Source organism: Natator depressus, chromosome 2, assembly GCF_965152275.1.
Source record: "Natator depressus isolate rNatDep1 chromosome 2, rNatDep2.hap1, whole genome shotgun sequence".
Classification (NCBI taxonomy): Eukaryota; Metazoa; Chordata; order Testudines; family Cheloniidae; genus Natator; species Natator depressus.
The window spans coordinates 3,412,900-3,528,074 of record NC_134235.1 but is presented as its reverse complement, the minus strand read 5'-3'; the positions used below and the strand labels follow the sequence as shown (position 1 = coordinate 3,528,074).

The 115,175-nt window shown below is 52.2% G+C and overlaps 4 protein-coding genes across 4 annotated transcripts; 3 read left to right on the top strand and 1 right to left on the bottom strand.

Annotated features, from left to right (window-relative positions):
- The first annotated feature begins 15,364 nt into the window (after positions 1-15,364).
- On the top strand, positions 15,365-18,050 carry LOC141982025 (uncharacterized). The gene is made up of 2 exons (XM_074943692.1): positions 15,365-15,382; positions 15,623-18,050. Exon 2 carries the CDS (start codon positions 15,723-15,725, stop codon positions 16,917-16,919), a length of 1,197 nt encoding a protein of 398 aa, XP_074799793.1. The 5' UTR covers positions 15,365-15,382; positions 15,623-15,722; the 3' UTR covers positions 16,920-18,050.
- Positions 18,051-30,823: 12,773 nt separating this feature from the next.
- On the bottom strand, positions 30,824-45,987 carry LRRC14 (leucine rich repeat containing 14). The gene is made up of 4 exons (XM_074943688.1): positions 45,951-45,987; positions 40,930-41,297; positions 36,860-37,501; positions 30,824-36,420 (listed from the first exon to the last, which is right to left on the bottom strand). The coding sequence occupies exons 2-4, from the start codon at positions 41,250-41,252 to the stop codon at positions 35,850-35,852; spliced, it is 1,536 nt and encodes a 511-aa protein (XP_074799789.1). The 5' UTR covers positions 41,253-41,297; positions 45,951-45,987; the 3' UTR covers positions 30,824-35,849.
- Positions 45,988-46,197: 210 nt separating this feature from the next.
- Positions 46,198-89,817, top strand: RECQL4 (RecQ like helicase 4). The gene is made up of 25 exons (XM_074943682.1): positions 46,198-46,254; positions 47,632-47,755; positions 50,427-50,460; positions 51,669-51,778; positions 53,294-53,437; positions 55,568-56,739; positions 58,757-58,856; positions 64,432-64,561; positions 70,174-70,296; positions 73,533-73,679; positions 74,293-74,385; positions 74,669-74,805; positions 75,293-75,376; positions 76,193-76,381; positions 76,795-76,977; positions 77,510-77,705; positions 78,633-78,910; positions 79,460-79,597; positions 80,241-80,403; positions 81,890-82,019; positions 83,277-83,449; positions 83,834-84,020; positions 84,881-85,046; positions 87,041-87,149; positions 88,715-89,817. Exons 2-25 carry the CDS (start codon positions 47,672-47,674, stop codon positions 88,834-88,836), a joined length of 4,392 nt encoding a protein of 1,463 aa, XP_074799783.1. The 5' UTR covers positions 46,198-46,254; positions 47,632-47,671; the 3' UTR covers positions 88,837-89,817.
- An 11,212-nt stretch (positions 89,818-101,029) lies between these two features.
- MFSD3 (major facilitator superfamily domain containing 3) lies at positions 101,030-104,943 on the top strand. Its single transcript, XM_074943691.1, has 6 exons — positions 101,030-101,147; positions 101,495-102,234; positions 102,501-102,648; positions 102,948-103,054; positions 103,796-103,905; positions 104,402-104,943. Exons 2-6 carry the CDS (start codon positions 101,553-101,555, stop codon positions 104,573-104,575), a joined length of 1,221 nt encoding a protein of 406 aa, XP_074799792.1. The 5' UTR covers positions 101,030-101,147; positions 101,495-101,552; the 3' UTR covers positions 104,576-104,943.
- The last annotated feature ends 10,232 nt before the right edge of the window (positions 104,944-115,175 follow it).

Sequence of the window (115,175 nt, the reverse complement as noted above, 5' to 3'; positions counted from 1 at the left end):
CGTGGCACCCTGCTGGATCTGGCCCTGTGTTTGTCTCCGAGCTGGGCGGAGGAAAGGGGCCTTTGATCCCCTCCTGTGTGGGGCCACACCCCTTTCCGAGGGCAGCAGCCAACCACAGCCCAGCCAACCTTGAGCGACCCAGCTGGGAAATGAACTGGCAGTGGTCTCCCCCTCCCGCACCTGTCCTGACCATACCTGGACCAAAAGGCACGTTGCTGGATCTGATGGGGTTTGGCTTGGTGAGAGCAGACACTGATGAGGAGAGGGCTTGCTGGGTTCTACACCCCCCGGCTGGATCACTGTATCCTCCTGCAGCATGCAGTTAATCTGTGCAACTCCCTGCTGCAGGGGGCTGGTGAGGCAGGTGGCTCATTGAGACCCTACACCAGGGGTGGGCAAACTACGGCCCACGGGCTGGGTTCAGCCCCTCAGGGCTTTGGATCCGGCCCGTGGGATTGCCACCCCCGTGGCACTGTGGGCCCCATGCCGCCCTCAGAAGCAACCGGCACCACATCCCTGGGGGGGGGTAGAGGGCTCTGCGTGATGCCCTTGCCTGTGGGTACCTCCCCGGGAGCTCCCATTGGCTGGGAACAGGGAACCGTGGCCAATGGGAGCTTCAGGTGTGGAACCCACAGGCAAGGGCATCACGCGGAGCCCTCTGCCCCCCCCCCCCCCCAGGGGCTGCAGGGACGTGGTGCCGGCCGCTTCCGGAGCAGCGCGGGGCCAGGGCAGGCAGGGAGGGAGGGAGCCTGCCCTGGCCCCGGTGTGCGCTGCTGCCCCCCCGGCGCCGCTCCAGGTAAGCAGTGTCGGGCTGGAGCCTGAACCCCTCCTGCACCCTGCACCCCTCCTGCTCCCCAACCCCCTGCCCTGAGCCCCCTCCTGCACCCTGCACCCCTCCTGTTCCCCAACCCCCTGCCCTGAGCCCCCTCCTGCACCCCGCACCCCTCCTGTTCCCCAACCCCCTGCCCTGAGCCCCCTCCTGCACCCCACACCCCTCCTGCACCCCAACCCCCTGCCCTGAGCCCCCTCCTGCACTCTGCACCCCTCCTGCTCCCCAACCCCCTGCCCTGAGCCCCCTCATGCATCCCACACCCCTCCTGCACCCCGCACCCCTCCTGCTCCCCACCCCCTGCCCTGAGCCCCCTCATGCATCCCACACCCCTCCTGCACCCTGCACCCCCTGCCCTGAGCCCCCTCATGCACCCTGCACCCCTCCTGCTCCCCAACCCCCTGCCCTGAGCCCCCTCATACACCCCGCACCCCTCCTGCATCCCACACCCCTCCTGCACGCCGCACCCCTCCTGCTCCCCACCCCCTGCCCTGAGCCCCCTCATGCATCCCACACCCCTCCTGCACCCTGAGCCCCCTCATGTACCCTGCACCCCTCCTGCTCCCCAACCCCCTGCCCTGAGCCCCCTCATGCATCCCACACCCCTCCTGCACCCCGCACCCCTCCTGCTCCCCAACCCCCTGCCCTGAGCCCCCTCATGCATTCCACACCCCTCCTGCACCCCGCACCCCTCCTGCACTCTGCACCCCTCCTGCTCCCCAACCCCCTGCCCTGAGCCCCCTCCTGCACCCCGCACCCCTCCTGCTCCCCAACCCCCTGCCCTGAGCCCCCTCCTGCACCCCGCACCCCTCCTGCACCCCAACCCCCTGCCCTGAGCCCCCTCATGCATCCTGCACCCCTCCTGCACTCCAACCCTCTGCCCTGAGCCCCCTCATGCATCCCACACCCCTCCTGCACCCCGCACCCCTCCTGCTCCCCAACCCCCTGCCCTGAGCCCCCTCCTGCTCCCCAACCCCCTGCCCTGAGCCCCCTCCTGCACCCCACACCCCTCCTGCACCCCAACCCCCTGCCCTGAGCCCCCTCCTGCACCCTGCACCCCAACCCCCTGCCCTGAGCCCCCTCCTGCACCCTGCACCCCTTCTCTGCCCCAACCTCTGCCCTGAGCACACCGCACCCCCTCCTACACCCTACACTCCCTCCCGCACCCCAACCACCTGCCCCAGACCTACATTCATGGCCCTGCATGCAATTTCCCCACCCAGATGTGGCCCTCGGGCCAAAAAGTTTGCCCACCCCTGCTCTACACCCTGATGCAGATGTTTGTCTATGTACAAAAACCTTCTCCACTGCCCTCCAGCTGGGATTCAGCTACAACAGGCCCTGATCCTCATGCTCCAGGCCATAAAGGGAGCCAGGGGCGGGGGGGGCAGCTCCCTCCCCACACCCCCAAGTAGATTATGGCATAGTAACAGGCATTGCGGGTGGTTACATCTTCCTTGGAAGCATCTCACTTTGGTGCTGACTGTAAGATGATGGGACAAAAACTCTGAGGTGGCAGCTCGATGGGTGCGTGTGGGGGGGATCCCTGCCTGGGACCCCTTGACTGAGATCCCTGCCAGCCCACCCCTCAGAACAGCCCTGCTCAGACAGGGCAGGGGGGACAGAGGCGCAGAGCTGGGCGCAGCCCCACACGCAGTGCCCGGCAGCCCTGTCTCCTCGATAGCACTGCCAGGGGCCTCCCAGGGTACGTTCACACTGCAATTAACCACTGGCTGCTCCCCCTCTGCCCAGGCTCCAGCCCAACCCGACTGGCTCTGCTGCAGCTTCATAGCTCCGCAGCTCGAGCCCCGGGAGCCCGACAGCTGACACAGGCCAGGCACGGGTGTTTCATTGCAGTGTAGACAGACACCCCCCGCAAACACACTGAAGCAGGGGAGACCCAATGGGGGGTGTGTGTGTGTGGGGGAAATGGCTGGTGGGCAAAATAACCAAGAGCCCCCCAAGACCCCGGATAGCCAAGCCTTACATGTGGGCCTGACATTTACCAGCACAGGACTCCTGGGTTCTGCCCCCAGCTCTGGGAGGGGCGTGGGGTCTAGGGTTAGACCTGGGAGTGGCGGTGGGGGGGCTGGAAGTCAGGACTCCTGTCTCCTAGTTCTGGTTCTGGGAGGGGAGGGGAGTGAGTAGGGGCGGGGGGAGGGAAATCTGAAGTCCTGGTTTCTTCTGCCACTGATTTCCTGGGCCACGGTGGGTGAGGTAACATGAGGCTTCTCGCTCTCACCGACAGCCGTTGGTCCTATAAAAGATATCGCCTCCCCCACCTTGTCTCTCTAAGATCCTGGGGCCAACATGGCTACAACAACACTGCATCCAACTGATTTCCTGGGTGAGTCACTCACCTGGCTCTGGGCCTCAGTTTCCCCCTGGGTGAATTGTGCCTGTGGACTGGTAGCACTAGTCAGCTCCCTGGCTTGGGTGAGTGTCTGGCACACTGGAGGAGCCGGGCAGCGGGTGCCGCTGGAAAAGCTGCAGTTACTCTAGCTTTATTGGGACTGGCAGGATAACAAACCCACGGCACTGCCCCCTCCCTGCCCCATATGGGGCATCTTGGCCTAGCGGCAACGCACTGGCCAGCTGCTCCACGCACTGTCTGACTCCTCCGTCTCGCCCTCGCTCAGGATGCCCACCTCGGAGAGGTAGGTCCTGGTCCGGTAGCCCCGGAACGCCGACTGGATCCTGATGGCGGCCTCCTTCTGCTCGCGCAGTGCCCGCCGCGCCTGGCAGCCCCGCCAGAAGGCCTGGATGAGCGTGGCTGCCCGCGCCAGCTGCCAGTACCGCTTCCTGGTCTTGAAGACCGGTCTCTCGCCTTTGGGCTGGCTGGGCCAGAAGCTGCTAGAGACCCAGGCCGTGGCTGTGGCCCCTGCGGCCTGCTGGCGCTCGGAGCTCAGGGGGAAGCTGGCAGAGGTGTGGTACATCATGGCACTCGAGTCAGCCGTGCTGCCCCTGCCCCGCTCCCTGCACCGGGTTGCTGCCCGGGCCGCACAGGGGCAAGCCGTCTGTCCTTTCTCCCTGCCCTGATACCACGCATTGGGGGCAGCCCGATATTCAGCCACCCTCTTGCTTGCTGGTGGGGTGCCTGTCCAGTGACGGTGCCCGTTGCAGACTGCTCCCTCCGCCCTCTCCGTGGGGGAGGCCCCGGCTCGTCGGGCCTGAGCGCGGCCATGCCCAGCTCTGTAGCTCGCTTGCTCTGCAGCAGCACTGTACCCGGTGCCCTCCCTCCTGGCGCTGGGGTGGTTGGGTGCCGCCTGCCGGGGGAGACCCTGTGTGTGGTGGTAATGTCCTTCCGAGCAGGCATCCGACTGGTAGTCCGTGCCCCTCCCCACCCCCACCAGGACCCGGACCATCGTGTTCCGCCCACACTGGGGACATTTCTTGAGGGCAGGCAGCACCGTGCCCCCACTCTGCGCCAGGACTGGCGGCTTTGTCGGCTTCTCCCTGCCAGCCCCGCACTCCCCTGGCCAGCAAGCAGGGAACCCGAGCGGAGTCTGGGCCCCCGGGTGGGCGTGTCTCCTGGACCCCAGGCTGGTGCGGGACGGGGCCTCCCGTGCCCCCGTCATGTAGTCGACGAGCCCTCGGGCCGTCTTGCTGGAGAAGTCCCTCAGGCTGCTGGTGGGGCGGGGCGCGGCCCTGGTGTGGGCTAGCGCCTGCCTGGTATGGTAGCCCCGCCAGTGGGCTTGGATGGTGGTGGCGGCTCTGTGGCTCTCTGCTAACGCCTGGCGTGTCCGGTACCCCCTGTAGTGGGCTTGGATGGTGGTGGCGGCCAAGTACTGGTTGTATATCTCACACCGCACCCTGTAGCCCCGGTAGTGGGCCTGGATCACCACAGCAGCCTGCTCCTCGGCGAGCTCCGGCTCGGCCCAAACGTGCTCCCTGCTGGCCGCGTAGCCCTGCTGGGCAGCCGCCTCCGCCCTCTGGCTGGCCAGCCGCTCCCTGGTGAGGAATCCCCTCCAGGCGGCTTGGATGGTGGAAGCCGCGTGGTCCTGGGTGCGCAGCTGCTGCCTGGCCTGGTACCCGCGCCAGGCGGCCTGGATGACGGTGGCCGCTGCGTCCAGGAGCATGTCGAACTCGTCCACCAGGACGTCGTCGAAGGACCTGGCCCGGTGCTTGCTGTGGTGCCGACTGGGGCTGGGCCTGCTTCTGGGCCGCTGCCGCCCCCCCGGGGTCGGCTCCTCAAAGCTCAGCTGGACGCGGGCATGCCAAGGGCGTGAGGCCGGGGGGTACTGCCCAACGGCCTCCATGCTGTGGGGGCAAAGCCACCTGTCAGGCTGGGGGGGGCACAGGGGGGGCCTGACCGTGCCGCTTCCCCCAGGACAGATTCCTCGGTGCCACAGGGCCCTGCTTCTCCTTTGCCTCTGCCGCGAAGCCAGCAGCAGCCGGAGAGGAGTGGGGCAGGCAGCTGTCTGGGACCACGGCTGCTGCCCCCGCCCTCCCCCCTGGGTTCGTCACTTCCAATCCCCTGTTGGGCCCAGCCCTAGAGCGAGAGCCCTGGCTGGTTTGCCCAGTCCCATGGGGCCCCGGGGTGATGCTGCAGGAGAAAAAAAATGATCATTAAGAGCAGGTGTGAGAGGTACACATGATATGAGCCCCCCCCCCCGCCCCCATGGGCGGCACTGTCAAGACTGATGCACAAGCTCAGGGAGCCCCATGAGCTCAATGCCACCATGGGGAACCCCTTCCAGTGACCCCCCCCTTTGTAATCAGCATGCCTCTGGTCAGCCCCGAGCAGCCTCCTCCCCAGAGATCGCAGGGCTCCACCAGCCCAAGGGGAATGCAGCCACAGCTAGGTGGGAGCCAGCTGGGCCACCAGTACCCTGCACAATCATTCTAGTTCACTGACGTCTGAAACAGCGCAGCATCGAGCAGCGATGGTGGGCAAGGACATGTCTCCGGCCCCATCCCCCTTCTCCTGGCTCATGTCTGGGTCTCAGCCGGCTGCGGGCAGTGGATGGGGGCGCTGGGGCAGCTGGCAGAGGTACAAGGGACTGAGGGGGCAGTAGCAGGGGTGAGGGAGGGCAGGGCTGTTGGGGGAGAGGCGCCTGGCAGATCCCATGCTTGGAGGATAAGGCGCAGGCTGGTGGGGAGATGGCTGAAAGGGAGCTGTGTGTTGTTAACCTGCGGAACTCACCACTGCAGGATATTAGCATGGCAATGCCTGGGAAGCTTTTTAAAAAGGCTTAGCCAGAGCAACCTAGACCTGGGGACATGAGCTGCACTTCCACTCACTAGGACAGACAGACAGTATGATTCCTGGCCACCACCTGGGCTCACACAGGTTCCCCCTGCTCCCCACCCTCGGCAGAGATTAGGGCAAAACTCAGGCCAGCAGGGCTTGGTTCTGCTATAGCGCCCCAGCACGCTGCCGGCATGCCCAGACACACTGGGAATGGGGTGTGCAGGGCTGCTGAGCTTGGATGGGGCTGGGTCGCTCTCCTGTGCACCTGAGGTCATTCCTTGCCCTGACTCTGCCTTTGGGCTAAGGAACGCCTCTTCCCAGCACGCTGAGCAGGGCACATCCTACCTGTCCCCAGGTGAGCATCCCAGCTCTGCTGCTCTCAGGCCTCTGTGATGCTACTTGCCAGGAAGCCAAGCCCGGCCGCAGGGCATCACCTGCAACATCTCTACTGGGGGGGTGGGGGGGATGAATTGGTAGCCCAAGGCAGGCCACTGATCAGTGTTCACGTGCCAGAGGCCCTGGTCCTGGCCAGCCCAGGGGCGAGGCACTGAGGGACCAGGGCACTTGCAAAGGCACAGCATTGGGGGCTAAACAGAATTTCACTTTTCATGCAAAGGCAGGATTCCAGCCACGGTGCCAGGGGCTTGGGGGGTGAGTGCCCAGCCCAGGCTGCCAGGTGCTGGGGGGGGAGGGTGAGTGAGTACCCAGACAGGCTGCCAGGTGCTTGGGTTGGGGGTAATCCATCCATGCAGGGCCTGGTCACGGTGCCAAGCTCTCAGGGCTGCTTCCCCGCCCCCCCCCAGCCCCATTCCCAGGGAGAACTACAGTCCTGAATCCTGGCTGCACCTGCACTGAAGTGGGGAGCTGGGAAGCCTGCTCAGGTGCCAGCTGGGGTGGGCCTCCCGGCTCCCTCGTCTCCTGCCGCCGCATGCCCAGGGAAGGCTGATGTCTCACCGTGTGATGTCACAGTGACTGTTGCCATGGCCTGTGCTCTACCAGTCCAGATGGGGGGGGGGAGGTGCCCTGGCCTTGCTGTGCCCAGCCAGCAGTGCCAGCTGTTTGTGGGGGCACATCTGCACCAGACACCCCATTCCAGGGGCAGGTGCAGCCTGAGGCCCTGATGGCCCCATACGGGGCTGGCGGGGGAGGGGGCCCACTCGCTCGCACAGCCTGGGGGCACAGGGGTGCCCAGCCACGTCGCCTGCATCAGGCTGTGTGACATCACAATGTGCCGTTGGACTGATGATGATGATGGCATGGCACAGGTCCAGCAGTGCCAGATTGTGTGTGTGAGAGTGAGATCCAGCCCTGGCATTCCTGATATTTTTCACAGAGGGCAATGACATGCCCCAGCTGCAGGAGGCGCTGGCATTGCTGGGCTGCACTTGAACTGACCGCCCAGCCAGAGGAAGCAGGCAGCGAGGGAGGCCCCCCTCTGGCAGGCTGGGCTGGGCTTGGCTCTCCAGCCAGGGTTTACAGCCCCGTGCTGTGCAGCCCCTCCCCAAGTGCCCAGCCTTTACCCCGCACCCGCTCCCTGCAGCCTTACTGGCACACCGACCCGCCTGGAGGGGCTGGCGCCTGGGCGACCCCTGCCCGTGCGCCTCACACATTTTTGGCCCCTGCTGGCTGACAAATGGCCCGTCCCCAAACCCTCAGACACCCCCAACCTTGGAGACACATTGGACCTGCGAGCCGTGGCGCTGCGGGAAACAGGGCTGGTGCTAGCCCATTGGGGTGGGGGGGCCTACACACAACACATACTAATAATTAATAGCCCCCCCCCAAGCTGCTTGGGGCCCTGAGCAACTGCTTCAGCTGCATATGCCTAGCGCCGGCTCCGGGGGCAGGAGCTGGGCTGTGATGCCCCACGGCCGTGTCCATTGGCTCGATTCAGCAGCAGCACAGGGGATTGGTTAGGCCTCAGTGTGACAGCAGAGGTGACTCAGCCAATCATCACCAGGCCCCGCCGGTTAATTTGCATGCTGCAGTCTCATTGGTGGAAATGAACGGGGGGGGGCGTGAGGGTGGGGCGTCAGAAGGTCAGTGTGGCTGGCGCTGAGGCGCCGGACCCCATGCGCCCTGCCAGGCCAGCCCACCGCCTTGCCCCTGTGGGGGCCCTGGGGGGCAGCAGAAAGCAGCGCGAAGCCGGTGTCCTGCCTGCAGGTAGCTCCCTGAGCCACACTGGCGAGCAGCATGGCAGAGATGGTGACCCCGGAGGCACAGATGTCCTGCTGGCCTCCAAACTCCCGGCAGGGGATCTGCTGCCCTCACCAAGCCTGGCGAGGGGCGGATGGGGGTCTGAGAGCTGTCTCTGAAGGGTGGCAACCCCAAAGGAAGGCCCCTCCAGCTCAGGGTGAAGGTGCCCTGGCAGGGGCCAGTATGTGCGTGGAGAGGAGCTACCCCTGCCATGAGAGACACCCTGGACATCAGACACCTCCCCCCAGCCCCAAATGCACCGCAAGAGAGTGGAAGGCTAAATAGGAGGAATGAGGGAGCTCCATCCCAGGGAGAGGTCTCAGCGTGGGAGCTTATATTGGGTTCTGGGAGACTAAAGGACCCTCCCCCAGCCTATGGGGAGGAGCCACTGTGCCCTGGACTCAAATGATTATGACGGCGCCGGGGGGGGGAGACAACAGAAAAAATAACAAGGACAGGTGTGAGGGTCAAAAGTGGGGAATCTGAAGGGGACACTGAGCAGAGAACCCCGGACGGCGCTCACTGATCTACGAAGGTGTCAAGGGGGCCAGCGGACGCCGCCCAAAGGAACTCTGCCCAGATACGTGAGCAGCGCGTGGAACAGAAATAGGCCCCACAGTTGCAGAGCCCCCCCCTCAACCAACAGCCTCTCCCTGGGGCTCTAGATGGCCACTTTGGCCAGTGCTAGGAGGAAATTGACGAGGAGGTTCTATGACTTTGTGGGGTCACGGACAAGATGTGCGTATATAAGAAGGTTGTGGGGGGGGGGGCAAAGTGCAGCCAAAAACACAACAGTAGGTCCAGGAGGAGCCGGAATAGAGGCTGCAACCCGGCACACTCAAGGTAAACATGCGCCAGGGTCTCCCTCATGCCACAAAAGGGACGGGGTGAACCGCGCCAGATACATGTCCATGCTCACGGCTCTGTGAAGAAGTCGCCAACCAATATCCCCGGCGGGCCGTGGGGCCAAGGTGGAATACAGGCTGGCCCACCGGTCAGCGTGGGAGCTGTCAGGCAGGCAAGTTAATGGCAGGAACCAGGTGATAACTGTTTGCTCCCCTCGTAAATCTCCCTGACAGCCAGAACATGGTTTTGCCAGTTCCCCAGGGAGCAGGGCACGAAAGGGACGAGCAAAGGGCTGCAGAGAGGCTCTTCATCTCGCTGCCCAGCCTGTCAGCCTCCTCTTTCCAGCTCCCATCCTTCCTGAGGGGGCTTTCTGCTACAGGGGGCCCCACAGTGCTCAGTGACTCATTACCAAACTGAGGGGAGGGGCTCACCTTTCTCATCCCATTCCATGGGATCCAAGGATGCAGGCCCTGAGAGCAGAGCTCCCAGGTTCTATCTCCAGGTTTGGGCAGGGCCTGGGAATCAGGACTGTGAGGCTGGCAGACCAGGTGCCTGCTCATGCCAAAGTCCCCAAATCTCAGCTGAACACTGACAAATACATGGCTGGAATCAGCCTGGCTCACCTTGGTACTGTGCAACTAGGTGTTAGAATGATAAGATTGTGTTTTGTGTTTAGCCTTCACGGAATGCTTGTGAGTTGTTGCTGGCATTAATCTCAGACCTGGCCTACATTACAGAGTTAGGTCGGCATAAGGCAGCCTACATTGACCTAACTCTGTAAGCATCTACACTAAAACGTCGCTCCCACCGATGTAACTTGCCCACTACACTGCATCTCCGCGAGCAGCGTAGCACTTAGGTTGATGTAGTTAGGATGATGCGGTGTCAGCGTATGGTTACCTGCTTTAATTGTGTGTTGCTTACATCAACTGTTGCTGCCTTTCATAAATCATCCCACAATGCCCCACGCTAGCAGTTAAATCAGTGCAAGTGTTCCTGGTGAGGACACGCACCACCGACACAGGAGCATAGTGTGGACGCATAAAAACCGATTCAATTGGCTATATGTCGAGGTAACTTGGGTTGACTAGTGTAGACTTGCCCTCACTTATAACATCGGTATCCCATATTGTAAGGTTGCATTGTGAGCCTCTGTGACAGTAAATCACCAGGCAGGAGAGAGACATTAACTAGTGTGACGTGCAGAGCTCCAAGAGATGGTGTTACGCCCTGCCCAACACGAAAGGTCCATCGACACAGATGGACTATTGTGGGCTGATAAAGAAGACAAAGGACTGTGTTCTGCTTGCCCCCATGAAGATGAGTCATGCAAGCGGATTCCTCCCACCTGCTGAGTTTGCATCTCAGAGTACATGGCAGGATGGGGATAACACCCCCAAACAAAAGGAACAAGGTATCTCTATGCTGCTTCGGGGCGGGGGGCGGGGGTGGGGTTTCATAGAATCATAGAATGGGAAGGGACCTTGAGAGGTCATTTAGTTCAGTCCCCTGCACTCCTTGCAGGACTAAGTATTATCTAGACCATCCCTGACAGGTGTTTGTCCAACCTGCTCTTAAAAATCCCCAATAATGGAGATTCCACAACCTCCCTGAGCAATTTATTCCAGTGCTTAACCACCCTGACAGGAAGTTTTTCCTAATGTCCAACCTAAACTGCCCTTGCTGCAATTTAAGCCCATTGCTTCTTGTCCTGTCCTCAGAAGTTAAGAAGAACAATTTTTCTCCCTCCTCCTTGTAACAACCTTTTATGTACTTGAAAACTGTTATCATGTTCCCTCTTAGTCTTCTCGTCTCCAGACTAAACAAACCCAATTTTTACAATCTTCCCTCATAGGTCATGTTTTCTAGACCTTTCATCATTTTTGTTGCTCTTCTCTGGACTTTCTCCAATTTGTCCACATCTTTCCTGAAATGTGGTGCCCAGAACTGGATACAATACTCCAGTTGAGGCCTAATCAGTGAGGAGGAGAGTGGAAGAATTACTTCTCGTGTCCTGCTTACAATACTCCTGCTAATACATCCTAGAATGATGTTTGCTTTTTTTGCAACAGAGTTAAACTGTTGACTCATATTTAGTTGGTGATCCACTATGACCCCCAGATCCCTTTCTGCAGTACTCCTTCCTAGGCAGTCATTTCCCATTTTCTATGTGAGTGTGATATTCCCCTCTGGTGTTGTCTGGACTGGTGATCTGCTAGGTCACTCCAAGCTTTGACTCTGGGAGCCAGCCTTACCCGCTCTGCTGTGAGAACCCCCACTCCTGGGCTGTTCATGCACAGTGTCTGGCATGTAAGCTGCTCCTTGGATTGTGTAACCGAATGACACTAGCCAATACCTCCGGTCCCAGACCCAAACCATCTTGCAGTGTCCAGTAATGCCCACTGGACACTGCAAGCTTATATGAGTTTGTCAAATTAACAAAGAAATTGATATGCACCAGGCTTGTTATCCCAAGGGGAGTCTCTGTCACGCTTCAAACCAAACGCACTGCTTCAGATAGAATAAACAAACAGATTTATTAACTATAAAGATAGATTTTAAGTGATTATAAGTCAAAACATAAGTCAGATTTGGTCAAATGAAATAAAAGCAAACCGCATTCTAAGCTGATCTTAACACTTTCAATGTCCTTACAAACTTAGATATTTCTCACCACAGGCTGGCTGGTTGCTCTTCAGCCAGGCTCTCCCCTTTGATCAGCGCTTCAGTGGCTTGGTGTGGTGTCTGTAGATGTAAGTGGAAGAGAGAGAGCATGGCACATGTCTCTCCCTTTTATCATGTCCTTTCTTCCCTCTTGGCTATACCACCCCCTTCAGAGTCAGGTGAGCATTACCTCATCGCAGTTCCAAACTGACCAAAGGAAGGGAGGTGACTCCCTCGAAAGTCTAACAGATTCTTTTGTTGCTGCCTAGGCCAGCGCCCTTTGTTCCTGTGAGGCTGGGCTGGGTTTGTCCCATACCTTCCCTGATGAGGTTGTCATGGAGTCCCCGGGCGATGTTCTGGAACTGCTCCCTACGAAGCCAGTCAGGACTCTAGGGAAGTCTCCTGTCTGTGAGCAGACTGTCTTCAGGACACACAGCTCACACAACTTCCACCTTCCTGGGTCTGACCTCGGAGCATTCAGCCTCCTCTGCCCCTCCATGCGCTTCCCACAGCGAGTCCGCCCAGGCGGAGTCCTGGGGAAGCCAGAGGGTCCTGCACTCCAACTGCGCAGTCAGACGTGACTCTCAGCCAGCCAGTAAAACAGAAGGTTTATTAGACGAGAGGAACACGGCCTAAACCAGAGCTTGTAGGTGCAGAGAACAGGACCCCTCAGCTGGGTCCATTTTGGGGGGCAGTGAGCCAGACAACCACGTCTGCACTTCACTCCTCATCCCCTGCCAGCCCCCAACTGAAACTCTCTCCAGCTCCTCCTCCTCTGGGCTTTGTCCCTTTCCCGGGCCAGGAGGTCACCTGATCTCTTTGTCTCCAACCCTTTAGCTCTCACCTTGCAGGGGGGAAGGGCAAGGCCATCAGTTGCCAGGAAACAGGGTGTCAGCCATTCTCTGTGTCCAGACCCCTGCACACACCTGCCCTCTAGGGCTCTGCAACGATCATACACCTTTATCCCCCCACCTAGAGACTTAAGAACTCCCTAGGGGAAACTGAGGCACCCCCACACTATTCAGAGGAAACATTAAGAACAGTCCTGCTTCGTCACAGAGGTGTGAACTGCCTCTCTGCTCTTGGAGAGTTTTTTCCTGGGCTTATTTTAAGCCATGAGGATACAGTTTCAGCCTCATAACTATATACATGAAATTATAACCTATAACATTACTGTAACAACAATGCTCAGTGCACCATGAGCAACATGACAAACTTTGACTTGGATACCACAGAATCATTTTATAAAGATGAACATAGAGGGTGCAGGGTGTTCCTCCGAGGTACAGAGCGTCACAGTGTGCATCTGGTTCCTTCCTAAGTGGAGCACTTTGCATTTGTCCTTATTGAATTTCATCCTATTTACTTCAGACCATTTCTCCAGTTTGTCCAGATCATTTTGAATTTTAATCCTGTCCTCCAAAGCACTTGCAATCCCTCCCAGCTTAGTATCATCTGCAAACTTTATAAGTGTACTCTCTATGCCATTATCTAAATCATTGCTGAAGATATTGAAAAGAACCAGACCCAGAACTGATCCCTGCCGTACCCCACTTGTTGTGCCCTTCCAGCATGACTGTGAACCACTGATAACTCCTCTCTGGGAATGATTTTCCAACCAGTTATGCACCCACCTTGTAGTAGCTCCATCTAGGTTGCATTTCTTTAGTTTGTTGATGAGGTCATGCAAGACAGTATCAAAAGCCTTACTAAAGTCAAGATACACCACATCTACCGCTCCCCCCCCACACACATCCACAAGGCTTGTTACCCTGTCAAAGAAAGCTGTCAGGTTGGTTTGACACGATTTGGTCTTCACAAACAAGAGATTCCCCAGCTGCTCAGCCTGGGCTAGCCCTAAAGGACGTACAATACTTGCTTATTACAGAAGCTTCTATTAACTTTTGAAGTTTAAGTTTGTAGCAAATTTGTGTATCTATCGTTACCCGCTTTAACCTTGTAAATAACGCTCTAATTTCCTTTTCTTATTTAATAAATCTTTATACAGATTTTTATAGGATTGGCGATGAGCGTTGTCTTTGGTGTGAAACCTAGGGTGCAACTGACCTGGGGTAAATGACTGGTCCTTTGGGATTGGGAGTAACCTGAATATTGCTGTGATTCTTGGTGTAAGAGACCATCTATCACAAAGGTAGGCTCACCAGGGTGGTGCAATAGATCGGAGTATCCAACAGGACTGTCTGTGACTCCATGGTAAGGCTGTTATAGTGTCTGAGGAGTTCACACTTGATAACTGGTTGGTGAAATCCAAGTATAGAATTCACAATCAATGTGGGGTTTTTGCCTTGGTTCCTAACAGTCTGCCCTGAGGTCGGGTCTCATGCTCTTGAGTCACTGCAGGCAGCATTACAAGGACACCTGGGTTCTACTCGCATTTCTAGACGTCAAAGTAGTCTCATGTTTGGAACCCAGTCTTAAGAGTCAGGACTCCAGGCTTCAATCCGTAGCTCATTCCCTGACTTGCTGAGCCTTCAGGTAAATCGCCTCCACTTTATGTGCCTCAGTTTCCCCATGGGGTTAATGATACTGACCAACTTCCCAGTGGAGTTATAAATGCTTGATTCATGACTTGGAGAGCCTCCGCTTGGAAGAAGCACAGGATTATTATAGGTGGCATCTGTTCTCATCCGAGCCACTAAGGGCTGGTTGGTATGCAGCACGTTACTGCAGTTCTGGTCTCAGGGAATTCCTCAGCCCCATTCCAAAGGAGAGGACATTCTGCCCCGATACATATAGGGTGAAATTTAGAACTCTTAAGCGGGGTGCTGGTGTGAGTAGTAACGAATATGTCGACAGGGTGAACGATCTAATGGGAAAGTGCGTGAGGCTGCGTACTGGCTCTTGCCCTCCCAGCGTACTCTCACCTCCGCCCGCGCCCCAGCCCCTGCCCCTGCCCCAGCCCTGTGAGAATGAGCCTTGGGGGGGGAGTGAGGGGGGATGGAGTGAGCGGGGGCGGAGCCTCAGAGAAGGGGTGGGGCCTCAAGGTAGGGGCGGTGCATGGGTGGGGCCTCAGAGAAGGGGCGGGGCAGGGTGTTTGGTTTTCTGCAATTAGGAAGTTGGCGACCCTCCCTGGCCTTGCGGGGTGGGCGGCGGGGAGCTCGGGGCCCAGCCGTGGGGGAGCCAGGGGATGCGCCTTGCGGAGTGTGTGTGTGTGTGTGTGTGTGGGGGGGGCATTGACCCGCCCCGAGGAACTTGGCTCCCTCTGCTACGGGCGGGCGGTTCCGGGGCCCGCCAGCAGGGGGCGAGGGGGGCGCCGGAGGGACGCTCTGGCCTCACCTCTCCGCTGCTCCGGCCCCTGTCGCTATTTGATGACGTCTACAGGGAGAGCGCCGTTGTGTGGGCTGGGCACCCGGAAGAGCCCGTAACAATGCGGGCAGCGAGGGGAGGAGCCGTTCAGAGCCCGGGGGGGGGGGAGCAGGTATGTGGGAGGGGGTCAGGGCTGCACGAGGGGAGGATACGGGGTTGCTCTGGGGGAGGGGGAGCAGGTATGGGGGAGGGGGTCAGGGCTGTACGAGGGGAGGATACGGGGCTGCTCTGGGGGAGGGGCTACTCTGGGAGGCTGGGGGAGGGGCTACTCTGGGTGAGGGGGAGGGGCTCTGCCGGGGGCAGAAAGCAGTACTGCCAGAAGGAGGGTGGGTGGAGAGGTCGGTCGGTCGGTCGTGGGCAAGCTGGGGAGGTAGGGTTGGGGGAGGGGGAGCAATCCAGAGAGGAAGGTGGAAGACAACAGGGAGGCCATGCACCCCCCCCCCTCCGATCCCAGAGCGATTGAGCCATCTGGCTGCAAGGCACCGGGTGCTGTGAAGTTTGGAGGGAGGGTTTGATGGGGGTTTCTGGTCCGTCCTGTGTAACAGGGTGTCGTGCTCTCTCAGCAGGTCTCAGCCAGCCACGCCTCCCTCGGACGTGCCTAGTTGAGCATCATTGCCACTGACCTTCTGCCTTGGGTGGGGCCTGGCCTGTGGCTGGCTGGGCACGATGCCTCGGAAAAGGAAACATTGTCAGCGTGCAGCCCCCCCTCAGCTGGCTGCGGTCACTGCCACGGGAACCCCAGTCGTGGCCAGGGCGGGCTCAGGGTGCCGCATGCAGCTGAGTCGCAGGACTAGGAGTCCAGCCTACTTTCCCTTCAGCTTCCTGCCAGTGGACTGTCAGCTCCATGTCTTCTCTTTCCTTTCCGAGGTGGAGAAGTGCACAGCTGCCCTGGTTTGTGAAGCCTGGAGCAAGCTGATCCGCACCCCCAGGCTCTGGAGGGTGGCTGACTTCATGAGACTGGGGGCCTTCCAGTCAGGCATGGATTTGGTGCTGGTTTCTGCCAGAGAATTTGAGAGATGGAAAGAGTGGGTCCACCAGTATGCCTATCACCTGAGCTCTCGCAGTGCTAGCCTGCTAGTCCTCAGGGCCAGCTTTGATTTGGGTGACCAGAAGACCAAATGGGCTGACTTCCTTTCACGCTTCTTGGACACTGTCCACTGTGGGGAGCTGCAGGAGCTGGAGCTCAACTGGACCTTGACTCACTTGGAACCCCCAGACTTCTACCCGCCAGGCACCTGCAGTATGACTCAGGTCAGCCTGACCAAAATGGACCAGATCAGCAACTTCCAGACCCTTCTGGAGAAGTTTATCCAGAGATCTCCAAAGCTCACCAGGATGAAGCTGCCCTTTGACTGGTCTGCATATTCAGTTGCCATGCTGACCCAGTTCCAGCAGCTTCACACCTTAGAGTTGAAATACTTCTGGAGCTTCAAAGGGGTTTGCCCAGAGATCATGCAAGATCTCACCAAAGCCCTACCCAACCTCAAAACTCTCATCCTTCATGTGCTGGTGCCAGTCAAAGACTTGGGCATCTCCTATTCTCTGGAATCCAGATCTCTGGAGTACTTGGACGTGTCCCAGAGCCGTGGCCTGGTGTTCTGTCACCTCGACCTGCCCTCCCTGAGAGTGCTGAGGATCAAGAAGACGGTTCGGGGCATCATCCTGAACCGGAGGACGAGGCTGTCTCTTCAGAGCCGCTGGTCCTGTCTGTACAGCCTGTTACGGAGTGGCACGCCCAACCTTCGGGTGTTCAACAACCAGTTGTTGCTGCCGCACTGGCGGGAGCAGACATACAAGGAGCTGAATGCCTTGCTGCTGCAATCATGCTACTGTGTTCAGCACTCGGACACGTGGTTACTGTAAAGACTGATGGTGAAGGGAACAGAAAGGAGAACCTGGGTTCTCTCGTATCTAATGGTGTCAGTGGAGGGGGTGTATAGCATGAAGAGACCATGTGTTTGCCTTGGGAGGGACCAGGTGGCCTGTGTGTCTCTGGGCCTAGCATTTGTCAGGTTTCAGGAGAGGCTACATCTGGGCCCAGAGTTTGCTCAAAATGGGAGGCTGACTGAGGGATGTTCAGAGAGAAGGACACTCTGTTTCCCTTCTACCAAGACAGAGTAAATGTTCTGTTCCCCACAGCTGGTCTCTGCTTTTCATTTATAAGTGCACTTTATGGCCCATAAGTGATGGCCTGTGCTCCTTACGTAACAGGAAGGGCTCTGAGTGCTGCACACAGTAAAATCACAGATCTGCAGCCAGACACGGGTGCCCTGGTTGTCTAAATGCGCTGATGCAGAAGTGAAGATAGAATTGGTAACCTTTTGAGCTCAGACCCCCATGAACCTCTGTCTGACGCAGTCACAAGGTAGTTCCATGTTCTTAGCTAGACAGTGTTATCAGCTTGTTACAGCAGGGGAGTTGGGTTTCCTGGGTTCTTTTACAGTCACTGTCATTAATTTTGGACATGTTACTTAGACTCATTTTCAAAAGCAGCCTCTAATTTTGGGTGCCTGACTCGAGCTATCTTGCAAGTTGTGGGAGCGCAGCAGCTCTGCAAATCAGGACCAAGGGGTCTCGAGTTAGGAACCTCAGGGTCCCATCTTTAAAATGGCAATAAGCCAAACTTGCCTCTCTAGGAAGGTGGTGAGGCCTTTAGACCCTTGGACTTAGGTGCTGCCAAAATATGAAGTAGTATTAGATCATCATTAGTGGAGGAACATGGATTTGTGCCATTTCCCAGCCAGCAGAAGGCACCCCTTACTTTGTTATGCCGATACATAACCTGACTGATTCTTGAGACATATCCATTCCCAGACGGTTTCTCTGATGCTGGTGGCCAAGTGCTGAGTTGACCCTAATAAAGATAAACAGAGCCCCATCTCTGTCAGTCTGTTCTAACTCTGCACTGGGCCAGGAATTCTTACTAATGGTTGGATCTGTTTCCTAGTCGCCTCCTCCTAGCCTGGAGGGAGCATATGTGTAATCCTGGATTTGTAGCGGTGATGCTCCTTGTGGGACATGGTGCGGAAGACGACATGGCTTTGTGCTGGGGTCTGTTTCATAGGCTGTGGTGAGGGGGCAGATCCAGAGTTATTTCAGACTGCACAAGTGGCTGGGAAGAGGGAGCTTCGTTGTCAAATGCTGGCAGGGGTGATTCCCATGTGTGGTCTCTGCTGCTGTTGATTCTCTTTCCCTCAGGAGGCTTGAGCCAAAAGCCTCGGGTAGCCTCTGGCTCAACTGACCCAAGTAAGGGTTTGTCCAACACCTAGCACACCTAGGTCCAGGACTAGGGCTCCTAGGCACTACAGTTAGACAACTAAATAATCAGGGTCCTACCCCACATCTGTTTGTACCTTCAGTCAAATGAGTGGGGCCCTCCTGTGTCTCCTGCCACTTTCTGATGCCTGAAAATGTGCTTTGCTTTTCCTGTCGCTCCCTTTCTCACAGCCCTCCCTGCCACAAGCCCTAATAGCATTTCATGTTCACCTCCAGGAGCTCTGCTTGTCTCTGTGCCAGCAGCGCTGATCGCGATTGCAATCTCCATTCCCACAGTGGGTCCGTGAGGATGGTAGGGAGCACAGCAACACTGGCTGCCAGGAACACGTTACTCGTCTCCTCTGCTCATGATGCTGGCTTCCCCAAGAACATCGAATCAGGTTCAAGGTCTTGGTCCTCATCGTCATAGCCTGGACCCAGGGTATCTAAAAGAACCTAAAGCTCCAGGATGCAAACCCTGATTGACAACTCCATTCCTCTGGCACCATGGGACTCTCAACAATGAGGATAAAGCTTGTTTGTGCAGGAGACAGAGCCTCCTCAGGGATCACTCTGAGCCCATGGAATGAACCCCCACCCCCAGGCACCAAGGACCACCCCAAACCTCCCCACCATCCGCTCTGAGCACATTGCCTTGCCTTCTCTAACAAACATATTGCAGCGTGTGTGTATCTATGCAAAAGAAAACGCTCCCCTGCATGTAGGGAGAGGATGAGAGTGAATGCATTACAGATATGTGGTTATGTTGCTTAATGCACTCAGGCAGGTGCTCAGATACAATGATGAGCACGGCAGAAGAAACTCTGTAGTACAGAATAGATTGGAACTGTGGGGCTCTGTAGCCTGAAGTGATTCCCATGGCTATGGGCGCATCAGTAATGAGCACAGAGTGATGGTGGTTTTTGTTCCTCCTGCATACAGCTTTGCTCAGTGGGGGTTGTGGTTTGGTCACACTGTGTAGGGTAAGGAGAGACAGGATTGTACCTCCGTACTGCTTCAGAGCCCCAGTCCTGGCCCAGGACCCCATTATGCTAGGTGCTGTACAGACACAACAGTCAGTCCATGAGAGACGTAGTTCTGTCTTATGTTGTACTGGAACATGGTAGCCAAGTCCTGCTTGTCCCTGACCTGGTCGCAGTGCCTGCGTGACCTCCTCAGTCTGACTGTTCCACAAGGGTGTGTGGCCGTGCTGCCTTTGTTCCCCCCGTGCTTGTGCAGGCAGAGGGGCTGCTGAATGGACTGTAAAGCATCCTATCTGTGCTGTTGGAAAAGACGCAACCTGCTTGAGGAGGGAGGCTGCAGCACTTCTACTTCCCTGAGCTACGTGGTGACCTTTGTGAACATACAGTTCAGTGTGTGTGGTCTGAAGCAGCCAGGCACTCCAGACGTGCTCTCTCTTGCATGGAGCTCAAGGTTACGCTCCCCACCATGCCCTCTGAAGGCTGAAGTCCTTTGTTCCTGGACAGCTCCACTCCGAGCAGTGCAGTGTAAGATTCCCCCTTGTCCTGGACAGGGGATCGCCTTTAGGGGCCCGAGAAGAGTCTAGGCTCCTTTACATCTTGCTCTCTTGAGTATAGTTGCCAGCGAGGGTTTTGATTGTGATGCTATTTAGAATCTGGACAGAGAAACAACTTCCTTCTCTTAGGCCACTGGTCATCGGAAACGTGCATAGCCACTAGCTCATCACTGAAGCTGTTATCTGGCGTGGGTCATGTGAACTGGTGCCCTAGAAGTGGAGGCCGTGTGTCCTATTACAAATTCCTTGAATCATTCAGACCCTTCTCCAAGCCCAGTGCTGTGCTGTTCTGAGCGTTCAGCCATGCCCTGTATCTTGTGATCACAGCACAACAGGATTTTACAAAGATCACAGCCCCTTTCTCTTTCAGTTCCAGGATTAGTTCTATGGTGCGTCTGTTCTCTGCTCTTAATTCATTTTTTTTTAAAAACCATAAGAACGGCCATACTGGGGTCAGACCAAAAATCCATCTAGCCCGGTGTCCTGTCTTCCAACAGCGGCCAATGCCAGGTGCCCCAGAGGGAATGAACAGAACAGGGAATCATCAAGTGATCCATCCCCTGTCGTCCATTCCCAGCTTCTGGCAAACAAAATCTTCTGAAATTTAAAAAAACCCTTCCGGTCCAGATGTGAATTAAATTTAAAAAAAATCCACTGAGTTGTGGTTGGTTTTTTTTTAAGATTCCCAAAACTTCTGAAAGCAGTTCTTACCCGATGTAAATCACTTCTTCGCTGAGAACAAAATGAGACATTTCAACCCAAAATGGAACATTTTTCACCAGAAAATTAAGGGCTTGGACTGGAAGTGTCACCATTACTCATAGCATCACAAACACGTGGACTGTGTGAGAATCTTTCTCAGTTGACAGTAGTTTTAAGCTGGTATAGAGTTAGGTGATTGGAGAGACCAGCTAGTCCATCTTCTACATCGGCCTAGGTTGGAATAGATCCCGACAGTACTGCTCTCCCCTGTCCAGTCCAGTTCTAAACTCTAACGCAATGATTAGATTTTAGGCCTGAAGCTGCCAAACTGTGTCCTTGTTTCCATCCCAAACCTCTTTGGGATTAGTGGGTTCTCTCTGAACCAAAGGAGCATTTCAATGTTACTTGCTAACCATGGGCTGAATATTGAAAAGTAAAAACGTGTCATTGAAGTAGTTTTGGTTATGCTCCCTAGTTTCACGCAGACAAGCTTGCATTTGGTTCTTGTGTCAATCCAGAATAACTCCTTTCACTTCAAAGGAGATATTTTACATTTCCATCTGTGTAAGTGAAGTCAGAATCTGGCCCACTAAATGCATACCCAATCAAATGAACAGCTACCTCAACTTCTCAGCAGTAAGGAGAGAGATCCAGTGCTTGCCTTCAGCTGTGCTGTATGCACAATCTGTGTTTAGAATTGTGCTGCAGAGAAGCGTCTGTATTATTGATCAGATGTCAAATGGCTCATGTTAACACTTGAATCATACAGGCTGCTGTTTTAGTGACCAGCACTTGCTGTTCTAGGCTTTGTTGGGAGCCTACATGTCTGTCACTTATCTATAGAAATGGTAAGGACAAATGGTTAACAAACTGTCCTCTTAGCACTCACCTCGTTTGCATTTCAAGCTGCACTGCTACCAGCGCTACATTGCTACAGCCTTGAGAATGATGCTGTGTCTCAACGGTAAATACACTTAATGCTTCAATTATTCTTTCCATCCGAGGAACTCAGAAGCACTTAACAGACATTCCCAGCCTAACCTGGGAGCTAGGTCAGTACCGGTCCCTTCCACGCATGGAGGAACGGAGATGGAGAGAAGTGAAGCAACTTGGCTAAATTCCCCAAGAAACCAGATGTGCTGACTCTCCCTGTGCCTTTTAACCACAAGGCTGTGCTTCCTAAACAAGGTAGGGACTTCTCAAACCACAGAGTGCCTTTTAAACTCCTCTCAGCTGGTTCTTGCCACACACCTTCCTGGTGAACTAGAAATGTACTTCAATTAACCAGCATTGATCATCAATAGGAAACACCCCAGGAATTATAATCCTCAATATCCATAACTGAATTAAAGTTGCCTAGGCCCTAACCCTGAAGCGTGTACAGATGTTTTGTGGGATTCCCCTCCTAGCAATCAGACTCTGTGCTATCGGCACCTTTTCCTCTCGTACATTTTCGAGCTGATCGCTTCTTGGGCAGCCTCAGCACTAAGAGACTCTTCTCTCCAACAGCTGAGGTGCCTAGAAATGAAGGATTTTAGGGCTGGCTTGGTCAGGACGCTGGAATCGCTCTTGGAAGTGATTTGACTAGAGAGGAACAATTGCTTCCCAAACAGTGCATCAGTTACATTCATATGCTGGAGCAGAGTTTAGATACATGCAGTTCAACTGTTTCTTTCTCCCAGAAATTGCTGGGCATAGGGCACAGGCTGATCTCAGAGCATTGTCCATGCATGCTAAGAAATGAGGTATATCCTTGAAGGCATGAACTGATGCAGCAATGAAGAGTCAAAGAGGTGTAGCTCCAGCTTTAGAATGCTGTTTTGCACTCCACCTCTGTTCACTTCCAAACCTCCTCACTGCAACCTTAAGCTCTTCAGAGAGCACTGCTAGCAGATTGTACGGCAGGAGAAACCCTTAATGGTGGTGCTCATAGCAGAAAGAAATTCCATGGTTTACATACAACAGTGAGGCAGCTTGATCTGATGGTCAGAGCATGGGACTAAGAATCTTGGGATCTACCAGCTCTGACCCTAACTCATTTGGGCAATCTCAGTTTTATCATCTGTAAAATGGGCATAGGTGTACCTGTCTCCCAGGGAGTGGAGTGTTTGTAAAGCATGATATAGCTGGGTAGCTAATGTCCTCCAAAACTCTAATGCAGCACTACCCATTCTGTAGGGAAAAAGGTAGGAAAAGGAATTAATGGGAGGAGGGCTTTTTTGTGGTTAGCACATGGGAGCAGGAGGCAGGATGCCTGGATTCTATTCCTAGCTCTGCCACTGACTTGCTGAATGACCTTGCATCAGTGACTTTTCCCGCTCTGTGCCTCAGGTGCAGAGAGGCATAGTTCATTTGTGCTTGCTAAGAGCTTGGATGCAGGGGAAACAGTACAGTATGACGGGAGCAAAATGTTAATTTAAAGGGCTGTTTTGTGGCAGGTGAGGGATCCTGACTCAAACAAAGCACACTAAGGAATTCCTTGGGCGAACATCTCCACGTTATGGGTGGGCAAACGGTTACACAGAGAGGTGACGTGACTTGTCTGGAGTCACCCAGCGAGTCAGGAATAGATCCCAAATCCTCATGACACTTGGCCCAGTGCCCATTATTTGTCCATGCTGCTTGTCCTGGCATTTCAAGTCACAGTTCCCCCGGCTATGTCTTCTGTGCATCCCATGCTGAGGTAGGCACCATTGCTTTGCCAGGGGTACTTAAGAGACTGCAAAACAGAATGAGCTCAGTCCTTAGTATTTATTTTCCAAAAGCCCCAAAATGTGCTGGGGGTTCCCCTCCCACCATAAAAACAAGGAAGGGGTGTGCAGTCTAAATTAAATATAATCCCCCCCCCCACACCCAGCTGTTGGAATAGGGTTGGGATTATCTTCCCCATTCTAAATACCTTAAAAGATGTATTCCACCTGTCTATTGCTAAAAAAACAGGATACAAATAATAGTAACTGGCCTTTATACGACATCTTCCCGCTGAGGATCTCAAAGCACTTTACTGTTGTTGTTGCTGTTTGACAGAGGAAACTGAAGCACAAAGAGATTAAGGGACCTGCTCAAGGCGACAAGGAGAGTCCTAGGCAGAAATGAACGCTGGTCTTCAAGACCTCCGGCTTCTGTTCCAACCACCAGCCAGTGCTGCAGCTTCTTAGGCCGGGTCTATAACATTTTTGTTGTGGCTGCAACAATAGTATAAATTGCTAATAGGCCCTTTCCTCTGAGCTGGATTGCCTTGAGCTGTAGCGTGAAGAGCGTGAAGAGCATGAAGAGCATGAAGAGCATGCCTCCGAGGAAGTGAGCTGTCGCTCACGAAAGCTCATGCTCAAATAAACTGGTTAGTCTCTAAGGTGCCACAAGTCCTCCTGTTCTTTTTGCGAATACAGACTAACACGGCTGCTACTCTGAAACCTGAAAAAAGAGCATGTTGGCTTTAACTGACTCATAGAAGATAGACATGAAACTGACCTAGTAGGTCATGCAATTCATCCCTCGTCAGTGCCTATTCTTTTGCTAATATTTTGCCCAGTCTAGTGTAAAATTTCCCAAGCCACTGGGCTGAAAGAAACCACAGAATCCCCCATGGTCCATCCCGCTGTTTGCTAAGTGGATCTGACATGTTCAAAGAGTAAAACAAGCCTCATAGACCAAAAGCAAGGTGTAGTGCAATGCTGTTCTGCTCTGAAAAGCGCCTCTCTAGCAGCAGTGCCATGGGACACTGTGTTCGTTGCTTCTGGCTCGGGTCAGACTAGCTTTAGTTCCTTGTGAATAGGGCTTTGTGTTGCTGGAGACGCCCCCTGAGATCGGAAAGTCAAGCTGGGTGCTTCCCTGCCGCCTGGGGATATTTTAAGGCTGACTCCATTAATGCACGGAAATTGCACTGAGATCCTTGAATGCAAGGAATTGTGGCTCTGTGCATTGGCCAGGTCAAGTTAGGTATATTCCTACTGGCCTCCTCGACTCAACAGATGGAGCAGGGAACCCTCTGCTGGCTTTATTTTTTAATATACAGCTACAGTGCCATAGGGCGCTTTACTCAGCTAGCCTGTGTCCTGAAGAACATATAAACTCTGCTGACTATGATAAGCTGGAGGAGATTGGAGATTATACCTGGCAAGCGGGAGGGAGGGAGGGAGGTAATCACAGAATAAACCTATGGGTGCTGTTGTTGGCTCCTAGCTCTAGAAAAACATTTCCGTTGCTTTTTGATAGCTGGAAAGGAAGTAGTGGATTGTTTCAGGGCCTGTGGGAAAAGGAGGAAGGGGAGGTATTGCAGAGTATGGGGTCAGAGTGTGCTCTGGGGAGGGGTAAGGAAACAACAGGGCATGGCAGGGAGGTGTATTGGTGGACCAGAGGGGTGGGGGACCGATGCAGGCAGGTGAGAACTGGACAGGGCCTTGGAAACTGCAGAAGGGGCTGTGGAGCCTGTGAAGGGGGGGTGGGGTGATATGAGCTGAGCAGCCAGCGAGAAAGCTGGGTGGCAGCAGCATTTCAGATGGGAGCGAGGTGGCAGTTGGGAAGGCCGGCGAAGGAGGTTGTAGTTGTCCAGGCGGGAGATTGACGAGGGGTTGGCGGTAGGGAACGGACTGGGAAGCAAGAGCGTCTTAGCCAGAGGTCAAGCATGTGCTCGGCCAAAACGAGGAGCCATGCCCTTCGCCTTGAGGCCCAGCAAAGAGCTACAGGGGGAGAGACCTGCAGCAGAAGCCTTTCCACTAAACCTGCCTTACAGCCAGGTCTCCAGTTCAAATCCTGGCCCTGCTGCACAGAGAGAAGCAGTCCTGCAGCCCCACTCCCAGCTTCAACAAAGGGGCAGGGCGCTGCCTTCCCTCCTACAGCTGGCCAAGAGGGCTTTCTCTGCCAGCATTTCTTGGGCTCCAGTGTTCAGCGTTATTGGTTTCCTCACACGAGCTGTCACTTCGCCAGCATCCTAGAGTGCACCACTTTGAAGTTCCCTGTAATTTGCAGTAAAACCAGGCACTTAATGCCCCTTGTTGATTTCAGCAGGTGGCAGGAGATGAACAGACTCCATGTTAATAAGCCTGGAGCTACTCTCAGCAGCAGCTCATTAATCTCTCAATTAGAGGGAGCATATAGCTTTGTGCATAAATTTGTGGCCACATATATTTAAACTTCACTAATGCAGGCTAAAGGGAGTACATAAATCCTATTATCTCTTGCCTCCACATCAGAGTGTCAATGCGGGAGATTCCTAGATCATTTTATGCCCGTGGAGCAGTAGAGTCTGCAGAAAGAGGAATTGCTTTATGAGAGCAAATGTTTGGGCAAAAGGCAACAAGTGGGGGTTCCTGTAATGTCTCCCCATCCCAAACCCAGGCTAGGTAAAGAAAAGACAGCCTAGAAAAAGAACTGGGTGGTAATCTGTAAGCACAGTCTCCTACAGCCGGGCTCAATAGGTGGAAGGGCAGATCAATGGAAGGAGCTATCACGGCTCAGCTGAGAAGCTAATAGCTTGGCCGTAAAGGAGTTGCCCCTGTGTTGTGGGTATGAGGCAATTCTAATGTTCACGAGATTCTCTGAGATCACCAGATGGAAGGGATGTTAAACCTCCTGCCTCAGGGTTTAAGCTGATCTCTCACCTTTCGAGACCAGGATGATCTCCAGTTATCCCACACCTGCTACTGGATTCTTACACCTTCCTCTGCAGTATCTGGTGTTGGCCACTCTCAGAGACTGGGCTAGATGGACCTTGGTTCTGATCCAGTCTAGCAACTCCTTGTTCCCAAGCCCAACAAGATTGCAAAAAGCTTCTCTCTATGGCTGGCTAGCAGTGTTGCGCCACGGGAGTGGACATGGGTCGCAGTGCTGGCGTTGGGCTCACTCATTTTCCATAGTTTTCTTGGTTAATATCTGTTAAATGGAATCAGTTACCTTAACTTCCCCAAAGCAGAGACCTGCTAGCCAGCGTGGCCGCCTCACAGAAGAAATCATGATAATGCTTGTCACTTGTTAGACTGTGACTCTCTGGGGCCCTGATGGCAACGGCCCATTTGGGTTTCCTGCCTGTACTGAGCTGGCAAGCAGGGTGAATGAACTGTATTTCACCGTTATGGCTGGAGGGGACAATTCTTGGAAGACTGTTGCACACCGGTGTCTGAAGTCCCATGAGAGAGACTAACGGCCTTTTGGTCACCTCTCAAAAGACCAAGGTCATTGAGGGGGCGTACAACCTTTGTGATGGGGCAGGGCATGAAGAGGGTAGTGATGCAAAATGCAGAGCAGCTGCAGCTAGCTCTGTCTCACATCTACCTGAAATGCCCCAGCTGAAGGAGGGGTTTGGAACAGAAAAGAGAGAAAGCAGGTAGCAGAGGCCTGCCCTGGTAGAGCAGGATCTCTCTGCTGTGCCTGGAAGGAAGCAGATCCCAGGGGCCTGAGAACTAGAGCTAGCCTGGAAAAGAAAAAAGGCAGATTGAGGTTACAGAGGGTCCCTCTACTTGATGAGTGGGCAGCCTGATGAGGTCTCCCCTGGAGCTGGGGTGGTGGTGGATGGCCCCAGCTGTAGCCTGTTGGGAGTTCTGGGGTGGGGGAGTTTCACCCCACAGCAAATGGCTCTCCAGTATCACAGCCTTAATTCCTGGGAATGTGAGGTTCAGGTCAGCAATGCTCCTACCCAGCACCTTGCTTGGGAAGGGAAACTCTGAGATGGATAAAAACAAGGGGGTGGTGGTGGTGGAATTGACACACTGGCAAGTAGCCAGATAACTCCTGGAAAGTGACTGTTTTCCAGGGCTTTGCAGGGTCAGGTGCCAGGTGGATGGTTGGGAGACTTTTCCCCCCAGTGAGGCTGGGCAGGGAGCGCTGACCTGTTCTGCCTCCTCGATTGCTGAGCTCTCACACTCATAAAAATAGCCACACTGGGTCAGACCAAAGGTCCATCTAGCCCAGTATCCTGTCTTCCGACAGCGGCCAGTGCCAGGTGCCCCAGACGGAATGAACGGAACAGATAATCATCAAGTGATCCATCCCATCACCCATTCCCAGCTTCTGGCAAACAGAGACTAGGGTCACCACCCCTGCTCATTCTGGCTAACAGCCGTATCCTCCATGAGTGTATCTAGATCTTTTTTGAACCCTGTTATAATCTTGGCCTTCACAACATCCTCTGGCAAGGAGTTCCACAGGTTGATTGTGCATTCTGTGAAAAAATATTTGTTTTAAACCTACTGCCTATTAATTTCATTTGGTGGCCCCTAATTCTTGTGTTATGAGGAGTAAATAATTTGTTTACTTTCTCCACACGTTTCATGATTTTATAGACCACTTATCATATCCCCCCTTAGTTGTCTCTTTTCCCAGATGAAATGTCCCAGTCTTATTAATCTCTCCTCATACAGAAGCCATTCCATACCCCTAATCATTTTTGTTGCCCTTTTCTGAACCTTTTCCAAGTCCAATATCTCTGTTTTGAGATGTGGGGACCATATCTGCACGCAGTATTCAAGGTGTGGGCGTACCATGGATTTATATAGAGGCAATAGGATATTTTCTTTCTTACTATCTCTCTCTTTCTTAATGATTCCCAACAGTCTGTTTGCTTTTTTGACCACTGCTGCACGTTGAGTGGATGGTTTCAGAGAACTATCCACAATGACTCCAAGATCTCTTTCTTGAGTGGTAACAGCTAATTTAGACCCCATCATTTTATATGTATAGTTGGGATTATGTTTTCCAATGTGCATTACTTTGCATTTATCAACACTGAATTTCATCTGCCATTTTGTTGCCCAGTCACCCAGTTTTGTGAGATCCTTTTGTAGCTCTTCACAGTCTGCCTGGGACATAACTGTCTTGATTAGTTTTGTATCATCTGCAAATTTTGCCACCTCCCTGTTTACCCCTTTTCCCGTATTATTTATGAATATGTTAAATAGGACTGGGCCCAGTACAGACCCCTGGGGGACACCACTATTTACTTCTTTCCATTCTGAAAACTGACCATTTATTCCTACCCTTTGTTTCCTATCTTTTAACCATTTACCAATCCATGAGAGAACCTTCCTTTTCATCCCATGACAGCTTACTTTGCTTAAGAGCCTTTGATGAGGGACCTTGTCAAAAGCTTTCTGAAAATCTAAATAAACTATATCCACTGGATCCCTCTTGTCCACATGCTCGTTGACCCCCTCAAAGAATTCTAGTAGATTGGTGAGGCACGATTTCCTTTTACAAATACCATGTTGACTCTTCCCCAACAAATTATGTTCATCTATGTGTCTGACAATTTTGTTCTTTACGATAATTTCAAACAGTTTGCCCGGTACTGAAGTCAGGTTTACTAGCCTGTAATTGCTGGGGTCACCTCTGGAGCCCTTTTAAAAAATTGGCATCATATTAGCTACCCTCCAGTCTTTTGGTACAGAAGCTGATTTAAATGATAGATTACAGACTAGTTAGTAGTCCTGCAATTTCACATTTGAGTTCCTTCAGAACTCTTGGTCCTGGTGACTTATTACTGTTTAATTTACCAATTTGTTCCAAAACCTCCTCTAATGACACCTCAATCTGGGACAGTTCCTCAGATTTGTCACCTAAAAAAAAAAAAAAAAAAGCAAACTCCATAAGCAAACAGGCACTGCTTCCCGACGCAAACGTTGGTCCGGGATTGAACAGGGGGAAGGCAGGCAGGCCAGTCGGCCAGCCAGTCCTGCACAGCTATGGATATATGGGAATAAACATACTGGAGTGAATGAATCACTCCTTGGAGGGAGGCAGGGGTCTGTGCTGCTGGGGGGATAGATCAGGAGGTGGTGGGGGGGAATGTTAGATCACTACATTGGTAAAGAGGCACAATCCTCTAGAACAGTGGTTCTCAAACCTGTGGGCTGTTTGCAGCCCAATCAGCACACAGCTGCAGCCCATGTGACATCCTCAAGGCAATACAGGTAATATCTATATTGTGTGGATGCAGCCCACATAACACACAGAGAGCTGCATATGTGGCCCACAATGGTAAATAGGTTGAGAACCGCTGTCCTAGAAGCTCATGATCCAGCTGATGCTATTTGCCCTTACAAACATGGAAACAGAACAGCCAAGGAAAGCCACACTGATATGCTCCAGTTTCCCCAGCTGTCACATGAGAACAGTGCTATGGCTGTAACTCACAAGACAAGTTAAAAGACTAAAGTAAATAGTGTTTGTAAAGCATGGCGAGATCCTGCGACGGAAGGTGCCAAGGAAGCACAAACCATTAGTATTTGCTCCCCTGGGACGTATTTTCAGCCAGGCTGTATAGGGCATAAAAAGAGGACCACTTATTGTTCAGGAATTAAGTGGTGGTTTTTTTCTAAGGTGAATCACAGGCTTCTAATGGCTAATACAGAACAGGGCCAGGTACATTTCTGTAGGGGTTTCATTAAAATCTCTTGGTGGAATCTAGAGAGGGGGATAGCTCAGACTATAGGGGAAAAAGTCCCGGTGACAAGAACTACAACCCCGTTGTTATCTAATAGCTAATTACAGTGCAAGAACAGTTCACACTAATAGAGGGATGCTCCGGTTACTCATGCTTTATGCTAGAATGACCACGCTGGCCCTCTCTAGCAAAAGAGGCTTTAGGTGGCCAATGCAAATGCCAAAATAGAAAAGTTTTATTGCTGTCTATTCTACAGTAATAATGTGCTCAATGTGGACTTCAAGAAACTGGCAGATACTTTAATTTGTATCGGAGGGAGCCTGCCTCGTGGAAAGCTGCAAGATCGGTTCCAAGTGTAAGGGAATCTGTCACCTAAATTTTGCTTTAAATGAACTAGCTCTCCTCTGTGTGACAGAAATTGGGAGGGATTAAAACTACTGAATCTTATGCATAATGGAAAAATGACTGATCGACTGGAATGTATTTCTGAACCAGTTTATCATTCCAGGTTAGATTATTTTAAATCAATTAATTTAAAGGCTGGACTAAGGGTTTAATGCATTTTGTCTTTCCTTGTAATCTCTCAGGAGAATGAACCGACACTGGATGTTGCTCTGTGGATTATTCTGAGACTGGACATATGCCTTTTATCGTTAATAATGTTGAACTTCTTGCATTAGTTTTGTGTATCACTGTGGCAGACATCCCTGAACTGCCTGCTCAAGATTAGTCATAGTAAATAGCATATCACTTTCCAAACCCAATGCGCAGCCTTCTTCACTGCCTGGCAAGAGCAAGGGGATGACATGGCCATGTCTAGGCCCTAATGCATTGAAAGTGGCTAAGCATTGCTCGGGCTAGTGCCCTAAGAATCTCAGCTAATTTACATGGTCAGTAATTTCACGTTATCCTCAATTCTAGGCCCTGAGAAGTGACTTGGAGGTTTTGGACCATACTAATCCACAGTGCAGAGGAGAATCAGAGAAACAAGTCCGGCATTTAATGAGTTTGGCTGAACTGGATAAGAAAGGGAGAATCTCTGTCCAACTCCACCCCTATAACTCTCCAGGATAATAGCGAGCAACAAACACTTTCAATCAATGACACACAAGGTAGAAGCTATTACATCATCTGAACATACTCCCATTGGTTGATGGTGTCCCAAAAGTGAGACAACTGTTGTTGGCAGCTTCTGCCTTATGGAAGCTAACCCTTTCAGGGGAGTCATGTCGAGCATGGTATGTTAATATCAGTACAGCTTTGCTTTGGACAGCAAACTTTCCCTTTGCTGTGGATTAACAAGTCCCAAAGAAATTGCTCTTCAGACTGTTCTCCACTGCAATCCAGTTTGGTCTCATGATCATGACTGCAACCTACAGGCACAGCCCCCAAACATCCTCTGGAAAGATCAGATTGGGAGAGTGTCCCATAGGGCATCATGGGGCAGGGTATGCTTTGCTGTTTGGTTTTGAATGGATACAGCATGTTACTATTTGAATGTTTGGCCCCTTGGACTAAGACTTGAAATAGTAGCTTGCCTGGTTTCTCCGGCAATGATCTGCGGATGTGAAGAATCTCTCTTCTACCCTGACCCACCTGTTTGAGATGCGAAGGGCTAGTTCCCTTCTACCATTTCAGTGGTTGGAGAAGTTGGCTATTGTAGACTTCACTCGCAGCTGGAAATATGGCAATCCCTTTTCCAAGGACACATAAAACCAGGATCCTGCTGAGTTCTCACAGTGCTTTCTCCAAACGTCAAAACACCAGTGTACTGATCAAATTCCACCTCCTGCAATTACTTTCTGCCTCCCTGAATCCCCTCCTCTGATTTAAATGGACACAGCATTCTTTGCTTGTGTCCTAACGTGTTGTTGCACTGTTGAATGTGTTTCACCCCAGAGGTGGCTGCATGTCATCAACAGATGAGACAATCTCTCGTATGTAGTTGGCAAAACACCGTGAGATCTTTCTAGCTGAGAGGGTGCTGTACAAATGCAAGATCATTTCCAAAAATAAAACACTGGTTGAACCATCAGTAGCCACCACTGCCTTCGGCTAGAGTGAGAAGCTCATAGTAGTCCATGACGGAAAGGGAATGAAAAAGATTATTTAAATCGCTGTAGAGGGGTCTAGTACAATTGATGTGCACAGCCACAAAAAGTGCCTGCTCCATGGATCTGAAATAGACATGATGAAAAGACAGACCAGAGGGGACAGGGCAGATTGCTAGGCAAGAGAGTGAGCTTCATCTCTTAAGTGCAGGCATGAGGACAGGAATAGAGGGGGCTGCAGAGATGATGAGTGACTGGAGGTGCCCAAAGATGTCAGATTTGAGGGGAGTCAATGGGGACTGTTCTAGGCTTAGGGGGCAGCATGAAAGGGTGTGGAGAAGTAAGCAGGAGGAGATGAAGGAGGGAGGGGTGGGCGGGCAAGGCCAAGGGTGGGAGGAGGAGGAGGAGGAGATGGGAGCTGACATACAGAGAGGAAGACACACTTAGGATACACCTGCACCAGAGCTGGGAGTATGCTTCCCAGCTTGGGTAGGTAGACAAGACTAGCAGCATACCCTCTAAAGGGTTAAGAGCTCTGGAGACCCCCTGGGGCTCAGGGCACACTGCTAGGGGAGTTAGGGAAGAGGGAGCCAGCCTGCCACCCATCACCTTCAAACACTAATCTCTTCTCACTTTATTCGCCCCACACATAGTAACACTTGGACTACTGTGTCCAGGTCTGGGCGCCACACTTCAGGAAAGATGGGGACAACGTGGAGAGCGTCCAGAGGAGAGCAACAAAAATGACCAAAGGTTTAGAAAGCCTGAGGTAAAAAGAAAGGTTAAATAAATAAAATGTTTAGTCTTGAGAAAAGCAGACTGATGGGGGACCTGATACCAGTCTTCAAATATGTTAAAGGTGGCTATAAAAAGGATGGGGATCAAGTGTTCTCCATGTCCACTGAAGGTAGGACAAGAAGTAATGGGCCTAATCTGCAGCAAGGCAGATTTAGGTGAGATATTGGGAAAATCTAACTCTAACTTAACTCTAGAGTTAAGCTCTAGAACAGGCTTCCAAGGGAGGTTGTTAAAATCCCCCATCATTGGAAGATTTTAAACACAGGTTGGATATACACCTGTCAGGGATGGTCTAGGTTTACTTGGTCCTGCCACAGTGCAGGGGACTGCACTTGATTTCCCAAGGTCCCTTCCAGCCCTACATGTCTATGATTCTAATGGCCAAAGCGCTGTTATTGAAACCAGGGCTTTGCGCTCACACTGTGTTGCTAGCAGCTCCTGCAGCAATGTCATCACTGTGAATGCAACATTGTGCTTGTTTTCCACGTCACTGGGACAGAGGGGGGTGGTAGAAAGAGACAGTGGCTCCAAGACAGTCTTGATTCAAACAAGTGTGTCCAGCAGCAGAGTCACCTCTGCCAAAGGGCAGCTAGTTAAAGAGTTGTTCCAGTGAGAAAGTCCCCAGGTCATAAGACACTTTATCTTGTAGAGTGTCTTTCATCTGAAGAGAGATTGGAGTATGGAGACTGTGTGAAGGGCCAGAGAGGTGGCCAGCTTTACACAGGCAGGGAAGGGGGAGTAATGTGAGATAAAGTGGCCGGGTAAGGTTAGTACAAAGTATATTTTTAAATGGATCTTGAACGCTCAAGGATCTAGTGGAGTTGTTTGAGGATGGGGTTGATAAACAGAGGATATATACAGATGTGAGTGGATTTTGGAGAGGGGCTGCATTCACTGGCTAAAGTAACAGGAGAATTTAAGCAGAGGGGCAGCCCAGGTAAAACTGACAAGGGTAATGTGCTGAAGGAATGAGTTACTAGCTTTCAAAGTCCCTTAGCTGGGCAGCCTCACACAAAATTAACCCCCCATTGGGCACGATTATTCCCTCCAAGTGGCCAGAACAAAGAAGTTTATCTAAGCAAATATGCAGCCATAGAGGATGTGGGAAGGAGAGGAGAGTTCAGAGTCCGATGCTAAAGTTACGGATAGCAGAAGCAAACCACAAGTGTGTGTCAAGAGGGGAAATGGAGTTGGATGGGAGGGAGGTCCTCCTGCCCAAGAGAAACAGGTGGGGCTTGAAGACTTTAAGCTGATGGGAGTTTAAATGAGCCCAGAAGTTTAACTGGTCAAGAGAGGTGTCAAGTTATGTGCAGTATAATCAGCCTGAGTTAAAGCTAGAAGGGAGTGATAAGATGACTATGCAGGTAGACAGGGCAGAGGGCCATGAAAGTAACCTTGTGGGATTTTACAAATGAGGGAAAAAAGAAGCCAGTACCAGACATAAGTTAGACAGGTAGCAACAAACCCACCCCATAAGGGAACTGGATAGCTGCACGGCTTGAGTATGGAATGGTGTGCAGAAGCCAAGAGCACAAGGTAGATGGAAGAGATCTATTATGTCCCTCTCAGCTAATACAGGATCGTTCCCTATTGGATGTTTTGTAGTACTTAGTAAAAGTTCTAGTTTGAGTTCCAAGCAAAGGGGCTTTTACACCAAAAGTCTGATATTCAAGGCAATAGGAGACCAGAAGCTGAATGAAGAAGAAGCCAAGAGGGATCAGCAAAAGCTGTCCCCATAGAGGTTGGAGCGAGTGGATAGATCGACCAGGGAGATGAAGTATTGGGTGTGTGCCAAGCCAGAGAGATATGTTAGGGAGAGGAGGACAAAATGTTTAGAGGAGAAGTGGGTCTCAGTGGAGAGAACAGGACTTCAGCCTTGGCTGTGACTGTAACACTACCTACTTCGGCCAGGTAACGAGGCTTTCCAGAGAAAGTATTCTTCAAACGGAGAAGAAGTGAGAGTGTAGGGAAGGGGAAGGGAGACTCAGCTCCTACACCAAGCTGAAAAACTCCACATGCCCATGCTGGTAAGTATACCAGGGAGCATAAATCATCTTCTGCAGGATCTAAGCTCTCATTTAAAAAAAAAAAAGGAAGTTTCTAGCCTTCTCTGTTGTGAAGAAGCTTTCTGCATACAAGCAGAGTGTAAACAGTCAGTCTGCATACCACGCCAATGCCTCTGCTGGTACTCAGATCTTCCACGCACCCGCAGCAGTGAAAACCGACAGCGGTGTTGTCAGTCTCACCACTACTATACTCTGCAAGCAGCTGTGAAATGGATAAGAACTGGGCCAATTTTATTTTGTTGAATCTTAGGAAAGTTCCACGCAACAGCAGAGATGGAGGAAATATTCAGTTCACAGGAGGACTCCAAAGTGAAGGCTGGGGGAAGGAGAGAGTAACCCAAGACACCTCACTTGCAGCAGCCGAGCGGGAATATAGTAGAGTTGTCCCTAAATATAGGTCTCCCCACCTTTCACATCTGTCTGGCTAGTGGGTTTAGTGCTCTGGCTGCTACATGACTGGTAAAATTTCTAAGCCCTCTGCACACGTGTGAGAGAATGATGGGATACATTAGAAGAAAAGTGGAGAGAGGGGTTTTCAGATGAGGTAATCCATGCAGGGGAAGAGGAGCAGACTGCTCAGAAGCTAGGAACGGATTGGTGTTTTGAGAAGGGCCTTCTAATTGTTGGGCTGCTGCATTTGTACTGTGGCTAGTACGCTTTGCTAAGAATTCTGCAGGGCTACACTAGAGTCACGTAAGGGGCACGTAAGAAGCTACATGCGGTAAGGGGGTCACAGGCACAGCAAGACAGGATAGCAACGGCACTAGCTGGGATAAGCCATGGATAAAGAGGCATAGAGCCTGGCAGCTTTAATCTCAGCTTTACTGAGTGGAGGTGCAGAAGGGGAGAAGAGAACTTCCATTTGAATTCATGCACTAAACAGATTCTGTTAAAAACGTGTATAAACATGTTGTTGCTGTGTCCACTGAACCGCTCAACTTTGAAGGGGCATTAAAAATGATCAGCCTGATCAGTTTGTTTTTTTCTTAGTTTTGCATTCCTGGTGAGCTACAAATTAAAATAATCTAAGGTATTGTGCCTGCATAAGTTCGTGGTCCAGATGGCATCGGTCCTGCTGGCAGTCAGCAGCATCTGTTGCAGCTCAGCACTGACCCTGGAAAACTTCTCTTCATCCACAGAACCATTCAAGAGGTTAGAGGAGGTGGGGGGCCATGGCAGGTTCTCACTGTAGCAATCCACAGGGTAGGGGTAAATGACGAGCTGCAAGTACAATAGGCCCATGGTCCTCTGCAGCAAGTTCTTCAGCCCCCGTGTAGAGAGGGGGTTGCCAAACACCCCCAGGTAGCGAAGTTGAGAGCAGCGGCACAGGGCGGGGAGAAGCGACTCCAGATGGATATCCATCAGGCGACACTCCATGATGTCCAGGTGGAGCAGGGATGAGGAGGCCTCTTCTAGGAGATGCTGGAAGGGCTGGAGAAGCGAGTCAGACAAGTTGTTGCCACTGAGGTCCAGCTTCTTCAGGGTGGGGGTGTGAAGACTTTGGGAAAGATAGGCGAGGTCATTGGGGAGAAGGTAGCAGAAGGCCAGCTCCAGGCTTTCCAAGGGACCCTGCAAATCGCTGGTGGGAAGAAAGATTGTAAGCGTAAGTTCCATTTTAGATAACTACTGTAGCTCGCGGAGGACAGAAATCAAAATGGTTGGAAAAGGCCACACCACAAAGTAGATCAGGGCTAAATCAAGACCAACATTAAAGCTGCAGACTCGTACAGTGACGAACATCCCTAATGCTAGTTATAAAGTCTGGATGCTCGGAGAATTGCACGATGGGACCTGCAGTGCACTGGCCAAACTTTCATGTTAAAGGAGGCTGCAGAATACAGGTCCCAACATGCAAAGAAGCTTCTCTGATCAAGATGGAGCATTGCATGATGGGACCTGTAGTCTCCAGGGGTCACAAAAGAAGAGCTGCAGCCTAATCTACACAGAGTCACTCACACTCCTGTCAATTTGCCAGTGCAGCCCGCAGCTGGGCCCCCTTGGCCCTACAAACAGCTTACCCCAGCAGTTGCCTTAGTTTTCCGGAAAGCCTGGAGGAGCCCAAATTCAGCTCCTTGAGACAGGACAATCTACTGAGCTGGGTGGCGAAGTAGTGGAGGCTTCCTTCCATCCCCGCTGAGAGCCGTCTTACATCAATGTTACTGTAGGGCAGCTTCAGGCTGACCAGATTGGTGAATTTTGCCATGTGCGGGAGAATCACCCTCAGGCCAGACAGCCCCAGGTTATTGAATCTCAAATCCACCTGCCGAACACCCGTGGGATCCAGGAACTCCAGGAGCCCCACGGTACTTGCAATGGGCAGCTCCTCAGCCCGGAAATCCCGGCACTTCAGCCGCAGCATGCTGTTGGCATTATTCTGCAAGGCATCTTTAAGGACTCCATAAGAGGTGCTGTTCACAAAAAGATCCACGTGGACTTCCACAGACACAGGCTGTGGTGGCAGCAGAGCCACCGAGCTGCTGTAGGGGCCCTTCCTTCGCTTTGGGGTGCGCTTCGTGCACTTGCTCTGGTGTTTGGAAATGTCGATGCAGGCTTTCGCCAGGGTCACTGTCCTGGACCACAGGCTCATGCTTTCTGGGCCCTGGTCTATTCCATCATCCTGAAGCCCCGTCATGTCCAGAACCTGCAGGCGCTGCCTCTTGCTGGGGAAGACAAGAAAAAGGGAGCAAAGAAATGAGAGACTGAAAAGACCTATTGGGTCACCTACTTCATTCACCCAGCCACTGCAGGATCATTCCCCACACAGGGCCACATAGTCACTCTCCCAGTGGCTTGGGAACCAGAACCCAGTGCGGGGGAGGGAGAGGTGTTCATATCAATTACTGGCTTGAAAAGACACGCTCTCACTCCAGGACTGGAGAAGGGAGATGGGGCCTCATCTCCCTTCTCGTGGTGGCTGTAAAGACTGGGCCACTTGTGTTGCTCAGACGATGTGACACACAGCCTAAGGATTAGCTCTTTGGTTTAGCAGATCAGGCGCACGCCCTCTGGCTCTGCCTATCTTTAGTCTTTTGGTCACTTGTTCATTCTAGAATAGAGGAACCACATGATCTTACTGCAACCCTTAGTCTTCCCCACTCCATCTCCCACCACTGTAAAATAAGAGTGACACTATTCAGTGCCGATAAGATTTAGAGCATCTCAGGTGTAGATCTCAAAGCTTTCTGAAGGAGGCTAAGTATCACTGTCCCTGTTCCACAGAGGGGGAAAGCCCACAGTCACAAAGCAGGTCTCCTGATTTCCGCTCCAACCCCTATCCAGTGAATCTCACTGCCTTCCCTGGCAGAGACTTTGTTTTACAGAAAAAATAAAAAGCACTTTGTACTTTTGGGCACTGCATAATGATTAAGATAGGCTGAGATTTAACACTGTGTCCTCCATTTCCAAAGGGAAGAGAGCAATGCTCATGGATGGATAAAACCAGTGGCTAACCAGCAGGAATTACTGCACTGTGTCTCACCTCCCAAAGCTGCTTATGGCCTGTCACTTGACAAATGGAAGTTTTTTAATGCTGCAGACAGGCTGGTAGTGCCACACTGCAGAGAAACCACATGCATAATGGCCAAAGAGCCTGCTTCCAAAGTGCAGTCTGCAGCACAATCACATGCAAGGAGCCAGAGGAGGCATTTACCAAGCAGCTGCTACCTGAGAGTCATCCCCTTCCACTGCAATTTGGGGAAACTCAAATTGGATGCCAGGTTTAACATGGTAAGAGATACCTGGAACATTTGGTCCATCCAGATTTAAGTCAGCACCCAGCGCCTCAGATCAGCAGCTCTTCCTCCAGAGGGACACAGAGTGCAATTTCAATTGGAACTACAAGCCCAGATATGGAAACCACCATATTTTATTGTCACACAACCAAGAACAAAAGCAAAGCTTGTCCCAGCCCTACTGGATCATCACTGCAGGCTGTACTAAAGGGCCAGAGGCCCCAGGTCAATAACATTTAACATGTTAGTGCAGTGTTTCTCAAACTGGGGGTCCCAACCCAAAAGGGGGTCACAAGGCTATTATAGGGGTGTCATGAGATCACAAAAAATATTGTGATAACCTTTAGATCCTTTGCTAGGGTTACCATATTTCAAGCTCCCAAATAGAGGAGACTGTCAGGGAAGGGGTACAACAGCCGCTGCTTTCCAGTCGCCCAGCTCTGAAGGCAGCACAGAAGTAAGCGTGGCAATACCAAATCATGGACATTTGTTCATATTTCAAAAATGAAAACTGAATGTGGAGGATGATTTAAGGGTCTGCCTGAGGTCCCTGGAGCTGTGATTGAAAAGAAAAACTGTGCGCTTCAAAACAGCAGCACCCCTCGCACGAAGTGTCCAGATACTTATTTGTATATAGTTGCACAGAAAGCCACAATCCTTGGACGTTATGATTATTCCCACAATCACTGAAAGAGGCTTCCAGCTCCCCAAACTCTATCCTGTTGTCTATTTTTTTTACCCAGAAAATGTATTTCTTAAATGTCCATGTATTTATTCCTGAAAACTGTTGCTTTACACTTTTCGAGAGGCTTCAGTGCCTTTGGCTGCAAGGATAATGATTCCATGCTTCATTTAGTGTTCATGAGTATGTAGAGTATTTTGCTATCACTTTTGGGGCAGTGGGGTCATCACAGCCTCAAATATTTTCAAAGGGTGGCCGAGCAAGAAAAAAGTTTGAGAACTCCACTGTCAGTGTGTTACTGTAAGTCTCCTCTCCCACCTCCTCCCCATATGGTTTAGTCCAGGGGTCGGCAACCTATGGCACGCGTGCCAAAGACGGCACATGAGCCAATTTTTAATGGCATGCTGCTATCTACAGCAGCGTGCCATTAAAAATCCTGCCCAGCCCGGCCCGCTCTTCTCCGCCCCCCCGCCCCCCCTCCTTGCAGGGTAGGGAAGCTTTCTCTTCCCCGCCACCTCTTCCCCTAGCGTGCTGGATTCCTGCCCCTCCTCCTCTCCCTCCCTGCAGCCGATGCTGCGGCCTCTGCTCCAGGGACCTTGGGGAAGAGGATGGAATCAGTGTATCCCCTCCAGCCCCCTGCCATGAGCCGCTCAGGGCAGGGGACTGGGAGCACCCCCACGACCCCAGCCCACACCCCCAGCCCTCTGCCCTGACCCCCCCCTCACATATCCAGCCCCCTGCCCTGACCCCTGAACCCCCCGACAACACCAGCCCTGACTCTGGCACCCCCCACACATACCCAGCCCCCTGCCCTGGTTCCTGCACCCTCCTCACACACCCCCACACTCCATGCCCTGACTCTTACACCCCCCACATCCCCACCCTGAGCACCAAACGGGAGCTCCTGCACACACACACACCCACACCCACCCACCCACATTCCCACCTGCACCCCTTGCACCAAATGGGAGCTGCCCAGGTAAGCGTTCCACACCCAAACCTCCTGCCCCAACCCTACACCCCCTCCCTCATTCTAGCTCCTGGCCAGACCCTGCACCCCAACCTGCTCCTTCACCCCCTGCTCAGCGCACTCCCACCCTCATCTCAGTGCAGAGAGAGAGGAAGAGAATGGCTAGAACCAGGTAGAAGGTAGGTACCTACTCTATGTGGACAGGGCTGGGACCCCAGACCAGCAGCGGGCTGAGCGGGGCCGGCAGCCGGGACCCTGGCTGGCAGGAGCCGGCGGACGGAACCCCAGACTGGCAGTGGGCTGAGCGGCAGCGGGCTAAGCCACTCAGCCCACTGCTGGTCTGGGGTCCTGGCCGCCGGCCCCGCTCAGCCCACTGCCGGCCTAGGTGAACGGAACCCCAGGCCGGCAGCGGGCTGAGCGGGCCGGTGGTGTAAGATCAGCATTTTAATTTAATTTTTTATGAAGCTTCTTAAACATTTTGAAAACCTTGTTTACGTACGACAATAGTTTAGTTATATAATATATAGACTTATAGCAAGAGACCATCTAAAAAACGTTAAAATGTATTATTGGCACCCGAAACCTTTAATTAAAGTGAATAAATGAAGACTCAGCACACCACTTCTGAAAGGTTGCCGACCCCTGGTTTAGTCTCATCAGCACGTGACCCTTTTAGTAGGTAATGAGCTATGCGCTGACAGGTACCTTTGGCTGTGGAGTCTATCTTCGAGAGCCTCATTCAGGTAGGCCACCACTCCCAGGATGACAGTCTGCACACATAGCTTGTTGGGCTTTTCCTGGAGCAGAGCACGGTCACAGTGCTGACACTTCCGCAAAAGCTTCTGGAAACTCAGTACTGGGAAAGGCCATGTCTGCACCAGATCTTGCAGCACGAGGGTCTTCTTGTTCATGAAAGCTGCTTTGAACAAGACTGGATACAACTCCTTTGGGATGAACTCCAAGGCACCGTGCACTGTGGAGTGATGGGAAACCACCTTCTGTGCACAGAGGAACACGAGGGAGTGCATGGCTGCAGGGAGGCAGCAAGCCAGAGCCCCAGCTTCACGGAACCACTGAAAGAGAAGAGAAACACCTAATAATACACCTGCCCCCAGAACACAGTGCAACATTCCTGATGAGATCCCTGACTTTCACCAGGAATTAACCAGTTTTTGCATTGTTCCCCTGCAGCTGCTTATGAGTGGGCAGGAGAGACATACCCCATCCTCATCTGACCTGTTCTGCTTCTTCTGCTCTCTGAGAGCCAGCCACAGAGTGAAAGAACAGAGCTGGGAAGCCAGTGCAAGGGTAGAAGGCCAGCACACCTGCCTGCTCAGCAACTTCAGGTAGGAAGGATCCCACCTGCCTCCGGTGCTCCACTGACATTCTCACAACAGGAGGGGGCTAGAAATCAGAGGGCTAGCCCCAGAACAGCAGAAATTTAACCCTGTGGGTCCAATTTGCTAAACTGTTTACAAGCCTCCAGAGCACTGTTGGTTCTTGATTTTACAAGGCCAGTCAGGGTGCAGGTCCTGTCTGACCAGCTCACAGCTCTTCTTCCCTTGCCATGTCTCCTCCCTGTAGCCTTCCTTTCCCCCGCACACTGTATAGACCACCAGGTTCCTCCCTTTCCACCCCAATTTCTCTTCCAAGATGCCCACATGTCTCTACTGTTTCTTCAACCTCTAGCAGGTCATTTATAGCCCACTGCTGACCTTGAACAGCATGGGGCCAATGTGTCTATGGCCATGGACTAAAATGGTTATTTCTCCAATACAGTGGGCAGGCAGCAGCATCCCTCAGAGCTCCGGAACTAATAAGATCTATCCATCTTTAGACTCAGCCCCTTTTGCACACCCTGATGGGAATGGTCTTGCCTACAGCCTGCAGGTAGCAAAGATCTGATTTTCACAACTGTAATCACAACAGCACTTATATTAAGTTTCACCAGAAAGCTCAGAATCAAAGAGCCCCCACTTAACATAAATGGAACCAGAAACTGTGGAGCAATCCCATGGCTCTCAGTAGCATTAGATCTTGAGCCAACACACAACAGTCACTGTTCCCAGAGATACTGCAGCTCGGCAGGGCAGTAAGGCTCAGTCCAACAGACCCAACACCTTAGCTGGCTCTGCTAGGAGTCCTGGAAAAAGATGGAGTGCTCAATATGCTAGGAATTGTGAATTAATAGTTTGTGTCTCCTAGGACTCCTTAGTCTTCAGTCAAACTCATCTTAGTTGTCAAAATGGGAAGCACTTTGTACGTGACGTCAGATCCAAAAAGCACAGCCACTGCCCTAACACAATCATCCTAAAGCTGAACTAAGTATCCATTCCTCCCTATCTATCCCCACTTGTATCTTACCGCACTGCTCCCATCGACTCTGCTTTGCTAATAACATCTGCCTCAGCCACCTGTTTGTCCACATCTCTCAGAACCATCTTTGTGCTTTCTTCTATACTACCTCATGCTTGGAGCTCGGCCCCCGAACCGGTCCATAATACCACTGCCCTTTCCTCCTCCAAATCCATGTCTAGTTAGCGGATCACTGGGGATTGCGGATATTACATATACTGATATGAAGACATTATCAGAATGATCAGGAACTCTCCAGTTGAGCACTAGCTAGTCTATGTAAGCATGTGAGCCTTTCTACTATATTTTACTCACTTGTTGCATCTTGTCTTTAATTACTTAGTAGGGGTGGTCTCTCCCCACGTTTATACAACACGTAGCACAACATACCTCGATTGTGATTAGGGCTTTTGGATGCTACTATAATATAAATAAATGCTACAACCGTCAATACGTCCAGCCCATCTGTGATTGAATCCGGGATTGTATTAGCCAGCTACTATGGATTAAACAGCACGTAATATAAATTAGGGATACTGGCCACTCTTTGCCCAGACTGCTGAGAAGAAGTAAGGCAGCACTGGCAGATTACCACTTGGCCCCCACCTTCATGGGGTAGGTGAGGTGGGTAGAAAGCTGGCTAGATTGTCGGGCTCAACGGGTAGTGATCAATGGCTCCATGTCTAGTTGGCAGCCGGTGTCAAGTGGAGTGCCCCAGGAGTCGGTCCTGGGGCCGGTTTTGTTCAATATCTTCATAAATGATCTGGAGGATGGTGTGGATTGCACTCTCAGCAAATTTGCGGATGATACTAAACTGGGAGGAGTGGTAGATACGCTGGAGGGGAGGGATAGGATACAGAAGGACCTAGACAAATTGGAGGATTGGGCCAAAAGAAATCTGATGAGGTTCAATAAGGATAAGTGCAGGGTCCTGCACTTAGGATGGAAGAATCCAATGCACCGCTACAGACTAGGGACCGAATGGCTAGGCAGCAGTTCTGCGGAAAAGGACCTAGGGGTGACAGTGGACGAAAAGCTGGATATGAGTCAACAGTGTGCCCTTGTTGCCAAGAAGGCCAATGGCATTTTGGGATGTATAAGTAGGGGCACAGCGAGCAGATCGAGGGACGTGATCGTTCCCCTCTATTCGACACTGGTGAGGCCTCATCTGGAGTACTGTGTCCAGTTTTGGGCCCCACACTACAAGAAGGATGTGGATAAATTGGAGAGAGTCCAGCGAAGGGCAACAAAAATGATTAGGGGTCTAGAGCACATGACTTATGAGGAGAGGCTGAGGGAGCTGGGATTGTTTTGTCTGCAGAAGAGAAGAATGAGGGGGGATTTGATAGCTGCTTTCAACTACCTGAAAGGGGGTTCCAAAGAGGATGGCTCTAGACTGTTCTCAATGGTAGCAGATGACAGAACGAGGAGTAATGGTCTCAAGTTGCAATGGGGGAGGTTTAGATTGGATATTAGGAAAAACTTTTTCACTAAGAGGGTGGTGAAACACTGGAATGCGTTACCTAGGGGGGTGGTAGAATCTCCTTCCTTAGAGATTTTTAAGGTCAGGCTTGACAAAGCCCTGGCTGGGATGATTTAACTGGGAATTGGTCCTGCTTCGAGCAGGGGGTTGGACTAGATGACCTTCTGGGGTCCCTTCCAACCCTGATATTCTATGATTCTATGATTCATGCTAGTTTGCTCCTCCCTTGTCTCCTTATGCTGATCTTGACAGAACTCAAGGAAGTTAGATCAGGAGTTAGAGTAGATGAGCCTCATGGTCCCTTCTAACCCTATGATTCTAAGGCGGATGGGACAGCGACCCCTCCTGGCCCTTTAGCAGCCTTGTTCCACCTATTCAATCAAACAATCTGGCCATCAGAGGGTTTCAGCCACAGAATCTGGGGGTTCAAGCAGTGAAAGACCAAACACAGTGCAAGAGATATTCTAGTATACCTTCTCAAACCAACTAGTTCCATTACCATGAGCACACCCCCCATCCCACAATGCAGCCCACCCATGCCTCATCCCACTGCACTTGACCATAACATCACCTTGTGGTACAGCCAATCGTGGCACCAAATCCTGGCCATCTCCCACACCACTGAGGCTGGTCAGTGGCACACACATGGGGAAATTAAACAATGATAACCTCATGTCCCAGGTAGCACTCCCATAGCCCCTTCTTCTCCTTCCTCCCTTTATTTCCCATCCAACATCAAAGAAGAAGGGCAGAGAGGGATAGCTAGACTAGGAGATGCTAGGATTCAGCCAGTCACCTTTGGAGCAGACTAAACTACAACCTATTGACCAACAAGAGGGGGCAGCTCTTACAAGCTGCTGACATCCAGAAATGATGCTTTAGCATCAGCAGAACGAGCCCCGACTCCCCTGCAGGGGAACCTGCTCTTCTGGGCCTGGTTCTGCTGGAAGCGATCAAGGAAGCTGCTAGGAGGAGACACTGCAGGAGACATCTCCAATGGGGGGTGAGCAGAGCAGCAGATATCACAAAGCCACAGCCCTCAGGGGCAGAGGGGAACAGAACCTGCAGCCCCTTTTCCAGAGACATTTAGGAACAGAGCAGCAGAGGAGGACAAATGCCCCACAACAGGGTTAGGGGAATGGACAGCTGTTCCAGCTGTGGGGGTTACACCCCCCCTTACACACTACTGCCTGGGAGGGGCTCAGGCCCCCAAAAGGAGGGGGTCATGCCCCCCTTACACACTACTGCCTGGGAGGGGCTCAGGCCCCCAAAAGGAGGGGGTCACATCCCCCCCTTACACACAACTGCCTGGGAGGGGCTCAGACCCCCCAAAGGAGGAGGTCACACACCCCCTTACACACAACTGCCTGGGAGGGGCTCAGACCCCCCAAAGGAGGGGGTCACGCCCCCCCTTACACACAACTGCCTGGGAGGGGCTCAGACCCCCCAAAGGAGGGGGTCACGCCCCCCCTTACACACAACTGCCTGGGAGGGGCTCAGGCCCCCCAGGGAAGGGGTCACGCCCCCCCCTTACACACTACTGCCTGGGAGGGGCTCAGACCCCCCAAAGGAGGAGGTCACACACCCCCTTACACACAACTGCCTGGGAGGGGCTCAGCCCCCCAAAGGAGGGGCTCAGCCCCCTCTCCCCATTTCACCCCTGCCCCCCAGACAGCTCATGTCCCACCTACTCCAGACCCTCCCCCACTTGCCTCAGAGGGCTCACGCCCCTCCCCGCGGGGGGGGGGGTTTCACCCTCCAGGCCCGGCCCTCGGGGGGTTCACGCCTCAGACCTCTCCTCTCACGGAGGGGGGGGTTCATGCTCCTCCCCCAACGCTGCCGTGGTTGAGGCCCCGCCCCCCAGCCGCGAGGAGGCCCCCGGCCCTACCGTCTCCCCAGCGGCCAGGCCCCGCGCGCCCGCGCGCGCTCCCTCAGCTTCCCCCCCCCGGAGCCGCTCCGGGCTCTGCAAGCCCCGCCCCACCGGAGGCCACCGCACTTCCGGGTCTGCGTGGTGACGCAGAGGCGGGCCCGCCACGACGTTTTCCGGAATGGAGAGGCGGGGTCCTTGCGTTTCCTTGGAGATTGGGGCTGTGATTGGGCAGCTGGCTCGCGCGTCCCGCTGCGGCCGCTCCTATTGGTGGGCGCTCCGGGCAGGCGGGAGGTTTGTGCGGGAGCCAGCCAGGCCGGCGCGGGTGAGTCCGGGGCTTCGGGGTCTTTTAGCTCCGTTGCCCGTGGGGCTGCGGCACGGAGCCCGGACGCCTGGGTTCCCTCTAACGTGGGGGCGGCGGGGAGGTGCCTGGGTTCTTCTGGGCTTTGGAGAGGGCTCCCCTCAGGCGGGGGCTGAGCCCGGACGCCTGGGTTCCTCTCAGGTGGTCCCGGACGCCTGGGTTCTATTGCCAGCTCTGCCACTGACTCGCTGTGTCACCCTGGTGAAGTCTCTCCCTCTGTGCCTCAGTTTCCCCTCTGTTGCCTCAGTTTCCCCTCTGGAAGGTCTGAGGCAGCTCAGAGGCCTTTGTGGAACAATACCTGTAAAGTGGATTTCCTTAGGGAATACCTTGGGGGGGGGGTGTGTGTGCAAATTCTCCCCCTCTTAAGGCAAGAGAGTCCCCTTGTATACTAGTGACTTGCGCCTGGAAACTCCAGATCAGAGACCCCATGGAGCTGTACAAGAGGGTGGACGAAACTTGTCATGAGGATGCTTGTTCTGAGTTGAAGCTGTGATAAGACTCCCCTGGGGAGGAGGGGTGAAGTGCTTATCCTGCCAGAACCTGCATTAGAATTGGGGTGAACGCTGGTAAGCTGATCAGTACGGGTGTAGGTTCTTTGATTGTTTTAATATGTCTTCTCTGTAATGCTTTTTACCTTAAGAATAAAGTAGGCTTGCTTAGAAAGCTCTGGGTGGTAATCTGTAGCAACCCCTCTGTTATCCATCTCTGAAGAGAAAGCAAGCAGGTCTGTTTAGCCAGACAGTCTTTATTGGGAAATACACGGAAGGCAGGGAACTATTCACCCTGAGAATGCCCTGCTCAGGCAGCAAAGAGACACAGATTCTCCACCCTGGAGAGGCATCAGCTGTGGAGCTAGGAGCCTGAGAGTGGGTGCCCTTGCTGAGCCGCTAAGGGGAGATACTGGTGCAGTTGCTTTGAACTGTGACAATATTGCACTCCCTTCTTGAGTGGAACATGGGAACTCAGTTTGGGACAGGAAGCAAAGCGGTAGACTGCACTGATTTCAAACCATAGTGGGGATGTGTCCCATTGCCCCATCTATGGAGCACAGACAGCATGAACCACTTGAGATAGCAAGCGGATTAGCAGCCTTGGTGGCAAGTACCCACTACTATTTGTTAAAGTGCAGTTTCCTGACAGACACCATCTGCAGTGACTAAAGTGGTCAGAGCCTTCGCCCTATATCACACTGACTTTCTCCTGGATGTGCCTATAGATTGGTGCTTGTATGATGACCTCATACTATTCAGCAGAAAGCGGTGGGGATATCTGCCTGTTAATAAAACTGCAAAGGGTTGGTTCTGGAGAGGATTAATCTGAAGATCTGTGCAATATTTACAGCTGGTGCAGTTCTTCAGAGCAGGGTCAGGCCTTCGGAGCCATGGACAGATACAACGAGGTCAAAGTCCTGCTGAAAAAATGGGAGACGACATTTCTTCAGGAGCACCAGAGGAAACCGAGCAAGGTACCCGTGCAGGGGTGGGAGGGGATATGACTCAAGGAATCAGAGGTTTAAGAGTAGCCTTGCAAAAGAAAAATACAGGAAAGAGAAGAGTGAGTTTAAATCTGCCCTTGTTCATCCGTGCTGGGGATTATGTGGTTCTGCTGCTGTCTGCACTGATTTGAGGAAAGATTAAAAGAGCTAAATCTTTTCATTTTGGTTGAGCAACATCCTGGTGTGCCAACTGTCTGCAAATTCAAATGCCAAGGAAGGCCAGAAATTGTTCAAGGTGGTATGAAGAAGGCATAAAATGAAGAGTGGGATGACAAGAAGGGCGGGGAGGGGGGGATTTAAGACTGAATATCAGGGAAGAATTCTTAATAATGGGTAATCTGTCATTCTGTAGGATAGTCTCGCAGGGGGATTGGAGAGATTCAAAGATTATTATTTACTTGGATTATGGTAATGTCTGGAGGCCCCAGTTGAAGTCAGGCTCTCATATCCATATATATTATCTGGGAGTGACCCCAAGGATCAATCATAAAACTACATTCCTCAATCGAAGTCCTGGGCCTAACATTCCCAGGCCCACCAAAAGGGACTGAAAAGAAAATCTGTCCATCAGTCATGTGGGGGAATGTGTAGACCAAGGGACAGATGAGGCATGAATGTATGAATGGTAAAGTAAGGTGGCCATATAACAGTGTTTAGCCCACTGGATCATCTTCAGTCCATGCATTATACTTTTCCAGAACGATGGGTAAACATCTTCCCCATAAAAAGGCAAAAAGTGGGGGAATGTAGTAGAAAGAGAGCCTGAGACATAAGGCCTTGTATCAGAAGCCTGGTCTGAGACCTAAGGCCTGAGCTAAAGTAGTGGTCAAGCTTTGCTGATACGAAGCAAAGTTAGCAGAAGTCAGGCTCTGCCTGCTTTGCAAGCTCACAGAACCTGGCAAGAACAGGGCTGGTATTGCAAAAACACACATTCTTAAGAAAAGCTAGGCACAGGACACTCGTGCAAACACATCCCAGAAGGGTGGTACCAGAACACCCCGATACCAAGTATGGTACAAACTCCCCCCCCCCCCCCCCGCGAAAAGAAAAAAAAAAAAAGGTAATGAGAACTCACTGACCCCTCCTAAAGATGATGACCTTGTGATGGATAGAGATGTATTGATCAAACCAACAGGTACAAGGTAATGGGTGGTCGTTAGCCGTGTCAGAGGTTGGTAACTAACCACGTCAGGGTGCAGTAACTACCTATGTCAGAGGGGCAATAGGGAACTTGTTTGTATTGGTGTATAAAATGGTACCTCAGAGGGATGTCTTTGTCTAGCTTAGTGGGGAATGGAAGGTCCCTCCATTCACTGAGCTGCATCCATTGTTAAGGGCATACATGTAGTAATGGTCCGCTAGAGTCTGCAGGATACTACTGTCATGCTTTGTCGACAATAAACCTCGCCGGGTGCCTTTGTACTTTAACGGATCTTGTGATCGTTGAGCGGTTCAATGGACATCTGCTGTGCCAGCTGCATGCGCAGAGCTGGGATGGCACGCGGAGAGAACACATACACCCAGCCGAACATCTGACAACAGACCGTACCTGTGCTTAAAGTGAAGTACGTGCATAAGTGTTTGCAGGGTCAGGGCCTTAAGTCACCATCTATTAATTTATAACAGCCCATTCTTACACTGTGCACCAATACGGGGACATCAGTGCCCAGGGCACCACAAATGTTTTAAAAGAAAATAATTAAATGTTGGGCTGCACAAAAAATTGGCCTTTTCCTTTTCCATGTATCTGCCCCCCCCCCCCCGCCCCAGAAAAAATTGCCCTGAATTTCATTAAGCAATAAAGCCTGAGAAATAGAAGCCCCAATTCCCTCTAACTGTGCCCTAATGTATGTCCTTTCAAGGAGGTTGAGGCAGTTGGGGTGAGAAGGTTGGGATGATTTAGTTGGGGATTGGTCCTGCTTTGAGCAGGGGGTTGGACTAGATGACCTCCTGAGGTCCCTTCCAAGCCTGATATTCTATGAGTATCAGCAATTCCCAATTCCCAGACCACTAGACAAGAACTAATTGTGGTCCTGCCACTGTCTCCCTCTGTTGTCTAGGGCAAGTCTGAGTCTTTCTGTGCCTCAGTTTCCCCATCTGTAACATGAAGATAATACTTTGCTACTTCTCAGGGGGTAGAGAGGTTATTGAAATGTGTGGAACAGGCTTTGTATCTGAAAAGTGCTATGTGGTAAGAGTTATTAATATGACTTCTACCGTTGTCATCTGGAGACCTGGCCTCTTACTGCACCTTTTCCTCTGAATTAGGAGCTAGATGGGATGGTATCACTTAGTTACCTCGCTCACTGACATGTAGAGAGTGCCTTGCAGTAGGTCATATGCACCAGATGAAAGATGGAGCGAATCTCTGTCCCCAAAAGGTTGCAGCATAAAGGTTTGAATAAGAACCGTGCAGGATAAACATGGAGGGGCTGATAGTCATTCCAGCTGGAAAACAATGTGGAACAGAAGGGTTCTCAGGAGTCCTTGAAGCAGGATGCCTAGGGCACTTGGTGCACAGGGTGGGAGAAGGTGGTTCCAAGTGAAGAAGGAACACAGGGAGCAAGCGGGACGGGGGGATAGAGCCTCTCTCCAAACACACCTGGGATTAATGCCTAATAGTTTAGTATTTGTTTTACAGACTGATATGGAAGAGGCTCCAGAGGAGACAAAGAGTAAGTATGAGCTATAAACTCCCCAAACTGCACAGCTGCTCCATGGGGTGAGGGGTAGGGTGTGCCTGTGTCCCTAATGAAGGATCAGCCCATGGGGGAAAATCACCATTGACTGCAAAGGAGATAAGGCTTTTGCTATAGCTGTCCTCGGAAAGGCTCTCCTTTCCCTTGGGGTGATTGGTAAGTAGGATGGTTCCCCACCCCCATACAGCTCTGCCACATACATTCCCTGTGACATTAAGTCACCTAATCTTTCTGCCTCAGTTTCCCCTTCTGTGAACTTGAGATGCTGCTGCCCTGCTTCACTGGGAGCTATACTCATTTATATAAAGCACTCTGAGATCCTTGGAGAGTGCTAGACAATAGTAAAATTATAGTTATGTTTGTCGACAGAATATAGACAACGGGCATTTAAAGTAAAAGTTTATTTAAAGAGAAGAGAACAATGTTCAGTCTTAGACTTGAAATATTTCAAAGTCTGTAATAAGACGTTAGGCCTGGAAATATTAGATTTCAATTGGCATATGTCAGTAATATTGGATTTCTCTCTCCACCCAAAAACAATGGGGAGCAGGAGAAATTCCAGCATTATTCCCATTGAAATCAGTTGTAGTTAGGGTCCCAGGCCCATAAGACACCTCAGCTGGGCACGTGGATGATGTATGCTTTGATGGGACATGTGTGAGGGGTCACTCAATTTCAGCACGTTCTACTTCATGCTTAGAAACTAAATCTTAGGGCCCAATCCTGCCAATACTTATACACATGATTAACTTTACACATGGGAGTTGTTCGTTTAACTCAACGGGAAAACTCATGTGCGTAACTTTAAGCAGGTGCGTGTTTTTAAGACACGAAATATGGTTATCAAATATTATGCTTCGATTTCTCAGTCTGTTGTGAATCTCAATGCCAGTCATTAAATGTTGTATAAATAACAATGAGGATGATTTTGGTGTTTATAAATTCCAGCTAGTGTAAAAAGTTAGCTGTCAAAAGTCAGGAAAGGGTCTTTAGACATAATTAATTATGTACAAATCTAACCCCTCCAAATTTAAATCTACAGAATCCTTGTTCTTCGGGGAATGGGTATATGCTCTCCTTTACTAGTCCATTACTGCTTGGGTTTTCCAACAGAAATAAGACCATGGAGCATGTCCCAGCTACCTTATGAAATCTACTCTTATAATCCTTATTTTAATGCACAGAACTATACCGAGAGTATAAAGCGCTAAAGCAAGCAAGAGAGCATCAAGGCCTCCCCGAATCCAGCTCAGTCTGCCAGCAAGCTACTAAAGAAACCCCAGCCGTGGAACAGGTAATCAAGGGACGCTTGCGCTTTGCTGAGCTCAGCAGCTTGTTTGCCGTGGCATCTCTTTCTGGGGGTTGTGACAAGACCTGATTCTGCAGCTCTTGTGTATGCAGAACTTGCACAGACTTTGCTAGCTCTGAGTGTGGAGGGATTGCAACCATCAACCTAAGTTACATCAGCATACAGCCACCACAGTTATTAAATTATCTGCACACTTGGCTCCTTGTGCCGGCAGTGTGTGTCCTCACCAGGAGCGCTTGTACTGATTGTACTGTCAGTGTGGGTCATTGGGAGACTGCTCCTGGAGGCTAGTAACAGTCAGTGTAAGCAACACAGAGTCTATGCTGATACTGTGTCAACCTAATTACATGGACCGTGACTTTACACCACTCGGAGAGCTGGCGTGACTAACTTGCTGTAGAGAGGCACTTGTAGAGGCCCTCCACCAACCTCCCCACCCCCGCTCTGCTCCAGTCCAGCCCCCAGCTGCATCCCTAGATCCCGTCCCCTCGCACGCCTTGGCCTCTGGCCGCGACTCCATTCCCTGGGGCAGAGGCTGTGGGCAAGGCCAGGAGTGGAGCCGCACCTGCAGGCCCGGCTGCCAGCCCCCACCGCAGCTCATCTGCGGCTCTGCTCCTGCCCCCAGACCCGGCCCAGCCTCGGCCCCCTTACCCATAGAATCTCATAGAATCCCAGGGTTGGAAGGGACCTCAGGAGATCATCTAGTCCAACCCCCTGCTCAAAGCAGGACCAATCCCCAATTTTTGCCCCAGATCCCAAATGGCCCCCTCAAGGATTGAACTCACAACCCTAGGTTTAGCAGGCCAATGCTCAAACCACTGAGCTATTCCCGTCCCCCACGTGTGCATGCGTCCCCCCATCCATGGTCCCGCTCCTGGCCCTGGCTCAGGGAAGCTGGTGGGGTGTGGACAGGGTAAGGGGGGGCCCTCAAAAGTTTGGGAACTGCTGCACTTTCTGAGGCTCCCTCAACATGCTGTAAAAATTCCACGGCCCACCTGTGCCACAGTAACTGGTTTTCTGCATATAAAAGCCAGGGCTGGCATTTGGGGGTAGCAAGCAGGGCAACTGCCTGGGGCCTCATGCCATGGGGCCCCCACAAATCTATATTGCTCAGGCTTCGGCTTCAGCCCCGAGTGGCGGGGGTCGGGGTCCAGGCTTCAACCCCATGCGGTGGGGCTTCGGCTTTCTACTCTGGGCCCCAGCAAGTCTAATGCTGGCCCTGCTTAGCGGCCCCCCTGAAACCTGCTCGCGGTCCCCTGGTTGAGAATCACTGCACTAGAGGATGACAGGCTGATACGCACCTGAAGGCCTGATGTTTTCCATCCAGCTCTCGGGAGGGCTGACAGATAGTACAGTGTTCCTTATTAATGTGTAGGTGCTCTCTGGCTCTTCATTCCCCGTCCCCCCCATCTCAGAGATAAGTGATCATGTGCCTGTGCTCTCTAATTGACTCCTAGAGACGTGCTCTAGCTTGGTTTAACTGTTTTCTTTTTATTCGAGGCTCCGGACTCGGGTTGCTGGGGTGCGCATCTGAATCGAGGGCAGACAGCCCCCAGGCTGAGCCCCCAAGACCGTGACACCCTAAAGGCGTCTGCGCAGTATTTTGGAATGAAGCTAAAAGCCAACCTGGGAGCGGCCATAAAGGTCTGGCGACTCCGTGAAAGGGCCTTTGACGTTTGGGTAACTTGATGAACAAACCCCTGGGCTTCCGAAGGAGTAGCATTTGTGTGATCGCTCTAGCGCTCTGAATGGATTCACTAGGCAGAATCTCATGTTTAGGCCCAAAGAGCAGAGGTGGCCAACGTGTGATCCACTGAATTCAGTGATGTTGCTCTCCTCTTTAATGCAGAGGTGCAGTCTGGGGGGACTACAGCTCCTGGGATGGACTGCTCCGCGGGAGGCCAAGCTTAGATCAAGAGGGCACGTTGAATGCTGGGAGCTGTAGCCTGCAGCTGCCCCTCTCTTTACTACAGAAGCTCAGCCTGCGTAATCACCTCCCTTTCCTGCCTGCTAGGTGAGCTCCAGGCAAGCTGCCAATGCAGCAAGAGTTTGATCCTTCCCCTCCTTTCAAAAGGAGACGCTCTCCTTGTTCTCAGAGATGGCAGGTGCCAAAGGCTAGCATGGGCAGGCGCAGCTTGAAAAGAAGCTTGCATGACAGGCAGTGGAGAGAGAGCCCAGGAAGCACCTCTCAAAGCTGCTCATGGCCCTTTCTCAGAAGAGGAGGAAAATGCCCCGCTACATTTCCAGGCAGGGCCCCAGGGGTGAGTTCCCAACAAATTTTTAGCGAACCTTGTTACCAGCTCAAACCTGTGAACTGTGCAAAACCTTCTATGAGTTAGAGGGGCTCAGCTCAAACGATGCTGAGGAAGGTGAGGCTGCCCCGCTGGAGTCACATGATCCATTTTCTTGAGATCATGGAGGTGAACTGCAAACCAGCTGAGGGGTTAGACTGCACCCCAGGTGCTGTGTGAGGCTCCTCTTTCACCTGACTCTGTTGTGATCAAATAACAAGGCTGGAGAAAGGGGGATGATACATTTTGTTTGGTTTTAGTCCTCCCCTTCCTCCCCCCGAATAGCTAATGAATCTCTGATTTGCCCTTGTTTGGTGCTGTTCACAAAGGTAGTTCTCATGGGCTGGTTAAACCCTTTCGCTCAGGAGCTGCTGCATAATGAAAACGAGTGTGGTATCCAGTGAGATCTCTTGGATGTGTTCAGCACATGTGGCTGAAATCACAGGAATTCTCCTTTAAGAGGCTGCTAATTCCCACTCAAAGCAAAGTGGGTATTTTCAGAAGCAATGGAAATTAGGTTTGGATATTTACTATCCCGTTGTAATATCGAATCCTTAGAAAGCTGCCTAAACCAGAGCTCCTGACTCCTTGTTGTCACTAAAGATCCCCTGGCATGTTCCCCTGGAGTAGAGGCATTACTTCCAGTGTCATGATCAGATTTCATTTAGGTGTCTACATTCTACAGCACAAAACCTCACCAGCAGGTTCTGTTGGATGCCATATTCCTCACTTCCTGTCCCAAAGCTTTTGAGCAGTTTAAAACAGCTGTCATGTTCCACTCCAGAGGTGGCTGCATTTCAGTGATTGTTGAAGCGATCCTTCTGCACATAGCTTGTTATCTGGGCCAAATTCTGCTGGGTCTTGCACTCACGCTGCATCATGAGTGAGGCCAGTTGAATGTGGCCCTTCGCATCCTTTGGGGTGCTCTAAAAGTGTCGCTCATTCTTATCAGAGGGAGGCATCCGTCAAAAGTGTCTTTGTTCTCGCATCTTCCCTGAAGATGTGTGTCGAGAGTTGATGCGTGAAAGCAAATGGAACCTGTTTGGAAGCCCTTGGCGCACCAAAGAACTGCTGCCCAGAGTAGCTGTGACGCTAGCATGACTGGCTCTTCATTGGTTTTTGAAGAGCTAATGTTTTCTTTGGGGCTTGCTCTAAGTTATATATGTGCTGACACTGCACTTGAGGCTGTGCAGTGAAGCCAGTCTTTGCCCTGAAGAGCTGGCAGAGCTGATGGAGGCACCTGGAAGCCCAGAGGAAGGAATGCTTTGGAGCTGCTTTTTAGCTGTTGGTTTGTGTCCCTTGTTGTGGACATCCTGGAAGAAGTGATTCTGTAGGAGCAACTTGGATTTGGGCAGGGAAAGGGCCTGGGGAAGCAGGATTCCAAGGGTGTCTGTGCATAGGGGTGGCATGGAGAGGAGCAGTGTAGGGCCTAGACTGGGACTGGGAATGCTGAAAACTTACTGCTGTTTAATTCCGATTGCAGGAGCGTCCTATAGCTTTGAGGAAGTCCTTGACTCCCCGAGGGAAGCCAGCTGTGCTCCTGTTGGAGAAGAGCTTGGACAACAGCAACCCGGGTGCATCTCCAAAGCCCCCCCAGATGCCATCGCTGAAAAGCGACAAAGACTGCGTTACTAACTCTGATCCTAACGAGCCAGGAGACCTCCTCCTCCCACTATCGATATCGGGGCTGGCCCCCACCATCCTTTCTGGAGGGCTGAAGCCGAGCCCTGAGGTAAATAAATTCCAGCAATTGAAGCAGACGGTGGCCCAGAGACTGGGCTCCCTGGATCCTGGCTGGCTGGACAGGTGTCAGGGCATCAGGGAGAAAGCAGGGGAGAGACCAAGAGAGGAAAGTGCTTCTACCTCAAATGGCAGGAACAAAGATCAGACAAAAGCAGGCCCTGCCCTGCAGGCGAATGTTGACCAATCTCTGCATGACCATTCCCTGAACCAAACCACTGGAGTTAGGGCTCAGTCCCTGGAAAGCGAGAATGTTCCACCTCTTGGAAACTGCCCCCTGGGGAGCTGGAAGCTGCAGAAACACTGGGATCCTTCTAGGAGAAACCGGCAAGGAGCTGCCCTGGAGGGCGATGATCTAATTAAAGGTGGTGGAGATGACTACAGGGTGGCTGTGAAGGATGAGCAGGGTATTAGTGAAACCCAAGGGAACGGCAGGATGGACTCAACGCTTCGTGCTACTGAAATCAGCATTGCCAAAGAACGTGTCAGTAAACCTAAGAATCTCCCAAAGGATGCCCATCAGGGAGCAGAGCAGGAAAAGCTTGGGAACACTTCAGGAGGGGAGGGAGGAGCCTCTTGTAGAACAGGGGACGGGCCCAGTCAACCCAAGAAGGTCAAAGCGACCAATAAAAAGAGGCAGCGAACTGCCACAGCCAGCAAAGATGATGGTGCTGTGGCGCCAAAGCGCAGGCGGACTAATGCATCAGCCAGAGACAACCCCGTCTCCGTGAAGAAGAAAGTGAGAGGGGCCATCTGTGAGCCAAAGCCAGGCGAAAGCAATTTGGAAGAGGATGGGGAGCCTGTGGAGGTTAAAGAGGAGAAGGGAAGGGATGTGCCAATGCTCTCTGAAAACCTCCTTGGAGAAGTCGAAGGGGAGGGGAAGCACAAATGGAGCAGCAGAGCCAGCGTCTGCAGGTGGGTTTGGTCTCTTCTGGTGGCTCAGCCTTGGGGTTGGGAATACAGCTGGGGTGGCCAACGTGCAGCCCACAGGGTTGTATGATGTAGCCAGAAGTTGTCCTTGTCTTAAGTATAGAGAGGCAGCCCTTGGAGACTAAGGGTCCCGCCATGCAATGCTCCCTGTTCACCCAAGTGGCCAGGGATCTAGAGCTCACCATCTCCCAAGTGTGTAAGATGGGCAGCTCTTGCAGTGTCATCTGCAGTTCCTGGAAACCACCTGGCAGTAAAATAAACGGGTTAGGTTCAAACCTGCTTGGACCTGAATAGCGTCTGAAACGTGTGCTGAAACTGGCCTAAGCTGGCGTTCCAAGGTGCAAGTGCTTTCCCAGTTGACTTCAATACTGAATGAGCATCCTCGTGCCCTAATGTAGCCTGCTTCCTGCCAGCACTTCTGGAGTGTGCAAAGTCAATATTTATTTAACTATGGGCCAGATCCTCTCCTGTGCGAAGATGCACTTGGTCCTGCAGATGAGAGAAGCAGTCAAGGAACCAGTTAAAGTGCCTCAATTCTCAAGCTGGCCCTGGCATAAATTGGAGCAGTTTAGAGGCTGCTCTGACTGTGACAGTTGGCTCTGGTCATTGAGACACCGTATACCAGCTGAGAATTGCTATGGGGGAGCAGAGTTTGATCTGGTGTAGCTGAGAGGTGAGTCTGGCCCTTGCAATGAGCAGGGGACTAAACCCTCCAGCTGCTGATAGCAGGGGTGATGCTGATGTAACAGGAGAAATAAATCCAAACCAGGGCAGGGAAGGAAGCTGAGCAGGGGAGTTGCCAAATGCAAATTGGGAGCAGGGGAGGTTTAGGATGAGAGGGGGCTTTTTCAAGCCCCAAAATGGAGATTGCAAGCAGTGTGGGGGAAAATAAACTATTAAAACCCAGCCCAGTGTAGTGGACAGTACAAGCTAGCCCAGTGGAGATGCTGCAAGGAAGCTAGATGACTTTCCAATCTACTTGTCAAAGCACCTCCACATCCCGTTTTGAGGCAGATGGCACATTAAATATTGACAGAGAAAGAGGATCTGTATCCAGAGCATTTATCGAGGTAAGCACAAGTAAGTGCTGAGCTGCCGGCTCCTTTTGCAGTGACTCCAGGGGTTTTAAACTAGCTCTGAAGCCTTGAGGGGAAGAGTAGCGATCAGTACTGACTGTTTCAGAATATCTCCCTCCCTATGTTACTAAGCATGTATTGGGTTCTTTAAACATTGCTTTAAAAATATAGCTTGGGGACAGATTTTTTCCCCAGCTCCCACCCAAATCAATGGGATTGTTCTCAGAATAAGGTCATCTTCAGTGTGTGTGTGAGAGTGGCAGAATCTGGCCCTTCTCTTGGGTAGTCTCATGTGGAAAGCATGGGACTTGGAGTCAGGGCATCTCGGTTCCATTCCTGGCTCTCCCACAGATGGAGCGTGTAACTTTGGGCCACACTTAAGCCAACGCTGTCCGAAGTCTCCACTAATTTTTGGTGCCCAACATGAGACCCCTTGCGCCTGTTTTTTCACAAACACTCATTGGCTTTGATTAGAGTTGTGGGTGCTTAACCCCTCTGCTAGTCAAGCCAAAGTGTCTCAAGGTGGCCTCTCCAATCAGGGCCCCCAGAATGAGAAAAGCAAGATTTGAAAATGTGGTCATTAGCGTCTCCATGCCTCAGTTTCCCCCTCTGTAAAATGGGGATGATGATATCTATGTCGTGGGGGGTTGTGAAGATTAATAGTTTCTGCAGCACTTTGAAATCCTTGGATGGGAGGTGCTGGGGAGGAGCAGCCTGGTGTTCATTTCACCAGTGATGCAGCTTTACTACTTGCATTTCGATCTGCTTGGGAAAATGAAACTAGACCTATTCCCATCTCTCACCATTGCTCCATGTTGCCTTCCTTGATGCTGTCCAGCTTTCACTGCAGCAAGAATACAATCCAGTGCATCTTCATGGGCAACATACACGCTGCCTGACTCTACCATCTGGACTTGCTTTTCCAGGGCCCCTGTAAAGAAAGACGGCAACTTTGTCAGACTCAACCTGAAGAAGAAATCTCACGTTAAAGGTTATGCATTGAGAGGACATCACCTTCGCAAGCAGGTGAGATGACCAATTGCTTGGCGAGTGCTAATTAAGGGGAGGACCCCCCTTTATAAAAGAGCAACAGCCCTCATTTCCCATTTTCCTGTGTTTCCATGCTGCTAACCTCTTCTTCCCAATCCCCGCCCTCCCACAGCATATGCTGTGAGCAGTTCTGAATGTTTCATTCTGTGCTGCACACCCTATTTCTGATGGAGCTAGGTATTTATACCCGCTTGCTTGCTAGGTTTTGCCTTTTTTATTAAGGGACTCAACAAGCTTGAAATCTAGTCGCTTTTTCAAATAAGTTTAAAGCAGTTTCAGGTTCTGCCCTGGCCCCTGAAACCTCCTGCTAGTTTCTGTGGTTTTACAGTCAAAAAATTCCTTTCTTCTTTTTTTAAACATTTCCTCTCCCTGTTGTTGCATGAAAGAGCCACACGACTGGGAGATGGTGACTGGCAGGGCAGTGGGGCTGAAGAATGGCGAGACTGACTGGACAAGTGCTGTCAGTTGCATGTGGTAAATGAATGGAGGGGAAGAAGAGAATCATTTTTGCTCTCTGATCTCAAACTTATAGGGATCTTAGGCCCTGATCCTGGTAGTTACTCTGAGGGCAGAACCCTGCACCCAGGCAGAGCCCCACTGATGTCAGTGAGTGCCAGGGTCTGTCTGTGGGGAGTAACTTGTCGGATCAGGGCCTTCAGTGTTGCTTGCAACCACAGCCTGCAGCAGGCTTTCAGGCAGGAGCGTGCTGCTGACCTTCCGACATTGACAGGATCCCTTTGGAGTGTTGAGGCCTGTGCTGTAGAATATGCCATTCCGTCTAACATGCCTAAGGCAATGATAGAGCACAGAGAACTCACCAGGCAGGATGCTCCTTTGGCTTCTTTAAAATCTGTCCAGTTCCTCCTTTCCAAAGGCCACGCGAGAGCCCCGAGTGAGATTCTTCGCACCTTCGGCCGCGGGGCATGCTGTAGAATTAGTTTTGGTTTAGTTTAGAGAATCACTCTCTCAGCAAAACACGCCCAGTGTTCTGGAATCCAGTAGGAGAAACAGCCTTCCATTAACATCGTGGCAACACTTCAGTGCTTCGCTGATCTGATGATCCACAGGCAAATGGCACTGGCTTAATCTCGCTGCCAAGCAAAGAATTGTTAAATAACGGGGAATTCAACAGCACAGATTTTGTTTGTAGATGATGAATATTTGTATAATGTGGCGAATTCCAGCCTGCTCAGATAAGATGTTAAACAGAGGTACCGATCAGATGAGGTCAAAGCTCCCAAGGCATTTCTTGCAAGAGCAGTGGAATTAACCCTTATGTTCCAGCCAAGTTCTACCATGGGCGGCTGCATTCTGCCTCCTTTAATCCCCCTCCAGTCCACACAGCTTGAATTGGATACAGTTGACTTCCCTTCCTGTCCTAAATTGTGTAATGTTGCTGGGTTAAGCAGCACTGCATTTAGCTGCAGAGATTGCTGCACATGTGAAAGGATTCCTGTCTTGTAGCTCTGCTTGGTAGCGAGTGCTATCACTGACCCACAATCTCTTCAGTTATAGTCCCGTTTTCACAGGCTTTTCTGAAAGGTTCACATTTTAGGGTGAAACTGCATTCCTGGTCTCTGCCCAAAGATCATTTTTGTTTTGAGCAATTTCCCGTCAACCATTTTTTTTGAAAGGGGTGTTACTGGAAACAGTTCTCCAGTGAGGGGTTGTGTCACTGTCTGCCCTGCAACCCTGGGTGCCTTACAATGCTTTACTGTAGTAGCCCCCAACCTGAGCCATTCACAAGCAGCCTGCCAGCATGCAGGTGACACCTTGAATGTCTGTGAATAGCCACAGCTCTGACCCCAACAGCAACACAGCAGTCACACCCTGGCTTCCACCAGCCCTGGTTACTACTGGCAGGGTGACCCCGACACACTCCCAGTCCCGAATTTTCCTCAAGACATATTCTGCACTGTCCAGCCCTCTCCTGGACAGCTCAGATATTACAGGTCCATTGAGGGGTCAATATGCAACCGTTTGCGTAACTCCAGTTGAAGTAGCAAACGGTTCAGTTTAAACACAACACTAGATTAGTTTTTGATTAGAAAATAAAACAAGTTCATTTAACCACAAAGAGACTTTAAGCGAGTACAAGCATAAGGCATTAAAGCCAGAAATAGTTACACAAGAAATAAAGATAAAATGCTTTCTAGCAGCTAAAACTTAACAAACTAGACTTGGTTCAAGGTAAAATCCTTACCATGGGTTCCCAGCAATGTTGCTGGCCAAACTGTCAGGTCAGGAACTCCTCCAAAGTCAAAGGGCTGGTTTTTTTGTCATCTTAAGTAAAAGAGAGGGAGGTAGAGAGAGAACCTGGGGTGTTTTTGCCCCTCACTTTTGTAGTCCAGTCACCCTTTGAAATGCATCTTCCTCAGGGCTACCTCTAGATAAAGTTCCTTGCAGCTGTGAGAACAGAGCCATGGGTCTCGTGGTGAAAGAGGTTCCATGTAGTTGTTTGCTAAAATGCAGATCGATCTGCTCCTGCCCCATTTCGTTGCCAGAGAATGGCCATGTGACTGGGGATCAGCAGTTAACCATGATGACACCTGGGTAGAGGCCTGGGCTTGTCCTTCCTCTTTGAGGAACTGGTTTACCCGCCTTGCTGCCTCAGGGAGCCTGTTTACTACTTATATGTAAATTGAGGTAAACACACATTTCTTTGTTTAGGACAGTGGAGGTAAGTGCTGCCTGGCGAGAGGCTGTACCCCAGCCCTGACCCCCTTCCCAGAGCCAGCACCCCAAACCCCCTCCTGCACCCCAACACTCTGCCCCAGTCCGGAGCCCCCTCCTGCACACAAACTCCCTCCTAGAGCTTGCACCCTTCCTGCACCCTAACCCCCTGCCCCAGGCTCAGCCCAGAGCCCCCTCCCACACTGTGAACCCCTCGGCCCCAGCCTAGAGCCCGCACCCCCTCCCGAATCCCAACCCCCTACCCCAGCCTGGTGAAAGTGAGTGAGGGTGGGGGAGAGAGGGGGAGATGGAAGAGTTGGAGTAGATTCTGGGTTGCCCTTAGATTCAAAAAGTGAGCTTGGGCATAAAAAGGTTGGAGACCACTGGTTTAGGACAATGCTGTTTAACAACTTCTGCCTAGTCCGGGCTATGTGGGTTTGCACATGTACTAAGAACATCACATGGGGAATTCATTACTTTACATGTAATGTTGCTACATACATTTTATAGGGATATTATTAACCAGTGAGTTATTAGTTTTCAAATGATGCCTCACAAGATGTATTTTGTACAAAGATTATTACAGTAGCATGCAGGGCGAGAGGCCGGGCTGCATTCGGTACATAGGCCACATGCCGTACAAGGTGTGCGGTGTAGTTGTTAGTTACTGTGGCAACTATAACCCTAAGCTTTTCCTGCCTCATTTTTAATTTTAACTCTGCAACATAAATGTAGTTTGTGCATTTAATAGGTGCTGCGGGTAAAATACTTTGGAGCTGCTATGTTCATGGCATATGCACAGAGAAGTTTAGATAAAAACACAAAATACTTTTGCTGGAAGGTTGCAACATAATACTTCTGTTTCCCAGAATTCTGAATTCTAACATGCAAGAATCACAAACAGAGCAAAACAAAGCAGGCTGCTCCCTAGGGCAGCAAAGCACAACTCGCCCCACCTTACTCTAGACTGGATGTCTGCAGCAGACTGAATGCTTAAGGCCCAGGTTTCACACTTCCCTACAGAGTCCCCTAATCTGCCAGCAGGACCTGGAAACCCCTTGCAAACTTAGAGTGATAGCTTGTAATTTTAACACAATTTGCAGTACCCCACAGGAGCCTTCTCCAAAGAGAGGTGTTACCGAAATATATTATTAGCCTTCTAGCGAAGATTTGCTGGGATGCTCAGGGGACCGCTGTGGGAATGAGAGAGAGAAAGCATGTCAAGTGGGGAACGGGGGGAAGAAATACATTTTGATTTTAGCTGAAAGAAAAGCCTCTTTATTTTTAAAGCTTGGTATGTTTACACAGCACCTCTGCAAACAGGTGATCCACAGGGAAAGGGACCAAGCAGTATAAAAATATCTGGTTTATCGGTTGCTTCTCAAAACAGTTTATGTGGAAGCGCTGATCCCTGGGTTAACTCTGGATGATGATTGTCCTTGTATCACATCTGAGTAGCTTCAAGGACAGGTGAGGACAGCAACTGCTGCTAGGAGAGGCTTTGGAAAGAAAATTCTTACAGAATCTAACAAAATCAGAAAATCTCCTGATTTTGTTTATTTCAGACCTCAGAGCCTGAGGTGGCATGTTCCAGTTGACGGGAAACATCACAGAAATGTGCAGGAAGGCTTGGTTGTATTTTGAAACTTTCTTAAAAATAAACCTCTCTTGTGTTTTGAGCCACTGTTCCCTGCCTGGCTGTCCCCTGGGGTTTGGATCTCTTTAGATCTCTGACTCATAGTGTTCAAATAGACACCCCCACCCCAAGTCCTGCAGCGAAGGGAGACCGAGGGCAAAGAAAATGCTGTGAATGCTACCTTGGGGCTGGACGCCATGGAGGAGGCAGGGCGTGTGCCCTCCAAACCCTAGAGATCCTGGGTACATATAGGCTAGAGATACTGGCACTGTAGAGAGGGGATGCTGCTTTCTAGGGCTGCTCTTCCTGCCCTGCAGAGTCCTAGAGCCCGGGCTCCAGCTCAAGCCCAAAAATCTACTCGGCAATGAAACAGCCTCACAGCCTGCGCCCTGCAAGCCCGAGTCGGTTGACATAGGCCGGCCGCGGGTTTTTCTGTGCTGTGTAGACATACCCTCAGTCTACTTAGCTTACCAAAAAGAAGGTTAAGGAGTGACTTGATTGTAGTCTATAAGTACCTACATGGGGAACACACATGTGATAATGGGCTCTTCAGTCTAGCAGCGAAAGGTTGGAAGTTGAAGCTAGACTACTCAGACTGGGGATAAGGCATAAATTTTTAACAATGAAGGTAGTTAACCATTGGAACAATTTATCGAGGGTTGTGGTGGATTCTCCATCACTGACCCTTTTTAAATCAACCTTGGATGTTTTTCTAAAAGATCCGCTCTAGAAATTATTTTGGGGCAGGTGTGACACAGGAGGTCAGACTAGATGATTGCAATGGTCCCTGCTGGTCTTGGATTCCATGGAACTCAGAGCAAGAGGCAGTTCCTGCCCCAGAGACCTTACAGTCTAACTTAACCGAGGAAAATGCAGACGGTTTTAAGGCTTCTTCGTGCCAGTGGTGAGAACAAGGAGTCCCTTTCCAGCACGTTTGCTAAGTGAGCTACCAAAAGGCCAGTTTCCAGCGAAAGTCATTTCTAGCCTCCCATCATCTGCAGTTTCAAATGAATTCAGAATTCTCCTTTGTTTTGCTTCCTGGCCTAACAGTTGTACAGTGTTGCTGTGCACTGTTGCATACCTGCTGACTGCCACCCCCAGAGGTGGTGCATTTCCCAGGAGTGATCACTGATGGGGTGTGGAGATGTAGGAGGTTCCTATGTCCCTAATCTGGCTGTTTCTGGTGGGGCTTTTTTGGTTTACAAGCAAGGCCCTGGCTTAGGCCTGCTGGTCCCTTTACAGGTGTGGAAGCAGAAGTGGCAGAAGAAAGGCGAATGGTTTGGAGGAGGTGGCAAATGCTTCGACAGGGGCTCAGATACCTGCTTCAGATGCGGCGGAACGGGGCACTGGGCCTCGGAGTGTAAGGGCAGAGGTAAGGCTTTCTACCTCCCCCGGCCAGCTGGGCCAACCTGAAAAAGCAACAGCCCACATCACAGATACCTGCACTGGTGTCGGGAGCTGCGGCATAAACAAGGACGCTGTGCTCGGGACAGCCATGCTTGGCAATAGTAATATTTTGGGAGGTTGACGTGTGGCCACGGGTCAGCTGGATGCATGGCAGGGCGTGTTCCCGGATTTTACTTTATTGCACGAACAGGTTAGGTTATAAAGTTCAACCCACTTTACCTTTTAATGCTGGATAAATTACAGCAGCAGCATGAGATAAATGTTAGCTGTGCAGCAATGAATGCAAATGCAACACAAGATCTAATGAATACAGAGAGCCCCCAGGAGTGTAGGACAATAAAGACTGTGGCTTGCCAGAGGCAATAGGGAACTTTGCCAATGCCAAGCGTCAAGAGGAGTAACAATGGGAATCTCTCCTCTCCCCTCCTGCTGGTTTCAGGACATGGCCTTTGCGGGAAACCTCTCAGAGGAAGAGACTGAAAAGATTAAGATTGTTACCTCGGAGAAGAGAAAAATGGACATGTTAAAAGTCTATAACCCAATGAATGGCTGAGAGAAGGAGATCGAGAGCTTCTGCTCTCCCTGTCTCACAGCACAGGAACAAGGGGACACTCAGTGACATTGAAAAGTGGGAAACTGATCAAAGGAAATATGTTTACAGAAAACATGTAACTAGATTGTGGAACTCACTGCCACAGGATGTCATTGTGGACAAGAACCTAGCAAGACTGAAAAAGGGATTGGAATGCCTATGGATAACCAGAGAATCCAGAGTTAGAGTAGTTCATGTAAAAGAGAAGTACTGGAAGGGACATCAAACCTCCTGCTTCAGGGTTTAAGCCAATCTCTAACTACTAGAGACCAGGATGAGAGCTAATGTAGGGGCAGATTATCCCACATCTACTGCAGGGTTCTTGCACCTTCCTCTGAAGCATCTGATGCTGGTCAGAGACTGGATACTTTGGGTCTGATCCAGTCTGGCAATTCCAGTGTTCCCAAGAAAAGTGACTGGTCCTGAAAGTGTTTGTCCAGGCCACCAGCTTGCAGAGAGCTAGATATTGGATCTTATTAATCATTTCATGGTCTCGGTCCTATTTTGCCTTTTTCTCTCCAATTCAGCTAGATGTACGTGTGCATTTGGGGCAAGGAGCTCCTGGCCCTCAGAGACCGTGTTCGGGCTTTGGAGGCCAGGGTGACTGAGCTGGAGGAGCTAAGGGAGACAGAGAGGTACATAGATGAGACTTTCTGGGACACAGTAGAACGGTCCCACCCCTGGTCTGACAGCCTTTGTGCTGTTGAGGAGGATGAAAGCCTCAGGGAAGGAGAACATTGGATTAGATGACGACCTGAGGTCCCTTCCAACCCTGATATTCTATGATTCTATGAAATGACCCCATAGTTGAGACCCTCCTTCCAGATGATGATGTGGTATCCTCTCGCACGGAGGATACCTCTCCAGGGGAGGGAACTCCAGTTATTAGGCAGAGACTGGTATTAGTAATGGGCGATTCAATCATTAGAAACATAGATAGCTGGGTTTGCGAGGACCGGGAGACCTGCATGGTGACTTACCTACCTGGTGCGAAGGTTGCGGATCTCTCGAGACATCTAGATAGGTTTATGTGTAGTGCTGGGGAGGAGCTGCTGGTTGTGGTACATATAAGAACCAGTGACACAGGGAAGGATAGGAGAGAGATCCTGGAGGCCAAATTTAGGCTGCTAGGTAAGAGATTGAAGTCCAGGACCTCCATGGTAGCATTCTCTGAGATTCTCCCAGTTCCACGTGCAGGGCCAGTTAGACAGGCAGAGCCGCAGGGTCTCAATGTGTGGGTGAGACGATGGTGTAGGGAGGAGGGGTTCAGATTTATAAGGAACTGGGGAAACTTTTGGGAAAGGGGGAGCCTATACAGGAACGATGGGCTCCATCTACACCAAAATGGAACCAGATTGCTGGTGCTTAAAATTAAAAAGGTCGTAGAAGAGTTTTTAAACTAAGGGCTGGGGGAAAAGCCAACAGCTGCAGAGGTGCATGTGGTTTGGACATACCTTCAGGGAGGATCTATTAATGGAGATTCTTTATGCCCTTGTAAGGAGGAGAGGATGGAAAATGATAAAATACGGGTAGGATCTGATGAGAAACAGTCAAATGAAAAAAAGTCCCATTCAATTACATCATGTAATGGCAGACAGCTAAAAAGTGACAAGTTCTTAATGTGCTTCTATACCAGCGCTAGAAGCTTAAATACTAAGATGGGTGAACTAGAGTGCCTCGTATTAAATGGGGATATTGATATAACAGGCATCACAGAAACTTGGTGGAATGAGGATAATCAATTGGACGCAGTAATACCAGGGTACAAAATATATTGGAAGGATAGAACAGGTTATGCTGGTATGGGAGGGGCACTATATGTGAAAGAAAGCGTAGAGTCAAGTCAAGTAAAAATCTTAAATGAACCAAACTGTACCATAGAATCTCTATGGATAGTAATTCCATGCTTGAATAATAAGAATATAGCACTAGGGATATATTACAGACCACCTGATCAGAATGGTGATAGTGACTGCGAAATGCTCAGGGAGATTAGAGAGGCTATGAAAATAAAAAACTCAATAATAATGGAGGATTTCAACTATCCCCATATTGACTGGGTACATGTCACCTCAGGACGGGATGCAGAGAAAAAGTTTCTTGACACCTTAAATGACTGCTTCTTGGAGCAGCTGGTCCTGGTACCCACAAGAGGAGAGTCAATTCTTGATCTAAGTGGAGCACAGGATCAGGTCCAAGAGGTAAATCTAGCTGGACCCCTTGGTAATAGTGACCATGATACAATTAAATTTAACATCCCTGTGGCGGGGAAAACACCACAGCGGCCCAACACTGTAGCATTTAGTTTCAGAAGGGGGAACTACACAAAAATGAGGAGGTTAGTTAAACAGAAATTAAAAGGTACAGCACAAAAAGTGAAATCCCTGCAAACTGCATGGAAACTTTTTAAAAACACCATAATAGAAGCTCAACTTAAATGTATACCCCAAATTATAAAAACATAGTAAGAGAACCAAAAAAGAGCCACCGTGGCTAAACAAGAAAGGAAAAGAAGCAGTGAGAGGCAAAAAGGCATCCTTTAAAAAGTGGAAGTTAAATCCTAGTGAGGAAAATAGAACGAAGCATAAACTCTGGCAAATGAAGTGTAAAAATATAATGAGGAAGGCCAAAAAAGAATTTGAAGAACAGCTAGCCAAAGACTCAAAAAGTAACAGCAAAAAAATTTTTAAGTACATCACAAGCAGGAAGCCTGCTAAACAACCAGTGGGGCCAGTGGATGATCTAGATGCTAAAGGAGCACTCAAGGACAATAAGGCCGTTGCGGAGAAACTAAATGAATTCTTTGCATCGGTCTTCATGGTGGAGGATGTGAGGGAGATTCGCAAACCTGAGCCATTGCTTTTAGGTGACAAATCTGAGGAACTGCCCCAGATTGAGGTGTCATTAGAGGAGAATTTGGAACAAATTGAAAAACTAAACAGTAATAAGTCGCAAGGACCAGATGGTATTCACCCAAGAGTTCTGAAGGAACACAAATGTGAAATTGCAGGACTACTAACTAGTCTGTAATCTATCATTTAAATCAGCTTCTGTACCAAATGACTGGAGGATAGCTAATGTGACGTCAGTTTTTAAAAAGGGCTCCAGGGGAGACCCCGGCAATTACAGGCCGGTAAACCTGACTTCCGTACTGGGCAAACTGTTTGAAACTATAATAAAGAACAAAATTGTCAGACACATAGATGAACATAATATGTTGGGGAAGAGTCAACATGGTGGTTGTAAAGAGAAATCGTGCCTCTCCAGTCTACTAGAATTCTTTGAGGGGGTCAACAAGCATGTGGACAAGGGGGAATGCAGTGGGCATAGTGTATTTAGATTTTCAGAAAGCCTTTGACAAGGTCCCTTCCCAAAGGCTCTTAAGCAAAGTAAGCTGTCGTGGGATAAGAGGGAAGGTTCTCTCATGGATTGGTACCTGGTTAAAAGATAGGAAACAAAGGGTAGGAATAAATGGTCAGTTTTCAGAATGGAAAGAAGTAAATAGTGGTGTCCCCCAGGGGTCTGTACTGGGCCCAGTTCTATTTAACATGTTCATAAATGATCTGGAAAAGGGGGTAAATAGTAAGATGGCAAAATTTGCTGATGATACAAAACTACTCAAGATAGTTAAGTCCCAGGCAGACTGCGAAGAGCTACAAAAGGATCTCTCAAAACTGGATGACTGGGCAACAAAATGGCAGATGAAATTCAGTGTTGATAAATGCAAAGTAATGCACATTGGAAAACATAATTCCAACTATACATATAAAATGATGGGGTCTAAATTAGCTGTTACCACTCAAGAAAGAAATCTTGGAGTCACTGTGGATAGTTCTCTGAAAACATCCACTCAGTGTGCAGCGGCAGTCAAAAAAGCGAACAGACTGTTGGGAATCATTAAGAAAGGGACAGATAATAAGACAGGAAAATATCGTATTGCCGCTATATAGATCCATGGTTCGCCCACATCTTGAATACTGCGTACAGATGTGGTCACCCCATCTCAAAAAAGATATACTGGACTTGGAAAAGGTTCAGAAAAGGGCAACAAAAATGATTAGGGGTATGGAATGGCTTCCGTATGAGGAGAGATTAATAAAACCGGGGCATTTCAGCTTGGAAAAGAGACGGCTAAGGGGGGATATGATTGAGGTCTATAAAATCATGACTGGTGTAGAGAAAGTTGATAAGGAAGTGTTGTTTACTACTTCTCATAACACAAGAGCTAGCGGTCACCAAATGAAATGAATAGGTATCAGGTTTAAAACAAACAAAAGGAAGTATTTTTTTCACACAACGCACAGTCAACCTGTGGAACTCCTTGCCAGAGGATGTTGTGAAGGCCAAGACTATAACAGGGTTCAAAAAAGAACTAGATAAGTTCATGGAGGATAGGTCTGTCAATGGCTATTAGCCAGGATGGGCAAGGATGGTGTCCCTAGCCTGTGTTTGCCAGAAGCTGGGAATGGGTGACAGGGGATGGATAACTTGATGATTCCCTGTTCTGTTCATTCCCTCTGGGGCACCTGGCATTGACACCTGTCAGAAGACAGAATACTGGGATAGCTGGACCTTTGGTCTGACACAGTATGGCTGTTCTTATGATGTCCCACAACCTGATCAGCCATAAGCAGCTTAAAACTTGCTTTGGTCCTGTAGTCTAGCCATTAGTGTAGGATTGAATATAGCAGATCCTGGACCTTGGACCAGTTCCCAAGTGACAAACACAATGACCAGCGATGACCTATGCCTCCATTAGGACATGTATCAGTTTTGTTTCTTTAAAGCATTGGTGTGAAATGTGTTGCATGTAGCGATCAGGCTACTGAGTGTTGCTTTGCAATGGGTACGCAGTTGGCTCTAAGTGCTGCGTCTGTTCAGGGCTGGCAAATTTACATGCTGAGACAGAGAGGCCCTGGCCTTCAGAATCCCCTCCCTCCCATGACTGCCACCCCTGTAGGAGTGAGACTCTTCCTGCCTTGCAGGGCTAGCTCCAGCTGTTGACCCACAGCTGGAGGAAAACAGCGAAGCTATTGAAGAGGAGACGCCATTGCCCACTCTGGAAGAAGTGGCCCGGATGACTAACACGGCTTACAGCAAGATCTCAGGTGAGACTCTAATGGCGCAGACGTTAATTGTTCCTTGGTTTGCTCCCTGGGTAAGTCAGGAGGGCTGGCTTCGCTTAATGGCGGGGGCACGTCTGCCTTGTTCTCCAGTGGCTCCTAGAGGCTGGTCGTGGAGTAGCAGCGCTATCCGTGACTAGCTGGAAGGTTAAGTACGTGTATACAGTTTTCTAGCTGCATCTGTAGAAGGAAAGCTGAGATGGGAGCTTAGAAGGGTGCATGTTAAAGGGAACACAGTCCTGGATGGGTGAAAATGTGACCTTTCATGGAAATAACAGCAGTCTGGACTGTCACCTGCTGGTAAACTTTGTGGTCTCTCTTTTTTTAATTGAACTAGACTGCAAAGTATTTTGGAGGAGCAAACAAACATGGTTGCAACCCTACAAAAACAAAGGGTTTTTCTCTCTAACTCTTTCTAGTCCTGGACTGGGCCTTTCTGCTATGTGCTTGTGAGGAAGCAGATGCCTGGATCTGCTCCCTTCTCAGTGCAATGAAATTTTGAAGACCCTAGGGCGAGCCGTCAGCCAAAATCCTCAGTGGGGGTCTTGCCAGGGCTTGGCTCTCAGACAGCAGGACTCTTGCACGTATTGTAACGCTAGCTCATCCGAATCCAGTACGTGTGTTTGTAGAGCACTTCGCGCAGCGGGGTTCTGATCAGTGCCCGTGGCCCCTGGTGCTGTGGCAATACGCCAATCAATACGAAATGGTCCGAGCTAGAGGGGAGAGACGAGGCAGAAGAATGTTGGTGCGCCCCTCTTCTGTCTGCAGTGGGCCTCAGCAGCTGACAACATCCCTTGAAGCTAGCTCCTGGTCTGTTACCATCACTCCTTCTCTTCACCCCTGCTGTGCAGCCTGCTTCGCACATTGATCTATCTCCGTACTGCAGCTAGTGCTAGGGTCAGCAGCTTAGGGAAGCTGCAGCCACTTCCATCCTGTCTCTGCCTAGACGTGGGGTGCAGTTTGTATCTCCCGCAAGACCCATTTGATTTGTAAAGTGTTAATTACTCCATCCTGCCCACTAAAGAGTGCCATAGCCCTGTTCAACTCACTCTTGTTTGGCTTCCAAAGAGCAAACCCTGCACGAATGTCCAGGCTGACTTGTCTTGTAGATGAAAGAAAGCAAGGAAGAATAACAGCAGAGTCTCCAGGAGAGTGCTCTGTGTGTGTCTCCTTTGAACTTTCTTGCAGCAGCTCTGAGAACAAAAGGCCCTTCTCTGCATACGGCCAGCTCTTAGAAAAGTGCATCACACAGACAACAAAAGCATCCCCGTTTCCCTCTACACAAAAGCTGTGGTGTTCGTATTGGAGCTGATATGCTCCGTGTGATGAAGTTTCAGCGTGTGCTGATGCCCCTATGGTTTTAGAATTTGCTGATGCTTAAGTCCAAGCATAACTTCTTCTAGCCACAATACAGACTGGGTTATTATTATCTGAGTGGCTGGCAGCCCGGAGGGGGAGCTCTCATTAATTCTGAATGCAAAAGACCTTGCTGTAAGAGTTCTTTACTACAGAGCGTGAAAGAGGATTGTCTCTGTCCATCCAGGTGCTTATAACTCCCACCACTAAAGGCCTCCCAAAGAGTGGAAAAGAAGAAGTCTCTTTCATGTTTTCCATCCCAGACTGTAGAGGAAACAGCTCGATTGCTTTATAGGTTTTCTTTGTCTTTGGTGGTATATGTTTGCATGTGTGGCTATGCTGTGTGTATGTCAAGACATTGTTACAGGAAAGCTACACTGAAGCAATGAGTCTCTCACTGAGTCCTGAGCGTGGCGAGGCCCTGGTCTCATATCTCCCGAGGAAGCCAGTTCCAGTCTAGGCACAGCTCCCAGGAAAGTTCTGCCCCCTGCATTCCTGAGACGCTCCAGCGGCTGGTAGTTCTGTTGCCCCAGTGGGACGGAGCTGTTGGTGGAGGCCACAGTTGCTGAGGGAGAGGCATCTCTTGGATGGCATAGGCAAATCTCTTGGGTTCTGTGGGGAGCCAGTGCAGAGTGCAATGCCAGGGAGACGTGTTCATGGTGACCTGTGCGGCCACAGAGAGACTGTTGCATTCTGTACGCATCTGAGCCTTTTCAGGCTTTGTGGTTTCGTTCCTAGATTTGGGTTGCAATCATCAAGCCAGGCCATGAGCTGGCCATCCAGCGATTCTAGGCTGAGAGAAGGGGGCGCAGACTTCTGCCTGACTGCAGATGGAAGTATGTCTCCATGGCTGTCTGAGTATCCAACAGCATGGAGGAGACCTAAATGACCCTGAGGCTGACTCAGTCTGAAGGCAAATGCCCTCAACAGTGAGGGATGCCACAGAGCAAAATTTCGGAAGCTCTGTCCTACTTCCTACAAGTCCCTTCAGTCTTGGTTGGGTGCAAGGTCAGCAGAGCTGGCTGTCGTCTGTGTCCTGCTGGCCGTCTCCCTGGCTCCCTACAGGTGCTGAATAACGTGGGGATGAGGATGAGCCTTGCGGGACTTCGGGGGCGAGGGCTTTGGAGTGGAGACCCACAAGGACTCTCTGGGGTTGGTTGGAGAGGAGGGGCCTGAGCCAGGCTGGGGTGTTTCTAGTCACCCCTGCAGCCTTTTGGAGGCCAGACAGGTGTATCTGGTGATCAGTGGTATCAAACGCAGCGGCAGGGCCTAGCATGGTGAGCGAGGACGGAAGTGGCTCATCTCTGGCCAGGAGCAGGTTGCTCACTAGAACCATGTGCTCTGTCTATCCCTGCCCTGGGCTGAGGCCTGACCAGGAGGGTGGTGATGACAAATGTTTAGGATCTCTGGATCAAAGGCACTACATAAAGCGCCCTGCAAACACTGAGTGTCAGAGAGATGCAGAGGGGAATCCTTGCATCCCCCACTGGGGTGGAACATAACAGCTGTTTATCAGCACACAGCCACACCACTCAGCAGGCTAGGACAGGAAGTGAAGGAGAATCCTGCATCTAGTTAAAACCACCGAGGGAATTGAAGGAGGTAGAAAATAATTCCCTAGGTTTGTATTTGACCAGGATGCTGGGGTTAATATCCCAATTTATGGAGAGTCTTTAATGACCAGAAGGGGTCAGAACCTCTGGGCTGTAGCTAGTGTGAGTGCAAGCGGCTCGTCCGGCACTGGGTCTGTACTGACCCAGGGGAAAGTGCCATAGGTGGAGTCGCCAGCACCTTGGATCTCCTCTCAGCCAAGTGCCTTATAAACCTATCCTGGGTTCCATTGGCTTGTTCCTTTCCATCCCCAGCTGAGAGCAGAAGCGGCCAAGCCGGGCCCGAGAGGGCTGGCGAGGGGGAGTTCGACCTGCACATGCAGAGGCCCGTGTATGAGCCACCCGCTCCACCCCCACCAATGGAGCCTCTCTATGGGCTGGGGCAGGATGGGAAGGTGCGAGGTAAGAGCCGTGAAAGGCAGCTGTGCTAGGGAACGGGATTATGGGGAATATGTGCTGGACTCGTGTTGGATGCACTGGGCCTTGCTCGTGCAGCTGGGCAGACAAACCTGCATTGCTTTGCCACAGGCACCAGCCCCGTGGTGTGGAATCTGCATTCTGCACTGAGCAGGTTGCTCTCCCAGGGCCCCTGGTGCTGCAGGTCTCTCTAGGAAGGGCACTGCCGCTTTGGAGGGGAACATGGGCACATGACAATGAGGGGCCTTTGCATTCTGCTCGTGCCCCTGCTCCCCTTTGGGAGAACGGCTTTGGCTGGGAATAAAATCGGACTCGTCATCCCGTTTTAAGCAATAGACCAGGCGTCGCTCCCAGAGCTAGAAATAGAACCCAGGAGTCCTGACTCCCAGTTCCCCTTCCTGTAACCACTAGTCTACCTGCCTTCCCAGAGCTCAGCTAGAACCCAGGAGACTTGACACCATTTCCCCGTTCTCTGTGCTAGCAGCTCCTTGCCTATGTGCACCGTTGCCTAGTCCTCCCTTGGGCTTTGCAACTGGCAGGGCCTTGCACTCCACTGCGGGCCCTTTCCTGACTGCATGTGTGTCTCCGTGCTGTGCAGAGACTCCACAGGAGGTGTTTCGAGCTCTGTCTGAGCTGGGATACAGTGCCTTCCGCCCGGGCCAGGAGGTGGCTGTCATGAGGATTCTCTCAGGTAACCTGTCTGTCTTATCCTGAAGTAGATCCTTCCTGCCCATCCCCACCCACTCAGGAACGGTCATTAATGGCACCTGAGGGCTGGGGCCAGCAACACTTGCCTAATGAGGGTTTAGCCCCAAGAGCACTTTTCCCCAGACCGCCAGTGCTGAAATGAGCCAGGGCTGGGGGGGGAAGGCACCAGCGCCCACCACATCTCTCTGCCCCCTTCCCACGCTGACTCCTCCGGGGAATTCCAAGGATCGTGGCCGCTGACTCTGCTGCTGCTGTTTCTGAGCCAGGTCTGTCCACGCTGGTCGTCCTGTCGACGGGGATGGGGAAGTCGCTGTGCTACCAGCTCCCTGCGTACTTGTATGGCAAGCGGTCCAAGTGCATCACCCTGGTGATCTCCCCACTCGTGTCGCTGATGGATGACCAGGTAAATGGGACGTGGCTTTGATCGCAGCCTGGCTGCACTGGGGCTCCTTCCCTTGGGCCTTCTCCCTCACCCCCGTCCCTTCAGGGAAAGCACTCGGGGCCCAATTGACTTGAGTAGAAGCCGGATTGGGCCCGATTCTGTCCTTTCTTCATCCACTCCCTCATCCCCCTTTTACTCTCTCTTTTTACACTCTGCTGTTGGGGCCCTTCACCCCCCAGGGGTGGTACTTTTGGGGATAAATATTTCCCATCTCCAGATCCCTCCTGTTTCCAGGGGTTGCTGGGAATTCTCCGCTCTGCTCAGGGCCCTGTCCTTTCTGATGTGCCAGGCAGGACATCTTGGAAGCCTCTGACAAGGATTGCAATGGAGCCCCTGGGCTGCTGGATATTGAGTCTGTAGCCAGGCCCCCAGACTGAGCGGCGGAGGCATTCTGTCCCTGGAGGAGCCCTGTCCATTGATGTGTGCGTGTAATGCACTTCATTCCCAGGTTTCAGGGCTTCCCCCCCACCTGAAGGCGGTCTGCATTCACTCCAACATGTCGAAGAGCCAGCGAGAGGCTGCTATAGAAAGGGTGAGTTGCCTGGGGTGATGGGACCCTCCCGTAGGAGCTGCAAATCTGAGCCTGCTCTCAGATCCTGGACTGGCTGCCCACCCTCCTCGGAAGGGTATAAGGAGCCCAGGGCATTGTCACTTGGCTTGGGGCGCAGGCCTGCTACGTGCGGCGCCCTGTCCCTTCCTAAGGAGTGCTGCTCTGAGACGCTGGGTGTGGATCTGGTCTAACTGATGGGGCAGAGACCACTCGTGTGCCGGCCAATGGGAACTGGTGGGAAATACCCAGTGCTGTCAGGGCTGGGCTCGCCCTAGGGCAGTGCTTGGCCACATATGGAGCGATTCCGATTTAAATACGCACCCGACCATGTTCCGGAGCGTGTGTAGACAGCCCTGGGGCTGTTCTGATGAGTGCTGATTGGGCATGCATTTCTGGCTGGTGAGGGGAGCTGGATAGGCAGCTGTGGAGAACAGGTACCCTGCACGCCTCCCACCCCACGTCAGTAGGGATGGGGAGTGGGAGGGCCGGGAGAACCTGAAGATGCCATTACAGTGACCAGTTGGTACTAATTGTGTTGGTGGCTTTTGAGGTGCAGGCATCTGAGCTGAGAGCGCCCAGCTCCTCTCACGCCGAGCAGCCAGTGGATGGGAAAGACCTTCTGGCCCCCAGGAGGGCTGGGTTGGAGGGGCTGGGATTTATCCAATCCCATGGGCCACCCAGCTCCCCTCCTTTCTCTCCCCCCCATCCCCCCAGTGTGTGTGTTTCTGGGGGCGGGGCTGGGTATGTGTAATTCTTACAGGGGTAACCCCTCCTTCCTGATGCTGTGCGTGTTTGCAGGTGAAGGGAGGGAAGGTGCATGTGCTGTTGCTCTCCCCGGAGGCCCTGGTGGGCGGAGGCAGGGCGGGATCTAGCTGTCTCCCCTCTGCCGACCAGCTCCCCCCCGTGGCGTTTGCCTGTATCGATGAAGCGCACTGTGTCTCCGAGTGGTCCCACAACTTCCGCCCATGCTACCTGCGGCTCTGTAAGGTACGGGGGGGATCTGGCCAGAGCTCCCTGGCACCAGCGCGGCGTGACATGCCTGCCTGCGGGGAGATGGCCAGGGCTATAAAGACTCTCACGCCTGCTGTCTCTGTGTTGGCCGCAGCAATGAGACGTGGTGCCGGGAAAGGGGCTCTGGGGGCGCAGTCTCTGAGATGAGCTGTCAGACCAAACTCCTGGCTGCTAATTCCCTCCTGGGTAACTGCATTCTGACCCCCTGTGTTCCACTTGCCTCTTGAGGCACCGTCCTCGCTTCCTGCCCTGAGCTGTGGTGCGATGTTGGGGTGTGGGGGGGATTGGGATTCTCCAGAGAGCTGTACCCGACGTGCAGCACACCACTGTGTCTCGGCCGGGAAATGCCAGCCCCTGGCGTTAGGGAGTGACGGCTCTTCTCCCTGCAGGTTCTTCGGGATCGCCTAGGGGTGCGCTGCCTTCTGGGCCTTACGGCCACGGCCACGCTAGCCACAGCGCACGATGTGGCCCATCACTTGGGTATCCAGGAGGAGGAAGGGATAGCCGTGCGCTCTGCTGCTGTTCCCCCAAACCTGCACCTTTCGGTCTCGACGGACAGGGACAAGGATCAGGTAAGGAGGGGGAGCAGGGCTTTCCAGGAACTTGGAAGAGACTCGCATGGTCGTTGAAGGACTAGAGAAGCTTTCTGCCATCTCTCTAAATCCAAGCTCCCGGGATCAAGTTAAATTCCCCCTGTGGTTTCAGCTCAGTACAGGATTAATCCCTTCCTGACCTCAGTGGTTGCGTAGCGTTCTTGGGAGCTGTTAGACGGCTGCCGTGCATGTCTCCTCCACAAGTGGCTGCTCTCTGAGGGTGCATGAAATGATCCATGTGTCTCGTAGCCTCGCTTTGGGATCTGTTGGGGTGCCATGCTTTCTCTGGGATCCCCACGTATTCGTTCTATGCTGTGCAGGGAGTGGAATTCACCAGGAGTGGGTTGGGGAGTTGTCTATGGGAGCAGGTCAGTGTCCCTGCCTTTGGGGGGCTCGTAAGCTCAGGTGTGGGCTTTTCTGGCCCTGTGAGAGGAGTGAGTTGCCTTGAGAAGCTCCTAGGGAGTGAAGCGTCTGTAGAGCAGAGACTCATTCTCTCCTTGTCTGGTTCCAGGCCCTGGTCTCGTTGCTGCAGGGAGAGAGGTTTGGGGGTCTGGACTCGGTCATTGTTTACTGCACACGGCGAGAGGAGACAACCCGGATTGCAGCACTGATCCGCACGCGCCTCCAGGGCGTGACGCTCAGGGAGTCCATGACTGCTGAGGAGCAGCACCATGACGATATCGCTGGGAAGAGGAAGAAAGCCAAGGGTAAGAAAAGGTCGTCGCTGGGCTTTCCTGCAGCACCGAGAGGGAAGCACGATCCAGCCCCTCCCCTGAGATTAGACTGTGCACCAGCCTTGGGCATCTGTGAACGGATGTACACTGGAGCAGAGGCCACTGGGACGCAGCGTGTTAGGGATGGAATTGCCGTCTGGAGGGAGCAGTCGAAGACACACAGGGCTTTCCATGCTGGCTCAGACCACTGGGCCCTTCAGTCCAGCAGCAAGCCTCTGACAGTGCAAATACCTGACACTTCTTCAGAGGAAGAAGTTCACTTCCCCTCCCCCACACCAAGCACCCATCCTGGCAGTACAGGGCTGCATGTGGGGGCAGGGAAATGCCTTCTGTGAGCTTCAGATGCATGGGCTTTGCTTCCCCCGTTACAGACCATCGTAGCAAACATGGCGGGGTGTGGTGGCCGGGAGGGCTAAACCACCTCAGGGGATGCCACGTGAGTGATGTCAGGAAGGGCGCTTTGTCCAAGGACTCCTGCTGGCTGGCCTGTTGGCCTGCTCAGGCTTTTGACTCTGTTCCTTGGCTGCAGCTTGAACCAATCCCACCCCTGCAGCCGGGAGCTCTGGCTCAGCCACACCCAAATCTCAGCTACAGACCGTAAATGAGGAGCAAAGACTGAATCGCTTAAAATCGAGGCTTAAAGCTCCATCTTAGAAACCCTCTAGGGAGAACGAATGGGAATTGGTCACCTGCTGATCTGGAGCAGATGATGTCACTGCTCCCCAGCGTGGGGGCGACTAACCAGGGGTGTGTGTTTCCTAAATGCTTTGTCTGTTGCTCGTTTCCACCTCTGATGAATTAGTGACCGCTTGCAGAGTTCTCTGAGAATGAGAAGCCCAATATCGGTGCTAATGATCATTCAGTGGTGGTCTCTCTTCTCTCTCCATGTCTGTGGCGTAGCTAAGAAAAGCATCCGGTGCCCTCTGAAGTGGGTCGCCGATTCCTACCACGGTGGCATGTCTGCCACCGAGCGCCGCCGGGTCCAGAACAACTTCATGTGCGGCCAGCTGCGGATCGTGGTGGCCACGGTGGCCTTTGGCATGGGGCTAGACAAGTCTGACGTGCGTGGGATCGTGCACTACAACATGCCCAAGAACTTTGAGAGCTACGTGCAGGAGATTGGGCGGGCGGGACGGGACGGGAAGCCAGCGCATTGCCATCTCTTCTTGGATCCGGAGGTAATTGCTGCCGGAGGGGTGGGGGCTAAGCCAAGAGCCAGGGCATCCCACCAGCCATCTCTGCTGCAGCCAGTCGAAATCCCAGCCCGACTGACGCCCCTGCTTAGTCTGCTGAGTACCTGGATGCTGCAGCCATTATAGGAAGGTGAATGGCTCTCGTGCCCCCAATGAATCCCATAGCCGGGGCTCTCTAGGGCTTATAGGGTGCTCAAGGATTGGCACAACCAATCCTTGGCCCTGAAGCCCTGCGCTGATGGAGCCAGTCACAGGCTTGGACCAGCACTGAGTCCAGAGTGAGGAGGAAACCTGCCCCAGATCCAGATTCTTCCCTCCCACCACAAGGACTGACAGGGAAACGTCCTACTGCCTTGTTCCTCGCTGCCCAGCCTCCGTCTCAACAAGTCCCAAGCAGGCGTCAATTCTCGGCCCCATTTTCCCCACCAGCAGCTGGGAAGCTCCAGGCTCAGCGTGCATGGCAGGGGCTGCTCTCTCACCTTTGTGTGTGTCTCACTGTTCACCCCACGTTCCCCGGCTCCTTGTCCTCCCCAGGGCGGGGATCTGCACGAGCTCAGGCGACACATCTACGCCGACACAGTGGATTTTTTCACCATTAAGAAGCTAGTGCAGAAGGTTTTCCCTCGCTGTAAGTGCCTGGAGCTTCACCGCAAACAACAGGACCTCAGCAGGGTGAGGAACGAGCCCTGAGTGCTAGGGTGGCCAACGCAGGGCCTGGGCCGCCCTCTCTCCTTTAATACAGCAGTGCAGTCTGTGGGGCCTACAGGTCCCAGCATGCCATGCTCCATCTTGATCTGATTGGCCTGCCCCCTTACCATTTGGCTGATGGCAGGTTCAGAGAGTAACCTTCTCTCTGGCCCCTGGAGACGATACATCAGTAGGGTGACCAGATAGCAACTGTGAAAAAACGGGACAGGGGGTGGGGGGTAATAGGCACCTGTATAAGAAAAAGTCCCAAAAAACGGGACTGTCCCTATAAAAACGGGACATTTGGTCACCCTATGCATTGGGATCGTGTTGACACGCAGGCCTGGGATGGTACATGGGGCAGCGGTAGGGCAGCTCCCCTGGGCTGCACCTTTTCTGGAGATCAAGGGGCACGTCAGGCTGCCCGTTCAGCTTAAAATCAAGAGTCCATCTGAACCTGGTTAGAAGTGGGTTGGGGCAGAGCTGCAGCCCATGTCCCAGCCAGGTGGGGCGCCTTGTTTGGGAGCTTGTCGTGTGTGGGCTGTGAGGGAGGAAGGAGGCCTCCAGCCCCAGCTGCTCGCCTCTGGTACCTCCTGCCTGAGAAGGGCTTGGCGTTGTTTCTCTGCAGGGGGGCGAGGTGTTGGACGCTGAGCTGATGGAGCTCGTGGGAGCCGGTAAGGAGCAGGCATGTCGGGATGACGGGATGAGTGGGCAGCAGCGTGTGTGTTACAAACACGAGCGTGCCATCCCCGTGCAGCAGACGGTGGAATCCCTGGACATCCGAGAGGAAGGTGAGGCTCACGCCGCTTCCTGGCGTGGCGATCTGGAAAGGATTCTTCCTCCCCTCAGCTCTGTGGGCAGGACGGGGCTTCTGGCCGGGATAGTGTGGGCTTGTTTGCCTTTGTGCAACGTCTTGTGCTGGTGGCAGAGCAGACTGATCATGGCGGGGCTGGCTGGGACGTGGCCTTATCCGGTAGGGCTGACCCTGTCTTCCATTATAGGCCAGGCCTTGCTGCTGTATCTGTTCCCCTTTCCTTCTCACAAACTTGGCGAGGCGCGACGGGTACATCAGGGACGGGGAGTGCAGGGCAGCCGTTGTGTCTGGTGTTTGAAAATTGCCCATAGAATATCAGGGTTGGAAGGGACCTCAGGAGGCCATCTAGTCCAACCCCCTGCTCAAAGCAGGACCAATCCCCAACTAAATCATCCCAGCCAGGGCTTTCTCAAGCCTGACCTTAAAAACCTCTAAGGATGGAGATTCCACCACCTCCCTAGGTAACGCATTCCACTGCTTCACCACCCTCCTAGTGAAAAAGTTTTTCCTAATATCCAACCTAAACCTCCCGCACTGCAACTTGAGACCATTACTCCTCGTTCTGTCATCTGTTACCACTGAGAACAGTCTAGATCCATCCCCTTTGGAACCCCCTTTCAGGTAGTTGAAAGCAGCTATCAAATTCCCCCTCATTCTTCTCTTCTGCGGACTAAATAATCCCAGTTCCCTCAGCCTCTCCTCATAAGTCATGTGTTCCAGCCCCCTAATCATTTTTGTTGCCCTCCACTGGACGCTTTCCAATTTTCCATCTCCTTCTTGTAGTGTGGGGCCCAAAACTGGACACAGTACTCCAGATGAGGCCTCATCAGTGTCAAATAGAGGGGAATGATCACGTCCCTCGATCTGCTGGCAATGCTTCTACTTATACATCCCAAAAAGCCATTAGCCTTCTTGGCAACAAGGGCACACTGTTGACTCATATCCAGCTTCTCGTCCACTGTAACCCCTCGGTCCTTTTCTGCAGAACTGCTGCCTAGCCACTTGGTCCCTAAGTGCAGGACTCTGCACTTATCCTTGTTGAACCTCATCAGATTTCTTTTGGCCCAATCCTCTAATTTGTCTAGGTCCCTCTGTATCCTATCACTACCTTCCAGCCAGGCTGGGTCTGCTCCTGAGCTTGCTGTGAGCCTGAGGGATGTGCCTTGTGCATAGAGAATGTAGACTCGTGCAGCTCCTCCTCTTTAATATAGAGGGGGCGGCTCATGTCCCACCATGCCCTGCTCTTGAGCAAGCCAGATGGAGGGCAGTCGCAGGTCCTGTGTGGGGCAGTCAGCAGGTGGCATGGGAGGCTAGGCTCCGGGGGGAGGTGGGCTATAGCGTGCGGGCATAGGGAAACCAAAAGCCTGGCTCTTCGAAGTGGGGCTCTGAGAGGTGACTGCAGCTCATGCCAGTCCCACCGGAACGCTCCGTGATTGGCGCATGTCTCCTCTCTTCTGCTACAGGCATCGAGACCCTGCTGTGTTACCTGGAGCTGCATCCACAGTGCTGGGTGGAGCTGCTGCACCCCACTTTCTCCTCCTGCCGGGTGGTGTGTTACGGGGGCCCCCAGCAGTTCAGGGCAACCGCAAAAAGGTTAGAGTCATTGCGTGTCATAGGGAGTGATGAAATCTGAGCCTTTCCATGCGGGGAATGGAGAGACCTCTCGGGATGTGCAAACTCTGTGGGAAATGCCTTAATCAGCTCAGACCCAGATTCGAAACAGTTCCATCTGCTTCTGGGCACCTCCTTACCGGGAAGGGCTACTCAAACCAGAGCCGTGACTGCACTGGGTAGGGAGGCGCTCAGCTGGGGGATGTTCTTGCCAGCAAGCACTGCGGGAGCTGGCACCTGGAGGAGGGGGGCGAAGAGGTTGAAGGATGGATAAGTAGGACCGTGGGAGGAAATCTGGAACGTTGCCGGAAGGAGCTATGAGGAATAGGATAGAGAGCGCATCTGCTGGGATGCTGAGAGAGAGACAGGCCCACGCCCTGGAGACTGGGCTGGCAGACACTCTGCACTGGCCGGGGAATGGACTATGACAGCTGGGTAGGGCTCTTCCACTGTGCGTCCTCTGGCTAAGGAACAGCGAAGTGTTCCACAAAGGTGGGGCTGCTTTGTGGTGCCGTAGGGGGGTGTTTCGGGGAGCAGAGGGGGCAATAGATTTGAGCTCACCTCTGAAAGGCTCCTTGCACTGCACTGCTGTGCTAGGGTTTATATTCAGTACTGTTGGACGCCCAGAGGGAGTGGGATGGCAGGGCTGCACTCATCCTGGATGCTTGCTGCCTGCAGGAGTGACTGCCTGATTCAGTGCAGGCTGCCAGGTTGGTCACTACACCACTGGCCAGGTAGTACAGCAGCTGGGCTCACAAGGGGCTGAATAACAGTGCTCAGATAAAGGAGTCGGATCCTGTGCCCAGTGTGTAAACAGGTGCCTCCTGGAACCCAGTGCCTTCTACAGGCAGCATTGCACAGCTGGCCAGGAGCCTCTGGGCTGGCTGCCTCCCACCTACCTCTGCAGTTCCAGGGGTCAGCTGGCAGCGGCATACAGACACTGATGTGGGGGGCCAGTGCAGCAAACCTGACACTAATAAAGATACACGGAGCTTTGCATATCTTACCTCATTGATCCTCACAACTTTGCAGAGCGGTAGGCAACGGTTGCAAAGAGACAGGCCCGAGGCTGCAGAGGGAGTCTGTGTCAGAGGTAGATCTAATTTGGAGGAGTTCCTGGCTCCCTGCGCTAGTCCCCTTCTCCCCTCCCCAGTTCCCATGTTACTGCTGCTGGCTTTGATTTTTGTCTCTGGGTTCTCAGCATCTGCATCCTCGTTTTTTCTCTCCTCCTGCTCTCAGCTCCCCGCCCATCGCGGTGTGTCTGGCCCGGGAGCGTCTGGCAGGGGTGGATCACACGCACGCCAGCTCTGTGGAGTTCGACGTGATCGCACTCAGCGACTCCATGGGCTGGGAGGTTCTGCCGGTGAAGCGAGCCCTGCGCCAGCTCCAGTGGAACACACAGCTACAGAAAGGTGCTGAGGCTCTTGCGCTGAGACTGCTTCTCCGGGGCACCGGGGAGTAGGGGCAGAGCTGGGGAAGGGAGCCCCAGAGAGAGCTATGGTGGAAGGATAAAATCCCCCCTCCTCCTGCAATCCACATGAGTTCTGTAGCATCTGCAGTGGGCAGGGGCTCTAAAAGTGCCACGGGTGTCTGTGGGATTGGCCCTCTTGGGCACTCAGGGCAAAGCCCAGAGCTCATGTACCATTTTCTGGCCCTGCTCGGAGCCCTGTGTTCAGTGATTCTCTTGTGTCCCCTGCGGTGGGATTGTACCAGTGCACCCCCCCTTGCTGTGCGTGTGTCATCTAGTGATCCTGAGTCAGTTCCCATAAAGAGCCCCTCCCCCGCCTTGTTGCCAGGTTGCCATGGCACTGGGAAGAGCGGTGTCCTGGTGGAGTTCAGCGACCTGTCCTTTCACCTGCGCTCCTATGGAGACCTCACAGACCAGGAAATGGACTCTGTGTGCAACTTCCTGCACCACCGGGTGACGGCGCGGGAAACGACCACTCTCTGCCAGCTCCAAGCCTGCTTCAGGGCCTTCCAGAGGTGAGCATGGGCAGCTGTGGGGAACCCAGCCCCACTCTGCACACCCCGGATGGTCAGTTCCAGTTAAAGCCTCCACAAAGAGGTTTCACCTCATGCCTCTTACCTCCACCCTCCCTTCCCCGCTGAGGGAGGCCCCGGGAGTTACTGCAATATGTGCTGGTGATAAGACTATGGAAGCGGAGTGGGGGCTTGTCGCACTTGGGAGCAATGAGTTAGACAGCAGTGGTACAGGGCAAAACACAGGCAACCTGTCAGCAGGTCAGACTGTGCGTGGGGCAGCGAGGAGGCTGGTACTGCTTGACTGGGGTGGGAAGCAGAGACGGAAGGTCCGTCAGGGTGGCTGGGGAAGTCCATGGAGAGCTTTTGAAAATGAGGGGCGTAACTGTGACCCAGATCCTGAAATGACTGGGGCCAGTGGAGCTGCTCACGCAGGAGCAAAGAACTTGCCCCCTCCACTGGTCTGCCGTCTCTGACATAAACAAAGCAGTGTGGCCATTCCAACTCCAAGCCCTACCAAACAAACTGCTCCCTGCATGCATGCTCCTCCCCTGGGGAGAGGATGAGAAAACGAACCACGCAGGGGAGACACAAATCCCATCACTCCGGACGTGATTGGCAGATACCCTGGGGACCAGGGCAGGAGAAGAACCTGCATGGAACAGATTAGAACTCTAGGGTAGGGACAGAATATGGTTGTCCTGCTCTATACGCATCACCTTCCTTTTCCCCTACCCTTGGGATCCCGTCCCTTCTTGCTCTTTCTCCTTCCCTGTGGCTTATCCCACTCACTTCTCCAGTTACCCTGCACTCTAAGATCTAGTGGTGCACGATTTAACACTAACACACCTTTTCCTGGGCAGTGTGGCCTGCCAAGCCAGTGCCCTGTATTCGGAGCGTGTGGACGAGGAGAGGAGCTCCCAGCTGAAGGCCTTGTTAATAGACTATTTTGAGAAGAAACCTGTGCTGGACGAGACCGAGCTAATGCGTGGGGAAGAAGAGGAGGCAGAAGATCTCAGTAACATTAAAGTGAGCAAACTCCTTTGTTTACTTCCTTTTGTTGGTATCTAGTTTTGAGCCCATCTGAGCCACTCGCAGTCTGGCATTTCTGTTACCCCTGAAACCATGGCATGTAGACACTAGATGTAGTGTCAGCTGTTGCATTAGAAAGGCTGTCTGTATAGTATATGGTTGTACTGGGTGGGATGGGATGGACTGCGTGTGTGTGTGTGTGTGTGCGCGCGCGCGCGCGTGCATGCTCTGAGTGGATCAAAATCCACGGCAGTACTGGGTCCTCCTGGATTAAAGGATGTCAAGCTTTGAAAGGGGGTGAGGCGGTGTGTATGTGAGAGAGCATGCGAATGAATCTAGGAAACACTTGTCTCATTCTGGCTTTAAAACCGTTGACGCTGCCATTTTGGTGAACATTCTGTGACTGGATTTGAGACCCTTCTTTTCTACTGAAGTATGGAAGCACTTTGCCCGGTGGGGGCGTGTGTGTTTTCCTTCATTGCACTTTGCTTTTAGAAGTTTAAAGGGATGCTATCAAATTATTCTGCACCTTTAAATTTAGGACTGGTTAGCAACATGTGAGGGCCAGTCCTGGTTCCATTGATGTCATTGGCACTTCAAAATTAGTACTTTACACTCTTCATCTTCAAAGTGTCCCAAATACAAATTTAAAAGGGTATCTTGGTAAGGGTTTTACTGGATCAGATGGGAGTAGAAATATTTCTATAACTTTTTTGTTTTCCCTTTTTTTTTTCTCATTTAAAAAGTCTCCCTGCACTCCCTGTTTAAACACTCTCCCTGCAGCACCCTTGTGCTAGACAACCAGTAAGTGAAAGTGATCAGAAAAAAAAGTGAAACTGATCACTTTTTGGTTTCACTCTTCAAACAGAAGAGAGCAAAAGTGATCAGCCATGATGCTGAAAAGTAAATTAGAGGATTTTCCCCCTGATTCCATAATCTGAGGGTCTGTTAGATCAGTGGTTTTCAACCAGGGGTTCATGTACCCTTGGGGGTACACAGGTCTTCCAGGGGGTACATGAACTCATCTAGATATTTGCCTAGTTTTACAACAGGCTACATAAAAACACTATGTAGTGAATTCAATGTAAACTAAACTTTCATACAGACAATGACTGGATTATACTGCTCTATTTACTATACACTGACATGTAAATACAATATTTATATTCCAACTGATGTATTTTATATCAATAAAAATAAGAAAGTCAGCAATTTTTCAGTAACAATGTGCTGTGACACTTTCATATTTTTATGTCTGATTTTTTGTAAGCAAGTAGTTTTTAAGTGAGGTGAAACTTGGGGGTACGCAAGACAAATCAGACTCCTGAAAGGGGGCCAGTACTCTGGAAAGGTTGAGAGCCAGTGTGTTAGATGGACAACAATGTGTAATCCAGGTTTCTGTATTGCATTGTATTTTGAAATACGGCTTTTATCGTGTGTCCCTATTCTGTAACCAAAAGAAAACTATCTAAGGCCTACACGACCATGTATGTTGGCAAAAGGGTATGTTGCTCAAGGGTGTGGAAAAAAAACAACCCCCTTGGCGACATAAGTTTCGCCGGCATAAGTGGTCGGGTGCATAAGTGCTATGTCGGCGGGAGAGCTTCTCTCGCCAACGTAGCAACTGCTGCTCATTGGGGGTGGTTTTATGATGTGGATGGGAGAGCTCTCTCCCGCCGGCATACAGCAGCTATACGAGAGATCTTACAGAGGTGCCGCTGTCAGCTTGCTTGTGTGGACATGGCCTAAATCCAAGCACAGGATGAGACCACAGCTCAGTGATTTGGTCCCAGTTAATTTTATCCCTTGGTGTGAAGTGGGTTGTGAGTGCTCATTAGCCCTGTTTTTGTTTTTTGGATTTGCCTGATCAAGAAATGGTCTCTCCTAACACTACGAGGCTGTAGAGAGAAGGAACCTTCTGCAGAGACCAAGATGGAACCTGGCTTATTTTCCCCCCAAAGCCTAACGAATTTCAAATGTTTTCTCTGTAGCTGCGGGAGTGGGAAGGGCAAATCCGCTCGGACATCCGGAATTTCCTGTCCATCCGCCAGGATGAGAAGTTCTCTGGCAGAGCTATTGCCAGGATATTTCATGGCATTGGTAAGGCAAGCCGAGCGCAAGACTGGAATCCTATCTGCCTTTTGCTACTTATGTAATATGACTTTCCATAATACTAGGCATTTTCTGCCTGATCTCTGTAACCGCTGCACAGATCTCACCTTAACCCTCCTTAGAATGTGTTTGTAACCATGGCCATGGTGAAAGGGGCTGGCTTGGAAACTGAAGGCTTCTTTTGGGACCTGCTCCTGCTGCTGTCCTTGTCTTTTATCGTGAAATGGTATGCAACCCCTCAGTCCAAGGGAGTGGAGTGTTACCCCTACTCTAGCAATCCATGTGGGATTTGAGCTGCAGGGGACCTCTGATGCTCAGGGTGGGCTTCCGCAGCCACGGAGAGTGTGTACCTGTCATGGTTACAGGGCAAGCTGTGCTTTTTGGCCCCTTTGAGGACAGGTTATGCTACCTTCCCCTCTTTCTGGGAGGAATCACACAGTCTTGCATCTCTCTGACGGGGCATCTGAGCTGCAGTCCCCTGGCCACCACTGATGTTAACTCAAGTGGCCCAGCTTGTTTGGCACCTGCAAGCCCTTTTCCTTCGGGGGCCTTTGGCAGCAGCTGATTAGAGAGACAAAACCAGCTTGTCCCAAGCATAGCCTCATGAATGCACTCCAAAGGGCCAGAAAGGGTAAGAACAGGAACAGCCTGTGAGCATGTTTCCCCTGACCTTGATCTTCATCTTTCCTTGCCAGCTTGGTAAGTTCCCCCCTTCTCTGGGTGGGGAGCCAGCCTGCTTGCTGCATCCCTGTCAGCGCTCACTGGCAGCCCCCAGCAACTCACTCCACTCCCCTTCCTTCTCTAGACCCAGCATCCTCCAGCTGTTCAGTATCCCTTTGCTCCTGAGTTCAGGCCTGGGAAGAATAAACTCTACCAGCCTGCTTGGAGCCAGACCAGGGGTATTCCCCAATTAATTGCATCCCCGCTGTTTGCTGGAGGACCCTTAGTGATCTGTGGGACTGTACCTTACCTTCACCATTGTTTGGTTTCCTCTTGGTTCCCCCCTAACAGCCTCCTCTGATTTAACTCCTTGCTGCCTGGCAGGATAATATCAAACAGGTGAACTGTGGGGCATATGATGATAAAAAATAGTAGAAATACCTCCCTCCTCCTGCACAGGACCCCCTGTTGATAGCTTGGCTCTCTCTGCCTCGAGTAGCCACACCACATATAGGTTTAGGAATCTGCTACTGCCTTTGAACTAACAGACACGGGCCTTTTAGCTCAATAGAGGCCCATACTTTTAGAGGCAGATGACCTGGGTGCAGTCCCCTTAGATGTGTGAACAAGGTTACAGTCTCCTAGAACTCTGTGGGCCTGTTTGACACAGGGGTAATTCCACAGAACTCAAGAAGGTGACCCTGGTGTAATGGAGCAAGGAATCCGGCCTCTGAATGCCTAGGCCCAGCCACATATGCTCAGCTGCTGTTAATGTCGAGGTCGCTTGCGTGAAAGCTTTGGCCACTCTTCTGTCTCGAGTTAGGCACTGCCACTTAATGACAGGCGGGTGATGGGCTCAGCAGCTGACCAGGGCTTTTTCTCTCTCTGAACAGGGAGCCCATGTTACCCTGCCCAGCTCTATGGACGAGACCGCAGGTTCTGGAGGAAATACATCCACTTTGACTTCAATAAAATCATGCGCCTGGCCACGGAGGAGATTATCCGATGCAAATGAGCCTGCGAGGGCAGGAATGTCAGACACTGACCAGCAGGGAAATGGAACGTCACAACAGCCACCAGAGCAAAGCCAGGGAGCCCTGCATGCCATGGCTCTGTGTGCCGTAGCTCCTGTATTCCATTCACCTCACTGCAGATCCCAGGAGCTCCCATGAGGGACCTTCATCTAATGGCTGTGTCGTGATTCTAGTCCCAGTTAACCCAGTGCGGGGAACTGGGGCTCCCACTTGCACTGGGGACTCCTCTGCAGATCCCACCTGGCGAGGTACCTGCTTTTCAGAAGTGGAGAGGATACGCTGTGGGCTGTGCCCAAAGGAGGTTGGGCGAGAAAACAGAACCTGAGGGTGGCTCCCAAGCTTGCTGGGAGGAAGAGGCTTTGGGCAATTATCCAGTTGACTGTATATAAATGTCCCTTTTAAGGTTCAGTCCCCTAGACCTGCCCCAAGCAAACGCACCTCTCTGGCTCAGGGAGGCGAGTCACCAGCCCTGTGTGCCAGGGGCTTGTCGTCTTCTCACTTTTCAGGGCTAACTCCACTATGGTGTTCTACTCATTTTGCAAAATTGTACAACATCTGAGACATTTCCTGCCCCAGCCCTGCCTCTCACCCCCGGTACAGGGGGAAGGCAGACAGGGTACAGCTGGACTTTTCTCAGACATGGCTGTGAATAGACACGTTCAGTTCCCACTGGATATTCAATAACCATCTTGGGAGGTGGCAATGTTTGGCCCATTCAGGAGTGGGTGGGATGCTTTCCATACATTTAGATGGTGCAGAGGAGGTGGAATGCCCCTCCCAACGTACCATAGTGTGTGTAAAAAGTAACAGTGTGTATTTACATCCGAGCTTTGACTGTTGTTGTGTTTCCCCTCGCTAACAATTGTGTGTTGCTCAGTATCCGTTCCAATGCCTTTGGATTGTCTTCAGTGCTGTTCTATTTCCACTGACCATCTGAAATCTTTGTTTCCCCTCTTCCATCTGGGACCATATCTGGGTTTTATATTCACACTAATAAAGAGTGTCTTTTAAAGTGCCTGACTTCACCTCTCGGCCCTTCCCTTCCTGCTGTGTGAGCAGAGTTGCAAGACTCTGCCTGTCTCCCTGGGAGCTGCTGGGGGCGGTGGGGAACTGCAGGGTGGGGGATTTGGGAGTGGAGTGATCTCTTCAAAGGCACCTGGGAGAGTGAGAAGCCCTGATTCTGCTCGTTGCCTTTGCATATCCCACCCCTCTGGTTTTTATCAGCATAAACTAAACCCAAAAGCCAACCTCCACAGCCGGCCATTGTTTTCAAGTGGGACAGACTGGGTTACGCTACTTTGCACCTTGGTATAAGGAGAGGTCAGGGGATGCTTGGGTATGTGCGTGGGAGAAGCTCCCAAATCCAGACGAGGTACCAGCACAGTCCTGCAATCCCAGCTGGCAGTTTTCTGGCCTGTGTTATACAGGAGGTCAGATGCTTGTTTGGTCCCCTCTAGCCTTGGAATCTATAACACTCCTCTCTCTGCTTTTTTTTTTTAATTTTAAATCCACTAAGTTTGCAGCTGCTCTGGTAGCTTAATAAGTACATGTGTAGAACTGATTTCAGAACTGGTCCTCCAATGAACCTTTTGTATCTCCTAACTGACCCTACTCTCTGTAGCGAGAGCACTCTGTACAGGGACATGCGTAACGCATGCTAATGGCTGTAACTGGATTTTCATGCCATTGAAAGTTGGCTAATTGAAAGCCTGCAGGCCTCTTACAAACAGGCATAGGCTGGATGTTGGCAGGGCAAGCTTCCCTGCCGCTGCCCTGCTCTGGAGGGCCCCCACTTCTGGAGGTGAGAGGGACCTTACCAGGGGTCACTCAACCCTTAGCTCCTCTGCTGACACACCCTCCATCCTTCAACAAAGGGGCACCTCCACCACTTCTTCGCTGCAGCCTGTAGCTGACGTTGCCTGCCCCCCACACCCGCACAGGAAGCGGCTACAGGAAAGGCTGCAGAGGCAGCTGGGGTCCGAGATGGGCAAGTCAGCGTTTGACTGGCAGGGCACAGAATGTGCTTATCGCAGCAGCCTGGAGAGTGGTGCAGGGGAAGGGTCAGTGATGGAAAGTAACCTCCATTCAGGGGTGAGACCTATGCGAAATACAGCCATGTTGTGTGTTTAGGGCTGGGGGCGATGGGTACTGGGCAGCGGGGTGGGGCACCACATTTGGTACCTATCTGCTGCCCTCCCCCTACCATTACCCATTTTAGCAAAGGTCAAGGACTATGTAACTAGACGGTGTCTCTCTAGGGGTGAGGTGGGGCTGGGGGGGGGTGCACTGGCACTCTGTAGCAGGCACTGGTGCCAGCTTGTTGGGGACACTGGGGCACGGCCACTAGGTAACTCGAGGGGATGGAAGACCACGAGTGTTGATGAAGCCCCCTCGCACTAGGCCCAGGTGTCCTTGGCCCCCCCTCCCGCCTGGAGGCACTCGCAGCAGCTCTGCGTACTAGGCCCAAGTGTCCTTGGCCCCCCCGCCTGGAGGCACACACAGCAGTTCTGCTGAGAATCTGCAACAATATGCTGCAGAGTCAGACTGCCTGAAACTAAACAAGGCCAAACAGGGCAGATATGGAAGAACAATGCTGAATAAAGCAGCTTTATGTATAGTTTAACAAATGATACAAAGAACCAGGAAACTAGCTGGGAACTGGATTGGCTGGCTATATGGATACTTGGAGCAGCTTGCTATTGGATAAGTATGCTGGGAAAAAGGATGTATAAAAGCCTGTGTAACTTCCTGCTCTGGGTACAGGATTTGAGATTCAAATCTCCCTGTACCTATTTGAAGCTTCAAATAAACTTTTCTGCTTCTCCACCCCGTTGTGATTATTGGGTGTAGCACACCGGGTAACGAACCAACTCAAGCTGTTGTTCAGCCTCTCGGCACTGGGTGCCGGCAACAGCTTTTGGCGTCCCTGGGTGGGCCAGAGGCTGCAATTTAGCCTTGCCCGGACCCCTCCTGGAGGTCGAGGATTGCGGCGAGAACCGACGCCCAGTGCGCACCGGTGAGTTCACCGGGGCCTTGGAGGAGACGTGATTTGATCGACCCCGGAGGGCACAACAGTGCAACGCACTCATATAGTGGAGAAGCAGTTGTGGACAGCGGTGAAGAACCGGTCCCTTACACATGGGGGAGGAGCAGCTGCAGGCCACGGTGAAGAACCGGTCCCTTGGATAAGGTAGGAACCTTTTGAAATCCGGATTGTATGCTCTGTTGGAACCTGGGGACGCCCAGAGTTACCCTGTAGGTATGGGACAGGGACAGAGCTCAGGGGTTAGGGCACGGTGTACGCCCCTAGAGTGCATTCTAGCAAACTGAAAGATATTTGGTGTGGATCCGATGACTAAGAGCCAATTAAAACGATTCTGTACAGTTGACTGGCCTCAATATCAACTAGAGGACCAGGAGTGGTGGCCACCAGGAGGGTCAATTAATTACAACACGATCCTCCAATTAGTTTTGTTTTGTCAGTGAATGGGTAAATGGAATGAACATATGTATGTGCATTTGTTTCTGACTTTATGTACTAGACCAGATATTTTACAGCACTGTAATCTGACTCCGACTGGTTCGGTAGCAGCTAATGTTAGTCCCCAGACCCCCACCCCCACTGTAATGGCAGAGCCGGTGTCCCCTTCGGCCCCTACACCCACACCTTGTAAGTCCCCCGAGCAGACCCCAGGTGGGATCCAAATGATGAAAGGGATATGACCCGCCTTACCTCCTATAAGGAGTTGCTTTTGCATGGACTCCGTCACTTGGCTGTCCGACATAATAATTGGGCAAAGCCATATGAAGTAATGCAGGATTTAAAAGAAAGCCCAGGGGCCTTTCTACAGCGTATTCGGGACACCATTCTACAGAACACTAATGCAGACCCCGATGATCAGGCAACTGAGTCAATTATTAAGGGAATTTTTACGAGCAGAGCAGCCCCTGATATTAAGAGAAAGTTACAAAAAAAGGAGGATTTAATGGGCATGACCATGGCACAAATCTTAGAGACTGCAAAGCGAGCTTATCGTCTGAGAGAGACAGAGAAGGAGAAAAAGCAAGTGAGATTGATGGTAACAGCGGTACAGGCCGGCACTAAGAGAAGTGGCCGGGGAGGAAGGGGCCGTGGACGCGACCGTCCGGGCCCGCAGGAGAGACGACTGGGTCGCAACCAGTGTGCCCTGTGTTGACAGGAGAGACTGGAAAAATGAGTGCCCAAAGAGGAAAGAAAAGGGGGGTTCCCCTATGATGGCGATGGCGGAGCAGGAATAAGGGTGTCAGGGGAGATGGACCACCCTACCCCCGGAACCCCGAGTAAAGATGCGGGTGGGAAGCTCAGAAATAGATTTTTTTAGTGGACTCTGAAGCGGCCCAAACTGCCATAAATCAGCCTCTTCAGTTGGCAGTAGCAGATTCCCTTACTGTGGTGGGAGCCACAGTAAGGGACACCAAGTGCCCAGTGTATGCCCCAGCGGAATGCGCTTTGGGAAACAGGACTATATCCCACAAGCTGGTATCCCTCCCTGAGTGTCCAATGCCTCTGCTGGGAGGGGATCTACTTTGTCACCTCGGTGCCACCCTGCATTTTACTGAGGACGAAATAACCCTTACCTTACCCCCTGAGAATGCATGGATCATGACCCTTGCAGTTGAGCCCTCAGCCATGCAAGCCCCAGAATGGAGCCTGTGGGAAGACCAGGTGTACCCCCTCGTGTGGGCATCAGGGATTCCAGGAAAGGCCACCCACCAGACCCCCATTACTATTCAGCTCATTCCAGGGAAAGGCCCAGTGCAAGTAAAACAGTATCCAATCAAGAGGGAAGCCAGAAAAGGTTTACAGGAAACTATAGATCGATTCCTAATGTATGGTATTCTCCGGGAATGTCAGTCAGCCTGAAACACTCCCATTCTACCCATACAGAAGCCTGATGGCACGTATCAGCTGGTACAGGACCTAAGGGCAGCCAATGAATGGGTTAAGACTCTGCACCCTCTTGTCCCTAACCCGTATACCTTATTGGTTTCTATAGGGGGACAGTATACCCATTTTTCAGTCCTTGATCTGAAAAATTCTTTCTTTACCATCCCAGTTGCCACCCCGTCACAGGAGATCTTCTCCTTCGAGTGGGAGGACCGAAAAAGGGTTAAAAAGCAACTTTGCTGGACAGTGTTGGCTCAGGGATTTAAAAACTCCCCCACCCTCTTTGGCAAGGCTCTGGCCAGGGACCTAGAGGACTGGGATAATGAGGAGGCCCTCCTTCTGCAGTATGTAAATGATTTGTTAATTGCCACTGTGGGCCAAACCCCCTGCCTTAAAGCCACCGTGAGCCTCCTGAATTTTATTGGACTCCGGGGATATCGGGTAGCACGGAGTAAGGCTCAAATTGCCCTCCCAGAGGTACGGTACCTCGGGTTTCACATACGGCAAGGGGAGCGTCAGCTTTCAAGCGAAAGAAAGGAAGCTATCTGTCAAGTTCCTACCCCAAGTGACCGTAAGCGGCTCAGGGCATTTCTGGGTATGGCAGGCTTTTGCAGGATATGGATCCCAGAGTTTGGACTGTGGGCTAAACCCCTGTACGACTGTGTAAAAGAAGCAGATCATGACCCCTTCTATTGGACCCCAGAGGCTCACAGGGCATTTAAAATCCTGAAAAGAAAATTGATGGAAGCCCCGGCTCTGGGCCTGCCGGATCTCTCTAAGCTGTTTCAGTTGTATGTAGATGAACGAAAGGGGGGTGGCCCTAGGAGTGCTCACACAGCTGTTAGGAGCATGGAGACGTCCTGTGGCTTATTTTTCTAAGCAATTGGATCAGGTTGCAAAGGGTTGGCCGGCATGTTTACGGGCGGTCGCAGCTACTGCCCTAGTGCTTAAGGAAGCCGAGAAGCTAACATTGGGAGGGGTTATGCAAATCTATACTCCCCATATGGTCCGAGCTGTATTGGATGCAAAGGGAGGGCTTTGGCTCACCCAGGCTCGGATTGCTCGGTATCAGACTAAGCTGTTAGAGAACTCTGAAGTCACCTTATAGTCTTGCCCCTCCCTTAACCCAGCCACTCTCTTGCCAGAAACAGAGGAACAGAAACATGACTGTTTAGAGATCATAGATGCCCAGTACTCCAGCCGTCCGGATTTAAAGGATGTACCCTTCCCAAATGCAGATTATGAGTGGTACACTGATGGTAGCAGTACTGTAATAGACGGGCAAAGGAGGGCGGGTTATGCTGTTGTGACCCTCCATGACACTGTGGAAGCTGAAGGTTTGCCTGCTGGGACCTCTGCCCAGCTTGCCGAACTGATAGCCCTGACCCGTGCACTTGAACTGTCAAAAGGAAAGCGGGTCAACATTTTTACTGATTCAAAGTATGCTTTTGGTGTGCTGCATGCTCATGCTGGTCTATGGAAGCAAAGGGGAATGCTGACAGCCCAAGGCTCCCCAGGTCAAGTATGGGCCCCAAATCCTCCGGCTCCTAGAAGCCGTACAACTTCCCTCAGAAGTGGCGGTGGTACACTGTAAAGCCCATCAAAGGGAGGATCAAGATGTGGCCAGAGGTAATGCCTGGGCAGATAGAGAGGCGAAGCATGCTGCCACCCTGCCATCCCCTCAGACTGAGAACGCCCATATGCATGCCCTTATCCCATCAGTAGGGGAGCTTCCAACCCCTCAATACTCTGGGGAGGAGAGACAGCTAACTGACAAACTCGGTCTCCGGGAAAAGGAGGGATGACTCCATTCCCCAGAAGGGAAGGTCCTCTTACCAAAGGGCCTGATCCGGCCGGTGCTGCAGAAACTACATCAAACCACTCATGCTGGCAGGGAAGCACTTATCCAACTAATGGGAAAATACTTTATCACTTCCGGACTCCGACCCCTGGCTGCCCAGGTACAAGTGGACTGCTTAGTCTGCCAAAAGAATAACCCACGACCGGGACATCCTGTGCCACCAGCTGCCCTAGAACCCACTCCGGGCCCTGGACAAGTGTGGCAAATAGACTTTATTGAGTTTCCCCGGACCCAAGGGTTCAAATATCTCCTTGTTATAGTGGATCGGTTCAGCGGATGGCCAGAAGCCTTCCCATGCCATAACTGCACTGCCAGAACAGTGGCCCTCAAGTCTGTTAAGGAGATCATTCCTCGCTTTGGACTCCCCCTGTGGATGGAATCTGACAACGGGACACACTTCATGTCAAAAATCATTCAAAACATCTCACATGCCTTACAGATCCCCTGGAAACTCCATACGCCCTGGAGACCGCAAGCCAGTGGGGTAGTGGAGAGTACCAATCAGACCCTCAAATGGCATCTCTCAAAGTGTGTCAAGAAGCCTCACTGCGATGGCCTGATGCTTTGCCCCTCGTTCTACTCCGTATCCGTGTTCTCCCAAAGGGTAGATTAGGGCTCAGTACCTTTAAAATTATGTTTAAAAGGGCATGGCCTATGAATGGCACCCCGGTTCTGTCAGGGGAATGGGAGTTGGGTAATGGTTTTTTTGTCACAGTATATGTGTTCCCTGTCTGCTGTTCTCTTGTCTCTTCACAGGTATACCAAGGATTCCCAGCCTCTCCCCTTGGACACTCCCGTCCACTCCTTACAGCCTGGTGACTCTGTGCTTGTTCGCACCTGGAAAGACGAGCCTCTCCAGGAAAAGTGGAAAGGACCCTATACCGTCCTGCTGGTCTCCCACACAGCGGCAAAGATGGAGGGACACAAGAACTGGATCCATCACTCTCGTCTGAAGGCAGTACCCGCCCCCTCGTCAGCAGAACAGTGGACCGTCCAACCTGCTGACTCCTCATCTAGTGATGATCTCGGGCTAAAGCTACTGTTTAAAAGACACAAATAGCGGGCACCTTAACGCTAAAATGGGCCCACCCAGGTACTGGAGACCCTGGGTTGGGAAGACTCTGGTGATAATTAATTGGGTAACATTGTTATTCTCTGTATTGGTATTTCCAAACTGTGCATATCGAGAGCATAACTCCTTTGTTTCGTTTGCGCACCATGTTGTTACTTTAACAAATCAGACTGATTGTTGGGTATGTGCTCCAACTCCACTGTCCCCCAAAACGGGAATGCCCCTTGACATGCTGCCCCTGACCCTAGCAGAATTAGCCACTACCAAAGAGCAGGAAAGAACGTACACGCCGTTCTGGAATAAGACCTCTTTACAGCAGGCCACCTATCAGGACCAGGAGTATTCAGTTGCAGTACTCACTGAGGGAGTGTTATGTTTTACCCGAAACCAATCTGATCACTATGGGCGTCCTGTGGGAAAAAGCTCCTGTGTTATTACACAGTGGGCTGATGGGTATTGGATAAAGACCAACAGGGGAGGCCAACAGTGTGGGTGTAATGGTTCCTCCCCTTTTAGGGAAACTCTTACAAATAATCTTACCACAAAAAAAGGGGTTTGGAAATGTAACTTGCCGTCCAGTTAACATTTCCAATGTAGCAAGCCAATGGTGGGTTTGTAGTGGTCCCTATGGCGAGTGTAATTTGAACAGCACAATTAGAAATGCCCCCACTTGTACCCAATCAGGAGGATGGGATGCCCCCCTACGGGCATATGAACTTTTTGAAAAAGCAGCCTTAAGTATCCCAGGAATCCCCTTAAGAAACAGTCCTTACTGGGCCCTACAGGGTCACTATTTTGTATGTGGCCAAAAGGCTTACAAGGTGCTGCCAGCCGACTGGACAGGTAGCTGTTAAATAGCTCATGGAGTTCCTCATAGAATCATAGAATATCAGGGTTGGAAGGGACCCCAGAAGGTCATCTAGTCCAACCCCCTGCTCGAAGCAGGACCAATTCCCAGTTAAATCATCCCAGCCAGGGCTTTGTCAAGCCTGACCTTAAAAACCTCTAAGGAAGGAGATTCTACCACCTCCCTAGGTAACGCATTCCAGTGTTTCACCACCCTCTTAGTGAAAAAGTTTTTCCTAATATCCAACCTAAACCTCCCCCATTGCAACTTGAGACCATTACTCCTCGTTCTGTCATCTGCTACCATTGAGAACAGTCTAGAGCCATCCTCTTTGGAACCCCCTTTCAGGTAGTTGAAAGCAGCTATCAAATCCCCCCTCATTCTTCTCTTCTGCAGACTAAACAATCCCAGCTCCCTCAGCCTCTCCTCATAAGTCATGTGCTCTAGACCCCTAATCATTTTTGTTGCCCTTCGCTGGACTCTCTCCAATTTATCCACATCCTTCTTGTAGTGTGGGGCCCAAAACTGGACACAGTACTCCAGATGAGGCCTCACCAGTGTCGAATAGAGGGGAACGATCACATCCCTCGATCTGCTCGCTATGCCCCTACTTATACATCCCAAAATGCCATTGGCCTTCTTGGCAACAAGGGCACACTGTTGACTCATATCCAGCTTCTCGTCCACTGTCACCCCTAGGTCCTTTTCCGCAGAACTGCTGCCTAGCCATTCGGTCCCTAGTCTGTAGCGGTGCATTGGATTCTTCCATCCTAAGTGCAGGACCCTGCACTTATCCTTATTGAACCTCATCAGATTTCTTTTGGCCCAATCCTCCAATTTGTCTAGGTCCTTCTGTATCCTATCCCTCCCCTCCAGCGTATCTACCACTCCTCCCAGTTTAGTATCATCTGCAAATTTGCTGAGAGTGCAATCCACACCATCCTCCAGATCATTTATGAAGATATTGAACAAAACCGGCCCCAGGACCGACCCCTGGGGCACTCCACTTGACACCGGCTGCCAACTAGACATGGAGCCATTTATCACTACCCGTTGAGCCCGACAATCTCATCTTTCCATAACTGCCACACTGCCCAAAGGAAAGATTAGAAATGCCCGAGACACCTCTGTTGAGTCACGAGAAAAGACCCTGCGGCGACTGACTAAGGCATTGGAGGGCAATATGAAGAATCCCCTCACAACCGAGAAGCTTGTAGGGTGCTCTGTACTGGGAATAGCGCCACTGGTTTCTGGACCAGCCATGGCATGCATAGGCTGCTATACTGTAAGGCTGCAAATGGTACTTGAGAAAGTTGCCTTAGAGTTAGAGGACTCGGTTACTGATTTAGGGTCAGCAGTAAAAACATTAAATAAAGAGGTACAGCAGCTCAGGACGTTTTCCCTCCAAAACAGGCTGGCTTTGGACTATCTCTTGGCATCCCAAGGAAGGGTTTGTGCCCTCGTCGGGCCCCAATGTTGTGTATATGTAAATGATAGAAGTTATGAGATCTATGAAAAGGTGGTACAGGCTGAGGCCCATGCCCGAGCCGGAGCACAGGTTGCCTATACTGCCCCAGAGAACGATTGATTGCAAACCTTGTTTTCAGGCTCGGGTTTGTGGTCTTGGCTTGGTGGTTTATTTAGCCTGCTATTGAAAATTCTTTTTCCTGCATTGCTTGTATTACTGGTATTATGCTGTGCAGTATCATGTGTCAGGGCCCTTTTGCAAAAGTTAATAAGTCATTCTCTTCAGGGCTATCACAAAGTGCTTATGCAAAGTCCTATTGTAAAGAAATAAGTAGCCCAAGTGAGAAAACTCAGAGCCAAGGTTGTTGAGTGTTCTCAAAGGGGGGAGTTGTTGGGGACACTGGGGCACGGCCACTAGGTAACTCGAGGGGATGGAAGACCACGAGTGTTGATGAAGCCCCCTCGCACTAGGCCCAGGTGTCCTTGGCCCCCCCTCCCGCCTGGAGGCACTCGCAGCAGCTCTGCGTACTAGGCCCAAGTGTCCTTGGCCCCCCCGCCTGGAGGCACACACAGCAGTTCTGCTGAGAATCTGCAACAATATGCTGCAGAGTCAGACTGCCTGAAACTAAACAAGGCCAAACAGGGCAGATATGGAAGAACAATGCTGAATAAAGCAGCTTTATGTATAGTTTAACAAATGATACAAAGAACCAGGAAACTAGCTGGGAACTGGATTGGCTGGCTATATGGATACTTGGGGCAGCTTGCTATTGGATAAGTATGCTGGGAAAAAGGATGTATAAAAGCCTGTGTAACTTCCTGCTCTGGGTACAGGATTTGAGATTCAAATCTCCCTGTACCTATTTGAAGCTTCAAATAAACTTTTCTGCTTCTCCACCCCGTTGTGATTATTGGGTATAGCACACCGGGTAACGAACCAACTCAAGCTGTTGTTCAGCCTCTCGGCACTGGGTGCCGGCAACAAGCTTGTGGGGAGGAATGTGGCTGGTTACTGCTACAGGCTGGGGGGCTGGTGAAGGTGAGACCTGGCGCAGGCGGGGGGGTCATGAGTTCTGCGCTGTTGGATGCGACACTGGGGGTTGGGGTGTGGGGAGGGGATCTGGGGGTGCAGAATGGTGCAGGAGTGATGAGAGGGGGCAGTCTGGGCAGCGGGGCTCCTGGGGGGAGGGGGCATGGGCCCTGTGTGGGGCAGTGCAGGGGTGGGGGTGCCACTCTAGGAGGTGGCATGGGGAGGGGCATGGGGGGTTCAGGGGGTGCCCCCCCAGGGACAGGGATGTGGCCTGGGCCCAGCTGGAGTGGAGCAGAGCTGGCACTGGGGGCCCCCAGCCCCGCTGCCAGGCAGCCTCTGGCCCTGCCCCCAGGGAGGGGCCTATCCAGGGAGGGGCGGGGTCAGAGGCAGCCGGCCCAGCACGGCAACGCCAAGGTCGGTCCTCCGCAGCCATAGAGAAGAGCGAAAGGCATGCTAGAAGGGCCCACCGCCACCCGATACCAACGAGCAGCAGCGCAGACGGGACCCTCGGAGCCGCCACCGGCCAGGGGGCGTGGCTGCGTCGCAGCGGGAAAGGCGGCCCCTCTAGCCGGCACTTCCGCGTTCTCCGTGGCTGTGGAGGACCCAGGCGTTGCTGCAGGCCCCAGAGTTTCTCTTCCCCCTACGGCCCTACCCCCCCCCCCGTCCAGGAGCCGCCAGCCCCTCGCAGCCCCGCCCCGGAGCGGCAGCGGGGGGTGAGCCCCGCCCACTGGGGGCGTTCACTGGGCTGGGGTGGGGGGTCTGCCGCCTTGTCTGTATGGTCACAGTAGGTGGCCCTGTCACCGTGGCGACTGTCACCATGGCATCAGGCCCTAGCTGTATCATTGGGGGTGTTGCCATGGCAGCGCTGCGGTGTGGCTGTCACCATGGCATCAGGCCCTAGCTGTATCATTGGGGGTGTTGCCATGGCAGCGCTGCGGTGTGGCTGTCACCATGGTATCAGGCCCTAGCTGTATCATTGGGGGTGTTGCCATGGCAGCGCTGCGGTGTGGCTGTCACCATGGCATCAGGCCCTAGCTGTATCATTGGGGGTGTTGCCATGGCAGCGCTGCGGTGTGGCTGTCACCATGGTATCAGGCCCTAGCTGTATCATTGGGGTGTTGCCATGGCAGCGCTGGGGTGTGGCTGTCACCATGGTATCAGGCCCTAGCTGTATCATTGGGGGTGTTGCCGTGGTAGCGCTGGGGTGTGGCTGTCACTTTGACAGGAGTGGCTATATGGTCTCTCTGTTACCATGGCATCAGGTGACTCCAGGGCCTGGCCCAGTGCAACCAAGCTGGTGCCCCCTCTCCTACTCCTCGTACATACACCCTGAATTCCCAAGCTGAGGCCGAGGCCCATGCCTTAACCCCTGCTGTGCTGGGCCTCTCCCCTCGCTGAGCCCAATGTAATGTCTGTCTGTTTGTGTTCCCCACAGCTCAGCGGATCTCTCCCAGATCTTCTCCTGTGTGAGCCCCTTGGCCTGGGGCTGAAGGATGAACTCTAAGTATGTGCTGCTGGGGGGCCTGTACTTCGTCCAAGGGATGCCATATGGGCTACAGTCCGGCCTGCTGCCCATCTATCTCCGCAGCGTGGGCCTCTCCTTCAGCAAGATCAGCTTGGCCAAAATGCTCTATCTGCCCTGGATCCTCAAGATGCTGTGGGCTCCTTTAGTGGATCAGTACCACACCAAGCAGACCTGGCTGGTGCTCAGCATGTCAGGACTAGTGCTGGCCTGCCTAGCATGTGCCACTATGTCGCCGGAGACCAACTTCCTGCCTGTCGCTGCCATGCTGCTGCTCATGAACTTCTTTGCTTCTGTCCAGGACATCGCAGTGGATGGAGTAGCCATTGGGCTCCTGTGGCAGGATGAGATCGGGTACGGCAACACCATCCAAGTGGTGGCTTACAAACTGGGCTCCGTGCTGGCGGGAGGAGGCCTCCTGACCTTGATGCACCTGTTGGGCTGGGGGGTTCTCTTCTTGCTTCTGGCCATCATTTATCTTCTGGCCATACTGTATGTGTGGAGTGCTCCGGAACTGTGGCTCACGCTAGGACGGCCTTCTCAGGATGGCCAGCCCCGGACAAGAACCTTCAACCCTTGGAGAATTCTCCAGGAGCTCCTCCGTGTGCCGGGCACCCTTTGGACCACCGGCTTTGTCTTCCTCTACAAGCTTGGTGAGTGCCTGCCCGGTGAGGGCTGGGATTCCTCTAAGGAAAGGAGTGTTTAGAGTGGAGCACTCAGCAGGGCTGCAAGTGGAAAGGAGCTATTGGATGTAACAGCTGTAAATCTAGAAAGGGTCACCTGCCAGGGCTGGGTTAGGGTTCGAGCAGAGCCATTAAAGCTCCCTGTTGTGCTGTTGGACACCCCTGCATGCAGGGAAGAGTCTGATAGAGCATAGACTTGGCTGTGGCTCACCTGATTGTGTCCTTTTCCCTCGCAGGTGAGCAAGGCACCACCACCATGTTCCCACTCTTCCTGCTGGACCATGGATTCTCCACCCAGCAACTTGGCTTCTGGAATGGAGTGGTAGCCATGGTCTTCTCCATCACAGGTTCCTCACTGGGTGGCCAGCTGATGTCCAAGCAGAGGTTAATTGTAGAATGGGGCTCTGCCACCTCCCTTCTTGTATGGGGTGAAAAAGGCTGGTTTGTACGTGGGTTGGAAGAGGCATGTGTGGCAGGAGAGATCAGTGAGATGCCTGGTGCTGTTTTGATTGCTCTTGGGCCCAGCTGCTGTGTCTGATTCATGATCCTTCCGCTCAATCAAATGGGGAGGAACCAAACACAATCCCTCCCCTTCTGTTCTGCTTGCTCTTCTTCTGCCTGCAGTGTTCTGCTGCACTGGCTTCCTTAACCATCTCTGTGTTGGGTTTGTGTCTTCTTTCCAGGCAGCCACTGTCTCTGCTGAAGGCTCTCTTACTGCTCCGCTTCTGCAGCCTGAACTTACAGACCTTTTTGGTCTTCATCTACGATGATGGAGTCTCTCTCTTCAAAGGTGAGCACCACCCAGCTGAGCATAAGAGAGCTCCTTGTTGATATGGGGTGAAGAGAAAGAGAACCGAGAGGCAGTGTAGGGCTGGTCAGAAATTTTCCCTCAGAACTGTGTTTTGATGGAAAACTGGGTTTTCAACTATACAATATTTTGGGCAACGGTTTTTGCTTTCCATGGAAAATTTTGATTTAGTCAAACCAAACCCACCAGAACATTTCAGTTTGGATCTGCTGCCAGGCTTTATGGCTGAACTATATCCTCCATGATGCAGCACGTCCAGGGACTCTCATGAGGCACCCTGTTCTCCCTCCAAGAGGGAAGACCATGGTGCATCTTGGGAAATGTAGTTCAATATGGAAGCCCAGCCTATAGAGGAGAATGGGAGTCTGAGGCACCCAAACTCCACCTCCCAGGTGGCATTTTGTTAGCATTTCCAAATGGAAATATTTTACTTTGGGACTAAAATATTTCACCAGAAAATTGAACTTTTCTATGAAATTTAGATGAAAACAATTTAGTTTTTTCACAGAAGTTTTCATGCGCGGGGGGGGACCCCGTTTTCTGCCCAGCTCTTTCTGAGAGGTCCAGTGACTTGCACATGGCCACAGAGAGTATCAGCGTCAGAACTGGGAGCAGAAATCTGGAGACGCTGCTCCCAGTCCTGCACTTGGGCCATGCCTCTCTCCAACCCTGAACTGGTCACCTGCATTACTCCCCCGTTGCCATGTCTTGCTGTATGTATAGGGGCTGCGATCCTGAGTATCTGTGTCCAGCACTTCATTGGAGGGCTGATCACCACCCTGGCTTTTAGCATCATGATGCAATGCACGCAGAGGGCGGATGGCATCATACAGGTACCCTGCAACCAGCACCTCTGGAAATGTGGCCCAAGGGGGACTAGAATCAATGGGCACATCTGCCTCCCTGTCTGCACACTGGGGATGTTAATGTAGGATCCACCAGTGTCAGCAGGCAGCTGAGACGGTTCACTCATCAGTATTAGTGAAGAGCCCTGAGATCTGAGTCTCTGTATGGCCCTCCCAGATGTGAATGCACCCCGAGGGAGGCATTATCTGCACTGGGCAGATGGGGAACTCAGGTACAGAAAAGGGAGTTGAGTTGCCCAAGGTCACAGGCCACCCTGCAGCCTTGGAGATGAGGCTTGGCTCCAAGCTGCCGAAGGGAATGACAGTCAGGTGCTTTCTGGGGCTCCTGGCCCTTTCCTGCAGCCCTCGGCTGGGCAGGGTTTAGGCGCTATCTGGGCTACCTGGGTCCCTCTGTTTGACAGCGTAAGTGGATCTCTCTTTGTGTTTGCCACCCCTCATGCTGGTGTGTGTCTGCCCTTTGCAGGCCACTCATTACAGTTTCCTGGCCACCCTGGAAGTGCTGGGCAAGCTGGCATTCAGCAGCTTTGTGGGGAGCATCGTGGACTGGCTGGGCTTTGCATCCAGCTTCTGCTGCTTCCTCTTCCTCTCCTTCACCTCTGTGCTCTACGTCCTGAATGTGCCTCCTGGCGGGAGCTGAAGGAGACATGCCTGGCCTCTCCAGGGATTCACTGTGAGTGGGCCAGGCTAAGGGATGGACAGCTGAGAATCTCCCTGGCTGGACTTGCAGGGGTCTCGAGCAGGTGTATTAATTTGCACTCCTAGTGGACATTGAAGGAGCCCAAAAATGCCTGTACAAATGAAACATCACAGGGCCAAATCCTAAGACACTGAATGCCTGCACCTCCTGCTGGAGCCCTCAGGAACTGCAGAGGCTCCGCATTTCCCTGTGGGTGTCTCCGCAACTGTAACCAACATCTAAGATTTTCTCCTTTCCCGCCCCCTGGATGGCCTACACTCCTTGCTTTCCCCAGAGCTGCCTTAGGGAGCCAGGTCCTGTCTGCGCCGAGCCAGGGATGCTGCAACAACCAGGTGCAGGCTCGGTGCTGCGCTCACACTCCAGCCTCTGGGATCTGAAATTAAAACATTTGTTTACTGAATGTGTCTCCTTCTCCTGCCCCTGCACCACACTCACTCCACCCTGCTGAGAGAGGCGGTGTTCAGACTGGGCCCTGTGCTGGAGCCCTGGGAAGGGAGGAGCGGGGCTGTTGGTTACTAGGCCCATGCCGTTACAAGGCTCTTGTCCATCTCATGCAAGCTCCAGGGTTTGATATTCTTGTTAATGGTTAGACTGGTGCAAGCTGCACCCAGCCACATTGCAGAGTGCTCAACTCTGGCTCAGCTGGGCTGCTGTCGCAGGGCCCTGTGTCTGTGTGTAGCAGAGTCCTTCTGAGCCAGCAGGCAGGTCAGTCTCCCAGCTCCTCAGGCTCTGGGTGCTGTCTCAGAGTTCAGAGGAGAGGCATGTGACCAAGTGTGTCCAGAAAACGCCTGACTCATTGCTGGGGGGAGTTTTCTCCCACATTAGAATAGTTACAGTATCATAATTAGATTACGGATTAAAAAAAGAAAACTAGCTGGCCCTGGCTCTGCTGCAGACTGACTAGGCACATAGGACGTGGCAGTGTATATTTTTACTCCCTGCAATGTTTGTTCATGCACAATTAAGTTTGCCCAGTGCTGCTGCTTGCTCTTCCAGGATATGAAGAGTGGCTAAACTTAAACCATGACATGCAAAGTTAAAGTCAATTCAACTGTAACCCAGCTCTCTCTGAGCGATGCCCCTGTAACGAGGCTGGTTCTGGCGGGACCCAACGGAGAGTGCCAATTCAGGACACATTGCTTCAAGCAGGGCAGTTACAGCCCCAGGCTGGGGTTTCTGTGCACACCAAGGCAAACAAACCAGTCAGACAGAGAGAGAGGACTTTGGTTTTACCCCACTGGCTAACCACAAGTCACACAAGCAATTCCCTTGGACACTCCAGTTTCCCAGTATCCCCACCAATGCCCCTCGTTATGGGGACGAATGGTTACGAAAACCAATACCCAAGTAAAAGAAAAAAGGTTCCCTCGATCCCAAAGGACCAAGCCCCAGGCCCAGGTCAATATACAAGTCAGATCTTACACAGAAATCACGCTGTTGCCAATCCTTTAGAATCTAAAATCTAAAGGTTTATTCATAAAAGGAAAAGTATAGAGATGAGAGCTAGAATGGGTTAAATAGAATCAATGACATACAGTGATGGCCAAGTTCTTGGTTCAGGCTTGCAGCAGTGATAGAATAAACTGCAGGTTCAAATCCAGTCTCTGGAGTCCATCCACAGCTGGGATGGGTCTTTCAGTCCTTGGTTCAAAGCTTCAGTGTAGCCGAGTCCCTCCAGAGGTAGGAAGCAGGATTGAAGACCAGATGGAGGATCTGCAGCAGCCTTTTATAGTCTCTTGCCATGTGGTCTGTCTTTCTTTGTCCCAAAGACAAGCTGTCCACCACATGGCCTGGAAAAACCTCAGAGTTCTGTCCACAGGCAGGTCCCTGCATACCTTGCTGAGTCCCAAGGCGTGTCTGCCCACCCTGAGCACCTTTTGGCAAGATTGGGCATTTGTACCATTTGCTCTTGCCAACTGGTGATCAGTTGACAAGCAAATGGGACAAATGCCCAGTTTTGACAAAAAAGTTAGGATGTCTGGGGCCAAAACAGGATGTATTGTTACTTTTTCAGTAGTGCGCCCCCAGAAGCTGGGGCCAGAGCTGGGAGCAGAAGACGGGGGTCACGGTCGAGAGCTGGGAGCGGGGCCATTGCCGGGAGCGGGGCTGGAGGTACAGCTGGGGTGAAGCTGGAGCAGGGCAGGGTGGTCCTGCCTCCCCACCCCCATAATGGCTGACCCAGGCCCTACTGCACCCCCCCAAATGTTCCTGTGTCCCCCACTGTGTGCACCCCACAGTTTGGGGACCACTGTCCTAGGCTGTGGTCAAAGCCACCCAGGGAGCCCGGGCAGCTGTGGGGAGCCCATGGCCCTCCACCTGCCCTGGGCAGGGTACCAGGGTGCCCAAGAGCAGCCTCTGGTCAGTGTCCCTGCCCACCAGGGTCACCAGGGAGCACTTCCCTGGGCAGATGGAGGGTCCAGGGCTCCCTGGGCAGCTCTTACCATGGCCCCAGATTCCAGCCAAGTGGCGTGGCCTTGGGGGAAGTGGAAGAACAGGGGGTGATGCCTTGGGGTGGGGGGGCTCTAATGTTCTTTGTGCCCAGGGCCCCAATAAATCTTAATCCACTCTGCTTCCACCACCCAGGCGTGCGTCATTACCTCATGTCACCTCACCATGAACTGTGAGCTCAACTCCTGCCCGTGCCAGCTTTCTGAGAGTGGGGTGGTGGCACAGGAGTTATAGTCTCACAGGCTCTTTCTAGAAGTTTTGCCCTGACAGCAGCTATTTCAAAGTGCTCTACAATCCGATTCCACTTTACAACTATTGTCAAAGGAAAGCATATTAATGAAATAGGAGGAGGATGAAAGGCTCTGGGAAGCAGCAGCTTTAGGGTAATATGATCAGGACTCATGCTGCTCCCCCATTTCCTGAACAATGGGACTAAGTGTGATCAAAGGCAGCAAAGGCAACTGTATTATGCCATCAGGAAAGGCCCCCTAGTCTAAGGACTCACATAAAGGCCAGGAACTGACCCCTGTCAAACTGCTGCTGTTCTTGAAAAAAGGGGTCTGACAGAAATGACAGACACTATCAACAGTGGAGTCAGCCGGCCCTTTTAAAACCATAAGAACAGCCAGACTGGGTCAGACCAAAGGTCCATGCAGCCCAGTATCCTGTCTACCAACAGTGGCCAATGCCAGGTGCCCCAGAGGGAGTGAACCTAACACGTAATAACCTAATGATCTCTCTCCTGCCATCCATCTCCACCGTCTGACAAACAGAGGCTAGGACACCATTCCTTGCCCATCCTGGCTAATAGCCATTAATGGACTTAATCTCCATGAATTTATCTAGTTCTCTTTTAAACCCTGTTATAGTCCTAGCCCTGGCATTGAGGAGACTCTAGGGGGGAGGGAGAGGAGTGAGGACGTGGTGCGCAGCCTCACCCTCCCTCCCCCAGCACCACCTCCTCCTCCCTCCCTGTGCCTCCTGCCCGCCACAATCAGCTGTTTTGCGATGTGCAGGAGGCTCGGCCGGGGGGGGGGGGGGGAGGAACGAGGACACGGCTCCCTCGGGGAGGGGGCGGGAAGAGGCGGGGCAGAGGTGGGGGTGGGGACTTGGGGAAAGGGGTGGAGTGGGGGCAGGGCCTGGGACAGAGCCAGGGGTCCAGCACCCCCTGGCTGGCACCAGTGTCTCCTTGAATAAAACATACGGTGACTAGCTGGTGTGGAAAATTTTAATCAAAAATTTTCTTACACCATCTAACAATGGAACGCAAATGCAAACAGAAAAGAAAATACACAGATGAAAATCGAGGCTTCCAACAGGAGTGGGAGAATAAGTATTTTTTTGTTGAACGTCATGGTAAGGTCATGTGTCGTCTTTGCCAGATGTGTATCTCTCAGTTCAAATCTTCAAACCTGCAGCATCATTTCGCTTCGAGCCATGCACATATGGATCAAGAATTCCCACAAGGTTCTGAACTCTGCACTTTAAAACTGAAAACTTTGAAAAAACAAACAGATGTAGAAGCCCAGGTCTTCACCAGATTTGCCAACCGATCACAGACTGTAACATTAGGCTCCTCTTATGTGGCCTGGCACACAGCCCATGTGAAAAAGCCCTACTCTGAAGGAGAGCTTATAAAAATGTGCCTTACTGATGTGATTTCAATCCTGTTACCAGAGAACAAGAATCTACAGAAGAAAATTTCTGGCCTACAGCTTTCACACCACACAATAGAACGCAGAATCTCCGACCTGAACAGTGACATCGAATCGCAACTGCACTTGCAACTTCAGCAGTGTGAGTATTTGAGCATCACTTTGGATGAGTTGTGCCATGCACAGGATAAACCTTATTATCGGTATTTGTCCGCACTGTGTCTGACAACTGAGTTGTAAGGGAAGAACTCCTCGATTTCGTGTCACTAAAGGACAGAACTCGTGGATGAGATCTAAAGGAGGCGTTGATGTTGGTAGTTGCAAAAAGCCACTTGCCTTTACAGAAGCTCACTGCCATTGCAATGGACAGAGCTCCGTCCATGTGGGGATCTGTGAATGGATTAGTAGGGCTGTGTAAGTCTGACGAGAGCTTTCCCAAATTTTGGACATTTCACTGTATTATTCATCGGGAGCAACTGGTATCTAAAAATCTCAAATTTGATCACATCATGAAACCTGTCTTGCACATTGTGAAATTCATTCTCTCAAATGCATTCAGCCACAGACAATTTCAAAATCTAATTGAAGAACCGGATGAAGACAACTCCCCTGCCGATTTGCCACTTCACTGTGCAGTTTGATGGCTCTCAAGAGGTAAATACACTACATGTATTGATCCACTTACTGCTATGTTAGCCACCTTGCAGAAGGGTTACAGACAGTTGGAGTCGAACTTGTATTCAAATTAGGCAGACTGTTCTTATTCCATCAGCCAGAGCTACAGCCAGCTCTGGAGCTCCTGGATGACAGGATCGTGCATCAGCATCGATATGGCTTCTCTCCAATCCACACTGGATGCTGAACTCATAGCTAGCCAATGCAGCCATCCATGCCCACCCCGTATCATCTAGCTCAGCACTTGTCAACACCTAAACTAATGGGTCGTTGTCTGTCCACACCTGGAACTGAGCTCCATACGGATACATGCCTCTCAGCCCATCACTTCCCAAAAGGCTGCACGGGATGGGGGCATTCCTGTTCAGGAGGCCTTGTGGACTTTTTAGGTTTTGTCTTGTATTTCCATTTCTCATTGCTGGACAGGTATCTGCTGCTGAGGTCATTCCCTGGGCGTGTAATAGCAGTGTCATTCTTCATGAATCTGTGGTAGTAGCCACTAAATCCTAGAAAGGGCCTGAGCTCTCTGTCATTTGGCAGGCAGGGCCGTGTAGCAAGAGCCTCTACTTTATCAGGGGCTGTACTTACACCCTCCTGTGATAATATGTGTCCCAACCACATGATGGACATTCTGCAGAACGGCTATCTCTCAGTTGTCAGCTTTAGTCCTGTGGAGGAAAACCCAGTAGGCCTAAACTTCCCAAGTAGGCCTAAAACTTTGGTCAAGCTAACCGTGTGTTGTGACAAAGTTCCTCGTCTACCTTGGTGGGGTCTTGCGCCTTGGAGTTTCACAGGAGCCCTCAGTTTGACCATTTTCATGAACCCACAGTCCAGGTCAACTCCTCCTGTGTCTGACCAGGAGCTGGGAGGTTTGGGGGAACCCGGGCCTGCCCTCTACTCTGGGTTCCAGCCCAGGGCCCTGTGGAATGCAGCTGTTTAGAGTGCCTCCTGGAACAGCTGTGCGACAGCTACAACTCCCTGGGCTACTTCCCCATGGCCTCCTCCCAACACCTTCTTTATCCTCGCCATAGGACCTTCCTCCTGGTGTCTGATGATGCTTATACTCCTCAGTCTTCCAACAGTCCGCATTCTCACTCTCAGCTCCTAATGCCTCTTGCTCCCAGCTCCTCACACACACACCACAAACTGAAGTGAGCTCCTTTTTAAACCCAGGTGCCCTGATTAGCCTGCCTTAATTGATTCTAGCAGCTTCTTGATTGGCTGCAGGTATTCTAATCAGCCTGTCAGTCTTAATTGTCTCCAGAAAGTTCCTGATTGTTCTGGAACCTTCCCTGTTGGAGGACGGGACCGTCCCTAGCTTGCTCCTTAGCTATTTGCTTTCTATTCTTTCCTAAAGCCCCCTGGCCTGGATTTTTCTTACTTTTGGACCCTGCCTTAGTTTACCCCCCCGAACGGGCCAGACGCTTTTTTGATTTGGTTTGATTTTTGCCACTTTTTTTTGCTTTTTTGAGTGCTGACAGGCTGCCATCTTGCAGCCAGCACCCCCGCCCCCCCTCGCCTGCTTTCGGGCGCAATTATTTGTTTTAGCTGAAACCCCCGGAGGAGGGGAGGGGGAAGATAGCCGATTTTGCTATCCGGAGGGGGGAGTGGAAGCCCCCAGACCCAGCCGTTTCGCTGTTTTGTTTGGACATTCCAGCCCTATCTTTATAACATTCCCAGCCTGCCGGAAGCCCTGGAACACAGCCAACACAGTTGGAGAAGAAGATTTTCAGAGACATCACCCCGGGAAGATACAAATCATCGTGGAGGGGGCCGTAAGACTGAGTAACTTTTCGAATTATACTCTTGTGGGGGGAGTTTGACTGTGTTTTAATTGCATTTGTGGCGGCACAGGGGGTGTGGCAATAAGCTGCCCCCTGATCCATCGGTGCCCGCCCCCCCACCATTACTACAACTGTCACGGCCCCCCGCCGTTCGTCCCTGCTGGCAACCTGCCATCTGCCTTCGGATCCAGCTGTTTGCTTTGAACTTTGCCTTTCGGACCAGACATAACAGCCGACCAAATGAGACTCTTTGGACAAACGTGCGTGGGTCTACACCCCCCCCCTCGGACTGCTTTTTTCACAGGCTTGCCTCTATTACCGGACCCCGATTCCTGTTATTCCCCCCCTCCCAGTCCACCCATTTGGCTTCTCCCCCCCCCCGCCGCCTGCAACAAGGAGCGGTTAATTTGCTTCCCCCTCCCCCCTCCTCCTTCCGGTGTCTCGCCGTCTCTCCCTGCTCACAATGGCGGGGAATGAGAGGGGCGAGGCCCCTTTATCAAATTCAGCTGTTCCTCCCCCGCCCCCTGCCCAACCCCCAACCTCCCCCCCCCACCACGATTGTCAAAATACTTGCCACTGCCCCCGCTGGGGCACCGGCAGCAGGAGGCACTGGAGTGATTACTGCTGCTGCTGTGCCCACCGCCCCCCCAGGTTCTAGGAACCCCCCGCCAGCTGGCCGCAAAGGCCAGGGCGGGAAGAAAGGAAAGGGCCCCGCTAAAACATCTGGACCCTCCATGGCAGGGGCCGCCCCCACAGCCGTGGCCTCGTCATCGACCGCGGCGCCCCTCCCCTCAGTTCCCTCCACCAACTCTGCATATGTCCCCCCCCGGCCCCCAGGACGTATGCCTGGGCGGTGGCAGGCTCCCCCCTGCCTGCCGCCTCGTCATCTCGCCCACCCACTGCCTCCGCTACCATCACCAGTGGCCGGGGCCCTTTCCCCACCTTGACCAGGAAGCATGGTGTCCGTTGCCTCCTGGTGCCCGCCTCACCCCATGTGGAGACATACGTGCAGGCGTTGGCGAAGGTGGTAGGACCCACGGCTATTGTGGCGGCCTCCAAGATGTATGGGAAGGTCGTTTTTTCCTTGGCTACGGAGGCCGCCGCCCAGGAGGCGGTAGAGAGGGGCCTGGCGGTGGGGGGGGTGTTCGTCCCCCTAGAACCGCTAGAAGACCTGGGCGTTCGCCTCGTCCTCACCTCCATTCCTCCCTTTTTACCCAATGCTGCCCTGTTACCCGCTCTCTCCGCCCTGGGGAAACTTACCTCTGTCATCAGCCCTCTCCCGTTGGGCTGCAAGGACCCCACCCTCCGTCACGTCCTTTCGTTCCGCCGGCAAGTGCAGCTTCTACCGCCGGCGGGGGTGCGTGACGGAGAGGCGCTTGAGGGGTCCTTCCTAGTCCCCTACCAGGGAGCCCGCTATCGGGTCTTTTACTCCACCGGAGAGGCCCGGTGCTACCTCTGCCGCTCAGCAGGGCATGTCCGCAGAGACTGCCCTTTGGCCCGGGGGGGAGGGGCACCTGAGACCCCCGAGACCCGGCAGGACATCGGCCCCGTCGTTGCCAACGCCCCTGGCTGCCCGGCACCTGAAACCAACCCTCCTCCTACTCAAACCATCGCTACTCCCGTCCGGGCCCAGGAGACTCCTTCCCTACAACGCCCGGGCGAGCAAGGGAGTCCCACCCTTGCTACTACCACTTCGGCAGAGCCTATGGAGGAGGGTGCGGCAAAGACATTACCGGGTATAGGAGAGGGCCCGCCCCAAGGAGAACCCCCTGCCCCTCAGGCTGCCTCACCGCTGCCCCCCCGAACCCCTGAACCATTGCCTCCACCCCCCGACACGACCCCTGCTAACCAGCCCCCAGACGACGCTATGGAGGGCTGGAATCTAGTCCAGGGGAAACGAGGCAAGCGGAAGGCTCGAGCTCCGCTGCATTCATCCGACGCGGAAGCCCCCCGGAAGACCAGGAAGGGAGGCACTGATATCGAGCCCTCCGCTACGACCACGAGTGAGATCCATCCGCTGGTGTTGGGAGGGGAAGACAGACTGGCTTTGGAGGGCAGAACCCCCCCTCCATGGGGGACCCTCCCCTCCGAGACCCCTGAGGACACCCCTTCTGCCCGGATACCATCCCAACCCCCCGCGAACCCCGAGGCGACTGCCGAGGCGGGCCCTAGAGGAGAGGCCCCCGGGGTAGCAGGCGTTGGCCTCTCCTCCGTGTACGCGGAGATTGAGGCCCTAGATTTGACCCTGGTCACCCAGGGAGAGGATGATCTACTCCCGGCTGGCCTCGAGCTGGGCAACCTCACCCCAGCCCCCCTTTCCCCATGCTCCCTCCCCCTGATTGCCTTCCCGGGCGAGCACCCTGCAGAAGGTGGTCCACCACCTGATGCCATGGCCGCCAAGACCACCACGGAGCCAGCGCCTAGCATTACTGGGAGCCCCTTCCCTTACCCCTTAACCCTCGACTCTGCTCAGGAGGCACCTTCCTTCAGCTGCTTGCCTCCTGAATCCCAGAGCCTTACATCTGCCCCTGCCCCCTCCCCTGCCCCCGCCCAGTTTACCCCCTCCTGCAATGCTATTGCCGCCCCTGGGGTTGTTTTTTTTCCGCCTTTTGCAGATTCCCCCCAGGGAGCAGTCTTTGCACTTTCCAGTCGCGACCCATTAGGAGTTGCAATTTTTCCCCCGCCATCCCCTTCCACCCCAAGGCATGAAATGGATTTAATAACCCCAGCCTGTCAGACGCCCCGTTGGTGGTCCGCACCCTGCCTACCCGCCTTAGCAGACCACGAGGCTGTATTAAGAGCCCCACCAGGGAATACCCCGGGAACCGTAACCCCACCCCCCCATGAGCTGCGGCATGCACTACGGAAGTTCTTAGAACACACCCGTGGTGCCCACAATAGGGTACAGCTAGCTCTTCAGCTCTGGGGGGACTTTGATCAAATTTTTCAGGCCACAAGGGCCCTTATAAAGGAGGGCAGAGGGCAAGGCAGGCGCGGTGCTGCGGCCTACGAGCGGGCCCGCGGCTTCCGAAGCGATCTACTCCTCTACGGGATGGGTCACGGGTTGCTGCGCAACCCGCCGGGGGCCACAAACACCCCCGCCACTGAGAAACCCCCACCCCCCCAGCCCTCCGCATGATGCCTCTTATTATTGCAACCTTGAATACCAGGGGTTGTAGGATGGCTCTCCGCAGGTCCCAGGTGCTCTCTTACCTTCGGGAAGGGGGGTACTCTGTAGTTTTCCTGCAGGAGACCCATACGGACCCGACCGTTGAGGACAGGTGGCGGCTGGAGTGGGGGGACGGGGTCTACTTTAGCCACTTCATGACTTGGCAAGCTGAAGTGGCGACCCTGTTCTCCCCCACCCTATAGCCCGAGGTGCTAGGGGTCACTGAGGTCGTGCCGGGCCACCTGTTGCACCTTCGAGTCCGTATGGAGGGGCTCGTGGTCAACCTTGTTAATATCTATGCCCCGCAAATGAGCCCAAAGCGGCCACAATTCTATCAGCGGGTGTCCGACTTTCTCGGCACCCTAGATTCGCACGAGTGCCTGGTCCTGGGAGAGGACTTTAACACCACCCTCGAGGAACAGGACCGCTCAGGGGCCGAGCCGAGCCCAGCTGCCGCGAACATCCTCTGAGGAATAGTTGAATATCACTCCGTAGTGGACGTCTGGCGTGACCATCACCCAGATGACACCTCCACATTCACTTTTGTCCGGGTGGAGGCCCATCGGTCACACCACTCTCGGTTGGACCGTATTTATTTATCCCGTTTCCATCTTTCACAGGCTCACTCCTCCACCATTCGGCCGGCCCCTTTCTCCGACCATCATTTAGTTACTATAACGGTTTCCCTCCGTGCAGAGAGACCGGGGCCAGCCTATTGGCACTTTAATAATAGCCTGTTGGAGGACGAGAGCTTCGTGACGTCCTTCCGGGAGTTTTGGCTGGCCTGGCGAGAGCAGTGGAGTGCCTTT

What these genes read in the sequence shown, in the direction of transcription:
- LOC141982025 (XM_074943692.1), top strand. Translation starts at nt 15,723, where the DNA reads ATGCCTCGGAAAAGGAAACATTGTCAGCGTGCAGCCCCCCCTCAGCTG.
- LRRC14 (XM_074943688.1), bottom strand. Translation starts at nt 41,252, where the DNA reads ATGCACTCCCTCGTGTTCCTCTGTGCACAGAAGGTGGTTTCCCATCAC. An exon ending in GATAGACTCCACAGCCAAAG is followed by an intron (nt 37,502 to 40,929) that starts GTACCTGTCAGC and finishes TGTCTTCCCCAG; the next exon opens with CAAGAGGCAGCGCCTGCAGG. An exon ending in AAACTAAGGCAACTGCTGGG is followed by an intron (nt 36,421 to 36,859) that starts GTAAGCTGTTTG and finishes TCTTCCCACCAG; the next exon opens with CGATTTGCAGGGTCCCTTGG.
- RECQL4 (XM_074943682.1), top strand. Translation starts at nt 47,672, where the DNA reads ATGGACAGATACAACGAGGTCAAAGTCCTGCTGAAAAAATGGGAGACG. An exon ending in TGTCATGAGGATTCTCTCAG is followed by an intron (nt 74,386 to 74,668) that starts GTAACCTGTCTG and finishes TTTCTGAGCCAG; the next exon opens with GTCTGTCCACGCTGGTCGTC. An exon ending in CCTGGACATCCGAGAGGAAG is followed by an intron (nt 80,404 to 81,889) that starts GTGAGGCTCACG and finishes CTTCTGCTACAG; the next exon opens with GCATCGAGACCCTGCTGTGT.
- MFSD3 (XM_074943691.1), top strand. Translation starts at nt 101,553, where the DNA reads ATGAACTCTAAGTATGTGCTGCTGGGGGGCCTGTACTTCGTCCAAGGG. An exon ending in TGGAGTCTCTCTCTTCAAAG is followed by an intron (nt 103,055 to 103,795) that starts GTGAGCACCACC and finishes CTGTATGTATAG; the next exon opens with GGGCTGCGATCCTGAGTATC. An exon ending in GGGCGGATGGCATCATACAG is followed by an intron (nt 103,906 to 104,401) that starts GTACCCTGCAAC and finishes TGCCCTTTGCAG; the next exon opens with GCCACTCATTACAGTTTCCT.